The sequence below is a fragment of the Chroicocephalus ridibundus genome, chromosome 22, assembly GCF_963924245.1.
Source record: "Chroicocephalus ridibundus chromosome 22, bChrRid1.1, whole genome shotgun sequence".
Classification (NCBI taxonomy): domain Eukaryota; kingdom Metazoa; phylum Chordata; class Aves; order Charadriiformes; family Laridae; genus Chroicocephalus; species Chroicocephalus ridibundus.
Window position 1 is genome coordinate 4,950,469 of NC_086305.1, and position 106,102 is coordinate 5,056,570.

Sequence of the window (106,102 nt, forward strand, 5' to 3'; positions counted from 1 at the left end):
CGCGGCGGTGACACGCGCTCCGTTGGCCCACGTTGAGGGGGGGAGTGACGGGGGGGGGGGGAGGGGGGGCGTGGGGTCTGCGGGGGTCGCTTACAGGAGCCCCCGCCCTCCCCCTGCGCGGCGCTGCGGGGGCCGCCCCCCCGCCCCCCCCTTTTCCCTGCCGTGCGGGCGGCTGCGCCCCGCGGCGGCGAAGGGGGGGGGGGGGGGGCGGGGGGTTGGGGGGGCGGTGCGCGGCCCCTTTAAGAGCGGGGCGGCCCCGGCCGGAGCAGGAAGGAGCCGCATACGGGCCTCGGCGAGCAGCTCCCGCGGGGCGGCCAGAGCCTGCTCCGCCCGCCCGCACGGCTCGGCCCGGCCCGGCCCGGCTCGGCACGGCGCGGCCCGCTCCGCTCGCTCGGACCGCTCGGCCCCCGCCCGGTACGGGGAGAGGTGGGGGGGGGCGCGGGGGGGGGGTCCGGTTTTAGCGGGGGGGGGTGGTGTCAGGCCTCCCGTTCCCCCCCCCCCCCCCCCTACTCCTCAGCGGGGCTTGGGGGGGGGGGGGTGGGGAGGGGGGTCGGGGGAGTCTGTGGGGCGGGGGGAGCTGGGGGGCTAGGGAAGCCGCCCCCCCCCTCTACCCCCCCCCGCCTGCATACGTTGTACTTGGCCGGGCCGTGCTGGGGGGGTCGCGGAGGGGGGGGGGGTGGGGGGGGTGGGGGGGGAAGGGCCCCGGGGGGGGAGGTGGGGGCTCGCGGCGCGGGGGCTGCTGGGAGTTGTAGTCTGCCGGCCGCGCCGCCCCGCAGGTGCGAGGGGACGCGCGGACTGCGCTTCCCGGCGTGCCGCGCGCGGGCGGCGAGTGGGAGGCGGTGTTGACAGGCAGCGGGCGGGGCCAATCGGGGCGCGCCCTCCCCGGCCCCGCGCCCGCCCGTCGCCGCCCGGGCCCAATGGCGGGCGGGGTGCGGGGCGGCCGAGGACAGGCGCGGCGGGGCCTGCGCTGCCTCCCCGCGACCCCCGCGCCGCGCCCGGCCGGGCCCGGCCTGAGGCGGGGTGGGGGGGGTGTCCGGCCGGCGGCCGCGGGGCCAGGACCTCGCCTCAGCACCCCCCGCCGCCCCCCCCTCCCCCGGCCCCCCCCTCCGTCCCCGCCCGGCCTCCATTGGCGGCGGCCCGCCCGGGGGAAGGGGTGGGGTCGTGGCGCCCGGCCAAGGCTCCCTGTGGGCCCCGCCGCGGGGGGGGCGGCTCGGCCCGGCCCGACCCGCCGAGGAGGAGGAGGAGGAGGAGGAGGCGGGGGGGAAGAGAGGAGGGGGGAGGAGAAGGAGGAGGAAGGAGGAAGGGGGGGCCCGGCCGCTGGGTGGGGTCCCCCGGGGCCCGCGGCCCCGCCAGCCCGGCCGGTGCGGGGGCGCTGGGCAGGGCCGCTGCAAGGCCCCGCCGGGGCTCCCCCGCCTGTCCCCGAGCACCCCAAGGTCGTCCCCGCGGGGAGCCGGCCTTCCCCTGGGCCTCCCCCCGGGCCTACCGGCCTCCCCCCGGCCTGCCATGCCAGGCCTTCCCTCTGTGGGGGTTATTTATTATATATATTTTTTTCTCTACCCCTTCCTTATCTCCCCCCGGCCGGCTCCGCACCCACCCCCTAGGAGCGGGGGGGGGGTCGGGCGGCCGGCGGCGGTTCGCAGTGATAATCCCCCCCCCTTCCCCCCCTCGGTGGTTGGGGCCCTGGAAGCCGCCGGGGCCGGGCCCGGGCAGGATAAGCTGCTCTCCCCGGCGCGGGACCTGCGGGGAAGGCCGAGGTTGGCGTGAGGGGCAGCATCCCCTGCGCAAGGCCCAGGGGAGGCCTCTGCTCGGCCAGGCTGGGGGACACCTCTTTGTCTTCACTGTCCCCCCTCTCAAGTTGATGAGTTCGAGGCGGTGGGTCGGGAATTGAGCCTTGGGGGTACCTTGTGCCGAGCCCCCCCGAGGTTGAGCCAAAGGTTAGCGCCAGCGTCCCCGGCAGCGCTGCGTGTGCGAGGCCGATGGCAGGAGGCAAAGTCACGGGCAGATCGCTGCTGTGACCGTGGTCTGAAAACGGAGGCGAGCTGCGAGCTGCCCGGGGAAAGGGCTTTGTGCCCTGAGTTGTTTCAGTTGTGCGGGAAAAGCCCTTGGACCCGTGCGTGGAGCGGGACTCTGGCACTTGGGGCTTCCTCTGACCAGAACTTCTAAATCCCGATGTTCCTATGTTGAAAACAACAGTTCCTGTTGTGCCGGTACCGGGAACCGATGTGACTGCTCCTTCCTCCTCTTCCTCCTCCTCCTCAGCTCCTGGAGACCCTCGTACTGGCAGGGCAGCAGGAGGCTGGGCAGCAAAAGTTTCTCTCGACTCAAGGACTCTTGGTAAGAGTTTGCAGCTGGTCCCAGTTTGCTGCTGGTCCCAGGTTCCCCACACTGTTAATTGTCTTGGTTATCGAAACCATAACTTATATAAGAAGCACTTTACAGACACGGGTAGAGAAGGTCTCTGCCAGGAAGAATTTACAACCTAATGAGGGTTGAAGTTGTGCGCAGCGTAGCTAAAAGGTCATCCCATCGTTTTAAAAAGTGTCGGAGTTTCGTGTTGTGTTTTATTATTTTTTTTTTTTTAAGGAAATGTTTTATTTCTGAACGTTTCTGCTGGTTCTGGTTGAAAATTGCAGTATGTGGGCACTTCTGGAGGCTGATCAGGAAGAGACGGGCTGGCTTAATCCTGATGGTTTGCTGGAGATGTTGTATTTAAACAACTTTAAAAAAAGTGAAGGAGAGACAGAGAGAAACTGAGCAGTTTATTAGAGAGGAGCCATTCTTGTTTAATATTCATTCTGGCCCCTGTTTAGGCTTGTTCTGGTGAAAGAGGGAGTGAAGAGGCGCAACCCAAACATGGGTGAGATGGTGGGATTTTTCCACCAAGCCTTAATTGCGTTAGTAACTCAGGGGAGGGTTTTGCAAGGCATGAGCTCTTAATAAATTTGGTGGTGAATGAAAGTAGTTCTTCGTTTTCTGCTGATCTGCAACTCTTCTTAGGCCTTTTTTTTTTTTTTTAATTTATTTTTCGCTCATATATGCATCTCGTCGCATTGTGGTAGCAGGTCCAATGATGATCTTTAGCCGTATCGTGGGTTTAATAAGGAGCTCTGCTTTGTGGAGGTGCTGGGCCAGCCGCGGCTGGGTGGAATTAATTGGACACGGTGAACGTGGTGGGTTTGCTTTGTGTTTTGTGACTTTTAAAGCAGAATTGAAAATTACGGTTGTTTTCTCGGCGTGAGAATCTGGATGTCGACATGGGACGCAAATCAGGGAAGAAATTTATGCTTTTATCAAGGCGCTGTGATGGTTTGGTTGCACTGCCTGTCTTGCTCGAGATCTCCTTTGGCAGATGAAGTGCTGCCCGAGTGCCGGGTTTTAACTCTGCGGAATTGAGTCAAACTTAAAAATTGAAGGGGGAGGCTGTGAAATTCCCGGTCTGCGTTTGAGACGGAGCCTAAATGCTTGAGAACTGTGGTTTAATCTTGATTAAAACTGACACTTGAGGGTTTTTTCCCAGTCTCGGGATGCTGCGTTTATTGAAAGAGAAGACTTCTGTGGCAAACAATTAGAATCCTACTCGTTATCTTGCGTAGTCAAAGCAATAAACAGTTGCTCTTAACTATGCTCTCAACCAGCCTTAACCTCAAATTTGAAGAGACTGGTTTCAAGCTGTAATTAAAAGCCTTTTGACGAGCAAAACTCGGGGAAAGGGAGAAAGACAGTCGGTCTCTAGGATGAAGGGAAGCGTTTGTACCCAATCCCATGACCCTTTGATCCAAACTGGCGCGTGGTTGTGTTCGGTGCTGCCTCCCGATCGGCATGAGCCCTGTGTCCGTCCCCGTACTTGTGCCTGGAGCATCCCGCCGGTCCCGGAGGAGCTCCGGTGGGACGTCAGAGCAGGAGCAAACGAGGTCAGACAAGCATCAGGATCCTCTGTGAGTATCCGGGGACAATTGTTTCTCGCCCCGCTCCCTGGCCGTATCGTCTTCCCTCCGCGCATAGTTTCAATTTCCCTGTCTCCCTGGTGTCATCGCTGGCTCCTGTAGCAGGGTCCGGACGCCGCTTCCAGGGTGCAAACGGAGCAAAAGTCGTTCTGTGCCTTGAATTGCAGTGGGGATCCTTCCCCCACCGGAGACCCGGCTCTCTGAGGGACTTGTAAATCTTTCTGCGAGATCTCGGGCAGAGGCCCCCTGGGGCTGCAGGTGGAAGGAAACTGTAGGGCTCGGTGTCCTCTCTTAATGTGACAAGGTGCGAGAAACTGGAAACTGGTGCGAGCTGCCCCGTGGCTGCAGGTGGGAGCCAAGGCCACATCGGTGAGATGAGCCACAGATCCCCTGGCAATACACAGCTTTCTGATGCCGTTGCTTCGCCGACCCCTTAAAAAATGCGTACAGCTGGACCGTCAGGAGCGGGATCTCCCTGACGACAGCCTTACTGCCTCAAATACTTTTCGCCGATCTCTTCGAAGCCGTGCGGGGGCCCAGGCAGAAACACACGGCGCTGGCGCTTGCTGGGTGGTTTCTTTGCCTGTGAAGGGTTAGCACCTTCGGGACTGTTTTCCTCCTGTTTTCCACCCCTGCGGTTTGGTAATGCCCATCTGAAACGGCAGGAGATCCTCTACCTGCTGCCCTGCTTTTTTTTTTTTTCGTAGCAGAGGATGCTCCCAAGCATCCCAGCACTGAATTTTAACTCTCTCTTGCCCGCTGTTAAACTGCAGTTGTGCACCCTATTTCCTTCCTGGTTCACGCACATACTTATTTCCCACCGGCAAACTGGAAACCAGTAAGTGGATTTCTTTTTCTTTTTCTTTTTTTTTTTTCTTCCTCTTTTGTTTGCTTGAGTGCCTACCCAACGCAGAGCTGGGCAAGCGTCACAGGTAGGCTTGTAGCTACAGGTTGCTGCTCTCTAGTTACTCGGAGCCTCTTGCCCCAACAGGCAGAGTACATGCGGTACCGGCTCAGCGTTCCCTCCCTTCATCCCCGTGCTGCCCGGTCGTGCGCCGAGGAGGGAAGGAAAAGAGCTTCATGGCAGGACAGCATTGCCGGGGATGAAGCGTGTGGCATGCTTGCTCTCGGGATTCGCTTTTGCACGTCGCGTGGAGTCGAGAACGGTGAGACGAGCTGTCTGTTTATCCACAAACTGGGAATTACCTAAGGCACTGCCCTGCCCGATACGCTCTGCTTTGTCACTAAACTCCAGTCTTATTCTTTAATTTTTTTTACCCCTTTTCCTGGTGTGGAGAAGACAACCAGTCTTTGTGGTGCCATGGGAGGCAATTAGATTAATGCTAGACCTCCGCCATGGAATGCTGAAGGCAGGGGGAGCGGGGCAGGAAAAGTCAGGTTTGTTGGATGGGGAGGACGCGGAGGCTGCGAAGGGGAACCTGTGACATGGCTGCGGGGTGGGAGAGGGACAGGTTGATTTTGGGGCACGGGGGGAGGTGGGCTGGAGAGCTGGCTGTGCAGGGAGCAGGTCAGGAAATGGACGGGTGCTGCAGGAATGGCGGGATTTGGGATGTGAGCAGTTTATCTTGGTTTAGGAGACAGAGAGACGCTGCGGTGGGAGGGGGAAGGTGGTGCAAAGGGGGCAGATGCTGTTGGCCTTTCTCGGGGGAAACACCAGCGGTGACTTTGAGGGGATTTTGGCTGGAGTGGGGAGCACAGGCTTTGGCCTCTTGCTGGTCTGTGGTCATGCCCGGTCACTGAAGGGGAGGAGGGTGTAAAAATACCACCCGCTGAAGCTCTCGTTTTCATCTAGCCTTGAGCGTCTGGGACATGCCGGTGGCCCCGCAGCCCCGGCTCAGCTCTCCTGCTTTGCCGGGCGGGGGGTTAATGCTGGTGGTGGCTTCGTTTCTTCATGACAAGTCTTCCGTTGCTCCCTTTGGCGAAGGGGTCGAATGTTGCCTTTTTGAAATATTGGCAGCTTATTTCTGCATGGATCTCGGTGCCTCCAGGCTCACGGGATTTTTGAGTTGAAAAAGAAACCTTCCCCTTCCATACACACTGAGCTCCTAGGCAAGGGCTGCTCCTTTAGCCGGGATTGAAACACGCAGAGTTTCATGTTTTGTGGTGTTTTTTCTTCCCCTTTGCGTGTAACTTCTGAGGCTTTCTAAAGTATTTAGGAGAACTAGGGGTTTGGTATTCTGCAGGATCTCCCGAAAACCCTGCTGTGGTTTTGCAGGGAGCTGCTCTGTTGCCGTATGGCAACAACGGAGCTATGTGGGAGAAAACCCGTCGGAGGGCTGCGGCAACAGGCGTGTGGGCACACTTGGGCTTGGCTTTTGAAGAGTTTGTTTCAGCAGCGAAACAAGCAGCTTCCATTAACACAAGGCTGGCCGGCCTTCCCGGCCCCGTACGCCGTGCTCGGACATTTCTAGCAGGCTGAGGGCTGCCTGCGTAGGCTGCAGCAGCTCAGCTGAGGAGAGGAGGGAGGCCTGGGAGCAATTTGTACACAGCCTTGCTGGAGCGAAGGTGGGTTTGAGGGTCGCTGGGTGGCTCTCGGCCTTCTTGGTGGATGGTGGCTCATTTCTTCTCAGTGCGGAGAAATTCCTGTTCGCTGGTGGCTGCTCGGTGATGGTCCCAGCACACAGACCTTGTGTGATGGACCCGGGACCGTCATGTTGAGGAACCTCAAGGCAGAGCAATGGTGCTGGTGGTGGGGGCTCAAAAATAAACACCTGCACGCACCAAAGCTCGAGGGACACGCACTGGCCTTGGGTCTCTGACTACATGGGCTTGAACCAAGGCACATTCCTGCTGGATTAAATACGGTCTCTGATGACAAAGGAGAAAATTGGCAAGGAGGTCTGGGTGGAGTAACCAGTTCAAGCTAACCTTGCAACATAAGAGAAGTTTTAGTACGTCCTGGTTGTTGCTGTCAGCGGTGAAAGGGGACACGTGGTGATGGGCGCGGGGTGGTTTTGGAGGGGTGGCGGGTCCGGGTGGCTCTGTGCTGCGCCGTGCCGTCTCTTTCGGTTGCGCCGTAACAGGTCTGGCGGAGGCTGGGCCACGGTGCTTCGCCGTGTGACGTGGCAGGCGGGAGCAGACCACTGCCGTCTCTCAGGGTCTATGTCGACTTCTGGTTTTTGCCAGTAGTCGATGCTGCAGCGGAAACCAAACTTCCCCGTGCGCTCTGCGAGGCCGTGCTGTGCCCCGGAAGGAAATCTCTTCCCAGTTCCAGACATCGGTAGGGATCCGCAGCATCGCAGAGCGTGACGTTTGGTCATCCCTCATCTGTTTTCTTAATTGTGGAAGTTAGTTACCAGCATCTTTAAAAATATGGAGCCGGGCTGTGTCTCTTCTGTGGGGGGTGAATGCCATTAGGTTTAGGTGAAAGCCATAGACCTTGTCCTGGGAGATGCAGAGTGCCTCCCCCTTGTCCCCAAGCACTCGGGACATGTCAGAGTGGACCCTGTGCACTTTCCCTTTGCTGGATTTGGTTTAATTTTCCCGGTCAGCAGTAGTAACGCTCTCTGTGTTGTGGTTGAGCCTAGAGGTCGGAGTTTGGATCGAGGTATGGAGCCTGAATGCCGGAGTCAAGGAGGGAAAGGAGGGTGGGATTGCTGAGGGGTCAGTCGGTTGGTCAGACCCTGGATTTGGTGTTAAAGCTGATAGTCGTGAGCCTTTTCCTCAGCAGGACTTGTCCTTTTGCTGTCCATGCAACGAGAAAAAAAGCCGCATCTGGCACGTCCTTTCTCTTCTGGACCATTGTGTGAAAAGCACTTAAATTGAAGCCGTTTTGGAAAATGAAGCGCAACGTGTCCTTTTCTTCCTGGTGTGCTCCGTAGCAGTGTCCCTGATGATTTCCTCTAGCGCGATGAGGAATCCCAGACCTCTAGCATCTCATTAACAGCACCACGGAGACCCAGCTCCACCTGGGTAGTCATTATCTCCCTGCTCCATCGTGGTCGCACCATCTCTTCTGCTGCTTGCTCTGCAACCCTGCACTGCCAGAGGAATTCGGGAGCCCGGTTCCAGTTGCTCTTGCTCTGGTTCTGGCTTGGCACAAGCACTCACTGGTACACCACCGAGGTGTCTTGGTGAAGTTCTTTGCTGCTTCTTGCTGCTGACACAGTGGGAAGGGCTGGGAGGGGGCCGGTTTTGAATACTGAAAAGATTATAGATGGGTTGAGGTGTAAAATTTAAATTGGTTTCTTGGGGATACCTTCAATCAACTGCCACAGTTTGCCTGAGGTAGCTGGGAGATTACTGAATTACCCCCAAAACCTGTCTGTCCAGGAGCTGTTAGGTGATGTGTCACCTTGATGAGAGGCTTGGTGGTCGTCCCTTCGTAGCCTGGTTTGACATCTGAGCTGAAACGCCGGTATAACGTGGGCTTGGGACTTCTTCATCCGAATTCTTCAATGCAGCTCTTCCAGCCCGATTTAGATGCTCTGCCAAATATATCAGACCTACGCAGGCTCCTCTGAATGAGCACAGGATGCAGCCGTTCCTGAGCGAGGAAATGGCTGGCTGGCGGCTGGGGGAGGGCTGTCCTTGCTCCACCGCCTCTGCAGATCTGCCCCTTTTGGCCCGCCCAAGGTGAGGACAGCACCACAGCAAAGCCAACTCTTGGCACCGGTCCTACCTCCAAGGTGCTCTGCTGTGGGAGGGGATTATTATTATTATTATTAGTTTTTAATACGAAGGAAAATCAAGGTTCTTTATTACTTGTGGTCCTTGAAGTTCCCATGATGCTCGTTGAGGGTCCGAGGGGCGTTCAGTTCCAGCGCTCTGTCCAAACTTCAGCGGGAGCAATTACCCGCTCTTCCTCCCAACGTTCCCTTGGCAGCGGTAGCAGGATGTGGGATTCTCCTTTCCTGCCTGAACTTCGGTGCTGCTAAATCGTTGTGCGTCCTGCCCCAGGGATCGTTGTTTCTGTGGTGTATTAGGTGTTTCTTCCCTGTCGATAGATGGCTCCTAAAGTGCTTTGGCTCTTCAAAGATGAAGGATGCGGTGATGATCCATGCTGAGGGATCGGTGGTTGATCTATCTGCAGGTTTTTGGGTGGATTTCCTTTTACCTTGGGCAGCCGCTTGGTATGAAACAGTCCTAGAACAAGGCTTGACTCTGTGCTGGAGCTTCCTACGCTGCCCAGGCATATGTTTCTAGACAGTAGGGAGAGGCAAACTTCCCTGGCAGGTCAGACCTGGCAGCGGGAAGGAAAGCCCCGGCTGTTTTGCTTACTGATAGTGGTGCGAGTTCATCGAGTTGGACTGAAATGAAGGGTGGCTGATGTACCTGAGGAGCTTGGGCTGCCTCCTCGGATATTGTCGTGGCACCTCGGTTCTTTTTCCACTTCACGTTAAATTTGAGGCATTGACGCTCAGAAAGCTCTGATCTTTGGAAGGGTGAGAATAAAACAATGGCCCCGCTTTGAAGAACCAGTGGAGTGGTGGTTTGAGCTGGTGGTGTGACCAGGAGCCCGGTGCCTGTTTGGGAGCCGGCTGAATCCTCCTGATGTGGTCAGTCTCGTTCCTTAGCTGAGCCTTCATGTCATGAATCCAGCGATTAGAGCTGCCATAACAGAGACCCTGCATTGAGAGCTGGGGGATAAGATGCTTCCCAGAGCCAGTGCCTTCGGACGGGGATTCGTAGGGGGCTGGAGCGGGTGCCCGTTGGCAGAAGACAGAGCCATATTGTCCGCAGAGACGCCACAGATATTCGCAGGATGCTCGTTCTGCTCTGATCTCTGCACTTCAATAGCTGCATGATCTTGGTCATGCCGTATGTGTCCTCTGGTGTTTTACCCCAGATGTGATGTCCAGTTAAGAGATGATAAAGCTTGAATTCATTCTTTTTTGCCCTTGATGGCTCAATTACCTGCTAAACACAAAAGATTCCTTCCCGTTGCGTTATCGAAAATTTAGATCTGTTTAAAAATAAGTCAGTGTGCTTTTATTTTGTCTTATTTTTTCATACAATGCAGTTTGTTGATGTGCAGGGTCTTCCTCTCAAGAACATGCATCTGCTTTGCAGGTCCGCATAATTCGGATAGTTTGGCATTAAACTGCCGACAGCACATTCCTTTTAGAGAGCAGTTGAATTTTAACAGCACCGTAGAGTGGTTGAAATAGTGACTTTTCCCAAGCAGGCAAAACACCCTCCTTCATTTCCTCCTGCCTACCATCTTCCCACCTTTTTGGCTTGCTGCTGCTGCGTGTTAGGTGTGTTTCCCGAGGCCTCTGCATAGTTTAGGGTGGATCCTGGGCAGAGGGAGACCTGCTTGGGCTTGTCCTTGGGATGTTGCAGAGCTTGGTGTCAGCAGAGATGATGGCTCATGCTCCAAATGGCCAGAGCGCTGCGTTTTTATCTCAAGAGATCCAGGCTTGCAGATGCGTCCAAGCAGCTGGAAGAAGGAACGGGGGAACTGGGATGATCGCTCCCTAAATATAAAGTGAAGAGACAAGGACTTGCATTGTGTGACCTATAATTGGGGTGAGCTATTCATAGGGAAAAAATGCCCGTTTCTCCAGTCGGTGGTGAGTGAGGGCTAGGATAATGTTTGGGCCTTGGGCAGCAAACCACTGACTTGTTGGTTTTTTTTTTTTATATAGCAACATTATTTTAATAATTCTTTTCTAGCACACAGCAGCGCTGCTGCGAAGTCTGCCCTGTCACTGTCGTATGTGCCTTGCCTTTAACAAATCAACTTGCCATCTCCATTCCTTGGGTACCTTGAGCCGCAGGAGGCCAAATAACCACGTGCCGTAGCCCAAAATGCGGTTATTCCCAGGAAACCTTTGCGTTGCAGATTGTAGCCATGCCCTAAAGCCATTTTGCCTTGTGCTTGGGGGAAAAGGTGATGATAATTTTCCCGTTCTGCCCGGAGAGGGTGCGTAGTGTTGCTCAAGCTTCTCATCGGTGCTGCTGGAGTGGGCGGCACCTCTGCGGGAGAGGAGAGCCCTGGCTTTGTAAAGTGATTTGGGATCTTTTTCCGGATGAAGAACGCGTTGAAAACATCGGCTGTTACCGGCCAAGCAGATGGGACTTAGCCCTTACACCTGATACCTGCATATTTCAGAGCCCTCGTAAGCTGCTCAGGTTCCTCTGTTCGCCCAGCTAAATTTTAAAGTAATGCGAAGAAGCAAAAGGAAAAAAAAAAAAAAACCCAAAACAAAACACCAAACCCACTGAGGTTATGTGGAAAACTAGTAATTAAGCAGTGTTTTGTCAGCGCTTTTGGTTGTGATCCCATCTTAATGTGGTCGTCTCATTTGAATGTAAATGTCAAATTCCAGAACTCCTGTAGGAAAGCGATTGGGTGACATCCCGCTGGACTCGAGGTGAGTAAAGTGCAAGCTCAGGGGTTTCGGTTAACGCTCTCTTCTGCTCTTTTGCAGTTCGGCTGGTAGGTCTGAAAGGAGCGAGTTGATAACTTGAGCTTAAGGAAAGAAAATAACCTTTTAGCATTGAGGAGCAGCATCAAACTGCAGTCGGCCTCGGTGCGATGCGGAACGGCCGAGATTGCCGCTGTCAAGGGGCGGCGGAGGGCTTCCGTCGCTCACACGCGTGGTCAGCGGCACTTCTCGCGCAAAAAAAATGACATTTTTACCTGCCTGGAATCAGGATGTGTTTGTGGCGGGCTGATGTGAGAACCAGGGATAGCCAAATCTTGGTTGCGTTGGTATTTTGGAAATGTGGAACGGGCTCAGCACCGCTGATAGCAGAGTTAGCTGAGTAGTTAGGGATGCACGTCCTGTTACGCCAGGTTTATAAATAAGGTTTGTAAATAAATTTGAGATCTCTGGTATTGTTGTAAACTCTCTCTTTCAAAAGGACCGTATTTTAAGTTGGCGGTGCCTCCTCCGCTGCTACAAGTTATGTGCGAGGACGATTTCCGAACTTCTCAAACGCAGACGCTTTGGGGTGAAATGTGGGATCTTTGCAACCCTGCAGAGACGCGCAGTCTGGGACAACAAGTGGATAATGCCTTTTCGGCGGTCGGGGGGTGCAGAGAGAGAAAAGAGCTGCCCGGGTAATTTAGGTCAGTAGTTGAAGCTCCCACTTGGTGGCCCATTCAGACCTTTTCCTTGCCAAGGAGGGGACTAGCTGGGCAGTCGTGCCAGCGGCTTTTGCTACTTGTCACCTGGCCGTCAGGATCTTTCCAAGCGGGTTTCACCCGACCCACCGGCACGGCGTTGTGCCCTGAGCCTGCTCCTGCTGGGGTGTTTTTAATGAACCTGGGAAGGTGGAAGGCTCCATCTCTCGTTACTAATCCCCTGAGCCACCCAGCCCTGCGCAGGCGTTAACGCTGCGGCTGCTCAGCCCCCTGAGAAGGGAACAGGGTGTGATTTTTAAAGGGCTGGGCGGCCGCACTCAAGGAAGGAGCCTGGTGGTCTCTGGCCGTGGCCATTCCTGGGGGGCTGGAGGCAGCCCGTTTGCCCCTCGATGTTCTCGGCCACCGCAGATGAGGGACACAAAGGGCGTGTTGTGCGAGGAGAATGAGTCGCGAAGTTGTACAACTTTCCATGCCAGCCCTCGGCGGTCTCATGACCCTGCAGCCGTTCCCACACTGTCCGGCTGATTGTCCCGGCCCCCTGACCGGGGAGGGGGGGGTGACCTTGCCTGCATGGCCCGACTCACTCCCCCAGGCCCCCTCGGTCCCCGCAGCCGGGCTCTGCAGCCGACAAAGCCCGGCTGTGTGGGTGAGGGAGCTTGGCTTCCCAGAAAATGATTGCCTGAAGCTTCAGAATGCTTCACGCAGCTCAAATTCTCTTTAGAGAAGGGGGGACGCTTTGTAAAGCATCTCATCTCAAGGAAAAAGGAGCGGGGGGCGGGGGGAAGGTTCTAATGTCATTTTCAGGGCGAGGAGGTGTTGGGGGTCAGGCAGAGGTATCGGACCCCCTTTTCTGGGGAGCGATATGGCTCAGATTGGGGGGTTTGGGGAAGCTCTGGGGCTGCACTGGTGGCAACGGGACAAGCAATTGCTGAGCCTCCCCTGCTGTAGCCCAGCTGCTCGGGGGCCCGGGGGGGTCCCTCGGACCCCCTGCGGATGCAGGGATGTGATGACCTTGCCCAAGGTCACACCTGGAGCTGGTGTGGGAATTCAGAGCGGTGCTGGCTTTCCTGGCCCCCAGGCTGCGCTCAGCCATCAGACGGCCTTTGCCTCCCTAGCAAGGACCTCTTATTTAAAAAAAAAAAACCTGCAAAATAACGGCTTCAAGTTGAAATCCTGCTGCTGCGGGAGCCCAGGAGGTGGCTCTGGAGTTGGTGTCCTTGCTCCAGGCGTCTCGGGAAGCCGCCTTGCGTCTGTGCTTGGTTTTGGTGGCAGGACTTGCACTGGGCACCCTGCGCATCCAGCCCTGCTCCTCTGGTTCTTCCCGACCCCCCCATCCCATCCGCGGGATGAGCTTAATGCCGGTTTATGCGTTATTGTTTAATATTGAAGGGTTTGCTTCAGTTTGGTGTTTCACAGATTCAGAACTGTGTTTTCTGTGTATAAAACAAGAAGATGCAGGAATTCTTTTTTTTTTTTTTTTTTCTTCCCTTGGATTAATGATTTATTTATTTTTTTTTAATAAGAAAATAGGAAGAACTACTGAGAAATCTGCCAGCAAGCCCAGAATGGGGGTGGGGGGTGTGCGTATGTGTCGGGAAGCGAGTGTTGTTTTGCAACCTGGTTGCTACCTCCCTGTGCTATAACGCGGGGCTGGGAGTTGCGTCCTGCGTAATTACTTCTGTTCTGGCTCCTGACTCACCCGGCCCCCCCCATCGCGTGGGGCAAGGCCGCTTCTCTCTGTGCCTCAGTTTCCCCACCTGGAAACTGGGGACTTTGATACTTAACGCTTGCGCCGAGGTATTTTATGAGCCAAATTATTTGTGCGTGGATATACCGCGGGTTGCGTTGGCCCTGGTGTTTGGGGCGGGGGGGCGGCAAATACATTGATTTATAGGCAGACAGCATCTCTGCTGCGAGGAGTAGAGGGGTTTACTGCTTGAGACAGAGGGGAGGGAAACATTATTCCCGGTTTGGACATCCAAAGGCTGGGCCTGGGGGAAGTTAAGGGACTCGTTCAGGGCAGGCAGTGTGGTGAATCTGGGCAGGTTTCGCTCTTGCCGGCGTTTTTTGGCCTCACTGCCCCTCTCCCGGCGAAGGGGGATCCCTTCCCAACGGAGCTGCTCGGTTCACTCTGGCCTTTTCAGGCTTGGAAGGGAGGATGTGTTTAAAGTCAAGTGGATCCGTTTCTGCCGTGCTAGCATGTCAGGAGTGACTGACTGATTTATTTATCTTTTCCCAAACAAACCCTCGCCATTGGAAAGAGCTGCTGCTTCTGCTGAAGCCTTTCTGGGATGCGGGGGGCTGGTGCCAGCTCTGCTGCTGGTGCTTCGTGACTCCGGTCTCCCCTCCGGCCACTGCAGAGGCTCCTGTCCCAGGCAGGTGCCTTGGGTTGGAGTGTTTCAGCTCGGCTGTTTGTAAAACGCCCTTCGCAGCCGGCTGGGGTGGTTGGTGCTGCCCTGTTCCCACACACCGGTTGGTGCCCTTGTGTCCTTTCCAAAGGACACTCGCTGCCAGCGCCCTGCCTGCACCTCTCTGAGATGCAGACCCTGGGACCCCAGGGATGAGCGATGGGAACGGTTTTCCCCGCGATTATGTGATTGTATCAGGAATTCGGCTGGGCAGAGTGAGGCTGAATGAGCAGGGGACCTTTCCAGTAGAAGTGGAGGGATTGGGAAATATTCCCAGAGGTGGACTGGGGTCCACTGGTGAGGCTCATGCTGTCGTAGCCCAGCACCAGGCACGCCTGGCAGCTCGGTCCAGATGCTGTCTGGCTGTATTAACCCTGGTCCTTGCTGAGGCTTGCTAGCTCTGGCCCGGATCCGTGCTAATTCAGCTGTTCTTCCAGACTCGCAGAGCACCTGCGCTGTGTTTCTCCTCCTCCTTCCCGGAGTGAAGGTAAGCACGGGTCCATCCTCACCTGCTCATGGAGGCATGTCTTAGGTGCTGGGCAGGACAGCAGACTTGAGGGTGATGTGGAGAGGTGCGGAGGGCACACAACCCGGTAGCTAGTGCTCGCTGCAGAACCCACTGGCATCGGCGGACAGGTGCTTGCTCTGCCTTGGGAATTTGCCCGTGCAATGTGATGCCTCCGAGCGGCCAAGGCCCCCGTGACTCATTGCTCTTTCCTTCTTCTCTCCTAGCCTTTTGCATCGAAGATGGCGGGTGGCGTGGACGGCCCCATAGGGATCCCGTTCCCCGATCACAGCAGCGACATCCTCAGCAGTCTGAATGAGCAGAGAAACAACGGGCTGTTGTGCGACGTGGTCATCTTGGTGGAAGGCCAGGAGTTCCCCACCCACCGCTCCGTCCTGGCGGCATGCAGCCAGTACTTCAAGAAGCTCTTCACCTCAGGGTTAGTGGTGGACCAGCAAAACGTGTATGAGATAGACTTTGTGAGTGCAGACGCCTTGTCGGCTCTGCTGGAGTTCGCTTACACCGCGACCCTTACTGTCAGCACTTCAAATGTCAATGACATCCTCAACGCCGCCACACTGCTGGAGATCCCGGCGGTAAGGGATGTTTGCACGGATCTCCTGGACAGGAAGATTCTGGCCAAAAATGACCAGATGGATACAGTAGATCAAATTGATCAAAGGAACCATCTCAGAGCAAAAGAGTACCTGGAGTTCTTCCAGAGCAACCCTGTCAATGGCCACCAAGGCAGCTTTCCGTGGACCAACCCAGAGTTGAGAGACCTTCAGAGACTGAACTTCCGAGGCCAAGAGGAGGAGGAGGAGCCGGACTGCAATGGCCTAGACTTCTACTCGCAAGCCCCCCTAAACGAAAGACCAAAGGCGAATGACTGTGATCCTGACAGCAACCCAGCCATGTGGCTGGACAGAGAGGAGGAGGAGGCGGCGGCTCCTGGCTCCATGTTTTCACCTTCTCAGAACGGACATTACAGCAGCCGTGGCCTGCCCACACCGGGAGAAGAGGAGGGGACCCCAGGGGGGCCTCTGGACCAGCAGGAAGCCGGCGACTCCCCCAGCTTCATTGCTGGTGGAGCGGAGACGGAGGATGATGCGAGGGAGGTGGATGGCTTGGCCGCCAGCGCCCTGCTGCAGCAAATGATCAATTCCGTGGGGAGACAGCAGCTCGGGGAGGACGACCGAAAGGATGACGATGGGGTCATGGATTATTACTTGAAATATTTCGGCAGTTCGAACGAGGGCGATGTCTATCCGTCCTGGTCCCAGAAGGTGGAGAAGAAGATCAGGGCAAAAGCATTCCAAAAGTGCCCCATCTGCGAGAAGGTGATCCAGGGGGCTGGCAAGCTGCCGCGCCACATCCGCACCCACACCGGGGAGAAGCCCTATGAGTGCAACATCTGCAAAGTCCGATTCACCAGGTAAGGGGCGGGCGGACGCTAGAGGAGAGGGGGCTGTCATGCAAAACCGGCTCTTGGCTTTCCCCAGGGGTCAGCGCGGGGCTGGGCTCGTGCAATTTTATCTTGCCTGCTCGACTGTTTTCCATCTGAACAGGCGAGTTGGATACGAAGGCCAGAGTTTTCCAGAGAGACGAGCAATTCTGGGGGGTCTGACTCTTGAGTTATCTCAAGGAGCCTGTCTTGCTATCCAGTGCCACACCGTCCCGACGTCCTGAATTGCTGAGCTCTGCTGGAAACCTGGCCAGACACGGGCTTCTGCGGAGGCTAAATAACGTGGTTGATGAAGCGGAGCTGCAGCCCTTGGTATTTCCATTGTGGCTGAGGAGCTCGGGGTTGAGGCGAGAGTTGGAGACTCATTTAGAAATGGCGCCGTGGGGTGACCGAAGCGCTGGTGGCTGGTAGTTGGGTTGGGAAGAGGCTGGACACGGCACCGCTCGTGTCCTCTCTCGGCGAACCATGACGGGCTGAGCCATGGCTGCCCCGAATGCCACACAAACCCCGGTGCCTTGGTTCAGCTCCCCAGGGGCGTTCGCCTTGGCACTGTTTCTAATCAGGGTTCCTCCGCTCCTTCCCTCCGCCACGGGAACGCTGAAGAAAGGGGATATTGTTTGGATTCCTCCGGTTCACTCGAGTCCACGCGTTGCAGCGCCGCCTCCTCTCTCTGGTCTCTGTGGCTGTGATTGCCGAGCTGGGGCGGGGGTCCCAGCCCGGTCCCCCCCCAGCCCTGCTGAGGGACAGCGTGGGCTGCCTGGCAGAGGAGCCAGCTGCCTGCCCTGCCTGCTCTCTGCCTGCTGAAATATTCCCAGTTTCACCAGTGCTGCCTGCTTCGCTTCCCAAGAGCCTCTTCCTTGGCGGGGGGCAGAATCCATGGGGCTGCTCCCTGCTGTGGGCAGTCATTAGACATGGCAGGTGGCTCCGGGGCGAAGCAGGAGGTGGGCAGGAGGGCCGTGTCCTGCCCCATGGCTCCACCGGCCCCCTCGCCGCACCCAGCCCCATGTCGGATAGCTGAGGAATGCAGATAATGGCGGGGGCAAGATGCCAGCCCTCCGCCGCTCCCCCAGCACCCAGCCCTGCGCGCCGGGCCCTGTGACGTGGCACCTCCCTGCCCGGTGCCGGGGGCGGGGGGGGGCCCTGGGTGCTGCTCACACCCGTGCGCAGAATCCGCCTGCTGCACCTGAGCGGTCCAAGGTCCTCATCTCGCATCTGGATGCGGAAACGCCACGGGGTGCCCGGCAGCCATCGGCACTGGGGATGGCGGCCGGGGGGAGAGATGGGGGAAGTTGTATGGGGGCTTTTGGGGGGAGGAGGATGTCGGTGGGGCGGTGCCACCTCATTGCTTTTTGATTTCTCTCCCCTCCCATGGGGTTCGGATGGGGACCTGCTCCCTGCGGGCTCCCAGAAGGGCCTGGCACTGCAGAGAACAGGATGGAAGCTCTCTCCCAGCCCCTATAAACAAGGCTGTTTCATAATATGCCGGGGCCGTGCTATTTTCCAGCCAAATGCATCCCAGAGAAGCCCAGGCAGGGACAGGGAGCTGCCATCGGCCTCGCTGCCCACAGCCCTGTGCCCCATCTCATGTCTCACTCCACAGCGTCCGGCTGCTGCTCCTGCTCTGACCCACAGCGTTCACACTGGTCCTGGAAAATCTCCCTTGAGGCTGCTGCCCAAAATCCCAGCTGGTTTCCAGCTCCTTCTGCCCATGGCCGCGGCTCCCCAGCACGGCCCACTGTGGGGTACTGCAGAGCATCATAAACTCAAGCTGCCAGCCCAGGGCTCGTTTGCTCCGGGTTGTGTTTGGTGTCAATGAGTTGTTTTATTCTGTCTCCCCCAGCACCTGGGCTGTGCTTGAAGCCTTATCTCAGAGGCTCCCGATGTAAAAATGGGCGCAAACCTGACCGAGCACTCCAGCATCCTTATTTTCCCTGCTGATTTTATTATTCTTTTGTGTTCCTTCACCATGGTCTCCGTCCTCATCCCAGCGGGTGATGGTGCATTGCTTGAAAACGGATCTCTTCCCGGTGCCATTAAAAATATTGCGGTAGGCTGGGGCAGCCTGGGCACGGGCAGCCTGCTCGGGGAGAAGCAATCCCTGCTCTCAAAGGAGCTTTTGGGGTGAGGGCAGCAGGATGAGCCGGGATGGCTTTGCATGGGGTGTTTCCCTGCCACCCCCTCGCCAGGCGGGGACCGCAGCCCGGCGGTTTACACCGATTTTTGCTCCCTTGTGCTTCCTGGTTCCTCTGTGTTCGCGGGGGGAGGAGCGGCGATGGCATTCTAATAACCTTCTGATAGAAAGGCAGAGTGGTTTTATAAAAATTATAAGCATTTATAAAATTTTATAAATGATAAAAATGTATTTTTAAAAAGCTGGTTTCATGTGCTGGTGCGTACCACCTTGTTTTAAGCAAGGCCCACCTTCCCGGCCCTTTTCCGAGCTGCATTCAAATGAGAGGCAGGGACGTCCTTGGTGTTTTGAACCCTTAAGGTTTGGGATGTTTTGGGCCCTCGTGCTGGCAGGATTTCCCCGCTGGGTGAAGGCAGCGCTGGCTGCGCTGCCACGGGCATGCGGGGCCGGGGGCTGCCTTTTCCCTAGGGGAGAGCGGAGAGGGATGGGGCTGGATCTGCTTGGCGAGGGGTCCCCTTGCCCTCCGCCCGGGCAGAGATCCTGCTCCTTGCTGCCCGCCACGCGCTTCGTGCCTGGTTTTTTTCCTCCAGGAAGAAGCGAGCCGCTGTGGCTCACGTGGCCGTGCTGGCCCCCGGCCCGGCTGCTGCAATGCCCTCCCCTGGCTCCGGCAAGCTGCGGCTGCAGCAGCCCAGGCCCTGCCAGGAGCCAGCCAGCCCCGAACTGGGCGATGCTCGACCTTGTACCAGGCGATGCTCAACCCCATACCGGGTGGTGCTCAGCCCCGTACCAGTGCTCAGCCCCATACTGGGTGATGCTTCGTCCAGTACCAGTGCTCAGCCCCATACTGGGTGATGCTTGGTCCAGTACCGGTGCTCAGCCCCATACTGGGTGATGCTCAGCCCCATACCGGGTGATGCTTTGCCCCGTACTGGGCAATGCTCGGTCCCGTACCAGTGCTCAGCCCCCTACCGGGTGATGCTTGGTCCCGTACCAGTGCTCAGCCCCATACCAGGTGATGCTTTGCCCCATACTGGGCGATGCTCGGTCCAGTAGTGATGCTCAGCCCCCATACTTGTGTGATGCTTGGTCCTGTACCAGTGCTCAGCCCCATACTGGGTGTCCCATACCAGTGCTCAGCCCCATACTAGGCAATGCTCAGTCCCATACCAATGCTCAACCCCATACTAGGCAGTGCTTGGTCCCGTAGCGATGCTCAGACCCGTACTGGGCAAAGCTTGGTCCCATACCGGTGCTCAGACCTATATGAGGTGATGCTTGGTCCCGTACCAGTGCTCAGCCCCATAGTGGGTGATCCTTGGTCCTGTGCTGATGAGCATCACCCGGCATGGGTCTGAGCAGCCTTGTACCAGGAGGTGCTCAACCCCATACTAGGCGATGCTCAGCCCCTTACTGGGCGATGCGGAGCCTTGTACAAGGCAGTGCTCGGCCCTATACCAGTGTCAGCCCCATACTGGGTGGTGCAAAACCCTGTACCAGAGGTTACTCAGTCTTGTACTGGGTGATGCTCAGCCCTGTACCAATGCTCAGCCGTGTACTGGGACCCTGTACTGATGCTCAGCCATCTGCTGGCTGATGCCCAGCCCCAAACCAGGCAATACTCAGACTTCTACCAGGCGGTGCTCGACCCCATACTGATGCTGAGCCCTGTACTGGGTGATGTTTGTCTCTGTACCAATGCTCAAACCCGTATCAGGTGATATTTGAGCCTCGTACCAGGTGATGCGCAACCCTGTACTGATGCATGGTCCCATACCGGGTGGTATTCAGCTCTGTACCAGGCGATGTTCAGCCCCATACTGATGCTCAGCCCCATACTGGGCAATGCTTCACCCTGTGCCAGGCACTGCTCAGCCCCATACCCACACTCAGCCCTCTACTGGGCGGTGCTTGGCCTTGTACCGGGCGATGCTCAGCCCCGTACCAGTGCTCAGACCCATACAGGGCAATGCTTGACCCCGTACCAGCCGATACTCAGCCTTGTACTGGGTGTTGCTTGGCCCCATACTGATGCTTAGATCCATACTGGGTGGTGCTCAGACCCATACAGGGCAATGCTCAGCCCCGTATTGATGCTCAGCGCCGTACTGGGTGATGCTCAGCCCTATACCGGGTGGTGCTTGGCCCTGTACCGGCACTGGGCCCTGTACCGGCACTCAACCCTGTGCCGGGTGATGCTCAGCCCCGTACTGGGCGCTGCTTGGGCCTGTATACCGATGCTCAGCCCCATACTGGGCGGTGTTTGCCCTGTACCCGGTGATGCTCAGACCCACACCAGGTGATGCTCAGACCCATACTGGGTGATGCCCGCCCCATACCAGTGCTCAGCCCTGTACCAGTGCTCAGCCCCGTACTGGGTGATGCGCAGACCCGTGCCAGGCGATGCTCGCTCTGTACAGGCTGATGCTCAGCTCCATACTGGGCGATGCTTGGCCCCGTACCAATGTTCAGCCCCATACTGGGTGATGTTTGCCCCATACCCAGTGATGCTCAGACCCGTACCACATGATGCTTGCCCTGTACCAGTGCTCAGCCCTGTACTGGGTGATGCTCAGACCCATACTGGGTGATGCTCGCCCTGTACCAGTGCTCAGCCCTGTACTGGGTGATGCTCAGACCCATACTGGGTGATGCTCGCCCTGTACCAGTGCTCAGCCCTGTACTGGGTGATGCTCAGACCCATACTGGGTGATGCTCGCCCTGTACCAGTGCTCAGCCCTGTACTGGGTGATGCTCAGACCCATACTGGGTGATGCTCGCCCTGTACCAGTGCTCAGCCCTATACTGGGTGGTGCTCAGCCCTGTAGTGGGTGATGCTCAGACCCATACTGGGTGATGCTCGCCCCGTACCAGTGCTCAGACCCATCCTGGGTGATGCTCAGCCCTGTACCAGGCGATGCTCAGCCCTGTACCAGGCGATGCTCAGCCTTGTACTGGGTGATGCTCAGACCTGTACCAGGTGGTGCTCAGACCTGTACCAGGTGGTGCTCAGCCCCGCACCAGACAAGGCTTGGTCCTGTATTGGGCGATGCTCAGCCCCATACCGGTGATGCTCAGCCCATACTGGGTGACGCTTACCCCATACTGGGCACAAGGGAAGAAGGCAGACCCCCAGGCTGACCTGCCTCCCCCTCCCTGTCCTTTCTCTCCCGCGCAGGCAGGACAAGCTGAAGGTTCACATGCGGAAACACACGGGGGAGAAGCCGTACTTGTGCCAGCAATGCGGCGCCGCTTTCGCTCACAACTACGACTTGAAGAACCACATGCGCGTCCACACCGGCCTGCGGCCCTACCAGTGCGACAGCTGCTTCAAGACTTTCGTCCGCTCCGACCACTTGCACAGGCACCTTAAAAAAGATGGATGCAACGGTATTCCATCCAGGAGGGGCCGTAAACCCCGGGTGAGAGATGCCGGGGGTTTGCCTACCACCCCTACGGGGAACCCCGAAGACGGAAGTTATCAAGCCGGTGGGGAGAGTCAAGAATCAGAGGACATCAAGCCGGTGGGGAGAATCAAGAAGGAGAGGGACGACGAGGAGCAGCAGCACTTTGAGGATAATTCAAATAATGAAGCATCAGGATTGAATGTAGCAGGAGGGTCGTCTGAGGGTAACACGCAAGGACTCTCCTAAACCAAAAAAAAAAAACAAAACCAACAAAACAAACCACCAACAAAGTGTCACAAAATCTAGTTAGTACTTTTCCTCCGATTTTTCTCTTTAAAGATGTTTCTCTCCCTTTTTTAAAAAAAAAAAACGGAAAAAAATATATATATATATTATGTTTCCAATCTTCCCATCGTAAGCAGGGCTCCCCCGAGGATCCCTCGGTAGCCAAGGACCTTTTCTTGGAAAGGCAGATGCTAGGAAGCGCGGGGCGGGGATGGAAAGTGGCTCTGTCACATGGAAAAGAGCTTCCATGTAAATCCAAAGCTTTATTTTGTGTCCAAACACACGTTAAAAAAAAAAAACAAAACAAAACAAAACCTATTTCAGAGAGAGAGATCTATTTAAGGAAAAAAAAAAAGACAAAAAAAAGCAAAAATAGAAAAGTGGTAGGAGCGGAAGGGCTCTGTCAGGGCGGGCGGTACACGGTGCCTCGGAGGTCGGGTTTTGGGGTGCGGGGTGGGGGGGTCCTGCCACCAGCCCCAGCGTGAAGCCGAATTGGCCAGAGGGAGGAGCCGCCGGCAGCGGCTCAGGGTAGGAAATTGCCGAAAATTGCCTAAAAATTGCCTAATTGTGTGAGTGGACAACAAGGATTCTGCAGGGTTTGCTGCTGGCAGCGGGTGTCGGGCAGCCAGGGCTGGGGACACCCCTGCTTGGGGACACTCAGGACTGGTGACACCTGGAACTGGGGACACCCAGGATTGGGGACACCCAGGACTGGGGACACCCCTGCTTGGGGACACCCAGTGCTGTGGTCACCCAGGACTGGGGACACCCAGGATTGGGGACACCTGGAACTGGCGTCACCCCTGCTTGGGGACACCCCAGGGCTGGGGTCACTCCTGCTTGGGGTTACCAGGACTGAGGACCCCCAGGATTGGGGACACTCAGGACTGGGGACATCCAGGACTGGGGACATCCCTGGTTGGGGACACCCAGTGCTGGGGTCACCCTGGCTGGGGACACCTGCTGCCTGAGCAGAATTTGGGGCTGGGGGAGGGGGTTGCCAAACCTCCCCCCCCACCCACCCCCCACCCCCCCACCCCCCCCAGTACATTTTGGGCACTGGGCCAGCGCAGCAGCGTTCCCGCCCGCCCCGAAAGCGCCTAAAAATGGCAAATTCCTTTTAAAAAAGGTTATTTGAGGTCTCCCTTAAAGGGGCAGGAGGCCTTTGGGCTGGCGGGGGGAGGCGGGGGGGGGGGGGCCCGAGCTGTGGTGGTCCCTGACACCCCCCCCCCCCCGGCCCCCATTCCCCAAAAATATATATATATATATATATATCTATCTCTGGAGATGCTGTATGGCTCTAAGGCGGGTATATAACCCTCGGGGTTAGCAGAGGATGGTAAGAAAAGGCACCTTTCAGCTGGTCACCTGTTTTCTAAATGCACATTTTTAAATGAAAAAAAAAAAAAAAAAAAAAAAAAAAAGAGATTTTAAGCCCTTTTTATTTTGAAAGCACTTTTTAGATTCTTTTCCTTTTTTTTGTTGTTTTTTTTTTTAATTTTTTTTTTTTTTTTTTTTCCTTTTAGCGTTTTCGTTTTTACTTTCGAAGCAAGAGCAGGTTTGGCCGAATGTATTTTGGAGAGGGAGTGAGAGGGGGAGTGTGTGCTGGGGGGGGGGGGGGCGGGGGGGGCGGGGGGGGCTGAGTGGTGGCGGGGGCGGGGGGGAGAGATGGATGTTTTATTTAATGCAGAAAAAAAAAAAGCAATAAAAAAGAATAAAAAAAAAAAATCATGATATATAAAAAAAAAATAAAAAAAAACAAACAAAGAAGTCTTAGCACTTTGCGATGGAACGGGTACTTTGAGATCACTTTATCTTAATTTAAAAAAAAAAAAAAAGAAAAAAAAAGCAAAACCATGTTTACAAGTCGAAACCAACTTATACGGAAAAAAAAAAAAAGATATTATTAAAAAAAAAAAAATCCTAAATTTATTTTTGTAAGAAAAAAAAATGTGTATATATATATATATATTTAAAAAAAAAAAAAAAAAAAAGAAAAAAAAAAATAGGCGGAATCCAAGTTCTATTTCCTGGCGTGAGAAAAGCCGCAGGGTGTGGATGGGAGGAAGATGCTAATTAGGTTCTGTGACATCCCCTGACACCAGCCCCCCCCCCCCCCCCGCCCCCCCCCCCCAAAAAACCCCCGCCAGAGGCCTCGCAATTCACCAAATTAAAACAAAAATACAAAAAAAAAAACACCATGGAAGCTTGAATTTTAGGCAGGAATCCTGAGCTTTTGGGTTTGTGTGTTGTTCATTTCTCCCCGCACCCTTTATTATTATTATTATTATTATTATTATTATTATTATTATTATTATTATTATTATTATTATTATTATTATTTCTTAATTTTGGTTTATTTTTCAATGTTTTCTAGCCAGTGCTAAGCCAGACGTCTGTGTGTGTGTCGTCGTGTCCCCCCCCGCCATGGGGGGGGGGCGGGATGCTCCCCATGGGCTTTGCACCCTTCCCATTCCCCCCCCCACCCCCCCCGGGAAGGTTTTGGGTGGGGGGGGGTCCCGGATCCGGGGGCTGGGAGGGGGGGGGGGGGGGGCTCAAGCTGATTCCCCCCAACCCCCCCCCCCCCCGCAACCCCCAGGGCCGGGCTGAACCTCTGCAAAGCACCGGCATATGCAAAACAAAAAAGGAAAAAAAAGGAAAAAAAAGGAAAAAAAAATTAATAATAATCCGGTGGGGATTTTGTACCCGGAGGCTGAGCTGAGGCGCCGGGTGGGGCTGGGAGTCGCCGTGTCGCTGCTCCCGTTTCTGCCCGGTTTTTCCGTGCCCCCCCCCCCCGCCCCTTCCCCCTTCCCCAAAACCCCCCTGAAAGAGCCTCCAAGGATTTTGCGGGGGGGGCACTCGGGGAATAAACCCCGCGGGTTCCTCCGGGCCCTGGGGGGGAAATTGGGGAAAAGGGGGAAGTAAATGTTAAAAAAAAAAAAAAAAAAAGAGAGAAAAGGGGGGTAAAAGACGAGGAAAAAAGAGGGGGGAAAGAAGGGAAAAAAAGAAGGGGGGGAGAAAGAATAAAAGGGGGAAGGAAGAGGGGAAAAAAGGGGGGGAGAAAAAGGAGGGGAAAGAGGAAAAAAGGAAAAGGGGGGGAAGAAAAAGGGGGGAAAAGAGGGGAAAAAAGGGGGAAAAGAAAAAAGGGAAAAGGAAAAAAGGGGGAAAGAAAAAAGGGGGAAAAAGGAAAAAAGGGGAAAAAAAGGGGGGGAAAAGAGGGATAAAGGGGGAAAAAGAAGGGGGGAAAAGAAAACGGGAAAAAGGGGAAAAAGAAAATGGGGGGAAGGGGGGAGGGGAAAAAAGGGGGGGGAAGAGGAAAAAAAAGGGGGGAGAGAAAACAGGGGCGAGAACGAGGGAAAAGAAAAGAAAAAAAGAGAAAATGGCACAAAAAAATAAGAGGAAAGAGAATCAGTCTCAGGATTCCCCACGGCGAGAGTGTCCCCACGTGTCGTGTCCCCCCCCCCAAACCCCCCCCGTCCCGTCCCTTCCCGGCAACACTTCAGCACAAGTTGAAATTTGCACTAAACTAGAAAAAAAACAAAGCGAAAAAAGGTAAAAATAAGCAAAAAAAAAAAAAAGCCCCCAAACTCAGCAGGTTTGTCCCCGTCGCCTGCCTTAACCCCCGGCCCCCCCCCCCCCGCAGCCGCCCCCCCGGAGCGTAGCTCAGCACCCAGAGACTGTTTGCCGTGGTCATTCTTGTTAATTCATTTTAATTTCTTTAATTTTTTTTTTTTTTTTTTTTTTTTTTTTTAAAATTCAGGTTTGTGAGAAAAAAGTGTTGCCAAAGATACTGCTGAGTTCCGCCGGGTCGGGAAAGGAGAAATAAAAGCTATTTAAATATTAATAATAATAATAATAATAAAATAATAATAATAATAATAATAATAACGGGGCAAAACCCAAAGGGGGGGGGGCAGGGGGTGTGTGGTCAGACTGAAAGAGGAAAATAAATTGCGGAAAAAAAATCAGGTTTTTGGTACAAAAGAGGCAAAAAACCTACCGCCCCCCCCCCCCCACCCCGTGTGGGGCTCAGCCTGGGGGTCCCGACCCAGGACCCCCTGCTGGGGGGGGGATGTGTGGGGTGTCCCCCCCACCAAAGCAACTGGTGACAGTGTGGGGGGGACAACTGGGGACATTCTCTGTTAGTTTGGGGTCGGGGGGGGGGGTGGCAAAAGGCGGGGGGGGGGTGTCCAGGGGCTTCACCCCCTCCTGGGGACAGGGGTTTTGGGGGGGGGGGGGGCTATTCCTTCCCCCCGCGCTGCTTGTAAAGATGCTGCATCCACCCCCCCTCCCCCCCCCATCCCACCCCCCCCCCCAAAATGGGGCTGGGGGCGGGGGGGGGGGGTTGTTCTTCCGCAGGAAAAGGGCTTATTTCTTCTCCCCCCCCCAAAAAATTCCCCTCCAGCACCCACCGGTTAGTGCCCCCCCCCCCCCCCCCCCACTTGGGGCGAGGGTCCCGCCGGCAGCTGGGTGTCCCCCCCCCCCAGCGCCATTCGATTATTTAAAAAAGGAAAGAAATACAATAAAATAAAATAAAATAAAATTCTATCTATATAGCTCTATATATATATCGTATCTATTTATATTTTCGATTTATTATGAAAGGTTTTATTTAAATAAAGAGGAACACTTTTTTAAAAAAAAAAAAACAAAAAACCAAGAAAACAAAACAAAAAAAACCAAACTCACCGCGGCGTCACGGGACGGAGATTTTTTTGGGGGGGGTTGGGGGAGGGGGGGAGGGGGCAAAAATGCTGCATTTGTTGTTTGTTTTGTTTTTTTTTTTTCCTAAAAATTCTATATATATATATATATACACACAGCCAGAGCTTCAACTTCTCCTGGGGCGGGGGGGGTCACCCAGCGAAGGCGCTCGAGATGGGGCCACTTCTTTAGGTTTTTGTTTTGAATTTTAATTTTTTTGGTTGTTTTTTTTTTTGGTTGGTTTTTTTGTTTTTTTTTTTTTGCCCTTTTATTTCATTTTATTTTATTTTTTGGTTTTCCTGCGTCTTTCTCTATCGATGATCTATTAAAGAGATTCTCTGTCGAAAGCACTCGCCAGGTTTCAGCCGTTTTTTAATGTGTTAAAACTACTTTTTGTGGGGAGGGGGGGGGTTGTTGGGGGGGGGGGAGGAAGGAGCGAGGCAAAAGCAAAAGAAAAAATATAAAATATATATATATATATTAAAAAAAAAAAAAAAGCACAGAAAAGACATTCCATAGATTGTAACTTTGATAGTTCTTTATAAAAGTGTGGGAGGCGAGGAGGAGAAAAAAAAGAAAAAGGAAAAAAAAAAAAAAAAAGACAGAAATTTAAAATAATAAAAATTGCACTTTGGGGAGGGGGGGCTTTAAAAAAAAAAAAAAAAGAAAAAAAAAAACAAAGAAAATAAACTATATATTAAAAAAAAAAAATCCCCGCGCAGCCGTTTGGTTTTTCTTGGGAGGCGGAAAAGCTTACCGAGGGCGGCAGCTCTGCGGGGGGGCGGGGGGGGGGGGGGGCTCTATTTTGGGGCTGGTTTATGGTGTTTTATGTTTTCTTCTTTTTTTTTTTTTTTTTTTTTTTTTTCCTTTTTTTGGAGTTTTGAGCAAGAGCTGCTGGGTTGGGGGGAGGGGGCAGCACGCCCGGCGGGGGCGGGGGGGCGAAGACCCGCCGCGGTTGGGTTTTGGGGGGGGTTTAACCCTGATTTAGGGGGCCCAGGGCTGCGGGGGGGGGGGGGGGGGGGGGATCAGTCGCAGCCTCTCGCTGTGCCTCAGTTTCCCCAAATGGAGCACAACCAACCCCCCCCCCCCCCCCTTGCAAAGTTAATGGCGGGGGGGGGTAGTGCCCCCTCCCAGTCTGCCCAGTCCCCCCCATGGTCGGATCGGGCCCCGTTATGCCGCGGGGGGGGGGGTGGGGGGGGCAGAGGGGGGTGGCCCTAATCCCGTTTGGCACAGATTAGGGCCGGGGCAAACGCCGGCACCCAGATGGCCACTGGTTAAGGAGCCTCCGGGGACGGGGTTTGGGGTGTCCCCCCCACCGTGTGTCCGTGTCCCCCCCCCCCCCACCAGGGCCGGGATGGGGCAGGTGGGGGGTGAGACACCCCCCCCCCCCATCTGCAAACGGGGGAAACTGAGGCAGGCGGGGGACGGCCACACACGGAGGTGGCACTTTGGGCACAAACCCCCCAACCCTGCTGCCACCTTGTCCCCGCGCCAGCCCCCCGCCCCGACACCCCCGGGAGCCCCCCCCCGCCCCCAGCCATTATCCCCCCCCCCCGCCAAAGGGCACGGCCAATGCTCGGGGATTAATCTGTGTCATAAGCTGCCTAGTTCTCGGGAGCGCGAAGGGCTTTGGGGGTTTTATCTCCCGGGATTTAGGGCCCGAGTCGTCGTTCTCAGCGAGACGCCCTAATGCCACTTAACACCTGGGAGCCGCGATTTTCATTAGGGGCGTCAGGGACAATTAGTAAGAAAATAATTAGGGCAGGGGGCCTGCCGCTGGAGGGTTTAAGCCCCATATGTGCCTGTGCACGCCGGGGGGGGGGGGGACGGGATGGACACCCCCCCCACCCCCCCCCCCCCATGGGTGACACGGCTGGGATGGGGGGACATGGGGGAGCAGGGCACCCCCCAGGGCAGCCTGTGTGGGGTGGGGACTCCCGGAGATGGGGGTCGCTGGGGGGGTCCCCACTGGGGTATGGGACAGGGGGTGCTGGGGACAGTCCCTGGGGGGGGGGGGGGGGGTGTCGCTGTTGGGGAATGGGGACAGGGGGCTCTTGGGGACAGTTCCTGGGGGGGGGTATCCCCATTAGGTCATGGGGACGGGGGTTGTTGGGGACAGTCTCCAGGGGGTCCACGTTGGGGCGTGAGGATGGGGGGGTGTTGGGGAAGGTCCCGGGGGGGGGTTCCCCACCTGGGCCATGGGGATGGGAGGGTGTTGGGGACAGCCCCCAGAGAGTCCCCATCGGGCCATGGGCACAGGGGGTCTTGGGGACAGTCCGGGGGGGTCCCCATTGGGCCATGGTGACTGTGGGGTGTTGGGGAGGGTCCCCGGGGGGTTCCTCACTGGGGCATGGGGACAGGGGGGTGTTGGGGAGGGTCCACATTGGGCCACGGGACAGTTCCTGGGGGGGTTCTCCATTGGGCCATGGGGGACAGGGGTGTTGGGGACGGTCCCTCGGGGGGGGGTTGTGCCCCGGGCTCTGGCCCCATCCCTGCACATCAGAGTTCATTGGTGATGGGGGGGGGGGGACACACACGCGACCCCTTGGCTTGGAGGAGCTGGGGGGGGGACACACGGGGCAGGTGACATCCAGAGCGTCCCCTGAGCAGGTCCTGCCTGGAGCTGGCACCAATTTCGGGGGGGATCCCACCCGAGCAGGGGGGGGGGCTACAGGAAGGGGGGCCGGGGCAGGAGGGGGCCGAGGCCCCGGGGAGGGGGGGACGCGTCCCCAGCCCCAGCGCGGCCCGCTCGGACAGGCAGCGGTGGGGAGGCGCGGGCAAGGGCCAGGGGGGGCAGCGCCGGCAGGGCCAGGGGGCGGCCGGGGGGGGCAGCAGGGGCAGCAGCAGCCGAGGCCGTAGAGGGCATAGGGGTGGTAGTAGCCGACGTTCACCCTGCGAGGGGAAACAGAGCACCCGCGTCAGCCCTGAGCCCCAAACCCCCCCGGGACCTCCCAAACCCCCCACCTGGGGACCCCCCCCGGGACCCCCCCCCGGCCCCGCTCACCTGCGGACGCGGCGCCGGGCCCCGCCGGCGATGGTAGTCGCCTTTGGCAAAATCCTCCAGGTTGGCGGGGTGGATGGCCCAGAAGTGGCCTTTGCCGTTGTCGCTGCGGCCGGCTTTGACGAAGCACTCGTTAAGGGAGAGGTTGTGGCGGACGCTGTTGCGCCAGCTCTTCTCCTGGGCCGAGAGGTGCCGTCAGCCAGCCTGTGGCCACCAAGGGCCCCTCCGAGCCCGCCACACGCCCCGCAGGGACGTCAGTAGGCACCAGAGTGAACGGCGCCTGGAGAAACCAACACTGGCACCGCTTGAAATTATCCCGAGATGCGGACGCCGCCGGCACACGCGGTTTCCCGGTGGATTGGGGGTCAGCAGAGACGCGGTGAGTCCAACCCAGCCCCGGCCCCCACCCGCCACCAGCACCCCGGGCTCAGCTCCCAGTTCGCCCACCCCAAACCACCAAAACTGAGGGGAAAAAACACCCCGGAAGGGATTCGCTCTTGCATCACGGCCCCCTCACCTTGTTCTTGAAGTAGGGGTAGTTGTCCATGATCCACTGGTAGATGTCGGAGAGCAGCAGCTTCTTCTATGGCGGTGGAGATGAGGGCGATGTAGGACTGCGCCGGCTTGTCCCCGGGTCCCGGGGGGGGCCGGGGGAGCTGCGGGGGGCTGCGGCCGGGGGCTGGGGGGCCGCGGGGACCCCCCTCTCCCCGCTCCGACAGCAGGTACTCGATGGTGAAGGGGCGCCGTCCCCCCGGCACCGTGTCCCCCATGGTCCCCGGGCCGCCGCCAGCCGGAGGGGAGACCTCCCGGCCCGGCCCGGTAATTAGTGCAGATTACAGGCTTTGCTAATTGTGTTTTCACAAACGGGCTGCCTTCGCAAAGCGGGCTGTTTATCTGGCAAAGCCTCGGGTTTAGCGGGATTTGGAACTTTAAGCCTCATAAATAAAATGATTAATCCGCTGGAGGTGGAGGAATTCGAAGTGGCACCGAGGTGCCCGCGGAGACAGGGGACACCCGGCCACCCCCCAACCCCCCCTCGCCCTGGGGAGCACCAGCCCCCCAATTCCCAGGGGGGGGACCCCGGGACCCTCCTGCCACCGCCCCCCCCCCCCCGGGCTCATTTTGGGGTGATCTCCCAGAGCCCCCCCCCCACCCCCCCCCACCCCGGGGAGAAAAACGCCACCGAGCCGACAGCGAATTTAAATGTAAATCTTTCATTTTATTTAACAAACACTATAATTTGAACTTTGAAGAATGTGTACTGAGGGAAAGAAAAATAATTTTCTTTTTGTTTTTTCTCTTCTCTTTACAAAAAAAAGAAAAAAACAGGATATAAGAAAAAACATATGTACAGGAAGAGCTGGCCAACTCAAACAGAAAGCAGTAACAGAAGCGTGATGTTTCCAAACAGTGGCTTGGCCTGGAAAATTTAAGAGCAATTAAATTAATACACAAATATTAGGAAAAAAAAAAAAAAAAAAACAACCAAAAAACAAAAAAACCAACAACCTGGACTCTAAAGCTACTGTGCAGCCAGGGATGCGAGCCACAGAACTTTATACAGTTAAACTTAATTTTTGAGCTCTACCCAGGTTTGTTTTTGTTTGTTTGTTTTTTTTTTTTTTTTTTTTTTTGTTTTAATCCCCCTTTCCCACCCCCGCCCCCATTTAAACCTGACAACATATTGCTTACACGCAAACAGGAAAACAAAAAAAAAAAAGAGAAGAAAAAGAAAATTCTATGTCAGAGAAATAAGAGTTTCTCTGTGGGAGCGAGACCGGGGACGGCGGAGGAGCGAGACCCCGCTGTCTCCCTGCCTGCGGCCCCCTGCCCACGGACCCCCCGCAACACGCCTGGGGAGAAAACGTGGGGCTTTTTTAACCCCCCTCCACCCCCCCAGCCCTTCTTGCCTTCCATTTTTCGTTTGCTCGGATAAAATTCAGGCAGGAAGGGCCGGGAGTGACGGGCGCTGCCTCTGCCGGAGGAGCCCGGAGCCCTCCCGTGCCGGGGGTTCGGGATCCTACGGCAGCGGCGGGAGAGACTGGGGAGGATGGGGAGAATTTGGAGAGGAAACCTCCAAAGACGCCGGGTCGGAGCTTTCCCGCTCGACAGCATTTCGAGGACAATTCTTTGCTTTTGGGCAAGTCACTAACGAGGATTTAAAACAGTTCTGGGTGGACCTTGGTGGCTTTTCTCTTGAGGAGAGACCGGCCGGGCTTCGCTTTTTCCTCCAACGCGGGAAAAGCGCCGTCGCTTTGGTTGCGCTGTTTTGCTGCCGTTGCCCCCCGCGGTGCCCCGGGACGGGGCGGGGGGGCAGGAGGGTTTTGGGGTGCAGGGTTCACCCAGCGACACCGAATGCCCCTCGCCCAGAGCTCGGGGGGCTCGGTACAGCGCGGCCGGACGCTGCTCAGGCGGCCCCAGCTGCAGCGATGTCCCTCACGTTGGGCAAGGGGCCATCGCTCCTACTTGCCACCCGTCCCGAGGGCACGGCGAGGGGCAGAGGCACCGGCCAGCTCGCTCCCAACCGTTATCCTCGTCTACGGGGGAGAAAAGTCAGCGAGGTCCAAAGCAAAACACAGAGTTCAGAGGCGTCGGTGGGAACAGCAGAGCTGCCTACGCAAAGTTAATTAACAAAAACAAAAAAATTCTCTAAGACAAAGTCAAAAACGTTACCATTTGGAAACTCAAAAAGCAACAACGTTTTGCCACCAAGAGCATAGCAGTAGCTTTGGGTCTGGGACCAAAGTCTTGAACAGAGAAGTGGAAAAAGTCCGGAGGCTGTTTAACACGTGGTCGCGGGGGCTCCACGTGCGCATCGTCCCTCGGCTCTGTCCTCAACACCCTGCCAACAGTGCCGCCAGCAGCGCCGGTGCCGGGCCGCACACTGGTTCGTGACTGAAAGAAACCTGAATTGGAGTTTACCGAGGTAGTTGGCTAGAAACTGAGATTCCCCCCCCCCAACCTGGCATTTTCTCGAAGGCCCAAAAGCATCCCTTGCTCCCCCCCACCCCCAGCCCCGCTCCTCCTCCTCCTCCTCCTCCTCACGTGCCAGGTGTCCAGCTGTCCTGCAGGTCACTGCCACCGCCTCCAGAAACAAAGCCTTCGCAAAGAAAAGGGAATGCGCAGCCCTTTTTTTTTTTTTTTTCTTTTTCTTTTTAAGTCTTCAAAAACACCAAGTTATTGCACTTCAAAAATACAACAGATTTGTGGTTCGAGCCCTCCCCGCCCTTCCCCATGGCTTCTGCTCAACTAAAACGAGTCACTACGCACAATTTCTACGTTACCTTCAGATTAGATTAAAAGATTCAAAAACGTGTCTCTTTACATGAGGTGCAGAGCTGCTGGAGCTCCTAGCTAGAACAGTGCGATTCCAACCGTACGTCTCTTCCCTCTCACCCCATGGCCCCCCCGCCCCTAAAAATCCCCCCTATGCTGTGTTATACAAACCTCCCTCTGCTCCCCCCCCCTCCCCGCCCCTCGCCTGTCCCGCTCCCCCCTCCCCCCCACCCCCCCCGCCCCCTTCCCCGCCCCGGACTCACACGTCCAGCAAAAAACCTTTAGATTAATTAAGGAATGGTTATTTAACAAGACGATAAAAATGCACACAGCTTTGGAGATGCAGGGGAGTCGGATGTCCTGGCGATGGCGCAGGTGAACTCCACCGATTCCAACCGTCCTGGTGAAGGGCAGCAGAGACCAGCGAGCTGTGGATCCCGGCTGCCTGGATTAAGACACTTTCCTTACTTCAGACTCCAGTTCAGGGTCAGGCTTTGAGTGGGGTCGTTTTCCAACCAAAAAGCAGCTCAATGGTTTGGTTTTTTTTTTTTGTTTTGTTTGCGTTTTGTTTTTTTTTTTTTTCTTTCTTTTTCTCTTGTTTTAACGATTAATTTGGAATAGGAAAGTCAAAGGAGAACAGGGAGGAAGGGAGATGAGGTGGGAGAGGACGTTCTTTCTCCCCCTCCTCCAGTTTAATAAGCACCAGAGTATTCAAGTCTGTCCATTCTGAGATTCAGAGCTGCTTCCGCAGTCAGCAGGCAGAAACTAAACCTTTCTCGTAAGAGCAGCGTCGTTTTGGCTGGGGTCCCTCATCATCATCATCTTCTTCCTCATCTTCCTCCTCCTCTTCCTCCGACGACGAGCTGTCCAGTGTTAAATCCACGACATCAGCAGTGGCCTTGCCGTTCTCCCCATTACTGTTAGGAGTGGGCAACAGCCCGTTCACATCTGAAGAACCTGAGAGAGGTGGGGGAAGAGAAGGGATTCATTAAGCCACTTCAGGCCCAGTTTAGGGGCCTCTCATGGCTGCGTGGCGCTCGGCGAAGGGGTGCAGGAAACAAACACCGTTCAAGCAGCCGCCTAAAATAAGAGCAGATTCATCAACGACCTGGCTGAGGGGACAGAGCGTACCCACGGCAAGTTTGCCAGTGACACAAAGCTGGCTGACACACCAAAAGGCTGTGCCGCCATCCAGCAAGACCTGGACAGGCAGAAAGGAACCTAAGGAAGTTCAACAAGGGCAAGCGTAGGGTCCTGCACCTCGGGAGGAACAACCCCCTGCACCAGTACAGGTTAGGGGTTGATCTGCTGGAAAACAGCTCTGCAGAGAGGGACCTGGGAGTCCTGGTGGACAACAGGATGCCCACGAGCCAGCAATGTGCCCTGGTGGCCAAAAAGGCCAATGGTCTCCTGTGGGGCATTAAGAAGAGTGTGGCCAGCAGGTGGAGGGAGGTCATCCTCCCCCTCTGCTCTGCCCTGGGGAGGCCACAGCTGGAGCGCTGGGTCCAGTTCTGGGCTCCCCGGTTCAAGAAAGACAAGGAACTGCTGGAGAGAGTCCAGCGGAGCTACGAAGATGATGAGGGGCCTGGAGCACCTCTGTGCTGAGGAAAGGCTGAGAGCCCTGGGGCTTGTTGAGCCTGGAGAAGAGCAGACTGAGAGGGGATCTCATCAATGCTCAGCAAGAGCTAAAGGGCAGGTGGCAAAAGGATGGGGCCAGGCTCTTCTCAGTAGCGCCCGGCGACAGGACAAGGGGCAACGGGCACAAACTGGAACATCGGAAATTCTGTCTCAACCTGAAGAAAAACTTATTTCCTTTAAGGGTGGCAGAGCCCTGGCACAGGCTGCCCAGAGAGGTGGGGGAGTCTCTGTCTCTGGAGACATTCCAACCCCACCTGGACGCGTTCCTGTGCCACCTGCTCTGGGTGACCCTGCTCTGGGGCAGGGGGTTGGAGGAGATGATCTCCAGAGGTCCCTGCCAACCCCAAAATTCTGTGATTGTGTGACCCCACCATGGCCCACACTGGCTCGCTGCCCCCCCGACCTGTACGGCCTCCATCGCCCCTCTCCACGGTCTGAGGTGGTCTCCAGGCCCTGGTGACCTGTGATTCCAGGATGCCACAAACCTGATGCTCTCTCCAGGGTCAGGACTTGCCACAGTGCCCAATGGCACCTGCCTGAGATGGCAGGGACTGCCTTGGCCAAAGCAAGACTACACAAACGTACACAACTACGCTGCCAGCCCTGTCAGCAGACACCACCACTGCTAGAGGGACCCGACCTTGCACAGGCTGCCCAACAGACAGCCCTTCTGGTCAAAATCCTCTTTTCCTATAAAAAACATACAGTGCTGTTCCGGGCTGGTTTTGCCAATGATATTTCAGGGGTTGTTGCAGAGATGCATCTACTGACAAACTTGTTCAATGACATTCTGGCAACAACCCAGCTTTGCTGAGTAACCCCATTTGGGCCGGGCCCTTCTCCGCAGGGATGCGATGCGCCCTGGTGATGCCCTTCATTTCTGGAGAGGCTGAAAACGGAGGGGCTATCCAGAGGAAGCTTGCCGAGAGACAAACTCACGTTAAGGCATCACACAGCTTTTCCCAAGCCAGTTGGGGAACTCTACTTTTGCAATTTGTGCGCATTTCCTACAGTAATTTAAAGTCTTTAGCCCCAGAGACACTCACCTAGAACTAATATTGGACACTGAGGGCTGCAGCTCCGCTCTTTCTCAGCTCTGATGGGACACCAGGAGCCATCCACCAGATACTCTATTTCATCCGCATCTTCACATTCTGTCAGGATCTTTGACAGGAGCCTGGACAGGAGAAAAGATGCCATCTATTAAGCTCGAGGCAATCAGCAGAACGCATTTAGTGATGGGCCATCAACCTGGATCTTCACCTTAAACAGCCCTGAATTTAAAAGAAATTTGGTGTTAGCAGGCTGCCAAACAGACAGCCCTTGCAGTCAAGGGCTTGTTTTATTTCCCATAAAACAAGTACAGGTTCTGACAGTGCAAACCATCCCCGTCCTTTCTGACAACGTACCTAAACCATGAACTAACATTTTAATTACGTGCAATTAGAAGACAGTCTTGCCTCTTCACCCAGTTTCCCAAGCCTGTGGTACTGCTTCCAGACAGACGTCTGATGCCCCATCTAGAGCTGTGTCAGGGTTGGTGCAGGTACATTCACACCAAGGCATTAGCCAAAGACGAAATACCCATTGACAATAGGAAATAAGCAATCCAACAAGCAGCACTTGACTTCCTTCCTATTTTTATTTCCCGAAGCCTCCACAGTAGCCACCAAAACAATGTAAGCAGCCTCCTGCAACAGAAAAACCCCACGTTCACCACTGAAAATACACCCAGCATAGACACCTCGATGTCAGCCATCTCTCGTTGCAGAGACACTAGCCAGGATGAGGCCCCGCTTTCGCTCATTGTGCCTCAGAAACTGAGTACTTGCTTTATCCTGCTATGCCCCACCATTTGCCCGGGATGTTTATTTGGACACACTATTGGAACCACTGTTCTGCAAGGCCTCATTCACTTCTGGACTTGAGCATTTTCCTTGAGTATAAAGGACAGCTAATAGCAAAAATCTTCCAAGCTCAAGAAAACTATTTGTGGCACACTAGAGGGAGAAAGTTTCTGCTTTCTCCCCGCTCACGTAGGAAATGCATTTCCACAGACACTCCTGTCATCCAGCAGGGCAACCACCAAGGTTGCAATTCCAAAAAAGCTGACAAGGCCCAGAGGATCTTAGACTCGACCAACCAACTCCCTCCTCAGGAGCCTACGCCCCTTTTTTGGCTAACAACATCCAGCTGGGACTGCCAGGTTCCCTGCAGCTTACTTTAGGGAGGTCTGAAGACTACCTCAATCCAACCGAACCGGCACTGAAACCCACTCTTGAGCGCTGCAGAGCAGGGAAAAAGACATCTGCAGAGCCTTCACCAGTGATGACCTCCACCTCCTCCTCATCCAGGAAGGGCACCGCATTGCTGACCTGTGGAGGTACCACGATCCAACCCCCCCGTATCTTCCCCTTCAGTCTCAGCAGCCTTGTTACAGATCTCAAAGGAACTGGATTTTCCTGTTGGTGTTGGCCAGAGGACAAAGCAAACAGGTTATCTATGCCTAGGCTGCTTCAGACTGTCTAAAAAGCCACAACTCCTGGATCAAATCAGTACCTACAAACGCAGCAACACTCAGAATATTATCAGCCTGGCCCTGGGAATATACCGCCCAGGCTGAGACTCGTCTGCTCACTTCACCGCCTCTTGTGCCAAGGGAGTTGGATGCACCTGAACAGTTTCTCTCTAAACTCTCCCTACTTTTGAGGGAATCTGCATTAGAGGCCAATTATACAAGCCATGAGGGTGGAGATCGTTTTCCAGAAGCCAAGAACCAGGCATCTTGCTCCACCAGTCCTCAGGGCTGCTCTCAGCTTGGCTAGCACCACTACGGATGTCAGTGGTCCCAGCCCATAAAACAGGCTCCTTGCGTTTTGAGGCAACAAAGATCCTTCGGGGGGCGTGGGTGGAGATTACTGTTCACATTAATTCACTCATTCCTTCCTTTACTCCTGGAAAACAGCCAGGCAATTTATTGTGCTCTTCTCTGGAGATAGCCTCTGGAATCCGTATTTCTGGAGCTGACAAGCAGTTCTCCGGTTTGCCTCAGGTGGCCCCTGCTGACAGCCCAGCTTGTTCTGCAGTTTGCACACGGGACTCCGTCCACCAGGTGTGCAACAAGGAGGGGGACATCTCCTATTTGAAAGTAACCCTCTTGGCACACAGCTGCGTTTTGAAGCTTTGCAACCTCACTCAGATATAACAAGCATCACCTCCACTGCTGAACTGTAGTGCTCCAGCTCTCCCAGCTTATGGTGAGCCCTCTGCTCTTCGGTAAAACGACAGAGCACACTAACTCGAGTCCAGACGTATGGGAAACGCCATTCCCAGATGGACCGAAAACCAGATGCCAAGCTGAGTGCTAAGTCTAAAGCAACCTTTCCCCAATTCATGTCCAGAAAACTCTTGGCAGGGCTCGGGCCATGCACTTCTTGCCTCACCCTTTTCCAAATGCTGTTTGGAATTTACTTTAATTCCCTCCTGTGCTTTTCCAGCACCACTCCAGCTACGGCACATAAAATGAGACAGTAGAAGAAGAACATCCCTCACGCAGAAGAGACAGGGGCTGCCTCACTGGGAATATTGAAAACAGGGATGCTGGCGTGGCTCTGTCCTTCTGGCCCACTATGGGGCAGGCAACAGCCCCTGTACGGCAAACAGACCCAAATGCATGGATGGGGCAAAACTGCGTGGTCTGCCCTTCACAAACCCACTCTAGAAGTGCTGTACCAACCAGTTCCCTCCCAGCATACTCCATTTGCCTGACAAGTGCACTGGTGTCCTCTCCCACACCACAGGGGCTTGGTGACCCCCAGCAGGGAGCCCCCTGGGCCCTCTGAGCACCCCCAAGGTCCTGCTGCGCAGGCTCAGCCTGCTAGCAGGGATCAACCACCACTGGGTGTCCCCAGAGGAACCATGGAGAGGAGGCCCAGGTAGATCCACAAAACATCCAACTCGGACAGTGTTTCCAAATCATTTTAATCCTGTTCCTGCAGTGAGCAGTTTGAACCTCCTGCTTTTTCCCCCCCTATAGGCATGCAAAACACAGAAAGAGCTCCTACTGAGGCATCCTTCCCATCCCTGGCACCCAGGTACTCACAATGGCCATAGAAATTGTACTGGAACAGTCACACAGACTGTACAAAAAAATCTTTCCAAATACTGCATTTGTACCTCCATCTCAGGGGCTATATGTTGCATGATGTTCGGTTTAATAGCTGGCAGAGAAGATCCCCCAATCACATGTACAGCATGCCAAGAATCACTTGTAAGCTGATGAGGACCTCACATCGACAAGAAAACAGGAAGGTATTTCCTATCAAAAATCACCTTATTGGGTGCTTATAAAGTGGTTTATTCCAGGCAGCATGATATCGGTCAACCAAGGCGGCTAGTTGTGCAGGTTCATCAGCCTGATGAAAAGAGTGAGGTAGTAAATGCTTGATTCCAAAACACTGTAGTGTAATCCAAAAATTAAGAACGGCAGACAAACAGTCAAGCCTTGCTCTAACACACTGAGACAATTAAGTCAGAATATTATGCAGCAGCAGAATAAGCTTCCAACTTTGTTTTGAGGCATACTTCAATCAGATGCACAGACCAAAAGACAAGCTGCCGCACCCAGCGGAGAAAAGAAAGGAGCTGAGAATAGAGCAGCGTATGTACTCACCCATCAATTATTAGCTGGTCGTAGGGTGCTGGTTTGTCACACACAGGGCACATCCATGTGGGCTTCTTCTCATTCATCTGTAGGTAGAAGACTGCATCAAAGCACTGCAGATGTGCACAGGTCTCCGCCCGGCACGGGACAGACAGCCGCATCTTCACTAGCTGTTGAACCAAAGAGCAGAAGATCAGCGATAAAACCCACCCAAGCAATCACCAGACACTTCTCCTAAGCAAAAAGGTTCGTTAGCTTTCCTAAGCAAAAAGGTTCATTAGCTTGCAAAGCTGGTCTGGCAGGAGAATAGGGTTTCACGACAAAAACAGACTAAAACATATTGCTGAGACTTACCGGACAGATAAGAGAGACACGAACACCTGTAGTGGCAATTTCACTGTCTGGATCCAAGCGTAGCTTCTCTTTTACTGCAGTAAGAGTAGAGAGCACAAAATTTAACAGATGCAAGCTTAAACCTTGGAAACAACACGTAGGCACAGGTCAAGCAGCTCACCGACAGCTCTTGGCTGCGTACGAGTCATTTTCCCCACAGATGACAACCTCTGCCAGTCAGGGACAGAGGCCACAGGAGGCAGAAAGCTGTTGTATTGGACCAGGCTTGAGAAACCTGCAGAGCTCAGTAGAGACGCTGCTTGGCTAGCCAAAAACCCTGTGCATGAGCAGGCAGCTCATGGTCTACGGGCCAGCTGGAGTATTTATTGGCTGAGGAAGCTCACATTTTCTTACCGATCCCCCTTCCCAATGACCCAGGTCTCCCAGCCAAACGGCACGTGCTGCCTCTCATCCAGGCAGAGCAAATGAAGGAGACTGAGTGGACTTAGGTGTTGGGATGAGGACAACCAGCTGCATGTTATCTGCTAGCTACACTGTTAATGCTCTCTTAGCAACCCTTCCACCTCTTATTTACAAACTATGGGCTGGGCTGCTGGGGTACATACAGGAAATCACACCGCTGACCAGCTTCGTCACGTTAATATTACACCAAGTCAGCCAACTAGGAGTTAACTTTGTCCCCCTTCGGAGGGGACTGACACCCCCACATACCTGGACTTCCCACAGGGAGGGAAAGAGTGGCCAGACAGAGCTCTAGCACATGGCAAGACTTCTGGAAAGAAGTCAGTTTAGTCTTATCTGGTCATTAGCATAAACACGATAGATTTCATTCCCTTCCGAGATCAGTGGCAAGAGGACGGGGTTAACTGCCTCCCCCTGCCCCTTGAAATTCAGAGAAAGTCCCCCCACAAGTGAGCAAACAGGGGATACCACCAAATTGACAGGGAAGCACATCCTATCATTGCCCCATCAAATAAACAAGCCTCCTCTTAGCGCTACTGGGCTGTAACTCTTCAGTTTATATGCCGGCCAGCTCATTTATTCCAGCAGACTGTTTCACAGGAACCGCAACCAGACCCAGAGGTACCAGGGCAGATGGCTCAAAGAGCAGGGCAGCCATGCAAAAACAGTCACAAGCAGCGATCCAGCATATATTTGGAAAGAAACAGACATTAGGAAAAGAGGTGGAGAATCCTGCCCCTGCTGCTGCGTCCTGAAAGGAAAACCCAGAGGACCTGCAGGCAAATCAAAAAGAGCAGTAGACGGGCAGGTCCCACACGTGCAGGTCCCACACCAAGGTGCAGAATCAACACAGAAAATTAGCTTTAAACTACTATACAAGTCCTAAAGAGTAGCTGCTGCTATCACTGCTGTCTGAAAAGGCCTTTGACACTTCCATCACCATTTTTCTTTGGAGCAAGTCAACCATTTATTTTGACCTTTTCAGATCATAACAAGATGTCTCCAGACAATGAGGCTACATGCAGTTTTGCAACACACAGCTCTAATTAGAGAGTGACTTCTCAGATGTGAAATTCCCACAAGATTGTTGTTGGTGTTGTTTTCTTCACATTAGGAGACTTTTCATCCAAGCTTAATTTTTCGTAAAAGTTCTTTGTAAGAGCATTCTCCAGGCATCAATTACTATGATTCATGGGAAGGAGAAACAGGCATTTTCTAGGACCTCCTGATTAGAATCAAGCTGTCTTACGACAGCTTTTGGATCCACAGCCATGTATGTAAGCATCTCTGTTTTCAGACAATGTCCCTATACTAAAGTCAACAGAAGCATATACAAAAGATGAGTCAGCCCCAAGACGCGACCAAAGTCAAAGGGTAGCTTTAGTGAGTGCTGAGGGATATTGCCATGAACGCGATACGGAACCATTTGCAGAACAGACCAGAGCTATAAAAGCAAAGTTTACAAGCTGCTTGTGCGTGCCAGTTTCAGACGTCCAAACAACCTCCAAGCAGTAACAGGCCAAAGGAACTGAAACAAGACCATGCTCCTATTTGCTTAAATTTAAAGTCACCAAATGCAGCCCATCTCTGCCCCGAAGTCCAGCCAAAGCCGTTAGTTATTTAACTCAGTAGAACCGGAGGTATGCACTTGTTACTGAGTGGAAAAGGCAAGAAAGCTGCTTTCAGAACTGCCCAAACCATGACAAGAACCTCTTCCTGCCACTCTCGGATCGAGAGGCCATCCTGCAAGCACTCGTTTAAAGGGAACAGCACGTACTGCTAAGATGGGTTTCAAGAAGTGTGAAGGGTCTGAGGAGAATGAGAGGATCCTCTGCAGTTTAGGACAACTCAAAAGCCAGCCTCTGCTCAATTCATTTAAGGTTCTGGTGAAGAGCAAAAAAGGGAGCACAGACAGTGCCTCGGGCTTCAGAGAATGGTGGATATTTAAGAAATGGGAATTTTCATTTCTTAGGTCAATAACTAAGTGCTGGCTGTCAGAGTGGTCTAATAGGATCAAGACTGCCATGGACACTATTTGGTGTGGCACACAGCTCTAGAAGTGTTCAGCATCTGCTGCAGAAACGCTGCATTTAAGATGAAGATCCAAAATTTGCCAAAGCCGCAGCACGTCCCACAATGCGCATTAGGCATCTGAAGACTGGACATGCCTGAAATCATCATCTCCCTTATGAACTACCATCTGTCTTCAGGATTATATTTATTATACTCGTAAGAGGTGTCCATGATCTGAATAGTATGTTTTAAAGACCATTACAATCCACGGTTAGTTCTATGCAGAACTAAATCGTAAGAATGCTCTCTCCAGTAACATTAAACAACTGGAAATCCTCCAGAGTCTCATGAGCTGCAAGTCAGATTCTACCTTGGAAAGGTCATTTCCCCTCGTTTTCAATAATGTTTTGCATTTGCCTCATACCATGATGATTTACCTGATTGGTCTAGGATAAGCATCTCTCGGGATCATCTCTTCTCTGAAGCTCTCAACGCATATGATAGTGCTGGTGGTGAAATCCCACTGCCAGCCCCCAGGATTCCCAGGGGGGTTGGGGCAGCAGGACATTTTCACCAGGATCCCTTGCTCCAGAAATCTCCTTTGGAAATAGTGCGGGTCAAGGCCGAGGTGCTGTGGTAATGTTCGTCAGCTCATAATTACTCAGGTGAAGGCATGAAGCCATTTGCGCCGCAACGACACTGGGCCTCAGCGGCACTCGCCACGATACGACCTGGGGACAAATTCTAAATCCAACTAAAGTGATTCAGAGCTTCTGCAGAGCCACGAGAAACACGCGCTGCAGAAGCGCTGCACTTGCACACAGGCTGGGGGCAATTTCACACAACTGACATACAGCTTAGCAAGTCTGTTCAAATAAAAAAAGTGTTTCGATACAAATGCAGGAAAGAAATTGTATAAAACTTGGCAGCTGTTCCCGAGCGCATTTCGAGCAGCCCGGCTGGTAGGAATGCTGCAGTCTGACAGGCACACAGCGGACCTCCCCACGCCACTGCGGACGCAGCTGTACTCACCAAGCGCTTTGCAGAGTTCTGGATGTTTGACCCCAATGGTTTTCAACCTCTGCAGCAGTTCTGCCGAGGTCATCTGTCGCACCAAGTACAGCCCCACGGAATAACTCTGGTGAGAGAAGGAAGGGAAGGAATGAGCGAGGCTGCTCTCCTGCACTCGTTTGCGCAGTTCTCTGTGATCTCCTTCGGCACATACCTTCCCGTAATTCCCCCAGGTAACGGTGATGCGATTGGTCGCTGCAGACAAGTACATGAAATGGGTGAGGTTGATGGGACGACAGGGTCTTTTAGGTTCCACTCCAGGTTTGTTTGATGGATAGTAGCCCTAAGGCGGAAAGATTAAATAAATACATTTTTTTTTTACTGAAGATGTTTCTACGTAGGTACATCTATTCATCAGCTTCACTAAATTCTACTCACTCACAGTTTTCAAAGAGGGGAGTAGAAGGGAGGTGCACAGTCAGACCGAGTGCAAAGTCTTTTTGCAGGAACAGTTTATTAACAACATAGCTAATCCATTACAAAATTAGCTTTAAACTAAGCAGGGTACTTTTATACTCTGGCTTCTTGTCTGCATTCATCAGGAAAACAATTTCTTTCTAAATTACACAAGTACTTCCAAAGTTGCAATGTCAGACCTCCTGGCTGAGCTGACTTACCGGCACCGAGCAGTAATTATGATTCACTTTCACTGCAATGTTCGGAGGGTACTGATCCTCCTGAGGAGAACTAGTGTCTGTGTAACAGATTCTGTAAAGAAACGACATGTATCTCTCAGTATCCCCACGCTGTTTGCATGTTCAAAACCCTCTGCACATCAACAGCTACCAGCAGCCAACCATCACCACACCAACCCATGCTCCCTCGTCTGGCCAAAGCAAAGCCAATTCCGCTTGGCTCTCCCAGATCGGATGCAGGCTCGATACCTGGGCAGCAAAATCCAACACGCTGCTGTTTTCTACTGCAGCACTAACTCAGGCAGTACGTGTAGGAAGAGGTTAGAAAGCAGAGTTTAAGATGCCAGCGTTAGGCATGTGAACAAACCATGGAATCTAATTTATCTTTGTAGCTATGAAAACCACATTGAAAGTTAATACATTTTGGTAGCGCATTCCCTCCTCTCCTGTCCTGCACCTGATGTTAAGTCAACCCCATGCTCAAACATACCTTAGCACAACCTGAACCGATTTCACACCAGGTTGCAATTCCCTAGTAAATTAAAGAAGAAACAGAAGCTTCAGATTAATTATGAAAAAAAACCCCATACCACAACAACAACAAAAGTAAAACAAACAAAAAATAGACGCCCACAACCCAGAAAAACCCCAGAAGAACCAAAATCAGCCAGCCATCACTTTTGCCAGACTCAAGAGTTTTAGTTCTTTTTTTTTTTTTTTCCAATAGATCTTTAAAGAATTACTTTACACAATTTTATTTAAATTCAACAACTCCACCTGCAAATATCAGTGGTCCTATGTTTTTTATTTTATTTTTTTTCCCCTAGTGCACCATCCTACAGTCTTTCTCTGGGTTTTCAAGTCTGTAAAGGGTGAAAGCTATCAATTTGCCTGACATCCTTTTGCTGATTCGTAAGCATTTACAAAAACTAGGTTTTAAGGTCAGGTCTACCTGACAATCTTCTTTCAAGACTCTCTTTGTTCAATTATTCAGCTAAAGCTGTTCATGCAAACCAAGTATTATGGCACCAACAGAACAACCGTTAATATTGCAAACTTCGGTAGTGCTATCTGTAACAGGATTTCAATTGGTATCAGGAAAGGTATCACAGAACAAAGGTATTTTATTAGGAGTCTTTGTACACAGGTGCAAAACATACTCTAATTTCTGCACAGGATGCAAGGCATTAGGTAAGACCCCAAAATTATTCTGGGTTTGCCTCTGAAAGCCTTTCACATTCCAATTCTGTGTTTTAGTATAAATATTTTTATTTTGGGAGTACAAGGGATGGAACCTTGGTTCAGCTGACAGACAGGAGCTGATGCAGCGGTTTGAGATGTGGGGAGCACAGCTGGATGCTACCCACAGGCAGTGGAAGAAGATGGACCTGCGCTGATTGACCATTCTAGACTCTCATTGAAACCCCTGCTACGACATATTTACATTGTGTTACTGACAGGGCAAGTTTTCTCATAAATTTGAATATATGGAGAAAAAAGCGTCGAAAATCAGCTACAACACGTGTAGTCTTTTATCACCCTTAAAGACTTCCGTGGTATATCATTTCCTTTCTGTTAAATCTTCAAACAGCTTGCCCTGCACCGCTTCTGTTGACCTACTGGGTAATTCCAGAAACATCATCTTTCTCCGACTCTACGATCACAGTACGATTTTACCGTAAAGAGAAATATTTAAAGGTTTTATGCTTAGTTTTGGAGGACCTCTCCTGCATCATTGTCCTTTCGTGGCAGCAAGGACCAAGGGAGCGGGTCAGCAAAAGAGGAAGCCTTATGCCTGCATCCACATCTCCTAAGCGTTTCATTGTTTGAATCAAAAAATTGCGTCAGGATAGAGGTCAGGGTAAATCCTAATCGGTGCAAGATGTTTTCTTATGCAGTTACTATAGTATCCTTTACAGCAAGGAAGCTTTCTTTCAGATGCAAACAGTGTTACATGTATAGCTTTTGAACTTTTGATACAAAGAAAAAAAAAATCTGTAAATAGTCACAACACGAGCTCAACAGAGAATTTAGGTCATTGACAATTTCATACTGCTTTTCCTGCCCAAATGTACTATTCGAAGGCAAGATTAGAGGAGCAAAAGTGAAATTTATGGACTTCGACATGTAAAATTGTACCTCCCACCTCCCCGAAAGCTATTTGCTTTACATGAGAAGTAGCCTGTCTGCTAATGTCCTCAAACAAACTGTGTTTCCTTGCAGAGAACAAAAGCTTCCACAGAGAGGGAACACAGAGGAATTCTACAGCTACATTTTCTTGCGCTGTTAATACACAATGAGACGTACTTGGAATTTCTGATCAACTCCACTTGTCTTGGTGTTAAAGCAAAAATGCACGGACTTTCCTGAAGCTTCTCATTACTCTGTGGAACTGAAGAGGAAAAAAAAAAAAAAAAGACTGATCATCAAACTGATAATAACTAGCTCTTCTTACATTGCTAAGCACAAGGTGATTTTTTATCTTCTGAGCTATGTTTACTTCTAAGTCTTGTTTTCTCTCATACAGCTGTACAAGAACTCCAATCATCATTAATTTTGGTAAATCTACCCTTGATTACAGCTTTGCTCATTTATTGCTTGCCTGTTTTGCTAGTTAGCACGCTAACAGTACACAGTGGATTTTGACTTGGGTGGTTTGTTTTTTTTATTTTTCCTCCCCTCAAATAATCAATGAGCCAACAGTCATGTGTTCACACAAGAACAAACCATAAGTGGCGTCAGAGTCTGGAGACTAGAGCTCAAGCATAAGAAGAGATCTATGCATGACATGAAAGCGTGAAACCACCAGACTGATCAGACCAATTCTGGAAAAGAAAGGAAGCAACAGCAAGGATCAGTTTTGATAATAAAAAGGCATCACAAAAAACAGCTGTAAGAGACACAACATGACTTACAAACACATGACCTTGAGGGTGCATTTATAGGCAGGGTGTTACAGCACTCCGCTTGCCGAAACACTTAACTGAGAACCCAGCATTAATTGGCCTTTTATCCATCCACAATTTTAAGATCGAATGCACTTAACATGGCTAAAATTAAGCTTGAGATGTGGAAAACTTATGTTACGACTTCCGCTGAGTACCTTTTATTAAATTCCAACACACTAAATTTTATTGTCAGGACACATTTCCAACTGAAGTCAAGGCCCTGAGCTGGTGAAAGTCGTAGGATAAACACAAAGAACAGGAAGCGATAAAACAGCTTTTATTTTTTTCTTTTTAGCAAGAATTGGATTTTTTTTCCTTTGCAGCACTTCAATTGCTAGTTTATTCAAAGCCAAGATAGCAGAATCCAAGAAGCAGAAAAGCGTGCTTTACTGTCTATGAATAAGAGGAGACGAAGGAAGGATAAAATCTCAGCAGCTCAAAGATTTTGGAAGACACAGCGACAAACTTGATTACCAACTACGGATACTTCCCTTTGTAATTCAGCTTTAAAAATGTAAAAAAGACTTTCAGAAAAAAATAAATAAAATTAAGGTATCTTTATGGACTTTTAACTTAATTCCAGTTTCCATCCAAATGTCTCTAGACCAAAACAACAATCAAGAGGTAAAGCACTTCATAAGGACTGTTATTTTTAGAAAGTGATAAATAAATGATAAGAACAACAAATCATTTTAATATTGTTGCTTAAATAACTGTCTCTAGACACACCGTCCTCCTGATTATTGACCTACACGAAGACAAAGCAAACCTGATTAGGACAACTGAGAAGTTGTTCGTATCTTATTTTGCATTTATTATTAGCTCACCCTTCTTTTATAAAAAATGCTACTTAGTTAACAACTCTCCTCTTTGTGCGTGGAGTAAGAGAAATGAGCAGCAGCAGCACGTGCTCCTCATTTTCTTTATTTCTTACTGTGAAAGACCCTTCTCCGTGCAAGAATCGAGGGGTGCTGCTAAACTGTGCTCACAGAAAGCTGCTGGAGAGTCACACAAAGCACTCCAGTGTTACCTGGACAAAAATGAGCCGAAGGGAAAACAAAAATGAAAAAGATACATACTCAGGATGTGTCCATGCATACCTTGTTGCCAACAGCAATCAGAACTGGATGCTTCGGAGAAAAGTGCAAGAGAATATTGCCCCAAAGACTTTATGCAGACCTGTGTAAAGACCCAGTTCTCCTTCAAAATAAGTCATGTTGCAGGAGATACATTTTTAGGGTACCTAATCAGCTACTCATTTCTTTGCTCAGCAGCCAGAAAAAAAATTTACAGTTTTTTAAAGGCAAATATTTTAAGATAACTGAGTTTCATCCTTTCTCCAGGATAGATGCCTCAGTACACAACTCGGCTCCTTGTAAAACGGCTGCTGGGATCAATTTATTTTAACAGTTGACAATAGCAGGAAATCAATTTTGAAGACTGAGCTCGATCAGCAATCCTCAGAATGAGTCAAGACATAAAACTTCCAAAACCCAAAACGACTTGGCAAACCATATTCAAGAATTTAGCCCAAGTGATTGCAATAGATTCCTATTTTGAGCAGTTCTGCAGTTCTTGATCCGGCAGGTTGGACCATGCCATGCAAAATAAGGACTACGTTGATTTCAGGTTTTAGGGTTTCCCTGCAACAAGGGTTGTTTTGTTTTGTTTTGTTTTTTTTTTAAAAACATAGCATTCCTCACTATTATACTTTTTCAGTCAAACTCTCTAAAGGCATTATATACCCCCAGGAAAGAGAGACCATATTGTCATCACCGTGGCTGGAGATCCCAAAGGCTGGAGATCCCAAGGGCAGATCAGCCAGAGATGAGCTGCGGGCGAGAGGCTTCTGAAGGGCTGAGGAGCCTACTGTGAGTCCTCGTTCACATCCCTGCACCTCCAGAACAGCCCGCCTCAGGGCACAATACAATATATAGGGTTGGGTTTTTTTAGCTCCTTGGCTATTGGAACTACTCTGACTAGACTGAAGGTCATTTGTTCCTGTGGGAGCCTGAGAAGACAAGGCAAGTTGACTGTATGACATCTTTTATTTTTGTAAGCGGTGGAAGCCCTCATTTTAATGCACACCACAGTTTGTTTAGGTGGATATAGCAACAGTTTGAGCACGTGCTTTTGCTGGGATTCCTTGGAGATCGCCCAACGCAGCGGCGTTTGCTCTGCAGCCAGGGGAAGGCAGTTGCCTTTGCCACAAAATCAGTGGCCCTGTTTACAGTGGCTGCAGTCAGGCTTCAGAGGAGGTGGCTGGAGCAGCAGCTTTACTACTCCCATGCGGCCGAAGAGCAATGCCACTGCAGCAAGGCAGGTATTATCAAAAGGACAAAACCAAACAAATCCTGTTTACATTGACAGTGGCAGGACCTCCCAGCCTACATGGCCTTCTGCTCCCACAGCTGCACCGCAAGATCTCCTTTGGCGCGTCTCCAGGAGAAGACCAGAAGCCTCAATATCGACAGCAAGTACGGGCTGTCACAACAAACATTTGGAAAAACAAAAAAATCATTCAGAAATCTTCACAGCCCACCATTACTGTCAAAAACTATATTCACACTGCCTTTGCCCAAAAAGGTGCCAGAGGATAAGTACGCTTATCGGCAAGGTGCTCAGAAACCACAGAGCTCATATAAATACTCTGCTTGTTAGCTACTTAAAATACAATGCAGGAAAGATATTAGTATTCATTCCCTCTAAAAAGGTATCGGATCAATCTTAATTTTAAGCCTTATCTACCCAAGAGAATTGCAGAGATTTCAGTAAATTAGAAGAATTCTTTCATGTTGACATCCTTCGACCAAACCAGAAAGCTGCAGCAGAAGTTGTTCTCATGTAGATAACTCAGATGCTAAACTCAATACTTAAATTGACTGAAATTGTGCACACAGTTACCAAATACGAGATATTAGCTGGTCTGCAATGGACCTAATCTATCTGCTTTTAGCTGAAGCCGCCTTTGACTACAAGTCTAATAGTAATTTGATAGTTCTTCAGGGAATCCACTTGCCTACAGACCAAAGTAGGCATCGCCCACCTCACCTTTGACCTCAAAACAATCATCTCAAAGAGGCAAGAGAGCCTTTTCATTAATAAAGATGCTTCCAACTGAAGTCCAGAACATATAAATTAAGCTTCCCCTACTCCCACCATGGCTATATGCTTAAAATACCTCTTTTGTCGCCTACGGAAATGGGGTACTACAACAGCAGCCTGTTTCTAAATGGATCCAAGATCTTAAATCTCCTTTGGGTACTTCCACGCTACGAGTTTACATGGAATGGGAAATCTGGGAAACAAAGCATGAACTGGTGCAACTTCCATATGGAAAACCACTTCATTTTCCTCAGAGTACTTTGTTTTATTGTCCTTCCACACTAAGCAGAGCCCCACAGGGGCATAACTTCTAACATCAGAAGTTATTCCAGCACCCGGCTGTTCCAGGTAGCAATGGAGAGCTGCTGATATCCGTGCAGTGGTGAAACAATACCAGTTTTACAGAGAAACAAACGCTCCTTTATTCCCATCGGTGTAGGCAGAAGGAATTACAGTTGCAGGTCACCAGGTTGGGAAAATAAAACAAGTGTCTAGAAGATGTCGCTAGGTTTTGCACAGCTGACTGGGACCATGAAGACTGAACATCTGCTCATACCCAGCTACTCGCCACCAATCCCCCGCTGTTAAGTGGAAAACACTCATCAAGAAGAAAAATTAGTCAAATATGCTTTAGGGAACAAGCTGACCCAAGGGAGGTGTCAGCTAACAGAGATGAGATACTAAATTTAATGAGACCTCGGTTCTGATCTGATATAGAAAATTTAATGTCAACTTTTAACAAAATCTGTTAATCAAAGTATATCCAGGCTCTTCTCCTCTCTCTGGATGTTTCCACTGCTCGAAAATTTGTTTTCCTTCAAAAGACTACATTTGCATTCCTGACTAACAAATGCCACCCCACATTTAAGACTGAACTAACCCACTCCCCAAAAAACATTTAAAATATTTTAGCTTTACACTGGCAGTCACCCCTTGACTGTTTTAATGGTCACAGCATTAACATATTTAATGCCTCCAAATGAAGGTGAAAATTACATACAGTCTGACAATTTAGGTTTTTTTTTTTTTTTTTTTTTTTTGCACAATTGTATCTTCATCTGTCTTTTTTTTTCCCCTCCAATCCACATGGAACATCTTTTTCAAAGACAGACCAGCTTCACAAGTTCTAGGTTCATTTAGTAGTGAAGCCTGATGCCACCACATTGACTTTGAGACACCGAGGCTCAGCAGACCGCAATGATATTTCTCCTCTGCATACACAGTCTTTGCTATGAGAACATTATATTTAACATCCGTGACAATACTCTCTGTTTCTCAGAATTAAAATAATGAAAAATCAGACTCCTAGCCCCAGCGTGGGGAAAAAAGCACTTCTTCCAGTCTTCCTAGTTGCCCCTCAAAACACACAGCATCGCACACAAATAACAGTGACAAGCACAAAAAAAGAGAACCAGAAATACTGTTTGATGTGTGTACGACCCTCTTTCATCCATAGGAGGCTTTAGGTCTGTATTTTAAGCACTGAAAAACAGCATTAATGTAGAATATGCCAGCACACTTGCTATGCACAGGTGGGACACCAACACAGAAAGATCTTCATCAATATACTGCCAAATTATGGAGACAGAAGACAGATTATGATTCATAGCAAAAGACTGCAACGTGCAACACAGCAGCATTTCCAAGGAACATTATGAAAGCTACAGCCAAACAAGAGGGGCTTTCAAATTACATCTCAAAGCGGCCACATTCCTGTTTTAAGGCAAGGGAAAAAAACCCCAGATATAAATATTCTTCTCTAAACTCTAAGTATGAGGGGAGAGAAAGGCATCCACCACCATATTAATCACTCTCTCCTCTGTCACGCGACTTTACAGATCCTTGCAAACACTGTCACCTTTTTGACACTTAAACCTGTTTCACTTTTCTCTCCCAGATCAAGTCCATCACAAACGCACCAGCATCTTCAAAACTCACCTAATTCTGTTGGCTTCAACAGTTCATCCAGGGTTGTATAGAAGGGAAGTTTTACCAGCCGAACTTCGGGCTTCGCAACTTTGGGTGGCAACCTTCCCAGTCCGTTAAGGTATTTCCCATAGAGCGCAGGATAGTCAATATTAGTAGTGGAGATAGAAGTCCGAGCAACGGTGCTCCCACGGTCGTACGATGAATGTATGGAGAGTGCCTCGGGAGACCGGTGCTGCTGCGGCTGAGGCTGCGCGACTTCAGAGCTCTTCTTGGCATAGCGAGTCTCATAGAGCTCTTTAATTTTCTTGAAAACTTCAGGGCTGCAGTCAAATTGGACCAATTGCAATGCTCTGGTGACTAGTTCATGTTTAAGTCCGCTTTTACTCCTGCCAACAAAACCCAGCAACATCTGAAGATCTGAGACTCGGAAACTCATCACCATGTTCTAGGGGATAAAAAATTAAAAACGTTCTTACAGTTATAAAAAGGCAAAGTGTCAGTTTGCACTATATTCTATAACTGGAATGCAAAATACTAAAAAATCCCTTATAAGACAGACACCAAACCTTCTGTTCAAATGAGCTGTTATTCACCTAATGAGCATCCCATTTCTTAGGTACTTGTTTGAGCAAAGCAAATACAGAGGAGACCATCAATTGAAATATCACCAAAATGGGAGAAACACCACGATAGTCATCAAATCACTCAAAAGTCACTTGTGATAAATGCTAAGTATCCTCAAGACAGTTTGACTGGAAGCAGGAGTGACCACAAAGGAAAACATCTCAACCAGCAGGCCCCACACATGAAAGAGCACATCAAGTCCTTTAGCACAGAGCCTCGAAACATCCAGACTTCCCAGGCCCCTCTGGGTGAGAGAGCTGCATCAAAAACTTCATCTAAAACATTATTAGAGTGAAGTAAAGAAAGAAAATCAATGTGAACTGGAAGGCAGGTGACATTTAAGTGAACTGGGGATGCTAATCCTTTCGCACTGTATTTCAGGGCACCTGTATATTATCTGCATGGGCAAAAAAAACCCTCCAGAATCCTTCCTACATACACAGGATGTTTAAAAAAATATCATGCATTTTAGACCACAGGAAAAATATTAAAAGACTATTAAACAGAGAACACGTTCCCATGAGAACAATGCCTCCAAACTCTATTTGGGTGCTTTGCCAAGCTCTCCCCCATGATCACAGCCAGCAGCTGCCTTTGCAGTTGCACCAGTATTATCAATTTCAGTGTTCTGATAAACAGTAAAAAAAAAAACCAACAACTATCTTCATCTTCAAAAATTTGCTCTCTTGCTGCTGTGGAAACTCAGAAGGCCTGTAACCGTCAGCAGATTCAAAGACCATGCTGCACTGTATGGCAACTTTCCATCAGACTAAGAACTAGAAATTATTTCTGTTAAAACTACTGCTAGAGGCTGGTGAGACTGATGTTTCAGTTCTTTCTTGTGACAAAGCAGCATTATGAATGTGCAAGACAAACTTATCGAGGTCATGTTTTTTAAAATTCAAGCTGCCCTGAAAATATACGTGACAGGTATGCACATGTATTCACTTGATATCCTTCCTGGTTTGTGGAAAACCCTGGCATTCAAGAAGAAACCCCAGCTGTCTCACAGTAAAAAAAATTATCAAAAAACACAAAACCAAACAGAAGCAGAGTTGGGTGCCCACCCTCTTTTCTCCAACCTATACTCCACTCTTGTTTGTGAATTAAATTATAATAATTTAAAAAAAAAAAAACCACAAAACATAAAAGTCAGATTTTTGTGGAAGTTAACAGTAGTCTTGTAACTTCCTGGAATAAGACACTATGGAGTTATTTATTTATTTTAAATTAAGAAAGCTACTTCTAACTCCAGAACCATTTAACAGATGCTTTTGCACGTGTGGGAATTAGACTATGGAGAAGATGCCATTTTATTTTCTCTTTTTTCATGAAATCTGTCATTTAATCTGGAAGCCCAAAAGGTGTTACACAAATGTCACTGGCTGTAGTTAAAATTTTTAGCAGTTGTAACATGTCCCAAAATACTTTTGATGGGAGCAAAAAGGCAGATAACTTTAAAGAGGAAAGAAACAATGTTTAATTGCCAGAAAGTCAGGATTCAAGAGATCTGGATTCATGTCACTGCTTTGCTAGGTACCACCTGTGTGATCTTGGAGAAATCCGGTTTCTGTGTCTCGGTTTTCTCCAAAATGGAGAGTGTACTGTCCTCTCTGAGGCATTCTGCAAACATGTAATTTATCCTCAACAATAAATATGTCAAGGCAGTATAAGTACTTCAACAGTGTGGCACCAGGGAAGCCACAGGAGACAGGTACTCCTGCACTCACTGCTTCTTCACCACCGGTCACTTGGGACTGCTAGTGTGTAAAGTGGAGTTTGAGCTTCTGTAGTTTACATTTAGAAGGATTTAAGGTCCGGAAATATGACCGGATTTGAGCAGTAATAGAAGAATAAGCTTCAGACAAAGAAAACCCATCACTGAGGCTTGGACCTGCACAAAAGCACGAGCGGTAAAGAGATACCATTAACTACTGAGATTGTTAACACTCAAGTTTATTCCACCCCCTGAGGAAGCCCTGCATATGAGCAGCAAGGAGCCCATCAAACACCTGCTATGGGGGCAACCACGCAACCACAATGCCTTGGAAGCATATCACCTCCCCTGGAGTCCAACACCAAGAAGGGCCCAAGAGCAGGAATAAAGCAGTGCCTCCTAAAACAAGCCTCTCCAAATCGTATTTTTGCAACCATCTAGCCACATCCTCACCGATGATCCTGCAGGCGCTAAACACTCTCTATCTGTTGGCGTTGGTCAATACCACCCTCAGCACCAGCCTCCCCATAACACTGATGGGTGAAGGCCGCTCAAGTGCCACCAGCAGCGGGACATGGAGACGCCCCGACTCCCAGAGAGGTGGTAGTGAACAGGGACCCGGAGAGAAAAGGAGAATCCCACAGCAAAGTGGGGGCCCTTTCCCTGCCGCCAAAGCCCCAACAGGGTGCACAAGACACCTTGGAATCACAACGCCACTTCAGGCACGGTTGCTGTGAAGACATTTCACCTCACAGGGGAGCCCCAGAGGCCGCCCCAGCCTCCCCACCACGGGGAGCCGGGGGCTCTGCCCCAACGCTGGGCAGTCCCTGTCCCACCACCATCCCCCGACCCGCGGCGAGACGGGCAAAGCCGGCCCGATGGCTCGCGGGCCCTCCTCCCGCCGGGCCCGGCTGGACAGCTCCACTCCGCGCCCCACCGGCCGCGGCCCCGAACCGGCCGGAGAGCCCGGGGCAGGCCGCGAAGGGCCGGCCTGGCACGACCGGCCCGGGGCTCCGCAGGGAAGGGGCGAAGGGCCCAGGGAGCAGGGGAAGGAGCTCTGCCGGGCGGCGGGGAGAAGCCACCTGCGCTAATTAATCACCGGGAATTAACTACGGGGGAGGCCCGGCGGCAGGCCCGGGGGCGGGCGGCTCCCCGGGGCTAGGAGCCGGGCTGGGCCGGGCCCGGGGTCCGGCGGGAGCCGCGGCCGGGCCCAGAGGCCGGGGCGGGGCGAGGCAGCCCCTGAGGTAAAAGGGATGTGGGGGGGGGAGGTGAGGGGGGGGGCGGACCCGGGGCGCCGCCCCCCCCGGCTCTCACCGCCGCGGCCTGGGCGAGGACCGCGCCGCCCGCCCGCGGTACCCCCCGCCAGGAGCCGCCTGGCTCTGCCCGACACGTCCCGGGCCCCACCGGCAGGGCGAGGGCACGGCGACACAGCTCACTCACTTTCGCCTCCACCAGCTCCGCCGCCATCTTGGCCTCCAGCGTCCACCGCGCCGGGAGCCGCCGCCGCCGGAGTCACGTGACGCACCCCGCCCCCTCACGGAGGGAGGAGGGGGAGGAGCCGCCGGCGGCGCGCGCGGCCCAATCCACGCGCGCCCTCCGCTCCCCGCCGGCCGCCGTCCGGCCGCGCAGGCGCAGTGGCCCCGCCCCGCCTTGCCTTCCTGGGCGTCTTAAAGGGACAGCGGCCCTCAAAACCGGGGTAGGGGTGAGGGGCAGCCTTAGGGCTGTACCCCGCCGGAGCGGGGCTGGAGGCGACCCTCCGCAACGAACAAGAGGTTGAGGGCGAGCGGGCGGCCAGCCGGCAATGTCCCCTATTCCCCCCACACCGGGAGTGATGTGTGGTTGTTGTGGTTTGGGCCCCCAAAATGGCGGCAGGTGGGTGCCTCAGGCCAGGCCCCGCCGCCGCCGGTCCTGAGGAGTTTTGTCCTGAAAATGGGGGAGAAGCGGATCCGATCGCTTGTGGTTTCACCGGGAGATGACTTTGAAGAGCAGGCGGGAAGGGATTGTCCCCCTGTTCTCTGCACTGGTGAGGCCCCACCTGGAAATGTCTGGTTTTGGGCCCCTCACCACAGGAAAGACCTTGAGGTGCTGGAGCGAGTCCAGAGACGGGCAACGGAGCTGGTGAGGGGTCTGGAGCACAAGGAGAAGGGTCTGGAGAACTTGTGAGGAGCGGCTGAGGGAGCTGGGGGTGTCCAGCCTGGAGGAAAGGGGGCTGAGGGGAGACCTTCTCACTCTCTGCAACTCCCCGAAAGGAGGGGGTAGCCAGGGGGGGTCGGGCTCTTCTCCCAAGGAACAGGCGATGGGACAAGAGGAAATGGCCTCAAGTTGGACCAGGGGAGGTTTAGGATGGATATTAGGATAAACTTTTACACTGAAAGGGTTATCAAGCATTGGGACAGGCTGCCCAGGGCAGTGGTGGAGTCGCCATCCCTGGAGGTATTGAAAAGGCGGGTAAATGTGGTGCTGAGGGACGTGGGGTAGTGGTGGGTTTGTCAATCTTGGGTTAACAGTTGGACTCTGTGATCTTGAAGGTCCCTTCCAACCAAAATGATTCTATGATTCTATGTAGGCTTTTCTGAAGAGAAAACACTCTGCAGAGAACCCCCAAACCCAGCATTTTTGGGTCTGTGCCTTCATCAGAGACACTGAAAGGACATCGGCCCAACCATCCTCCTCCTCCTCAGCCTCTACTTGAACTTGAACTTGGAAATCGCAGATTTTCCTGTTGGATCTCGGGGCTGCCAAACCCTCCAATGTCCTCTGCTACCGAGGGATGCTGCTCAACCCTGCACCTTGATGGCCTCTGCCATGCCGTGCCCTCGGACACGCTCCGGTCCTGCTGTCCCCTCAGACACGCTCCCACCATGGCACCTCCTGGCCAAAGCCAACCTGCCCGGTGGCCATAGCATCCCCGAGATCCCGCAGCCCTCCTGCACGGCTCAGACGTTGTGCCCCCCATGGGCACTTGGGGAGGACACAATCTCTCCAAGCAATTTTTAATTTGCTCCCTGTGTGGGTACACATTCCCTGCCCCCACCCGGTGCCGTTCCCCCCGGGGTCTGGGTGCTCCAGAAGAGCACCGGGGGGTCCTCCCCAGCCGGGATCCCGGGGGAATGCCAGCAGTCGGGATGCAGTGCTGCACTGGGAGAGGGTTTTCCAGCTTTTTCCCCTCCTTGGCAACAACCCTATAAGCTAATTAAACAAAAAGGCAATTAGCTAGTTTCCTAGGCAGGCCAATATGTTAATCAGGTTCCCTTCCAGCCTGGCAAAAGTCATTATTGGTGCTACTAATTCAACCGGTGGCGGCGGGAACCCCGCCGGCCGGTAACTCATTCCGGGGGCCAAACCCGTCCCGGTTGTGGGAGCGGCGCCGCGCTCCTCCCCGCCGGCAGGGGGCGCTGCAGCACGCCACCAGCTTTCCTGCCCGGCGCATGCGCAGCGCGGGGACCCTGCGGGGCCGGGCACCACCGGCGGCGGCTGTGGGGAGGGACCGGGCGGCCAGGCGGGGCGGGCAGGGCAGGGCCCGGCCCAGTGGTGCCCGGGCTGACACCGGGCTCTGCCCTACCGCCTCCCCACCCTGGGAGCCGAAACCCCGGCCTCGCCTGCCGCTCTGGTGCGACCGGCGGCCCTTACTGCTCTGACCCCGGCGGCGCCGCCGCCTGCACCGGCACCGCCCCGCGGTGGCCGTACCGCCTCCGCTGCCCCATGTCGGTTCCCACCCGAGTTACCGGCAGCGGGCGGGGAGGACTTTTCCCCTCTCCCCCGCTCCCTCCCCGCTGGGGCTGGTGGGCGCTGCCGGTCCCGCCGGGCAGAGCCGTGGTGGGGCGGGCGCTGCCGGTCCCCGCTCCCCGTAGGCCTCGGTGCGCGGCCACGTGGTCCCGCCCCGGCGGAACAGTCCTCCCAACCATAGAGCCTACCGGCCGCTGCGGGCCAGAGAGGGGCGGCTGCGCATGCGCCTTGCGCGCCGGCTGCGCAGGTTCCGCCCCCCGGCCGGCGCCGTCGTATAAGAAGGGGGCGGTTGACGTCAGCGTCCTCTTCCGCCCGCTCTGCGCTCGCCAGCGAGACAGGGCTGTCGCCGCCGCCATTGCTGGAACCCCCCCGCCCCGGAGAATCCACCGCCATCCGCCACCATGGTGAGTCCCTGTAGGCCGCCGCCGCCCCGGGGGGGCCGAGCGGGCACCGCGCTTGGTGATCGGTGGGGATGGCCGCCCTGGGAAGGCCCGCGGGCTGCCGGCGACGGCAGCGGCCTGTTCGCAGCGGGCTGGGCCGCTGCTGAGGGGAGAGGGGTGGGGCTGGCGAGCCGGGAGGGAGGGGACTGTCCCCGGGGAGAGTCGGGGCCGTTGCTCGGCGGGTGGGGCGCGGCGGCCCCCGGGGGTCCGTGTCAACCCGTGTACGGCGCTCCTCTGCTGGTGCCGGGCTGCGGTAGGGCCCGGGCTGCCCCGCGGGGAGGGGGAGCGGCGGTGATGTGGCGCCGGGGCGGCGTTGACGCCTTTGCGGTGCCTTATGTAACGCTGCGGCCCGGCTCGGGGGCAAACCGAGCGGCGCACCGGCCTGTCACCCGCCTGCCGCGGAGCAGCGACCCATCGAGGGGCCGGTTTTAGTCGGGGTTTGCCTCAAGGAGCAGTTGACGCTGCGGCAATTTGAGGGACGCTGAGCCGGAGGGGGCTGGGTGCTGGTACTGCAGGCCCAGGGCCCTGCAACGCTGCTGTCTGCCGTGCCCTTGCTGCGGGTTGGCTTGTCACGCAGGCTGCACGGGCAGGATGCGTGGCAGTGTGACAATGGCAGGTATTTTGGGTGCCCTCAAACCAGCACAGTTGAGTTTCCTAGAACTGCTAAAGCCGTTTCTACGGCTTTAATACCCTGTGTTTTTCTCCCCCCTCCCTCCTTTCATTCTTCAAGGTGAACTTCACAGTAGACCAGATACGGGCCATCATGGACAAAAAGGCCAACATCAGAAACATGTCTGTGATTGCCCATGTTGATCATGGCAAATCAACCTTGACTGATTCTCTGGTATGCAAAGCTGGTATCATCGCCTCTGCCCGCGCGGGGGAGACCCGTTTCACTGATACAAGGAAGGATGAGCAGGAACGGTGCATCACCATCAAATCAACGTGAGTTCCCTCCCATCAGGCACCTCACCGCTCCCGCTGCAGGGTCTGAGCTCAGGGGGACTTTGAGTGTTCTGCTGGTTTGATTGTGAGATGAAAGAAGATGGCATCAAGACTTTCTGTAGTCTAGTTCAGAAGGTTGTCTCTTGCTCGTGAGGATTGCGTAAATGAAAGAGCGAGTATTGATGGGCTTGTGGTGAATCAGAGAGAGCTGGCTTCGTGACCGCTGGGAAATAGGTGCAGTGGGAGCTTCAGCCTTCCATTTTAGCACTGGTGCTGTTGGATGTGGCTGATGTCTGCTGGAGTCCCATGGATGCGGTGTGGAGACTCTCTTGGGAGCATCTCTGGCGATGTACTTGGCAAGCTGTGTCACCATGGGCTGTTTGAGGATCCTGAGGAGCGTGAAAAAGGATCAAAAGGGCAGTTAGGCCTGGTAGAAAAAGCATAAATCCTTGACTGAAAGAAATGGAACCCTTTCTGGGCATTTTAAATGGCATGGAGTCAGAAGCGATTATGGTTTCAGAAGAGGTTATGCTTTGGGAAAAGCATAGGAAAGGCAGATTTTAGTCCGCACTCCTTGTTATCTCCCACACTGGCCCCCCAGGAATATGCTTTAGGAAATCTTTAAGCCCAGGCGCAGCTGCCTGTGCGGGATAAAAGGCTGTTTCTAAGCATTGGGGAGGAGTAATGTGTAGATAATAATTTTAATAGCTTTTCTTTTATTTCAGAGCTATTTCCCTGTTTTACGAGCTCTCTGAAAATGATTTGGCCTTCATCAAGCAGAGCAAGGATGGTTCTGGTTTCTTGATCAACCTGATTGACTCTCCTGGGCACGTGGATTTCTCTTCGGAGGTCACTGCTGCTCTTCGTGTCACTGATGGTGCTCTGGTTGTTGTAGACTGTGTCTCTGGTAAGGTTTTCTGCAGCCACGTGCAATTGGAGCGTATGTTGGGCGAGTTTGAAGACGAGGATAACTAATTCCCCTGTGTTTGGCAGGCGTGTGCGTGCAGACAGAGACTGTGCTGCGTCAGGCCATTGCCGAGAGGATCAAGCCTGTCCTGATGATGAACAAGATGGACCGAGCGCTGCTGGAGCTGCAGCTGGAGCCAGAAGAGCTGTACCAGACCTTCCAGCGCATTGTGGAAAACGTGAACGTCATTATCTCCACGTATGGAGAAGGAGAAAGTGGACCCATGGGAAATATCATGGTAAGCGGAAGGCTGCGTTCGAAGTCAGTGAGAGGGAACAGTTGTGGCTCTATCTCAAATGAAGAAGTGAGAGTAGAATAATGAGGATGGCCATATTACCCAGGCTCGTGCTGGTTTGGAGCTTTCACCAGCTTTCTTTCCAAACCTTCTGTTAGTTCAAGGCTTGAGCAAATAAAGACTATAAATACAAGAAAGTATTTTCTCTCTTTACCAAGGGTGCCCTTGTTTTGTAGGACACCTTCTTGCCCATGTCACGTCTGTGATGTTGGGTGACGTGAGATCCTAGGCTCCTCGGCAGCATCCCTCCCCTGGCTGTCTTCTGAAATGGAAGGCCAGTAGGTGTTTGCCAGTCCCTGCGCTCTGAGCACCGCTCCCCGCTGGGTTCCCGGGTAGTGAGCAGGGCTGTCGGTTCTGAGGATAAGCTTGCGCTTTGTTCCCATTGAGCACTCTCCTGCATGCTGCAGGTTTTCATGCGTTGCTGAGTCTCCCTGTGAAGGACAGGAATCTTACCTGCACACAAATCTAGGCTGGGCTGTCTGAGCTGGTCAAAGTGATGAAAACCCAATCTAATTCTGTGGTACAAAGCTAAAATGGCCAGGCTGTCCCTGGACCTTGGAGGTGGCCACTGTCTCAGAGCTGTTTGAGCATCCCATAGATCTGAAGCTCCAGCTTCAGATTCTTTGTGGAGCCGTACTGAGTGTTGTTTGAGATGGAGTAGCTGCCTGCTGTCATGCCCTGTGGCTGTAACATCCTGTGCTGTTCCTCTGTAACCCAGCTCTCCTGTTCCCTTTCAGATTGACCCAGTGCTCGGTACCGTCGGCTTTGGTTCTGGCCTGCACGGCTGGGCTTTCACTCTGAAACAGTTTGCTGAAATGTATGTTGCAAAGTTCGCTGCCAAGGGTGATGCCCAGCTGAGTCCATCTGAGCGTGCCAAGAAAGTAGAAGACATGATGAAGAAGTTGTGGGGAGACAGGTGAGGAATCGCGGCTGTTGCTTTTAATTCCGGATCAGCTCTGTGTGGCTGCACCCTGATGCTGTAGAAGATGGGTAAGAGGAGAGGATGTGGTCGTGCACGTCTCAGTGACTTGGTCTGTGTGCTAGCAAAAGAACCGTTTCCCGTGAAATCTTTGCAGAATAGGAAACGCACAGATAAACGGGGAGGGGATGGTGAAATGGCAACATGAGTTAAATGCATTTTGGCGAGTTTTGAAAGCCTGAGAATGGTGGGGGAAAGTATGAAGACGGCTCTTACTCAGCAGCTCTTTCCTCATGCCTGAGCAAGCAGAACAAGCCACGCTTCCGCAGCTGAACTGAGCATTGATACTTGTCTGATTTATTCTTTCTCCAGATACTTTGATCCTGCTACTGGCAAGTTCAGCAAATCCGCTACCAGCCCTGATGGAAAGAAACTGCCCAGGACCTTCTGCCAGCTCATCCTTGACCCCATCTTCAAGGTGAGTTCCTCAGTGTTCAGCCCTTGCTGGTGCCTTCTGCTCTTTGGTTCAGTTACGGTGCATGATGATGGAAAATTTCTTCACTTTGACCTGACTTGTTTGATTGAAGAAATTTAAATATCTGACACATCTCGTTACTCTATGGGAGCAGAGAAGCTGGTAGTAGACATTGTGCAGGCAAGTGTCTGAGCCTCCGGATGGATTCATCTGGGTGATGAGCAAGAACAGAGATTCTCTTTAGAGACGTTTGTGCTGCTGCTTCAAACTGGGTCACCGGCGACATTCATGGCTGCTGCTGTTGTTCTAGGTTTTTGATGCAATCATGAACTTCAAGAAAGAAGAGGCGGCTAAACTGATTGAGAAACTGGACATCAAGCTTGACAGTGAAGATAAGGACAAGGAGGGCAAACCCCTGCTGAAGGTGAGACGGGTCTGAAGTGTCCATGGGAAGGAGATGAGTAGTTGTGCTGCTCCAACTGTCTTAACTTAGGAAGCAGCTACAAACCGTCCTTGGGTGGGAAGGAGCTGTTGGCAGCTTGGCGGTCGGGGAAGCAAGGGAAGGTTGTGAACAACAGGCTGGGTCTTACTCCTCTGATCTCTGCTCAGGCTGTGATGAGGCGGTGGCTGCCTGCTGGAGATGCCCTGCTGCAGATGATCACCATTCACCTGCCTTCTCCTGTCACAGCCCAGAAGTACCGCTGTGAGCTGCTCTACGAGGGACCCCCCGATGATGAGGCTGCCATAGGTACGATGAGCCGCTGCTTTGCTGCTAGGCCTCTCTTCACTTAAGCGCTCAGTGCTCTGGAATAATTGTAGCCATCTTGTTTTCCAAGGTCACAGCTTGGTAGCTCCTGTAATTCTTGAGTCTGTAGACTCTTGAGTCTGGGTGACAAAATTTTCTAATATGGATGACACAAGCTTACTAGCTTTACTCTGGAGGAGTGAGCTAGCTAAGTGACTGGAGAGTAGTCAGGGTGTATGCCAAAGGCTCAGGCTGAGCCTGTGTTCATTTAAAAGATTTTTTGGCGATGTGATCTCGGGCTTGCCAGCTGTCCAGACAGAAGTCAACAGGCTGGGACAATACTGGGTACAGGTCTTGTGCTGGGGTTTGGTGGTGGGTGGGGGAACAGGACGGACATACCAAATGCAAGAGACGGTACTGAACGAAGTTGATCTGTCTCACAGGTATTAAGAACTGTGACCCCAAAGGCCCCCTGATGATGTACATCTCTAAAATGGTGCCAACCTCTGACAAGGGACGTTTCTACGCTTTTGGACGTGTTTTCTCTGGTCTCGTCTCAACTGGCTTGAAAGTCAGAATCATGGGACCAAACTACACACCTGGCAAGAAGGAGGATCTGTACCTGAAGCCAATTCAGAGGTCAGTCCTGGCTGGGGTGTGCTCTGTGGTCCAGATTTGTGATTCTAGAACTGTCTTGGGTCTCCTCATCTCTGAGGCCAGGCAAGGCGCTTGGCTGCGGACCTCAGGTCTGCTGCTGAGCTCCAGGAGACTGCCTGGTTGCACCTCCTCTTTCAGACTTCATTAAAACAACTTTCTCTTTCACCAGGACCATTCTCATGATGGGCCGCTACGTTGAACCCATCGAGGACGTGCCTTGTGGAAACATTGTTGGTCTGGTTGGTGTCGACCAGTTCCTTGTGAAGACTGGAACCATCACCACCTTTGAGCATGCTCACAACATGAGAGTCATGAAGTTCAGTGTCAGCCCCGTTGTGCGTGTGGCTGTGGAAGCCAAGAACCCAGCGGACCTGCCCAAGCTGGTGGAGGGTCTGAAGCGTCTTGCCAAGTCTGACCCTATGGTGCAGGTGATTGTCCAAAGCCCTTTTGGGGACAGGAGAAATCCTGGTCCTGCTGGTGCAGGAGGCTTCTGGTTATGGTTGTACTAGGTGTGCTGGTAGAAAAGGCTTGAATATTGGTATTCCCTACCGGAATGGGAAGGAATGCTGCATTTCACCTTGGGCTTGGTGCTGAGTCATCCCCAGATCAGTGGAAAAAGCATCTAAAAGTAGCTTTATGAGTCAAAAATCAGAGACAGTCACTAGTATTTCATGTGCGAGAGCTTCCGTTGCATTGCAGTCGAAAGCCTCACCTGCTGTATGAATGGTATTTTCAGTGCATCATTGAGGAGTCTGGAGAGCACATCATCGCTGGGGCAGGGGAGCTGCACTTGGAGATCTGCCTGAAGGATCTGGAGGAGGACCATGCCTGCATTCCCATCAAGGTAGAGGGGCTACAGTGGCAGAGCTGTTGCTGAGCTCTGGGTGGGTATCTGGTGAACTGTGGTTTGGTTGGTGGCTCACTGCTCTTCTCTGCTCTTTGTCACTGCAGAAATCAGATCCTGTTGTGTCCTACCGTGAGACAGTCAGCGAGGAATCCAATGTGATGTGCCTTTCCAAGTCCCCCAACAAACACAACAGGCTGTACATGAAGGCCCGGCCCTTCCCAGATGGCTTGGCTGAGGACATCGACAAGGGCGAGGTCTCTGCTCGTCAGGAGCTGAAGCAGCGAGCTCGTTACCTGGCTGAGAAGTACGAGTGGGATGTCACCGAAGCCAGGAAAATCTGGTGCTTTGGTCCTGATGGCACCGGTCCCAACATCCTGACCGACATCACCAAGGGAGTGCAGTACCTGAATGAGATCAAGGACAGCGTGGTGGCCGGCTTCCAGTGGGCGACAAAAGAGGTAGGTAGGGGCAGTGCCTGGATCGGGTTGCTCCAGGGCAGGCAGCATCATAAACTGCTACTGCACATCTTTTCAAAGAAATTTTGGGAAAACTGCCGCATATAGTGCAGCAGATTTATGATTCGGAAGTATCTTTTAGGATAGATGAAACTTGATGTCAACTGGAGTGAAGGTGTCATATCAGTTTAGACACACACAAAACACAAGCTCAAGACAAAAAGCTTTCTCCCAGGGCTGCAGAGAAGTTCATCATGGCAACGCGTACTTAACGTTCTAAAAAGCTTTTTCAGAGAGCAAAATGCAAGAGCAGCGTCAGAAACTATTAAGATGAATAGCACAACTGGCATCAAAAGAAAATGCAAGGTGCCCTGAGAGCCTCAGCAAAGACCTGGCCTTGTTGACCAATTATTTTTTCAGGACTAGACAGGAGATGACTCAAAAATAACAAATTGATGGGTAGACTGGGGACAACAACAGGAGGGGGGGTTTTCCTGCTTATTTTTTAAAGTTAGTCTCAGTCAGAAAAACAAAATACCATGCCAATGACTTTGTCCCAGTAACGTGGAAAGATGGCTTTTCTTGGCCAAATACTTGGGTAGCAGCATCCTGTGGTGTTGGCTGACCCCCTGCTCTGCTTTTCCAGGGGGTCCTGTGCGAGGAGAACATGCGCGCTGTGCGTTTTGATGTGCATGATGTCACCCTGCACGCTGACGCCATCCACCGCGGAGGTGGGCAGATCATTCCCACTGCCAGGAGATGCCTGTATGCCTGCGTGCTCACCGCCCAGCCCAGGCTCATGGAGCCCATCTACCTTGTGGAAATCCAGGTGAGGAACCTTTGCTCAGCCCATAAGATCCTGGGCCAAGAAGAGGTGAGTGGGTCCTGACACCTCTTTCTCTTTCAGTGCCCGGAGCAGGTGGTGGGTGGCATCTACGGTGTGCTGAACAGGAAGCGTGGCCACGTCTTTGAGGAGACCCAGGTGGCCGGCACCCCCATGTTTGTGGTCAAGGCCTACCTGCCTGTCAACGAGTCCTTTGGTGAGTGTGCTGGTCCTGGGTGTGAAGGAGATCCTTTGCACCCAGCTGGTTGATCATGGAATTGTAGAATTGTTTAGGTTGGAAAAGGACCCTTAATTAAGATCCTTAAGAATCCAACCATCAACCCAGCACTGCCAAGTCCACCACTAACCCACGTCCTTCAGTACCACCTCTACGCATCTTTTAAATCCAGCCAGGGGTGGTGACTCCATCACTTCCCTGGACAGCTTGTTCCAATGTTTGATAACCCTTTCAGTGAAGAATTTTTCCTAATACCCATCTAAACGTCCCCTGGTGTAATTTAAGGCCATTTCCTCAAGTCCTATTGCTTGTTACTTGGGAGAAGACCAAGCCACAGGATGGTTTGGGTTGAAATAGATCTTGAAAGGTCATCTAGTCTAACCCCCTGCAATGAGCAGGGACATCTCCAACACAGTCAGGTTGCTCAGAGCGCTGTCCAACCTGGCCTTGGACACCTCCAGGGATGGGGCAGCCACAGCTTCTCTGGGCAACCTGGGCCAGGGGCTCACCACCCTCACGGTGAAAAATTTCTTCCTAATATCTAATCTCTCTCTCCCCTCTTTTCATTAAAAACCATTACCCCTTGTCCTATCACGATAGGTTTTGCTAAAGTCTGTCCACATCTGTCTTAGAGGATCTCTTAAGGTATTGAGATGTCACCATGAGGCCCTCCTGGAGCCTTCTCCAACCCCAATTCCCAGCCCTTCCTCATGGCGGAGGTGCCCTGTGGTTGGCATCTCTGTAGGCTCTGGGTTCCTTTCTCCTGGGTGGTGAACTGGAGTTTTTGTACAATCACAGACTGGTTTGGGTGGGAAGGGACCTTAAAGGCCACCCAGTGCCACCCCCTGCCCTGGGCAGGGACACCTCCCACCAGCCCAGGTTGCTCCAAGCCCCGTCCAACCTGGCCTTGAACCCCTCCAGGGATGGGGCAGCCACAGCTTCTCTGGGCAACCTGGGCCAGGGGCTCACCACCCTCACAGCAAACAATTTCTTCCTCAGACCTCATCTCACTCCCCCCCTCTTCCAGTCTAAAGCCATTACCCCTCGTCGTAACATAGAACCTTACAATTACGTAGGTTGGAAGGGACCTTTCAGATCATCGAGTCCAACCATCGACCAAACTCTGACAAGACCCGCCGCTAAACCATATCTCTAAGCACTGTCTACCTGTCTTTTCAATACCCCCGGGGATGGCGACTCCACCCCTGCCCTGGGCAGCCTGTCCCAATGCTTGACAACCCTTTCAGGGAAGAAATTTGTCCTAATATCCATCCTAGACCTCCCCTGGGGCAACTGGAGGCCGTTTCCTCTTGTCCTGTCGCCTGTTCCTTGGGAGAAGAGCCCAACCCCCCCTGGCTGCCCCCTCCTTTCGGGGAGCTGCAGAGAGCGAGAAGGTCTCCCCTCAGCCCCCTTTTCTCCAGGCTGAGCCCCCCCAGCTCCCTCAGCTGCTCCTCACAGGATTTGTGCTCCAGACCCCTCACCAGCTCCATTGCCCTTTCCTGCACCCTGCTAAAGGCAGTCCCCATCCTTCTTTTGAAGGAGCTCCAGGGCTTCCTGGAGCCTTCTGCACCCCAGTCCCAGCTTTTCCTCATGGCAGAGGTTCCCTGTGTTTGGCATCTCGGTAGGCTTTGGGTTCATTTCCCCTGGGTGGTGACCTGGAGTGTTGGTGACGCCCAACTCCTGTTGAAGGAGAACCTCACCTCCTCCTCTTCTTCCTCCCTAGGTTTCACAGCGGATTTGAGGTCCAACACTGGTGGCCAGGCTTTCCCCCAGTGCGTTTTCGACCACTGGCAGATCCTGCCCGGGGACCCCTTCGACAATGCCAGCCGGCCCAGCCAGGTGGTGGCCGAGACCCGCAAACGCAAGGGGCTGAAGGAAGGCATCCCCGCCCTCGACAACTTCCTCGATAAACTCTAATTAAACTCTCCGTTTGGACTCTGGGGGAGGGGAAATTTAATTAATTAGCTTGGGGGGAGGGGGGTATAGATGCCCGTCAACCACCATCTTGTTAATTAATCAGTTTCATAGCGATTTGAGACTTGAAATGAGGAAGGAAAAACAAAAAAAAAGGCAAGAAAAAAAAAAAAAGCCTTATAGGTTTCTGTGTTGCACATGACTCATCTTTGCCATTGTAACTAAAACATTTCCACGCGATTTGCCCGATTCTCTATTTATTTGACTCAAAAAAGGGTGGGGGAGGGGGAGATGAGCTCCTTCCCCCCATGCCCCTACCATCCACAAAAAAAGAAAGGGGTAAATCCATGCAAAAATGAGAAAGGGGGGGGGGTTTAAAAAAAACAACCAACCAACCTGCAGTGTGACTGTCCGTCGTGACCATCGCCGCCTGTATTAGTGCCACTGGAATTAATAAAATTGGATAATGGTGATTGGATGTGGAATGTGGGGTTTTTTGGCGGGGGGCGGGGGGAATAGGTCGCCCCCTTGCGGACGGGAGGACCGCGATGGTGGTGGTGGGGGGGGAAGAGCGGGTGGCCCCGCCCGCCCACTGGCCCCGCCCACCCGCCGCGAGACGAGCGGGGATGGGCGGGGCCAGTGGGCGGGCGGGGCCGGCCGCTGTGGTGGAATGCGGCGACGACGCGGGCGGCGGCGGCCCAGGTGGGGCCTGGGGTGTGTGTGTGTGTGGGGGGGGAAATGTGGGGGTCTGTGGGGCAGGGAGAGCGGTTATGGGTCAGGGAGGGGGTTCGGGGGGTGGGGAGAGGGGCGATGGGCTGGATTTGAGGCGGTGTGGGGTGTGGGAGGGATGGGGGGGGTGAGGCCTGTGGTGGTGCTTGAGGGGGTGTGGGGGATTGGGAAGGGGAGGGCTGTGAGGGATGGAGGGGAGGGGGGGGCTGTGGAATTGGGGGTTATGGGGAAGGGATGTGGGGGGATCGGGAGGGGGGGGCTGTGGGTGTGGGGAGTCGGGGTGTGGGGCCTGTGGTGGGGTCTGAGGGGCTGTGGGGGATAGAGGTGAGGCGGGGGGGGCTGTGGAATTGAGGGTTATGGGGCAGGGAAGGGATGTGGGGGGATCAGGATGGGGGGGCTGTGGGTTTGGGGCTTATGGGGTAGGGAGGGGCTGTGGGGGATTGGGATGGGGAGGGCTGTAAGGGATTGAGGTGGGGGGGCTGCGGGGGATCAAGGTGGGGGAGGCTGTGGGTTTGGGGGCTATAGGGCAGGAAGGGTCTGTGGGGAATTGGGATGGGGGGCTGTGGGTGTGAGGGCTGTGGGGGATCAGTGTTGGGGGGGCAAGCTGTGAATTGGGGTTATGGGGCAGGAAGGGGCTGTGGGGAATTGGGATGGGGGGCTGTGGGTGTGAGGGCTGTAGGGGATCAGTGTGGGGGGGGCAGGCTGTGAATTGGGGCTATGGGGCAGGGAGGGGATGTGGGGGATTGGGGTATGGGGGCTCTGGGTTTGGGGGATAGGGAGGAGCTGTGCAGGATTGGGACGGGGAGGGCTGTGAGGGGTGGAGGTGGGGGGGCTGTGGAACTGGGGGTTATGGGGCAGGGAGGGGCTGTGGGGGATCATGATGGGGGAAGCTCTGGGATGGGGGGCAGAGAGTCAGGAGGGGGCCCTGGGTTTGAGGCTTATGGGGTGGGAAAGGGCTGTGGGGGCTCTAGTTTTGGGGGCTATACGGCAGAGGGGCAGTGGGGGATCGGGATGGGGGTACTGTGGGGCAGGGTGGGGGCAGTGGGGTGCTGCTGGCCAAGTTGGGGGGTCCTTCCGCCACCACCGGGTGTTGCTGGCTGCAGTGATGAGGGGTCACAACCATGGCCCCCATGCAGGCCCTGTTCCCTCCTCTCTTCCCCCAGCGGGGTCCCACGGCCCTTGGGGCGTGATGAGACTCTGCGGGTGGGCAGGACTAACCTGGGGCTTGTTCCCCAGCTGCCCCACGGCGCAGCTTGGCACGGGGGCTGTGCTGCTTTGGGGCTCCCTGCCCTCTTTCCCCCCAGGGGGGACAGTGTCCCTGTGCCAGGCCCTGGCCCTGAGCTGCCGCAGTTGCTGGTGTCACCGTGTGGCTTCCAGGGCATAAACCCCCTCTTCTGGTGCTGCAGGTGCTGATCCCCGGCTGCTCCCCGGCGTCCTCCTCCGCTGTCAGGGTCGGGGTGGCCTCGGCTCCGCCAGCACCCCGCAGCCATGTCCACCTTCCGGCAGGAGAGCGTGGAGGACTTCTACGAGATGGGGGAAGAGCTGGGCAGGTGAGGGACGTTCTGCTGCCGCGCTCTGGGGGGACTTCCCTGCCTGCACCCCCTGCCCCACCACCTGGCTGCTGCATCCCTCAAGGTGTCCCGATGCTGGTGACATCCCCTGTGCCACCTGCAGGCAGTGGGTCTGGGGGCTGTGCCAAGAGCCAGGCACCTCTAGCAGCTATATATTTAAAAAAAAAGGCATTAATTAACATTAAACTCGTTCCTGTATACGGGCAGGCCTGGCAGCTTCCCGCAGAGCTCCGGTCCCGGGTTTGGTCAGGGTTGATGGCCCTTTCCTGGTCGCTGCCGCCTGGCTCTGCGCCTGCGGGACAGATGTGGGGGTGAATCACTGCATGCAAACGGGATTTAATCATCCGGGATGCAGAGGCAGCGGCGGTGGCGGGGGTGTGGGCTGGATTGGGATCCTCCAGCGTTGCCTTGGCCACGCCAGCCCAGTGGCCGCACTGCTGAGAGTCAGGGACTGCCACAGCCATGGCTGTCTGCACACGGGGCTTCTCAGGAAATAATTGTGCGGTGGAAAGATTTTGTGTGGCTTTAGCGTTTTTTTTTAAAGGAGGGGAGCTTCCAGAGGCTTGCGCTTCGGGCTGCACTGTAGCTGCGGTCCGGTGTGAGCTGTGGGGATTGATGTGGTGCCTGGGGGTCAGATCCCTCCTGGGTGAGGCTGGTCCCTGCCCCAGGGGGGCTCTCGGTGGCCCCGGCCATGATCCCAGTACATATAAAGGAGTGTTGGGTCCGGGCTCGCGCAGAGGGTGGTGACGGAGGCTGGTGACGGGGACCGCACGTCACCATGGGGATGGCCAATGGCTGGGGCAGTGGGGAGGGGACAGAGCAGCCTGGGGACGTGGGATGGATCCGGGATGGATCTCATCCTTGGGGGAAGGTGTTGAAGGGCCCTTGAGCATCCCTGCAGAGGGGCCGCAGGGGGCTTGGCCGGGGTAGGGAGGGACAAGGGTCAGAATCATGCCATAGCAATGATGCTGGTGTCAGCAGGGCACAGCTCCTTAAAGCGTCTGTGTTGCCCAGAGCCCTGCCTCCCCCCGGCCCCTCACCCGAGCAAGCTTTGAGCTGTCGGTTACTCTTATTTCAGGCATTTCCCCCACGCCCGCCCACCTTCCCCATCCAAGCTTTATGATCCCCTGGGGCTGTTGGGCTCCAAGGTTTGCTCCTGGAGCAGCCCAGGTGGTCCTGGCTGGAAATGGGGACCGATGGGCATCTCCCACCCCGGGCGGTCACAGCAGCACCCAAACAGCCTGGGGAGGGTGGGCAGCTGCTGTGTCCCTGGGGGAAATTCCTTGCCTCCATCCTGGGCAGCGCTGGGGTTTACACGGCTGCTCCGGCAGTGCCAGGGGGTGTAACCCCTGGGGGTGTGCTGAGGGGATCCCAATTCCTGACAGACCCCAGAGGAATTTTGTGCCCTCCTGCACAGCATCCCCCATCCTCATGCTGGTGCTGACGCCGCTGCCAAGCACACACCGGCACGTGCGATGCAGGGATATCCTTTCCTCACCTCCTCCCCACATCCCGCAGTGGCCAGTTTGCCATCGTACGGAAATGCCGGGAGAGGAAAACAGGTCTGGAATACGCTGCCAAATTCATCAAGAAGCGTCGCCTGTCGTCCAGCCGTCGGGGCGTGAGCCGGGAGGAGATCGAGAGGGAGGTGGACATCCTGCGGGAGATCCAGCACCCCAACATCATCACGCTGCACGACATCTTCGAGAACAAGACGGACGTGGTGCTGATCCTGGAGCTGGTCTCGGGCGGCGAGCTCTTCGATTTCCTGGCCGAGAAAGAGTCCCTGACGGAGGAGGAGGCCACCCAGTTCCTCAAGCAGATCCTGGATGGGGTGCACTACCTGCATTCCAAGCGCATCGCCCACTTTGACTTGAAGGTGAGGTCTGGGAGGTGCAAACCCCCCCGTGCCGGGCAGCTGGGGAGCAGGGACGAGCACCCAGGCTCCTGCGTGGCTGGCTCTGGGATCTCTCCCTACTTGAGGCGTGTGTCCTCTCCTCTGGGGAGAGGGACCTAGGGCAGCACAGGGCTCCCACGGGTGAGCATGTTGGGGGCAACACTGGCTCCTCTCCCCCGCAGCCGGAGAACATCATGCTGCTGGACAAGAACGTGCCAAACCCTCGCATCAAACTCATCGACTTTGGGATCGCCCACAAGATTGAAGCTGGGAATGAATTCAAGAATATATTTGGGACACCGGAGTTTGTAGGTGAGGCCCGGCTTGGCGGTGTTCCTGGGGGGGTCCTCTGGGCTCTGAAAGCTTTGGCTTAATCCCGGGGAGATGCCCACAGCCCTGGTTTGGCCAGCTAGGCAGCTGCTGGCATGTGGCCATGGGGACAGGCTTCTTTCCCCCCAAATAAGCCTGTTTTCTCCCCTCTTTCCTTCTAAAGCCCCAGAAATCGTGAACTACGAACCCCTGGGGCTGGAAGCCGACATGTGGTGAGTGAGTCCCCTGCCAGGCACCTTCCAGTGGCCCGTCCCTGGGACGGTGCTTGTGCCGGGGCATCTCCCCTCTTGCTGAAAATGCAGGGAGAGGGGACTGATGGCGCTGTGCAGGGCTTCAGCCTCATCTTCCTCTCTCTTCCAGGAGCATCGGGGTCATCACTTACATCCTGTGAGTATATGGGGAGCCTGGGGCAGATGGGTGCTGCAGGGCGAGTCCCCAGCCCCCAGCTGTCACCTTTTTGGGGTGTCACAACCCATTCTCGCCACAGGCTAAGTGGAGCCTCCCCTTTCCTTGGGGAAACGAAGCAAGAGACCCTGACCAACATCTCCGCTGTCAACTATGACTTCGATGAGGAGTATTTCAGCAACACCAGCGAGCTGGCCAAGGACTTCATCCGCCGCCTGCTTGTCAAGGACCCCAAGTGAGAGACAGGGAGCGGAGCTGGGGGTTACCCTGGGAGAGGGGATGGTCCCTCCTGCCCAACTCTCTGTGTACAGGCAGCTCCCACGTCTCCTGCCCATGCTGGGGTTTAGCTCTGAGCCTGCCTGCTGCCAGCCCATCCTTTGCCCATCCCTGTTGGGCTGGTTGTTTATAAATCCCATTTATCCCTCTGTTTCCCTCCTGCCACTTGTAAGATTCGGTGTGGCAAAACGTCTGGTAACTAAAGTCTCTGTCCTGCGTCAGGCATGGGGTGAATTCTGGGATCACCCTGAGGGTGCAGCAGCTCAGCTGAGAGGGAGGGAGCAGGGTTTGGAAGGGATGAAGGGCTGACCTGAGCACCCAGGACACTGGGCTGGGGCGGAAGCAGTGGTGCCGTGTGATCCGATATCGGTCAGGAGGTTTCTGCAGGCTCTTCTGTAGGTATTTGCTCCTGGGAGGCTGGCTGAGGGCATGGGGCATGGATGCGGCCCCTGCCTGCGGTAGCCTCTGAGTGAGTTTGGGCTCATCTGTGCCCCAGAGGTGACAGGATCTGAGCCTGCTTTTCCAGGAATTTATCAGGGAAAGAGGCAGCAAAGCCTCTGCCCCTCGGTCGCAGCCTTGCTGTCATTGCAGGAAGCGGATGACCATCGCTCAAAGCCTGGAACACCCTTGGATTAAGGTGAGAAGTTAAAGAATTGGCACTTCTTGGGTCTCAGACATCCAAGAGGTTGAGGGTTGGTGGTGGTGCACCAGCAGCTCTCCGCTGCTCTTCCAGCCCCCAGTGGGGGCTGGTTTGGTGCCTCTGGTGGCCATGCTGTTGGGGGTCTGAAGCCATTGGGCTCCTGTTGTCCTGGCTGTGCCCCATGCCTGTGGCTGTCCCTCTCCGCAGGTGATCAAGAGGAGGAACGTCCGCAACGAAGACAACAGCAAGAAGCCCGAGCGCCGCCGGCTGAAGACCACGCGCCTGAAGGAGTACACCATCAAATCCCACTCCAGCATGCCGCCAAACAACACGTACATCAACTTTGAGCGCTTCTCCAAGGTCATGGAGGAGGTGGCTGCAGCCGAGGAGAGCCTCCGAGAGCTGGAGAGGAACAAGAAGTCCTTCCAGGAGGACATCGAGGCCCTGCTGTCCATCTATGAGGAGAAGGAGTCGTGGTACAAGGAGGAGAACGAGAGCATCAGCCAGGACCTCCGCCAGATCCGGCAGGAGCTGCAGAAGACAGAGGCCCTGAAGAAGCAGGCGCAGGAAGAGACCAAGAGTGTGGTGCAGGTGGCCAACGGCCTCAAGAGGCGTTACCGAAAGCTGGAGAACCACTATGAGGCCTTGGCCAAGCAGGTGGCCTCAGAGATGAAGTTCGTCCAGGAGCTGGTGTGGTCTATTGAGCGGGAGAAGCTGCAGAGCGGCCAGGGAGACGGCAGCATCCGCTAGCTCAGCCGGTGCCGGGGTGGGCTGCCCTCATGTCGAGGTTGGGTGGTCCTTCCCGATCCCCCCCTGCTGACCCGCAGTGGCAGGCAGCGCCGAAGGGACCTCAGTGGCTCTGCCCCTTGCTCGCCCGAGGAGCCGGTCCACCGACAGCCTTTGGTGAATGTCCCCAGGCTCTGCTGGCCTTGCGGTGGCATGCCGGGGGCTTATGCCTCCCTGGAGACCCCTGCCTTGGGGGGCTTCAGTTGTGCTCACCTGGGTTTTGGCTTCCTGTGTGCGGCTCTTGCTTGCCTTGCTGTCTGTGTGCTCCCCGTGGTCCTGGCTGTCCCCTACCTTGCTGCCGCAGGGCTTGGGGACCGTCCCACGTCCTCTCCGTCCCACTCAGGGCCTGGGTCTCGGAGCTGCCGCAGCGCCCTGTCCTGGGAGGGTCTTGGTAGGGAGACCCCTCCTCTAAACCCTCGCAGCAGCTCAGCGTCTGCCACGCGCGAGCCATGACTGAGGACCAATTCCTGCATGGCCCATCACGCCACAGCCCCATGGGTGGCCCCGGACGTCCCCGGCTCCCCCTGGGCCATCGCACCCCCCTGCTCCTTGCCCCAGCCCTCAGTCCCACTGGGCGCTCCCCCCTTTTAACAAAATAAAGGTTTCCGTGCATCGGGGCGGCCGCCTTGGCTCCTGCTGTGGAAGGACGGGTGGTGGGAAGGGCACAAGGACATGCCGTGGGGTGACAACTCCTCTGCTGTCCCCCAAATGGTCTCCCGTCCCAGAGGGATTTCCTTAATTTGGGAGGGAAAAGGCTTTTTTTTTTTTTGCCTTATCAGCCCCAGCGCTGGTGGGGGAGCTCCCTGCGGGCTCGGGGGGGCTCTGGGGATGGGTTGCAGGATGTTCTCAGCCTGGGGGAGCCCCCAACCCCTTTGCCTTGGACCCTGGGGGAGGTCTGGGGGGCTCAGGGAAGGTTGAGGGATGGTTTGGGGAATTGGAGAAGGTCTGTGGGGTTTGGGGAGGGCCCTGGGGCTCTGGGAGGGTCCCAGGGTTTCTGTGGGGCCCCTCCCCTTTGCCCCAGGGATCTCCCTTTGGCAGGGGACCGGCCAGATCCTGTTTTGTGTGGGAACAGAAGGGACAAGGAATTAGCCCCAGTATTATCGGAGCCAGGAAGGGCTTTACCATCACCGGCGAGCGCAGGTGAGCAGCTGATGGCCAGGGCTGGTGGGGCCAGGACAGGCTGGACCCCCTCCCCTTTCCTCTGCCCTCCTGGGGACGGAGACAGGGAGGGGACAAGGTCCCAAATTGCTGCTTTCTGCAGAGAGCCCGGGAGCAGGTTTCCACAGGGAGCACCGAGGGGTTCCCAGCTGCCCTCGGCCCCGCGCTGATGGAGCCAAGATTCGGCTGAATTTGATCCGGGGGAATCACCGGCCAAATCCCAGCCGATGGCAGGCGTCCCTCTGGCTCGCCAGCCCCCATGGTGATGGGGAGGGACAACAGCGGGTCCTGCTGACGTCCCCCAGGGTGTAGGTTTCATCCCAACCCGGGGGGCACGCGGGGCATGGGGATAATTGTAGCCTGCCCCGTTTTTCCAGGCCAGGGCGCTTGGCATCCAGGGGTGATGGCATGACCGCAGTGTCCCAGGATCCTGGCCGCAGCCCCAGGGTGCTGGAGGGGGGCTCTGGCCATGGTGGGGGACACCACGGCCTGGCTGGGGGGCCTGGGGACATCGTCCTCCCCCCGGGCGCTGCGTCCTCAGGGTTGGGGTTCGGGGGGAGGCTTTGGGGTGTGGATTCAACCGGAGTCCCGGGCATTTGATCCGCTCTTGCAGAGTGGGTTCGTCACCAGAGCCAGCATGTGAAAGGATGTATGGAAATCCTATAGCGGCACTTGTTCCCGAGCCGGGCAAAGTTCACGTAGTGCTAAAGCTTCCCAGATGCTCCTCGCGCTGCGGGTTTCTGTTTCAAGGCTCTTGGGAGTCGGTGGTGATTCACCCTGGCCGGCACAGCCACCTTCTCCCCGGGTACACTGCTCCGGAGGGGCTGGTAGCGGGAGATCTTGTCCTGATAACGCCAAAGATAACACCAAAATGTTTTTTAAAAAGCAGAATTTGGGGTGGGTTTTGTTGCCGCCGCCCTCGGGGTGACCTGCATTAGAGGGTTTTAGATTGCAGAGCACTGGCACGAGTTCCGCAGGCTGCACGAGTTCCGCAGGCTGCACGATTCGCCGCGTACGGCTCCAAAGAAGGGGGAAAGTACCTACCGCTCCCCGGGGAGGAGGATTTACTGGGGAGAAAGGGTCCGGGAGGTGAATGCTGTGGGAACTGGGCTAATGCTGAGCACCGCAGGAGCCGGGGTGGTGCTCAGAAGGTGGGGGCTGTGCCGGTCCCCGGGAGGTTTCGTGACGTGACGTACTGGGATGTCCTGCCCCGGGTCCCTTCTGTGCAGCTGGAGCTAATGCGATTCCCTGCGGGCGGACAGTGTCTAAGTGCCTTTTTTAGCCTTCGGTTTTTGCTTCCTGGGGGCTGGCCCGCAGCGAGCGCCGTGGCTTTTCCCTTCTACGTCTTTGGGGAAGCAAAATGGTTTTGTTGGACTTATCGGGTGAGGGTTAAACCTCTCTGCGAAGACGGGGGAGCCCTGCCGAGCTCAATCTGCCTTTTTTTTTTTCCCTGCCAGCGAGCCGGGCTGCGGCCAATCTGCGGGAAACGCTCCGTGTCACCGTGTCAAATGGACTCACGAGGTATCGGTGACAAGTCACAGCACACTGTGCCCGGCCCAGGCGTTCCTCAGCTCTGCCATTGACGAGCTCCTGGCCCTGGATCCAAAAATTATAGTTTTGTGGATCTCTCCGGGCACGCATGGGGTTGCACACAAAGAAATCTGCCTTTTTATAGCTTGGGGAAGTGTGGGTGATGCCATCAGCATTCGCGTCTCATTTCTGGCTGCGGCATCCCTGTTCCCGCCAGACAATCGGAAAAATACTGTTGCGACACGCGGTCAGGGCGGTGGATCAGGCTTCCTTCTGGCTGCTTAAAACACCCCTCGAAACAGGCTGGGTGGATTTTTTTGGGTGACATCTTGCTAATCTGTGGCAGCTGCTTTTCTGGAGCGACGTTTCTAATTAAGGCAGGCCCAAAAATCTTCTGAAGTGAGCTGTGCCGTCACCGCCGCCAAGTTATTTTCGCGCCCTAAAGATCACCGCGCTCGTCCCACGTGAGAGGTTTTGTACTTTAACACGGTGAACCCTTCCCGCGTGGCACGCCGCGCGTGCTTCGGTACATCAGTTGAATGGCACTTCCTATCTTTAGCCGGGGTATTTCGATAGCGGGTTGACAGTTCTCGACCCGCTCACCGGTCTCACCGCAGTGTCGAAGCTCAGTTAGTTACCCAGCGCAGAGGGTTTCTTATCAGCTTGGAGCTAGGCACTAGCCGAGGGCAATGCTGCGGCCAGGTCTTCATGGTGTGTGCAGAGCTACAGGGCCGAGCCCCACCGTTTGAGAAGGATCTCAGATGCTTTTTGATGTCAGCCTCAAGTGGTTGTGGAGAGCACAAACAAGGTGGTGAGAGGGCTGGAAGGCATGTCCTGGAATCACAGGCTGGTTAGAGCTGGGAGGGACCTTAAAAATCATCGTCCCATGGGCAGGGACACCTCCCTCCAGCCCAGGTTGCTCCAAGCCCCGTCCAACCTGGCCTTGAACCCCTCCAGGGATGGGGCAGCCACAGCTTCTCTGGGCAGCCTGGGCCAGGGGCTCACCCCCCTCACAACAAACAATTTCTTCCCAATATCTCATCTCACTCCCCCCCTCTTCCAGTCTAAAGCCATTACCCCTCGTCGTAACATAGAACCTTACAATTACGTAGGTTGGAAGGGACCTTTCAGATCATCGAGTCCAACCATCAACCAAACTCTGACAAAACCCGCCACTAAACCATATCTCTAAGCACTGTCTACCCGTCTTTTCAATACCCCCGGGGATGGCGACTCCACCCCTGCCCTGGGCAGCCTGTCCCAATGCTTGACAACCCTTTCGGGGAAGAAATTTGTCCTAATATCCATCCTAGACCTCCCCTGGGGCAACTTGAGGCCGTTTCCTCTTGTCCTGTCGCCTGTTCCTTGGGAGAAGAGACCAACCCCCCCTGGCTGCCCCCTCCTTTCAGGGAGTTGCAGAGAGCGAGGAGGTCTCCCCTCAGCCCCCTTTTCTCCAGGCTGAACCCCCCCCAGCTCCCTCAGCTGCTCCTCACAGGATTTGTGCTCCAGACCCCGCACCAGCTCCATTGCCCTTTCCTGCACCCTGCTAAAGGCAGTCCCCATCCTTCTTTTGAAGGACCTCCAGGGCTTCCTGGAGCCTTCTCCACCCCAGTCCCAGCTTTTCCTCATGGCAGAGGTTCCCTGTGTTTGGCCCCGGGCTGTGGAGCTGGGAGGGGGAACGGGCAATAAAGAGCTGGGTTTTCCAGGCACTTTTGGCCCCCGCCGTGATTTCTTTGTTTATTTCTTTCCTTATTTCCCCCCCGGCTGGTGTCAGGGCTGGCCAAGGCGCAGGCAGAGAAGGGGAGGAGGGTCCCTGCCTGGCCGGCAGCTCCCCCCTGGCCGTTGGGGGGTGATTTGGGGTGATTGGGCAGCGCAGGGAGGCAAAGCCGGGCTGCGGAGCCGCGGACGGGGGTGATTGTGCCGAGGCTTTGGGGGCTTTGCCCCGAGGCCTGTCCCCGCGGGAGGGGACGCTGGCCGGGGTCCAGCCGAAGGCCTGGCAGCCCTTGTGGTCGTGTGTGTCCGTCCCCTCCCGCTCCCCAAGGTCCGTCCTTGTCCCGGGGGCTCCGTGCTGCTTTCTGCGTGGGGCCGTGTCCGTGAGTCCGGCGGGGACCCGTCTGTCCTGGCTGCCCCTGGGGAAGGGGACAGGGGAGTCCCCCCCCCACCACTGCCACCCCGCTGGCGGTGACTCGGCCCTGGGGGGGGGCTCGGTGCCCTTCGGGGTCCCGTTTGGGGCTGTGGCACCTGGTGGGGGCCGATTCCCGCTGCCCCCCGCGCTCCCTCCCCTCCCAGACAGGCACGGAGCAGGGCTGGAGAAACAACTTTTAATGGAAAAACATGAGAGAAAAGGCCCTATCGAAGCGACTCTAACCCCCCCTCCCTCAAACGCGCCCCCCTCCCCTAAACACATCCCTCCCCCCAACTACACTGCCCACCGCAACCTCTAATGGAAAAAGTCAAGAGAAAAGGTCCTATCAAAGCTACTCTAACCCCCCCTCCCTCAAATGCCCCCCTCTCCCCTAAACCCACCCCCCCATCTCTCAAAATACACTACCCCCCCCTTTAAATAGACCTGCCTCCCCTAAACACACCCACCTCCCCGAACACACTGCCCGCTACGACTTTTAATGGAAAAACAGGAGAGAAAAGGCCCTATCGAAGCTACTCTAACCCCCCCTCCCCTAAACATGTCCCTCTCCCCACCCCCCCCAAACACACCACCCCCCCAGATACAGTCCCCTCCCTTAAATCTGCCCCCCCTCCCCTAAATACAACCCTCCCCCCACCCCCCAAATGCACACCCCCCCGCGCCCCTTCATCTCCGTCTCCTCGCTGGGGGGCGTCTCTTCCCCCCCGCCACCCCCGGCCTGTCCCCCAGAGCCCTGCGCTTCCTGGGTGGCAGCGATGGAGAGTTCGTCCCGCGCTTCGTCCCCCGCTTCATCCCCTGCTTTGTCCCCCGCTTCTCAGCCATGGTGGGCTGGGCTGGCGGCAGCTCCCTCCCCGTGTCCCCGCACGACTCCTGGGACTTCGTCCTGGAGAAGATGTCTTCCAGGACGACGACGGCCTTCCGGGTCACCTCCACACCAAAGTCGTTGACAGGCACCTCCTGGGGCACTGCAAGGTGGCCGGCTGTGTCCCCGAGGGCTTGGCTGTTGGGGACAGCAGAGGGGCTCCTGGGGACATCGCTCTCAAGGTAGCCGGCCGCGTCCCCGAGTGCTTGGCTGTTGGGGACAGCAGAGGAGCTGCTGGGGACGTCGCCCTCTGTCCCATAGAGGAATTCTTCTAGGATGCGGGCACCCTCCAGGAGCTCCTCCATGCTGTAATCCAGCATTAGCAGGTCCTCGGGCAGCGAGAGGGAGTCGATGTCGCAGAGGGGGGCGGCTTCGCCGGTGCCACCGGGGTCACAGTCCAAGAGGCTCAGGGCCTCCTTGAGGGACACCTCGTGGGGCACGGCAAGGTGGCCGGCCGCGTCCCCAAGGGCTTGGCTGTGGGGGACGTCGCTCTCCCAGGAGTTGTCGCTGCTCGAGGAGGTGTCACTCTGTAGGGAGATGGTGTCGTACTCTGTGATGTCCTGCTCTGAGTAGGTGATGTTCTTCGGGGAGAAGGTGAGCTCTGGGAAGACGTCGCTCTCGGAGATGTCGCTCCTGGGAGAGATGTTGCTGTTTGGGGAGCGGATGGTGCTCGAGGAGATGTCGCTGCCCGGGGGTGTCTGCGCGGGGGAGGCCCTGCTGGAGCTGATGGTGCTCGAGGAGACGTCGCTGCCCGGGGGTGTCTGCGCGGGGGAGGCCCTGCTGGAGCTGTTGGTCTCTGAGGACCATTCCTTGGTGTTCTCCAAGGCAGGGATGGATGTTGGCAACTCAGTGGGTGCTGGGGCCACTGCTCTCCCCTCTCTGATGGTGCCACCGGGGTCCCCAGGTGTGGTGATGGTGGTGTCGGGGTCCTGGGAGACCTCCACCGTGTCCAAGGAGGAACGGAAGAGCCAGAGGGGCTCTTGGAGGAGCGTGTCCTCGGTGACATCAATGTTGGCATCCAGGTGGCCAGGAGCTTCGTTGTGGGGGGCAGCAGCAGGGCTGGGGGGGAAGTCGGTGCCCGTGGGGACGCGGCTGGCAGGGGGTGCCCCCGTGGAGGTGGCCTCGAGGTGCTGGCGTCCGGGGATGGAGTTGAACAGCAGCGGGGGGACTGCGGGCACCGCTGTGCCCTGGTGGCCGTATGCTGGGAGCTGCGTCAGTTGGGGTGGTGGTGGTTGTCCCTGGGGGGTGCCAGGGGCTGCCCAGGCCGGGAGGGTCCCCCAGCCCCCGGGGCCCCACAGGGCAGCGCCCGACGGAGCAGCAGCGTCGTGGCCGAGGGTGGCGGTGGCCGGCGCAGGCACGTTGGTGACGGTCCAGTTGATGTTGAAGCTGCATGGGGCCCTGTGCAGCCCTGTGTGGGTGGGAGGGAGCCGTGCTGGGCCGGGGGCACCCTCTGGGGCACCCTCCGAGCCACCCCCCGTGGCCATCAGGGTGCTGATGGTGTCGGGGTGGCAGAGGGGACAGGGGTGCCATACCTGGTGGTGGGGCCTGTGCGGCTGCCCCCAGTGGGGGTGCCCAGGCTGCAGGGAATGGCTGCTGCTGCCCGGGCAGTGGGAACAGGGTGGCTGCGCCTGGAAGAGAGACAGGAGCCATGGCCGGCGGTCACCTCCTGGGCTCTCGTCCCCGAGAGGTGGCCCCAAGTATTGTGGAAATTCTCAGGAACTGGGATTCACTGGGCAGGCGAGGGCAGGGACACTCAGCCGGGCTTGCTGAGCCCCCGTGCCAGAACTGCCGGGGGGGGAACAGGGGAGGTGGGATGGTGAAGGTGACCATGGAGAGGGGAGGGGGAGGCTGAAGGTGCCCAGGGTTCTTGAACACCAATGGTGTTGGGGTGGCAGAGGGGACAGGGGTGCCATACCTGGTGGTGGGCCCTGTGGGGCCGCCCCCACTGGGGGTGCCCAGGCCGTGGGGAAGAGCAGCTGCTGCCCGGTCGATGGGAACAGGGTGGCTGCGCCTGGAAGAGAGACAGGAGCCATGGTCACCTCCTGCGCTCTTGGCCCCGAGAGCGTCCCCGGGCTGCGGGTCGGGGTCGGTCCCTGCCTTGGGGGTAGAAGGTTTGCGGGAGCATTAAAGCCTGATGGCTCTGGGGCGCCGGGGGAGCACGGGGGCCGCGCAGTGGGAGCCACCGAGGTGGCAGCGCCATGGTCAGTCCCCTCAGTCTCTCGGCTGCTAAGGACTCTTTGGCGTCTCCAGGATGGAATGTTGGGGCTCCCTGTGCTCCGCCCCCTCCCAACGGCCCCCCCAACAGCCCCCCCAGCTCCTGCTGGGGAGGGAAGGGGCTCGGGGGGGCTGGGTGTCCCCGGCTCCTACCGGGGGCTCTGTGTGCAAGTGCTTTTTGCTTTCAACAGTATTTTTCAGGGGGCGAAAGGACCAAGTTGGTTCAGCCGAGCTTTGTGGGGACGAAGCTGCACCCGCAGCCTCCTTGTGCCACTCGGCAAATGCCTCTGTGACTGTCGCCTGTGCTGCGCTGCCTGGAGTGACGCAGAGACAGGAACAAGGACCTGGAGGGTGCGAGGGAAGGTCATGCAGCATCCCTCGGTGGCACGCTCCCCTGCCCAGCCCTCCCTCAAATCCTGCTCTCGGGTCTTTTAGTCTCCTCATTGGGAAACAAGCAGCTCTGGGTCCCCCTCGGAGGGGGCTGTACCTTCCCTGGGTGCGTGACACTGGGAGGAGACGGTACCCACCGCTGCATGCTCCCAGAAAAGGCCGGGATTCTGCACAACATCCCATGACGAGATGCTGGGTCTCTTTGTGCTCTGCAGGACCCCAGGGACTGGGTTAGTTCATCCCCTCCTGGCACTGGGGAGGATTTGGCACTACCGAGGACACCCCGGTAGGAACAGAGGCCTCTCGCTCCCGCTACGTGAACAGCGTGTGGCGTGGGGGAGCCGGGACAACTGCCGTGAGCTGGAGGCCAGAGATCCCTCCTGGCCTGTGTCCTGTTCATTAAACAGATTGCTCTCTGTTAGCGAGGCACCTCTGGCTGCAAGGTCGCGTGAGACCATCTGCTGTGTAACTTGTGGCAGGGACCGATGCTGGGGGCGTGAAGGCAACTTCTGAAAACGTAAACCTTTTATTTCATTTCAGAGCGCAGCTGAACAACCCTGTTCATCGACACGCATCGTCCTAACGCCTCCTCTTGACCCAACGCCACGGGAAAGGGCCTCCTCAGCCCTATCTGTAGGAATTTGCCGTGTGTTTAGGCAGGAAGGTGAAGTTGGTAGGTACGGCTCCCAGCAGCAGCTCACTAGAAGAAAGAAAAGAACAAAAACAAAGCAAAAAATAAACAAAGGAGAGGTTTGTGTCCAGTACAATAGAGCCACCGGTACCCTGTTGTATGGCCCTGTGGCTCTACAGCGAAGGTGATGGCAGTCAGATGTGTCAAACCAAGCCTCTACCCTCCCGAAAATTTAGGGCTGCTGCACAAAACCGCCTCCGGTGCTGAGCTTTAACCTGCCCCTGTCATGATATAATGACAGCCTGCGGAGGCATAATTTAGCCCTGACCTGAAGACGTCTGCTTTAAGGTTAAAAAGTCCTCCCAGCTAAACTTTATCCAACAGCAGCAATGAAAAAATGAACTTGTCTGGTATTAATTTGGGTTCCTCTCATTAAGGAAGCCATGCAGGATCCCAGCCCGGAGGGTCCATCCTTGCTTTATCCACTGCAAGGTTTAATTGGTTTCATGGCACCGGATCCCAACAAGGATTTAAAATGATCCGGTTGCTAACAGACCTGGTTGCTTTAACCCTGAACCCCAGCACTGGAGGGACGCAGCCTCCCGACAAGGGCAATGCCCCTGTTGCTGGGCAGTCACCCAGAATCGGTGCCAAAAGGGGTTCTGAAGTTTGGTGACCTGAAGACCAGCCTCACCCCTGGCAATGCCATGCCGAGAGTCAGCAGGAGCCACTGAAAAGCTCCTCCCCACCTCTCGCCGTGCCTGTGCAGAGCCAAAACCCTGCCAGTGCCAGAAAGCATTAAGGGCAGATCCTAAAATGATGGAAGCCAGTTCCATTGGGATCAGATCTGTCCTTGCTTAAGACTTCAGCTATTTCACCCTCTGGAACACACGTTGTATTTTCAGTGCAGAGCCATTTTCTTTACAGTCAAGGAGGCTTAACTTATTTCCTGGAGGCTGCTTCAACACAGCATCACGACAACTTTCCGTAAGACATGTCGGAGAGAGAGTAGCCCAGCAGGGCACAGAACGGCACAGCAGGAGCCTGGATCTACAGCCCAAAAGCAGAAATGGAGTGTGCTCAGAGAACCCTGCTCCTGGTTAGCGTCTCCTTCAAACGAGAGTTAAGGAATAAACCTAAATTGCTTTGAAATGTTGAGTTCTTACGGCTATAAATGGCTGTTACCTGGCACTGTAAAGACCACAGGTTACAAAGCTTCGTGCAGCCTAATGCGGGCAGGTTCCGCTGGAAAAACGACATTTAAGAATCCGGATCCCACTCGATGTACTGGTAACGTGGTTTCAGGCAGCTGTTGCCAGCACTGACCAAAGGGATGAGGATTGGCAAAACCAGGGAAGGCCGTAGCCATGCTCTATTTCTGCTAGTCTCTGTTTCCGTGAGACGGGAAATAGCAGCTGGCTGCTCCAGCTCTCCTTTTAGCTGCCTCTGAGCTTGCAAAGTCATTTCAAGCCAGTGCCTGAGGACTCGTAGGTGGGGAGAAAAACAGTTCCCTGCACTGTGTTGTGTGAACTCAGAAATCGGGTAATGAAAAATGGGGAAAACGCTCAGCTCTCCTAACCTGGGGATGGGCACCGCTTCCTGCTTGGCATCTGCACGGGCCCGGCAGGGTGGGACTGTGTGGGCAGAGCCCGGAGGGACGTGATGCTGAAAGCCTGAGGCATCCCAGCGCTGCGCTCTCCTCTGTTGCTCCCTACGACTGTCCTGGGATGAAGAGCGTGTCATGAGAGAGGTCAGCTCGTCTCGCTTTGCAGCGGGCACGGGACGACCTGCTGAAGCAGATACAGGGACCGAGCCAGCTCTTTGTGGCAGCTTCAAGCTCAGTTAAAACCTCGAAGTGAAGCCCTGGTTAACCCTCGCTGCTTCCTCACAACCTCTCTAACCGATGGGAAAGCGTCATCACCCTCTCTCTGGAGGCTGCACACAGGCACAGGGACTTTGTGGGGCTCTGCGACGTCCCTTCCTAGCAATTTAAATGAAATTCTGTGCTTTATTACCTTATTCTAATCCAGTCGTCCACGTTTTGGCTCGCCATCAGTGTCTCCAGATAGTCTCTCCCCACGTAGTAAGGCGGCCGCTCGTTAATTTTCTGAGGTAGGTGTTCTAATAAGCCAACTGGAATATACCTGCAATGGAACGCAACGGCGCTGTGTGCTATTGTTCAAGTGACACAGGCTTGCTGGGGTAAAGCTCCTCTCGGCTCCTCTCACCTGCACAGGAACGAGAGCCATTCCAGCAGGAACTTCCTGGTCTTCTCCACTCCCTGAGTATCCGACCCCCAGTGCTCAAGGCCATAGTTGGTGAAGTCTTTGAGGATATCAAATCTCTCGCTGGAGGAGATATCCCAGTGCCTCTGCTCCTTAATTTCAGTGAAAAGCCACGGTTTGATGAATGCCCCCCTGGAGACAAAAAGAAACGTGCTTTGTTATTCCCGTGACTGATGCTTCTGAAGACGCCAACTCATTTAAGAGCCTTCCAGCACTTATTTGCCAGCCAACGCTGCTCTAATTTCCTTTTCCAATTTCAATAGGAAGCTGCTGTTAGTTCCCCCAGACGCAAACTGATTTTACCAAGTTTTAAAGAGTAGTTTCGCAAGGAGGAAACTTCTCGTGCGTTGGGTTTGTTTAGGTCTTTTTTTAAATTCCTTTTTTCCTCTTGCACCAATAGAGCTCAGAAGCAAAGGGGAAACACAGGCACTTGCCTTGCAATCATAATTCCCGACACACCCATCTGCATGGCCCGATCAGCATCTTCGTAAGACAAAATATCACCGTTTCCTGTCCGGAAGGAAGGGAGAAGGCAGAGGTCAAAGCGCTACACGAGGACAAGTCACAATGAGTTAATCCAGGCATGGGATAAAACTCAAAATGGACACAGGGTCCAAAGGCCAGAGTGTCCAAAGAGGCTCCGGGGCTCACGTTTGGAGGCTCCCAGGGATGTTTCGGATTAATGTTCCCTTACGAGGAAAAGGAGAGGTTTCTCCTCTCTTCTGCTCCACTCCCAACTCCTACCCGGCAGGTTCAGCTGGGGCTGTCAGTGCCGCGGTGCCCAAGGGAGAAAGCACCCGCTAAAAACCAAGGGGTTTGTGTCCTGCCTGTCCCTTCCCTCCTGCTCCGCTCAGTGCTGTCCCGCCTGGCCCCCAGCACACGGGCAGAGCTGGGCTGCGCAAGAGCTGCTGGTAATTCACTCCATCGTACCACCACCAGCAATACGGAAGCTCCAACCTTTCCCCCAGGTTCAATGTCCGTGGGAGCCTGGTTTTTAATTTTTTAAAGTTTTTTCGAATCCAAGATGCAGCACTTTCAGTCCACGTGAGCAAACAACATAAACACCTACCAAAAAGGGGCATGGGGCTTGCGATTTTCGCACATTCTGCTATGGAGTCCCAGTCAGCACCCCTCGTGTACCGCTGCTCCCTGCATCGGCCGTGAAGCTGGAGAAGAAAGTCACAGCGAGACCTCAGCGAACGCCCCGGAGGAGGCAGGGCAGAAGGGGAGCACCGGAGGAACGTGCTCCAGCAAAGGCAACACCACCAGGTAAAGGATCCCTTTGGATGTACTTTCATCTGTCAGCGGGCCCACCGTTTTCACGGAGAAAGCCTCCTCACCAGTGGTGGGACTCTGCAAGGCGTCTGGTTTGGGATCTTCCCCCTGCTCCGGTAGCGCAGGACATTCAGGAACCTCTCCCAGCCCCTCCTGGGCTGTTGTGCAGTTGGACACCTCTTGCTCCTCTGTGGAACGCTCCGTGGCTTTGCCTCCCTTCCCACCATCCCCGTGGGGCTTGCCCAGACCACGGAGGTACTCGTCAGCCTTCCTGAAGCTAAACTTCCTCTTGCGCAGCTGGTGCTGGAGCTCCTTGGAAAGGTTGTTCCTCACCAGCGACTTCCCCTCCCACTGCTTGGCCAGGTCCGTGTTGACGATGTTCTGGTAGCCATCCCCGAGGTGGGCCTGGGCAAAGCGGCAAGTGATGCCGTAAATGCACTTGCCGAAGGTTTCGAAGAGCACACAGCTGCGCCCCAGGTCAGCCGGCTTCGCGGCCATGTACTCGCCGATGTCGTGAAGGAAGCGGCACCGTGGGCCAAAGTAGCACTTCTCCACACACCCCTTGAAACAATAAAGAGGAGGTTAAAACCTCTGCCCTCCGCTCGCCTGCCCGGGCACGGCTGTGCCCTCCAGCACAAGCGAGATGAGCCTGTGTCTGCCCCGGCCCAGAGAGGAGCCAGAACTACTCCAAGCACCCACCACTCCCCGGGTCATGTTGGGTGCCCCACAAAACGCTCCCAGGAAGCCGACTGCTGTAACGTGCCGCAGAAGGACAGTCACATACCCACTTGAGGGGACATTTTAGCACTACCGCTTGAGGGAAGCTGACACTTTACTTGTCCCGCTCAGCTCATGCGGCATGTAGCAGGGCCCGTGCACCCTACCTGCGTTACCGACGGGCACAGCCTGCTCTGCTCGTAGTGCTTGGGCTTCATACACGGCCTGCTCTTGTTCTGCCCCCGGGCCCGCTTCCGCTCCGCGGGCTCCTTCTCCGCTGCTCCCACATCCTCTCGGCTTTCCCCGTCCTGACCGAGGTCCTCTGACTTCACCCGTTTGGCGGGGGGCTCGCTCTGGCAGCTGCCGACCTCCTCCTCCTCCTTGACCTTCTCTTCCTCCTCCTCCTCCTCCTCACCCCCGCCGCTGGGCTCGCCCCGGGCCCGCAGGTAGGCATGGAACTGCTCCTTGGAGGTGAGGAACCTGCGGAGACACCGCACCCCTGTCACCCCAGCCATGGGGGCAGCAGGGTGACAGGGAGATGGGGGACAGGGGGCTGCTGGGGGGACAGCGGGGCCGGGCATGTACCGGGGGGGTAATGGAGAGGCTTGGCATGTACCGGGAGGGGGTTATGGGGGGGCCATACATGTACCCGGGGGGTTATGGGGGGTCTGGGCACGTGCCGGCGGGTTATGGAGTGGCCTGGCACGGACCGGGGACGCTATGGAGGGGCCGGGGCCGCCCTGGGCCCACACTCACCGGGCGCGGACCGGCGCCACCCCGGACGCCGCCGCCGCCATGCTGCCGCACGCGGGGATGACGCCGGGGGCCGGGCGGGCCACGTGACGGGGGCGCGTGTGCGGGGCGGGTAGAAAAGGCCCGGCGGCGGCCAGGGCGCCTCAGAGCGGCGGCGGGGCCGGGGTTTGTGTGTGGCCGGGCCGGGGGCGGCGGCCGGGCGGGCTGTGTGAGGGGTCGCAGCGCCGCTGAGGTCAGTGTCCGTCCGGCTGCGGGAGGCTCTGAGCGCTCTGCGGGGGAGCAGGGCCTGTGGGCTGGGGGCGGCCCTCAGGAAGGGCCTGGCCGTGGGGGCAGGACCCCCGGGGGAGGGGCTGTCCGTGTGGGGAGGGGCGGCGCGGCCGGTGTGTGGGCCTTGCACCGGGGAGAGGTGTCGTCCCGTTTTGGGGCACCTCCTGGGTGCTGACCTGTGAGGCGTTGGGGATGAGCAGCAGCTGCTGTGCCGGGGGAGCAGGGCTCATCCTGGCTCGAGGGACAGAACACCCCCCCTAGAGGCCCCCATCTGGTGACCTCTGAGGGGTTCTGGGCTTTGGGGCTTTGGCTCTTCTGCCTCCTGCTGGCTGTCAGCTGGAGAAGGTGGAGCTCTCCGCAGAGATGCGGGGCACTTGGTGTGGGCTTTTTTTTAAGCAGTAAATGCAAGGCCTGGTTGCTCAGGGCTCAGCCGTCTCCCGTTGCACAGAGGTGTAAATCTGCTTGAAGCTGTCCCGTGGGCAGAATTCTGTTGTGGCTGCTCCGGCAACAGGGTTTTCCACATTACCCTTTGGAAGCGTTTTCAAGCTCAGCCCAGCAGAGGTGTGAGAGGGCTTTGTGTTTCGGCTGCTGGTGCCCCATGGGAGGAACTGGTTTTTTGTCCTCCTTTGGTGCAGGCCGTTGTGCCTTCTTCCTGCTGTGGGCAGGCTGCAGGATGGGTGGAGGAGCCGTGGGACAAAGCCCCCCGGTCTCTGGCATGGGCTGTAGCCAACACAAAACTCACTGCAGATGTTTGGTGCTGCCACACGTTCCTGGTGGGTGTATGAAGGAGGCTGTGCTGCTAATGCAGCGAGCAAGGGCTGGTGCTCATGAGAGTGGCCAGAGTGCAAAGTCTGTCCTTGTGTTTGGTGTGTGGGTGGGAGTTCAGTCTGAAAGACAAAGTGAGGTGACAAGTGTGGGGTGCTTGGTGTGAGATGGCACTCTCTGACCTCTCTTTCCTCCCCTCTAGCTGCCACAACTTCCCCATGCGTTTGGGACCCTGGTTGCAGCCTCTCCAGCTCCATAGTCATAGAATCGGGTCATAGCGAGGTTGGAAGCGTGTGCAGGGGAGCGAGGAGCTGTGAATCCTGCGTTGTGGCTGCTGGAGCTGGATGGCTTTCATGGGCGAGTATAGTGCTTGGGTCGCCAGAGCTGTCACTTCAACATCCTTCAGCAGCACTAAAGCAGCTTTGAAGAAAACCACTACCCAAGAACTCGCTGGGAAAGGCCAAGTCAGGAGAAAAGGAAAGGCTGATTGCAGGGAAGTGTGATTGATATATATATATATATATATATATATATATACAGGGAGAAGTAAGTCAGAAAAGGTTCAGCTGCTTGAACGTCCAATTTAAACAAGGCACAGGTATGAATGAAAATCCCCCTTCAGCGGGGCTGTGGCACCTGGTGGGGGCTGATTCCCACTGCCCTCCGCGCTCCCTCCCCTCCCAGACAGGCACGGAGCGGGGCTGGAGAAACAACTTTTAATGGAAAAACACCAGAGAAACAGTCCTAACAAAGCCACTCTAAGCACTCCTCCCCTAAACACATCCCTCCCCCCACCCACCCCCAAATACAGTACCCTCTCCTCAAATGTCCCACCCGCCCATAAACACATCCCCCCCCCCCCCATCCCTCAAAATCTACTACCACCCCTCAAATGCATCCCCCTCACCCAAACACACCACCCCCCCAGATACAGTCCCTTCCCTTAAATCTGCCCCGCTTCCCCTAAATACAACCTACCCTCCGCCCCCCATCATCTCTGTCTCCTCACTGAGGGGGGTATCTTCCCCCCGGCCACCCTTGGGCTGCCCGCCAGAGCCCTGCGTTTGCTGGGTGGCAGCAACAGTGAGCTCGTCCCCTGCTTCTTTGCCATGGTGGGCTGGGCTGGTGGCAGCGACAGTGAGCTCATCCCCCGCTTCGTTCCCTGCTTCTCTGCCGTGGTGGGCTGGGCTGGTGGTGGCGACAGTGAGCTCATCCCCTGCTTCATTCCCTGCTTCTCTGCCATGGCGGGCTGGGCTGGTGGCAGCGACAGTGAGCTCATCCCCTGCTTCATTCCCTGCTTGTCTGCCATGGTGGGCTGGGTCGGCAGCAGCTCCATCCCTGTGTCGCCCAATGGTTCCTGGGACTCTGTCCCGTAGAGGAAGTCTTCCAGGATGCTGATGGCCTCCATGGTCTCCTCCATGCTGTAGTCAGGCATCAGCAGCTCCTCGGGCAGCGAGAGGGAGGTGATGTCCCAGATTGGGGCAGCTTCGCCGGTGCCACTGGGGTCACAGTCGAAGAGCCTCAGGGCCTCCTCGAGAGGCACCTGGTGGGGCACTGCAAGGTGGCTGGGCATGTCACAGAGGGTGGCAGCCTCGCCGGTGCCACTGGGGTTGCAGTCAAAGAGCCTCAGGGCCTCCTCGAGAGGCACCTGGTGGGGCACTGCAAGGTGGCTGGGCATGTCACAGAGGGTGGCAGCCTCGCTGGTGCCACCGGGGTCGCAGTCGAAGAGCCTCAGGGCCTCCTCAACAGGCACCTCCTGGGGCACTGCAGGGTGGCTGGCCGTGTCACAGAGGGTGGCAGCTGCGCCGGTGCCACCAGGGTCGCAGTCAAAGAGCCTCAGGGCCTCCTCAAGAGGCACCTCCTGGGGCACTGCAAGGTGGCTGGCTGCGCCCCCGACGACTTGGCTGTGGGGGACAGCAGAGGGGCTGGTGGGGACATCGCTCTCAGAGGAGTTGTCGCTCTTGGAGGGCTTGTCTCTGCTCCAGGAGATGTCACTCTCTGGGGAGATGATGTTGCACTCTGAGATGTCCTGCTCTGAGGAAGTGTCACTTTTTGGGGAGAAGTCGCGCTGCGGGGAGATGTGGTGATCTGAGGAGCTGTCGCTCGTCGGAGAGATGTTGCACTTTGGGGAGCTGTTGCTTTTTGGGGAGCTGATGGTGCTCGAGGAGATGTCGCTGCCCAAGGGTGTCTGCGCGGGGGAGGCCCTGCTGGAGCTGTTGGTCTCTGAGGACCATTCCTTGGTGTTCTCGAAGACAGGGATGGAGGTTGGCAACTCAGTGGGTGCTGGGGCCACTGCTCTCCCCTCTCTGCCGGTGTCACCGAGGTCCCCAGGTGTGGTGATGGTGGTGTCAGGGTCCTGGGCAACCTCCACCACGTCCGGGGAGGAACCAAAGAGCCTGAGGGCCTCTTGGAGGAGCATGTCCTCGGTGACTTCAGTGTTGTCAGCCGGGTCGCCAGGAGCTTCGTTGTGGGAGGCAGCAGCAGGGCTGGGGGGGACGTGGGTGCCCGTAGGAATGCTGCTGGCAGGGGGTGCCCCCGTGGTGGTGGCCGTGCCAGAGATATTGGTGCCTACAGGCTGTCCCTTGAGGTGCTGGCGTCCGGGGATGGAAGTGGGCAGCAGCGGGGGGGCTGCAGGCACCGCTGTGCCCTGGTGGCCGTCAGCAGGGACCTGTGCCAGTTGGGGTGGTGGTGGTTGTCCCTGAGGAGTGCCAGGGGCTGCCCAGGCCGGGAGGGTCCCCCAGCCCCCGGCGCCCCACAGGGCAGCGCCTGGCGGAGCAGCGGTGCTGTGGCTGAGGGTGGCGGTGGCCGGCGCAGGCACGTTGGTGACGGTCCAGTTGATGTTGAAGCTGCATGGGGCCCTGTGCAGCCCTGTGTGGGTGGGAGGGAGCTGTGCTGGGCCGGGGGCACCCTCCAGGGCACCCTCTGAGCCACCCCCATGGCCATCAGGGTGCTGATGGTGTCAGGGTGGCAGAGGGGACAGGGGTGCCATACCTGGTGGTGGGGCCTGTGGGGCCGCCCGCACTGGGGGTGCCCAGGCTGCAGGGAATGGCTGCTGCTGCCCGGGCAGAGGGAACAGGGTGGCTGCGCCTGGAAGAGAGACAGGAGCCATGGCCAGCAGTCACCTCCTGCGCTCTTGGCCCCTAGGGGTGGCCCCAATTATTGGGAATATTCTCTGGAAATGGGATTCATTGGGCAGGTGAGGGCAGGGACACTCAGCCAGGCTTGCTGAGCCCCTGTGCCAGAACTGCCAGGGGGGGAACAGGAAAGATGGGAAGGTGAAGGTGACCATGGAGAGGGGAGGGGGAGGCTGAAGGTCACCAGGGTTCTTGGACACAAAGGTGCTGGGGTGGCAGAGGGGACAGGGGTGCCATACCTGGTGGCGGGGCCTGTGGGGCCGCCCCCACTGGGGGTCCCCAGGCTGCAGGGAATGGCTGCTGCTGCCCGGGTGGTGGGAAGAGGGTGGCTGTGCCTGGAAGAGAGACAGGAGCCATGGTCACCTCCTGCGCTCTTGGCCCCGAGAGCGTCCCTGGGCTGCGGGTCAGGGTCGGTCCCTGCCTTGGGGGTAGAAGGTTTGCGGGAGCATTAAAGCCTGATGGCTCTGGGGCGCCGGGGGAGCACGGGGGCCGCGCAGTGGGAGCCACCGAGGTGGCAGCGCCATGGTCAGTCCCCTCAGTCTCTCCGCTGCTAAGGACTCTTTGGCGTCTCCAGGATGGAATGTTGGGGCTCCCTGTGCTCCGCCCCCTCCCAGTGGCCCCCCCAACCCCCCCCCCCCAGCTCCTGCTGGGGAGGGAAGGGGCTGGGCTGTGTGTGGGGGGTGGCAGGGCAGGGGTGGAGGGGTCGCACTGTACCCAAGGGAGAGGTTTGATGGTCCAGCCACAATGTGGTTGAGAGTCTCTGGGAGGAACGAGAGGGATGGAAAATAGAGGTGATGGTGTGGTGGGGGTCTGTGACCTATCGCCCAGCCGGGATGCCGGCGCCGAGGAGTTAATCTATAGGCGATGAGGAGACACCTCTGTGTCAGGAGCCCTTCTCCTTCTGGCAGATTTCATCTTCCCAGGCAGCATGTGGGAAGCCCCTGGTGCTGTGAGGAGCAGGGCTGGGCAGTTCCTGCAGTTTGTGGGAGATGGGAACTTCTTGTCAGCAGTGCTCGGGGGGCCATCAAGGAAAGATGCCCTCCGAGACCTGGTGGTTGTGAGCGGAGAAGGACTCGTGGGAGACGGGAAGGTCTTGGCTGCAGACATCATGAAATGGTTGAGTTTCAAATTGTCAGAAAAAGGGTGGGCAGAGTTGCTCCCCTGGATTTTGGGAGCTGAATGCCCCATTAGGAAGGTTGCTGGTGATCCCAAACTGGGAGGTGCTGTTGAGTCTGTTGAGGGCCAAGAGGCCTTGCAGAAGGCTCTAGATGGCTTGGAGCGTTGGGCAATCGTGACCAGCGTGAAATGGAACCAGTCCAAGTGCCGCGTTCTGCAGGTGGGAGGGAGGGAGTAACGGCGGCAGCAGTGGGAATGGGGAGGGGGCGTCTGGAGAGCAGCCCTGCAGAAAGGGGGGTGGGGGTGGTGAGCAGCTCAGGAGGAGCCAGCAGTGTCCCCTGGCACCAAGAGGGCAGCCGCATCGTGGGGGGCATCAAAGACAGTAGAAGCAGGCGGCCAAGGGAGGGGATTGTCCCGCTGTGTTCAGTGCTGGCGCGGCTTCACCTGGAGCACTGTGTGCGGTGCTGGGCCCCACCGTTGGAGAAGGGTGGGAAGGTCCTCGGATGGTGCAGAGGAGGGCAAGCAAGGTGGTGACAGGGCTGGAAGGCATGTCCTCTGAGGAGCGTCTGAGCGCTGGGGGTTGGTCTCCTCTGGAGAGCAGGAGGCTGAGGGGCGAGCTCGTGGCTCTGTGCAGCTTCCTGAGGAGGGGACGTGGAGAGGCAGGTGCTGAGCTCTTCTCCCGGGCATCCAGGGATAGGATGCGTGGAAATGGCTCAAAGCTGCACTGGGGGAGGTTCAGCCTGGACATTAGGAAGCGTTTATTTACCAAGAGGGTCGTCAAACCCTGGCACAGGCATCCTCGAGAGGTGGTTGATGCCCCAAGTGTCTCCATGTTTAAGAGGCACTCGGACAATGCCCTTAAGAACATGCTTTAACTTGTGGTCTGCCCTGAAGTGGTCAGGCAGCTGGACTACATGATCGTTGTAGGTCTCTTACAACTGGCATAGTCTATTACATTCTATGCTACAGCCTCAGGGAGCTGCTGTTGTCTGTGGCACATGCAAGTGCAGACATTGGCCTGGGTGTCGCTGGTGGCAGCGCAGACCCATGCGGGCGGACGGGGTGAAGAGGAGATGACGTTTCTCATCGCACTCGCCATTGTGCTGCTCGGGTGAAGGTCACCCTTTCGCTGGCGGGCGGAGGTTCTGCCTAAAAGCCTGGTGAAGAATAGTTGTGCTATTCATAGAGGAGTAAATTCAGGCAGAATGTCGTTCTCAAAGAAAGTACGTGATAAACAGGAAAAGAAAGCTCTGCCACTCAGTTTTCCTTCATGAACAATATCCCCGTTCCTTTCTCAAGCATTTTCTGCTCCATAGAATGATTTATTTCAATATTCCAATTGTGTTTGCTGAATTACTTTAGTGCTATCTTGCTTGGAGCAGGAGGATTTTTTTTATCTCACAGAAATACTGAGAAAAAGCCTATCAACAGAAAAATCAGTAAAATTGTTTTTACTCATATTTTATTTATAGTTTTGCTAGAAATAGAGGGCACAGAATCATTTAGGCTGGGAAAAAGCCTTTAAGATCAGAGTCCAAGTGTTAAGCTAACACTGCCAAGTCCACCACTAAATAATTTGTGGACTACCTACAAACTTACTGGAAGCATTTGGAAAAGCAGAACCTCCTGTACCTACGTTTTACCGAGTGGAAATGTGCTGTCTAGTGCTTTAAGGCAGCATTTTCCAAAAGTATATAATTTACTTGAGTATAAGATCCTCTGCAGGACAGGTTTTGGGGGCAGATTACACTGGGGTATGAAGGACACTGATTCCTTAGAACACTTTCACAGCAAGTTAATGAAAAGTCTTTTGATAAATGGTCTGCACATGTACTCCAAGCATGTTGAAATGCTGTTTGTTTCAAATTGAAATTAGGATGGCATTTTCAGTACTAATTCCTAAAGAGTTTCCTAAGGTAGGACAATTTTAATATGAGGTTGTCACTCTCGTCCCCTGAGCAATTCCACTGATGTGCCTTCTGGATTTTAAATTCAGAAGTATAGCCATTGCCACCTCTTGAGGTTGAGCGAGCTGGAGAATTTAGGATCAAATAACATCCTTGTTTGGATCGCAAAAGGCAGAGAGAGGCTTCTGTCCAAACTTCTCACCTTGGGAGCGCTCAACTGTTGTGTGAAACGGGCCGTAGTATCTTCACGTGCTAATTTGTTTTGAGCATGAAGCGAGAAATGCCGCGAAGCTGAGGCTGACATAAAACTGGTTCCATACCAGCACTTTAAAAATATCTGAAGTGCTGTTCAGCTCCCCTAATCGCCCCCGAGACCCTCACGCTCCTTGGGATGCCTGAACTGAGTTTCCAGGCCAGTGTTACCACTTAAACCAGCCACATGCAAAAGGAGGTTTGAGGCTGCAATTTGAGACTTCAAAACGAAATTTCAATTGCCTATGAAAAAGTGTGTTTTGGGGGAGTTTTGTGCCTATTTCTACTACAGTGAAGGTGACCGACATTTTAAAACAGGACTTCAAAAAAAGTGTTTTTAAATTGCTTTTTACTGAGTTTAAGAGATGATGTTACAAACAAGCCATTACATAAAGACTTAATATCTGCAGAAGCGCATAAGTAGAAGAGTCAGTTGTTTTCCCAACGCAGCTCAATTTGTTCCATTATAAAAATGCATTTTCAACTTATGTTTAAGCCAGTGGAATATAAAATAAGAAAATAAAAAAAAAAAATCCTGTCCATCACAGAGCTGTGAATAAGTTATCTTCATTTTTTTCAATTATATACAAAAGATACTTTCCAAAGGACAGTATAAGACGATTTTACACAAATAAACCCTCATTCCGACTTCTGTCTGAGTACTATTTACATCATTCTGTACAGGGGGCTTTGAGGTTTTCCGAGACCCTGAAAAGCAAGAAGGGAAAGTATGACTATCCAAGGGCGAGAGCGAGTTGTTTCCAGCAGCCAGTCCCTCGTGCTTCACCCCCACAGAAGCAGGGACGCATTTACCTATAAGCAATTTAACAGCTTGTTCTGAATATCTTCAAAGACTTGATTGTAGAGTTCATCTCTAGACTTCAGTCCATCTAAATAAACTGAAAGAAAGAGATGGAGGTTTCAGGCTGTAGGTTTCTGATCAGAACAAAATTTCTATAGATTACTTTTAAAGTATTTCATACTCTATTGACCCAAATAACGACTTGTTTTCCAACTGGAAAAACAGAACCATCCTGAAAAATGGCTACAAAATCTCTTACCCCATTATAAAGAGTCATTTTTCTTATTTTTCTTTTGCCCCTTGTAAGTGCTTATATGACACAGAGGGAAGAAGGTCTTAGCTATAAAACTACATATATTTATCTGGACAGAAAGTAGGCCAGGATTACAACTTAGTAATAAAAATAGCACCTTGCATCATTACAGTTGAAGTTTCCTTGAATTAAATCACTGACTTCCGTAAAATCCGAAGTACAATGCCAAAGGATTTGTATTTAGGGAGGCTTACCGACATCAACACCGCTGTCCTCCATTTCTTTCCTGTGTTTCAAGTACATGGGCCAGACGTGTCCATCAAAGAGACCCGGGGGGTCAGGAACAGTGTAGTTCCGCGTACTGCGAATACCAACGTGGAAAAGAACATCAGGACTACCGGGATCGCGCTGCCTCTGGCACGCTGCTAAAGCCTGAAGCTAATCTGACAACTGCTCAGTTGCATTTATGTAAAGTTGGCACAGTCTGATTTCTCATGGATGTTTCCCTGTGTTTTGCAACAGGTTCATTTAAGCACCCAAAGTGAATACAGAAGCTACGGGATGGAAGCAGAGCAAGCAGTGTCTGCAGGTTTACTGATGCTCACGAGGGAAGCACGCAACGACTCTGCTCCTTTTGGACCAATGAGCTGATCTCCACAGACCGCCCCAAAGGGGCCTGCCAGATCTAAAGTTTCAGAAAACGCCATGTGAAAGTTTCTTTCTCCGATTATATTAAAGTTTTCAACTGTAATTCCAATTAGTGACACTGTTATAGCCCATTAATAGCAACATAAAGGCACCCTGAAGGCTTGCCTCTAGTAGAGAGTCTTTATCAGAAGGAAGGATTAGACTTGCGTCAAGGAATCTTCTTACCTTCTCCTCCTTTTGCATTCATCGTATGGAACTGCCAGGTAGTAGCGAATGTCGAATAGGTCTATCAGTGGTCTAGGGTAGGGCAGAAAGAAACAATGTGTTTATTCATTTTTTATGACAGAGAAAAGTGTTAAATCACCCCAGTAAGTTGTAACAATGTCTCTGCCTCTCTTGTATTTGTGTCTATTGCAGACAACAGAAGTGCTTTCACTAAGACACAAGCTAAGCATGAAAGCTTCATTAGTAGCTATAAAACACAGAGAATGCTCTTTTCTGAAGGTCAGAATGACATGGCAGGTACTTTTCCCACCCAAATCCCAGCTACTAGTTACTGTGGAGGATCAAACACTGGGCTGGGAAGACCTGGAGTGCAAACCCTGGCTCTTTTTCTAGATGATTTCAAGTTCTGCTTGCAGTAGACCAAAGCTGCGATTCATCGGTCTGATATGAACTGAGTTATCAAACCGTCTGGCCTGTTCTGCTGGAGCAAACTGTCAAAATGTGCACAGGCCCACAGATTCGGTACAAGGCAACTCATCAGCTCACGTTCTTTTCCAGAAATACAGGCAGCTAGCTCTACTGCATTGCATTATTAGGCTAAGAAAATAAACCCAGAAAAATCCTTACAGCAAACCTAGTTTGAACATGGTGGGACTGACAGGCTTCTAAAAGACTGCTGAGGGTTGCATAAATGCTTATTATAGTATGAACTGAGCAAGCTCCAGGTCAGTGGATTAAATACTCCCTCTGGGGTAAGGAAAGGCTCCTGTTAACGAGACGGAGTGCTTCAGAGGTATTTGTAACCTTCAGGAGAGATCCCGAGAGTTACCTCCCTGGGGACAGGCCAAGAACACCCGGCAGCTTGCCAGCGCAGCCTCCAGTTGGCCATTCTCGGCATGGCTACCCCGAGACTGCCATTTTACATTTTCCATTCAGTTTGGAAAGCCGGAATGGTGCTGCTTGTCTTATGGCATAGCTTATAAACAACTCCTTTTTTGCTTAGTGTCATGAACAGCTTGTTCTCTTGAGAGTTTTGTAAACAAAACTATAGTTTGGAGCCAAGAATCTTTTGCTTGTCATGTTTATAGCATGCAATTTTGTGAAGTTTATGTATTTAGTTATTGGAAAATTTCTCTCCCCATCTTCCCGCCAAGTATTTGCCCCCACACACATAAAAAAAAATGCAAAAGTAGTTTGTCTTTGCACCAATGTACAATTAATTACTAAACTCAATTTAGTCAGTGTTAAACAAGCATGTGTATCACATGAGACAACTATTCCTAAATTCCAGGAGAGATTCCAAGTAGTGAATGCGGAACAGGTTATCTTCTTGTTTTCATCAACAACCTTTTCAGGTCAAGGTTTAGGCACCGTGGTGGGAGATCACGAGGGAAGCCTGCGCCTTCGCTGCTGGCTCAGTATTTACCACTTCTAGTCTAAAGCTCCCCATGCCCTAAATGAGAACTTCCTACGTTACCTTCAGAAAGTCACCTTGTGCACCTCACTTTTACCAGTACTTACTGGTAAATTTTGCATTTTACATGAGAAAAATTCCTGTGCGTGATACCTCAGACCAAGGCAGGAAGGGTGTATTAGTAAAAAAAGGAGGTTTTATCCCTGGCAGTAGTGATCTAGTGTTCTTCCCTGGCAAACCATTAGTAGTTCCCCAAACCTTACTTGTAATTATAAAGCAGGAAGCCTTCAATGACCAATATATGGATATCTTTGGAGGCTGGCTCTTTAGAGCCAGGCGTAACATTCACCCCATGGGAACGGGCAAACTTCACTGGGTTCTCAATCCAGGCACGCACAGTGCTCACCATTGCCTCCATATCCAAGGAGTCCAACACTAGTTAGAAGAAAGGGGGTGGGTGGGAAAAAGGTATACAATCAAATACCACGAATCACACAGGCTTGAGAGTATAATATAGAATGAACTTGTAAAATTGAAATTACATAAATTTACTATTAAATCTTTAATAATTAAAAATAAATACTTAGGAAAAAATATACATTACTGCATCCTATAGCGAACACTGCTCTTACCATCCCATTGTTTAAAGCCGTCTTCCCCGACTTCTATTTGATCTTGTGGCTGAAATATAGTGAGCAATAAAACATTGCTGCAAACTCAGCGTGATCAGTTACCTAAGATCCGACCACAACCTGGACACTACTGCAATACACAACAAAGCAAGTGTTCACTTAACAAAACAGTTACAGACCCTAAATTTAAGTTCCCGTCTTCCACCAACCCCAAGAACTTTGAGAAGTTTTCTTGGCTCAGTCAAGCCACTTTGGACAAAGAGTTAACAATTTGGTAGTGTTATTAGCCAAAATACTACAGGCCCCTGCTTATAAGTCAACATATAGCAACTTAAAATGCAAATGTGTTAAGTTACTGCTACAGTTTACATGTTTAAGAATAGCTATTTTAACTCTTAACAGCTCCAATAAAAATGCAGGTCAGCATGGCATGACTTTTGATCACTCAGTTATAGCTTTTACTTGCACTAGCATTTGTGAGCTGAACACACTAGTGAAGTTACACATCTTTATGGAAAATTCCTCCTCTACTTTAAGGGTTCATATCTGACCAAATTTGTGCATGAGTCTTCTGGCAAAGAAGTGTTTCCAAATGAGCGCCTCATTCTGTTTCGTATGGCATGTGCTGCTGCAGCGGCAGGACAGGCCGACCGTGTGGCTGCCAATGCTGGAGCACCTCGTGTGTCAAGGGACTCCGTAAAACCACTTCAAGTATGTTGCCACATTGCTGGGACTTCCACGTATGGTGGGGTCCGGCTATATTGTGATTCCTGTGACGTGGGAGCAGCCTACAGGGTTTAATATCGCAGTTCCGATAGGACCGCTTCCCGGCTGCAATCCCACGTCAGCACAGGTCTTCTGTACTCATCTTTAGCAATCTTTTAATTGGGTTTCTGACACAGAGCTGTCAAAGCTCCCCAATACAACTGTCTTTCTGCATTTAAAGCACTGTAGGGCTCCTTAAATGCTAAAGTATTATTTTCAAGCAACATTCTTACTTCAATGAAATAAGGAGGAAAATCCAATACGGCAAAAGTGGTTTGTGCAGAGCACACTAAGCAAGCTCTAACGTAGATCAGTAGTTTGACCTAAAGCTAAACCTGTTGTTAAAACTAAAGGAAGCTTTTGCTGCAAGTGTCCTGTGCTGGGCTGTGCCAAGCTCCACTTCTGCGGAAACTGGCAGAAACTGACATTTGTAAAGGTCAGTATTGCCTCACCTGCCCGAATTAACTATAAAAATTAAATATATATAAGTAGATAAATAAATCAGAAAATGTGCCACTCCTAAGATGTCAAAACTTACTTGGAGAGCATGCACAAGCATGTATAAATTATAGGGGGCCCTGCTACAGCTGCCACCGCGTACACAAGCAGCGGGTAATATTTTAAGCAAGGGGAGGAGCTCAGCTTACCTTGAAGAAGTCATCCTGATGGACCACGCAGCAGTTGGGCAGCGCCTTGATGATTCTGTTGGTCAAGGTGGTTTTGCCACCGTTGGTGACACTGTACGGAGAGACGAAACAGCCGCATTAAAACCCCCCTGAGGGGAACCGAGCCCCGGCAGCGCCCCGCGCCCAGCCCGTTTGAATTTCCCGCCTCGCCGGCGCCGCGGCCGCTGATTGGCTGCGCCCGCCCTCCGCCCCGCCCCTTCCCCGCCGGCAACTGGCTGTGCCGGGCCCGCGCGCGCGGGCCGAGCGGCGGCTCGCGCCGCTGATAACGGCTGCGCCGCTTCCCGCGCGCGCTCAAGGGGCCGCGCCGCCATCGCGGCTCCCCTCAGAGCCGCCTCCCCGCGAACCCGCCCGAGCCGGGGGCTGCTCAAGATGGAGGAGGCTGCGCTGCTCCAGCCGCCCAGGCCGCCCTCTTTCCCTCCCGGCGTCCTGTCAGCCAGCCCCCGCCGGGGTTCGGCGGCCGCCGGCTCCTCTCCCCGCTGGGGCCTGGCAGGGAGCTGGCAGCTTCCCAGGTGGATGCAAAACGCGCCCTTGCCGGCGTTCATTGCCCAAAACCACCTTTGCTCATCAGCTCAAGAAGGCGTCCCGTGAAAGTAAGGCTTGCGAAAAGTGCTTTTAAAAAACGCCTTAAATAGATTATGAATGAGGGAAGCTCATTCTATTTTCAGAGAATGATTCAGGCTTCCTTGTACCCGCAAAGCCTCTTTTAACATAAAAGGCTTGAGTAATCATCCTCTCCAAAGGAGAGAGCTGTCAAGTCTGAGCATGTTTGTTTCTAGTATTTTGTTCAAGGGCTATAGAAGTCTCACGCTCTCTTTAACCCTTCTTATAAATCCAGTCGGTTTTGCGAGCCCTGCCGCAGTCAGTGGGGACGTGCCGAGCACTGTCGCCCTCACACCCAGCCCCGCTTCCAAAGCCTGCTCGGCTGGAGAAAATAAAGCTTTTTATGCACACCCCACACGCCCCCATCTTACTGGACGCAGGATTTTTTTCCTCTTTGTTTTTCAGAGAAGCTTTTAAAAGTCTAACTTAATGTTGGAAACATCCCTTTTCGTAGTTGAGGCACGCCACTCCTTTCATCTGACTTACAAAGTGATTTGATTTTTTTTTTTTCCTATTTCAGCATACCTCCTGTTAACACTACAGAAGTTTGGTATGTGCCACCCTGCAGAGCTCTCCGTAGTAAGTAAAAGCAGCACGAATTAAGAGCCAGCAAGCCACATCTTTTTTGGAATCCTGTAATATTATTTTAAGGTCAGATATATAACCTCCTAGTCTTAGATGATCTCGCATACAATTAAACAGGAAGAAAAAGCAATATACAAATATATACACACAATATTAACAGGAACTTACCCTCCAATGCCTATGATGTATTTCATCTCTGTAGAGCTGCCTCCTTCGCAGGAATGTGGTGAGAAAAAGAGATTTTAGAAATGCTGAAATTACTTTCAGCAGAGCAAAACGACACCTGAGCCTTTTCCTTCTATTTCCCCCTGCTCTGCTCTACCTCACCTTACTATTTCATTGAGGGAAAAGGCGGGTTTGACTCTAATTTATAGGTCCCCTCTGCAGTGCCCTTCCCTCCCTCCCCGCCGTTTCCCCGCCCCGCCTGCTGATGGAAAAGCCCTGTGACTATCATGAGCCCGAGATGTCATATTTTTGGGCCGGGTTTAGCCAATCCTCCCCTCGGTGGACGGGGTCACAGCGCTGCACCTGTTTCTGCACCCCTCGCGGACCCCCGCGCCACTGGCTTCGCTATAAATAGCTTTTTGGCACGCTCTTCCTTTGCCTAAATTAGTAATGGGGTAGGTGGAAATGTCACCCCTTTTTGCAGTTCCTTTGGGAGGTCTGGGGAAGGCACAGAGGTGTGTGAGGTTATAATTATGTGTCTTTTTTTTTTTTTTTCCTTGAAGTCAGACAAGCTCCCTCTTTGCCTTCCTCTTCATTTTTCCAAATTCCTATTTGATTATTCGAAATCCATCCAGGAGTGCCATGAGAAGGAAATTTTTTTGTTTCTCTAAACTTATAGGGAAGGCAAGGGAACTAATTTTTTTTTTTTTTTTTACTTCTTTTAGTGATACTGTTCAGAGAAAGGAATATGCAGAGGCTGATGAGTGAATCCATTTGGACCATTATTTTTTTAGCCTTTAGGAGGAACTTTTTGAACAGCTTATTCTTTATACACAGACACAAAGTCATAAAATTGTATTATTTTTCCAGAGGGCCTCCTTCTCCACAGTTCATTCATATAAAATAGTGCTTTTTAAGGTAAGATAACTCTAGCTGGACTGCTTCCTTGAGTAAATACCTCTCACCATAAGTACACGTTGTGGAACCTGTGCTTTAATTTTAATTGTTTCAGATGCTTCTAAAATCAGGGCTGTCTTGAGAGATGTTAGGTGGAGGTAGAGTTAACAACAGCTCTGAATGTTTTTTTTCAGATGAACATGATGTGAAGTACATGCTATGCATTTTTAAATAATATCTTGTCTAGTAGAGCTTAAATCATCTAAACCATTGTGTCCTTTTGTTCTTCCTTTTTATAAAATCAGGCTATGGAAGCAAAGGCACACTTAAAGGTTCATTGTCCTACAGCAGTTTGTAAAATAATTGTAAAAAACCTTAGCGACATTGGTATCTAGGTGTGTGGCGCCTTGTTCATTTTCTTGACAGTTTTGGAGCCTGCAGGGCTGGTTCTTGCACCGTGATCCTGTACCGATAGACGTATGTGCAGCATGCAGCGAGTGCTGGTGCAGGGCTTGCCCCCCGGCTGAAGGTGGATTACAGCAGGGTGATTTTTGCTGTGCTCGGAGGGGTAGAAGGACGCTGTTTCTATTCTAGTTTTTACAAAGTGCCTCCGTCATTTTCTCACTGGCTGCAAAGCATTGTCCCTTGAGCTTTTCAGCTGCTACACCGTAAAACCCACGGATCCAGAATTTAACCATCAAGAATCCGAGGAAAGCATTTTTGAAGGGGTGCTCCTCAAAATCACCCCCAAGGGCAGACTGTGGTGCAGATCCAGCGCCACAGGCAGTCGCTGACCCTTAAGGTGCCCTGCACCTTAGTGCTCGCGGCTGCCTCGGTGTGTAGGGCTGTGTTTTGTGGAGCTCTCCCATCTGCAGTGGTTTTAGAGCTATATGGGCAGGATATTCCGTAAGCTCCAGAGGTGCCTATAGAACACCTTAGTTCTGGTAGTGAACGGCAGCTCTTTTAGCCCCTATGGTATCCTCTGGCTTAATTATCTCACACCTTATTAATATCCCCCAGTATTTTATGGATACCTTTTCCTCAAATTGGGTAATTGTTTGCCATCGTTAAGTTTTATTAAGAACAACTGCTCCTAAGCTGTATTTAACTTGAATTCTTCTACTATTTCAGCCTGAAGAGAGGTTTTGTGGCCTAAAACGTTGTTGGTCTCAGCTACGCCTGTTGATCTAATAAAAGATGTTTTCCTCACAAAGCTATTATGCTTATCAACCGTAAGGTCAAGGCCCAGTGCTCTGATAAAATGAGCTGATCCTGAATAAATGTGGACTGCAGATTAGAAGAGTCTTAACCTTCAGAGCAGTGAAGATGTTGGAGGCAAGAAACTGGTTTTAAGATAGAGCCTGGTAAATTTATGAATGGGATTATGGCAAATAGTCTTTTCCAGTGTATTACGCTGTCTTAATTCTGTGTGTTTAATGAATAGATCTCAGCCATTGTTGCCACTGTAACTATTATTTATGGTTAACATCAATACACTATTTGATTGTTCCTGGAGACATCACTTGCAAATTATACTTTCATCATCATTTCCAAGGTAGCAATGTAAAATGATCGCTCCAGAGAAATTTGGAGCTCGAATTCTTGAATATGAATGAGACATGACTCAGGGCAGTTAGATCTCCAGCAGCTGCCCATCACTTGAAGCCCAGCATTTCCAGTGGAGAGTCCCCACGTCAGCCTCACAGCTGGTGTAAATTGTCATTGTGCACTCAAGAGGAGCAATGCTAATTTACACCAACTGAAAATTTGACCCAAGATTAGCTCTCTGCTCAAGCTTTTCAAGCCCTTCATTGTGTTTCTCTTCTGTCCATGAGCTGGGAAGGTGTCTTTGTTGAGAAAGCAAGCAGTGTGTTACTTCAGTGTTTGTTTTACCACATTTGACATTATGTGCCAGGCAAAAACTGGGAGGCCTGGGGAAGTTGCGTGAAAATTAGGAGGGGGCACTGGTCTTAGCTAAGCTACCTCTGATCCAGCCCTCTTTATGCTGCAGTCATGTTAATCCAAATATTTTTTGGAATGTGCTATCCTCGAGGTGAGTGAAAATTGTATTCTGCCCTGTTGGATTTGCTGATATGAACGTGCTTCAGAAATGCAGGTTGGGTTTCTGCATTGAAAAAAATTAATATTTGGTCTAAGGCGTGCCAAAAGAAACAATGCATTTTGAGTACAGATAGCAAACAAAAAATAGCTGGCAGCAGTAGCAGCATTTTTTAGTATTTGGCTGAGTTGTTTGGGATCAGTGAATTCCAGAACAGTGAAGTCCCACTATCTCTGTAAAGAATGCCAAAATAGTTTATTCTGAAAACTGGAGAAATGACGGACAGAAGGCATGTGGGGGTTTTTGGTGTGTGTTTTGTGTTTTTGGATTTTTTTTTTCTTTTTTTTTTTTTTTTCCCAAGCTCACAGTTGCAGTCTCATTCATGTAGCACTCAGCGTAAAAGCTCCTTCTTTTAAACCTTTTCTTCACGGTCCTTCAGTCCTCCTGCGGATGTGTCTGGCTTTTCCAGAGTTTGTTTTTAAGCTACTTGACATGGTTTTTCTATCAGCTGTATTCATACTCGAGCACCAAGCATCCAGTGAAATCGTATT

At 53.9% G+C, this 106,102-nt stretch overlaps 7 protein-coding genes, 1 long non-coding RNA gene and 1 other non-coding gene across 11 annotated transcripts; 6 read left to right on the forward strand and 3 right to left on the reverse strand.

The window, feature by feature from the left end:
- Positions 1-256: 256 nt before the first annotated feature.
- ZBTB7A (zinc finger and BTB domain containing 7A) lies at positions 257-23,783 on the forward strand. 3 transcript variants are annotated; one of them, XM_063358069.1, is made up of 3 exons: positions 257-414; positions 15,141-16,348; positions 21,685-23,783. In XM_063358069.1, exons 2-3 carry the CDS (start codon positions 15,156-15,158, stop codon positions 22,157-22,159), a joined length of 1,668 nt encoding a protein of 555 aa, XP_063214139.1. In that variant the 5' UTR covers positions 257-414; positions 15,141-15,155; the 3' UTR covers positions 22,160-23,783. The 3 variants fall into 3 exon arrangements, with proteins under 3 accessions (XP_063214139.1, XP_063214140.1, XP_063214138.1); XM_063358070.1 differs by lacking the exon at positions 257-414 and adding an exon at positions 1,731-2,334; XM_063358068.1 differs by lacking the exon at positions 257-414 and adding an exon at positions 3,101-5,110.
- Positions 23,784-33,431: 9,648 nt separating this feature from the next.
- PIAS4 (protein inhibitor of activated STAT 4) lies at positions 33,432-55,874 on the reverse strand. The gene is made up of 11 exons (XM_063358161.1): positions 55,779-55,874; positions 52,007-52,442; positions 46,323-46,407; positions 44,506-44,547; positions 43,998-44,088; positions 43,535-43,663; positions 43,342-43,447; positions 39,835-39,908; positions 39,490-39,650; positions 35,864-35,994; positions 33,432-34,136 (listed from the first exon to the last, which is right to left on the reverse strand). The coding sequence occupies exons 1-11, from the start codon at positions 55,803-55,805 to the stop codon at positions 33,931-33,933; spliced, it is 1,488 nt and encodes a 495-aa protein (XP_063214231.1). The 5' UTR covers positions 55,806-55,874; the 3' UTR covers positions 33,432-33,930.
- Positions 55,875-58,333: 2,459 nt separating this feature from the next.
- EEF2 (eukaryotic translation elongation factor 2) lies at positions 58,334-68,257 on the forward strand. Its single transcript, XM_063358160.1, has 15 exons — positions 58,334-58,468; positions 59,235-59,449; positions 60,175-60,356; positions 60,443-60,654; positions 61,449-61,627; positions 62,003-62,108; positions 62,416-62,529; positions 62,715-62,853; positions 63,294-63,489; positions 63,677-63,935; positions 64,244-64,351; positions 64,459-64,812; positions 65,456-65,638; positions 65,717-65,849; positions 67,594-68,257. Exons 1-15 carry the CDS (start codon positions 58,466-58,468, stop codon positions 67,785-67,787), a joined length of 2,577 nt encoding a protein of 858 aa, XP_063214230.1. The 5' UTR covers positions 58,334-58,465; the 3' UTR covers positions 67,788-68,257.
- On the forward strand, positions 62,167-62,235 carry LOC134526510 (small nucleolar RNA SNORD37). The gene has a single exon (XR_010073992.1). It is a non-coding gene; the product is annotated as a small nucleolar RNA SNORD37 (small nucleolar RNA).
- A 135-nt stretch (positions 68,258-68,392) lies between the features above and the next one.
- Positions 68,393-75,030, forward strand: DAPK3 (death associated protein kinase 3). The gene is made up of 9 exons (XM_063358274.1): positions 68,393-68,486; positions 69,920-70,063; positions 71,603-71,963; positions 72,164-72,293; positions 72,475-72,523; positions 72,672-72,698; positions 72,799-72,951; positions 73,584-73,629; positions 73,840-75,030. Exons 2-9 carry the CDS (start codon positions 70,002-70,004, stop codon positions 74,380-74,382), a joined length of 1,371 nt encoding a protein of 456 aa, XP_063214344.1. The 5' UTR covers positions 68,393-68,486; positions 69,920-70,001; the 3' UTR covers positions 74,383-75,030.
- LOC134526484 (uncharacterized) lies at positions 74,572-78,822 on the forward strand. The gene is made up of 4 exons (XM_063358405.1): positions 74,572-74,673; positions 75,198-75,558; positions 75,680-75,884; positions 77,034-78,822. Exons 1-4 carry the CDS (start codon positions 74,572-74,574, stop codon positions 77,389-77,391), a joined length of 1,026 nt encoding a protein of 341 aa, XP_063214475.1. The 3' UTR covers positions 77,392-78,822.
- A 4,403-nt stretch (positions 78,823-83,225) lies between these two features.
- LOC134526190 (tRNA-dihydrouridine(47) synthase [NAD(P)(+)]-like) lies at positions 83,226-88,438 on the reverse strand. Its single transcript, XM_063357802.1, is given in 8 exon segments — positions 83,226-83,418; positions 85,365-85,493; positions 85,578-85,766; positions 86,069-86,144; positions 86,704-86,824; positions 86,826-87,470; positions 87,794-88,106; positions 88,383-88,438. Coding segments are annotated over 8 exon segments (1,587 nt in total). The 5' UTR covers positions 88,424-88,438; the 3' UTR covers positions 83,226-83,345.
- A 44-nt stretch (positions 88,439-88,482) lies between these two features.
- LOC134526282 (uncharacterized) lies at positions 88,483-97,632 on the forward strand. The gene is made up of 3 exons (XR_010073929.1): positions 88,483-88,611; positions 89,614-90,009; positions 97,398-97,632. It is a non-coding gene; the product is annotated as an uncharacterized LOC134526282 (long non-coding RNA).
- Positions 96,153-102,785, reverse strand: NMRK2 (nicotinamide riboside kinase 2). Its single transcript, XM_063358015.1, has 8 exons — positions 102,599-102,785; positions 101,207-101,297; positions 99,795-99,843; positions 99,426-99,597; positions 97,749-97,820; positions 97,130-97,236; positions 96,634-96,719; positions 96,153-96,528 (listed from the first exon to the last, which is right to left on the reverse strand). Exons 1-7 carry the CDS (start codon positions 102,622-102,624, stop codon positions 96,634-96,636), a joined length of 603 nt encoding a protein of 200 aa, XP_063214085.1. The 5' UTR covers positions 102,625-102,785; the 3' UTR covers positions 96,153-96,528.
- Between the last annotated feature and the right edge of the window lie 3,317 nt (positions 102,786-106,102).

Bases quoted from the DNA above. Each gene is read 5' to 3' on its own strand.
- ZBTB7A (XM_063358068.1), top strand. From the start codon at position 5,048: ATGAAGCGTGTGGCATGCTTGCTCTCGGGATTCGCTTTTGCACGTCGC. The intron at 5,111-15,140 runs GTGAGACGAGCT...CTTCTCTCCTAG, and splicing joins GTCGCGTGGAGTCGAGAACG to CCTTTTGCATCGAAGATGGC. The intron at 16,349-21,684 runs GTAAGGGGCGGG...TCTCCCGCGCAG, and splicing joins TGCAAAGTCCGATTCACCAG to GCAGGACAAGCTGAAGGTTC.
- NMRK2 (XM_063358015.1), bottom strand. From the start codon at position 102,624: ATGAAATACATCATAGGCATTGGAGG. The intron at 99,598-99,794 runs GTAAGAGCAGTG...TCTTCTAACTAG, and splicing joins CGGCTTTAAACAATGGGATG to TGTTGGACTCCTTGGATATG. The intron at 97,821-99,425 runs GTAAGGTTTGGG...GCCCTACCCTAG, and splicing joins TTCCTGCTTTATAATTACAA to ACCACTGATAGACCTATTCG.
- DAPK3 (XM_063358274.1), top strand. From the start codon at position 70,002: ATGTCCACCTTCCGGCAGGAGAGCGTGGAGGACTTCTACGAGATGGGG. The intron at 70,064-71,602 runs GTGAGGGACGTT...CACATCCCGCAG, and splicing joins ATGGGGGAAGAGCTGGGCAG to TGGCCAGTTTGCCATCGTAC. The intron at 72,952-73,583 runs GTGAGAGACAGG...CTGTCATTGCAG, and splicing joins CTGCTTGTCAAGGACCCCAA to GAAGCGGATGACCATCGCTC.
- LOC134526484 (XM_063358405.1), top strand. From the start codon at position 74,572: ATGCCGGGGGCTTATGCCTCCCTGGAGACCCCTGCCTTGGGGGGCTTC. The intron at 75,559-75,679 runs GTGAGCAGCTGA...TGCTTTCTGCAG, and splicing joins ACCATCACCGGCGAGCGCAG to AGAGCCCGGGAGCAGGTTTC. The intron at 75,885-77,033 runs GTAGGTTTCATC...TTTCCCTGCCAG, and splicing joins CTGCTGACGTCCCCCAGGGT to CGAGCCGGGCTGCGGCCAAT.
- PIAS4 (XM_063358161.1), bottom strand. From the start codon at position 55,805: ATGGCGGCGGAGCTGGTGGAGGCGAAA. The intron at 39,909-43,341 runs GTGAGTACAGCT...CTCTTACTGCAG, and splicing joins AGAACTCTGCAAAGCGCTTG to TAAAAGAGAAGCTACGCTTG. The intron at 34,137-35,863 runs GTGAGTGTCTCT...CACCTCTCTCAG, and splicing joins GTGTCCAATATTAGTTCTAG to GTTCTTCAGATGTGAACGGG.
- EEF2 (XM_063358160.1), top strand. The intron at 62,109-62,415 runs GTGAGTTCCTCA...CTGTTGTTCTAG, and splicing joins TCCTTGACCCCATCTTCAAG to GTTTTTGATGCAATCATGAA. The intron at 63,936-64,243 runs GTGATTGTCCAA...TGGTATTTTCAG, and splicing joins AGTCTGACCCTATGGTGCAG to TGCATCATTGAGGAGTCTGG.